This window comes from Cheilinus undulatus, linkage group 9 (assembly GCF_018320785.1).
Source record: "Cheilinus undulatus linkage group 9, ASM1832078v1, whole genome shotgun sequence".
NCBI classification, from domain to species: Eukaryota; Metazoa; Chordata; class Actinopteri; order Labriformes; family Labridae; genus Cheilinus; species Cheilinus undulatus.
In genome coordinates, this window is record NC_054873.1 from 32,463,188 (window position 1) to 32,564,474 (window position 101,287).

The window sequence follows — 101,287 nt, forward strand, 5'->3', positions numbered from 1 at the left end:
AGACAGAAGTTGGGGATTAAATTTACTGTTTTCTGGTGCAGATCTCTCTATTATGATGTTTTCAATGACCCTTAGGCCATCATTGCTGATAGATTACCTCGCAATGAACAAAAACACAGCATTTTACTGGCTGTAATTTTCGATGAAAGCATTGATATCAGCTAATGACGGACTGTTTTGAGATTAACTGCTTGGTGATTTGATATGTCGTCACATTAGGGGGCAAGATAATTACCCAAAGGGACTGGCGATGTCATGCGCTCAGATATTTGCCCTGCTAAAATAAAACCAAGCCAAGAGAGGTGAACAACTTTGTAATGGGTTAAATCTAAAATTCAGTCACACATGAATGTCAGTGTTTTCACATGTTTACTGCAGCCTTAATCTAACATATAGTGTGATGTGTGTGATACAAATTTTGGAGTCCACTTTCCACGAACTTTGAGTACAAAAGTAAAAATGAATTTTTACCATCAAATACCTTTTTTTGATCATTGAAAAATGAAAAAAGTTCATTTTTAACAGCTTTGGCACTCTTAGTACTATACTAACATGTATTTATTTTAAATCGAAATTTTAAACATTTCTATCAAAAAATGAATAAAGATTTGACAACCTTCTCTCCAACAGGCAAATCAGTTTTCCATTTCAGTGGAAGAATTTGAAACATGATAAACAGTGTTGCACAAGTGTAGAGCAACTAAATTTACTTCAAAGTTTAGTTCATATAGCTTAAAATGAAGTAGTTCACATTCATATTTCATGATGTGTATATATATATATATATATATACATGTACACATTTATGTATATAAAATATCACGATGAGTTGTGTGCTTGAATAAATCTAATTTATATTCATCAGTAAACCTGACAGTTGTACTCATTTTTAATTTTACAGACTGTCTTTAAATGTACAGAGGTGGTTTCAGTTATATCTAGTTAGATCTATTTTGCATTACAACTGATGCTTGGCTGATATGTGCTGGAGCAAATCTTATGTTGCATGAAAAGAAATGTTAGAGAGAACAAGATAGAAATCACATGCTATATTTAGCATAATCTGATGTTTTTAAATCATTTGCATAGTGCAGAAACGAAAAGAACGTTTAGCACGGATGCCGAGAAAAACTGAAGCATCTTCCCAAGTTACTGCAACAACTGAAGAACTATCCTGGAAACATTTCAGAATAAAAGCATCGTGTTAAATCGTTGGCAGACTCACCACAGAAACAGACTGATTGTGCTTTTACTTACCGTACCTGTGATGTCAGCCTGACAGGCAGGATACACACTAAGTATGGGCAATACCAAATTTTAAATTTGATACAATACCGATGTTTTCTGATGTAATTTTACAGATACTGATACTTTTAAAAGGTACAAATTTCAGGCAAATCAAAAGATGTATCCAGAAGATTCAGACATGTTTTTAAAGAAACTTCAATCAAATTTAAATATTTATGTAAGCAGGTAAAAAATAAAGTAAAATAAATAATTATGGCACAAACTTATACACAAGATTCAAATATCTACAACATGAAAAAATGCCCCATTTCTTTTAACTTTTATTTTTTTTTATCATTCAGAGAGTAGAGATAGATTAGCGAACTATAGCCACTGTTCTCAAATAAGAATTCAAGAAATACAAGTCATCAAAGATGTTCATAGAAATATTTATCTTTTTTATTTTTCCACAATTGAATCTTCATACATTTCATGGTATTAGCATGTGGCCTCATTGTACTTTTTGTTATGTTTTCTTACAATTCTGAAATTGATTTGGGCAGGGGCAGGGGAGGGGGAGGGGGAGGAGGGGCATTGAGTGAGGAGGATGGCTGGGTTTATATGTGTGGAAGTGAAACTGCTGAGATCTGTTACTGGTGTATGATTGGTCCCCAGAGTCTCGTGGTACAACAGGAAAGAACTGCCCAATAGTTCTCCAAAGTCACATGACAAGGACAAGGTATTTAAAAGTACTCACAAGCTCAAAGCGGATTATCAACATGAAAACTACAACTTTACTCTTGGTGTAAATAAATCTTCTATGTCATGTTGTCATCCATTTAGGATGAAATATGTAACAAGCCTGTTTAAACAATGTGAGGAGTAGAAATGTGTTCAAATGTAGGGAGTAAAAGTAAATACTCAAGTGAAGTACTGATACCTGAAAAATCAACTAAAGTGCATTAATGAAGCATTTGTACTTTGTTACTTCCTATCTTGACTGTCTTTGCACTATGCTGGAGGTCTAATTCCACCATTTGACATCATTTCCTCTTAGCCAGACTTATCCCTCTCTTCCCACTTGTCTCCTCCTTATTGAATGTGTGTTATTACCTAGTGAGCCATGCCCATAATCCAGCCACCTTAGAGTCTTTATCTATGAGCACAACTTCCCCGGCTGCTGGGAGGAGATACAGCGTGCTTCATGGATCAACCTGAGATCAGGGCAAATGCTGAAATTGAAACTGCTTAAGAGGGCAAAAGCAGTGTGTGAGCTGCCATCAAAGCACATGAAAAAGAAAAAGCGACAGGAACTGAATGCATACGTGTTTATTCTCTGGTTGTATTCTGTGCTTTTTTGCACCTGATGTGTTTCCTGGCAGCACTCTGCCAGGAAAGCAGTGTTCAAGGGTTCTGCTCATGTGTTAACCACACATTTCTTAGAATTGGTTTTATATTTCTTCACCTTTGTGTATCATCCTGTATCCTTGAGATGTTGTGTGTAATAAAAACACAACTATTCTGTTGATGCATCATCCTTTTTCTGAACTAATATGACCCTAGTTTTGAAATAATTGTGGAGATGGTGAAACTACATTCCTTTATTAGACCAGACCCGCTGCACCTCACTTTGCTATCAGCTCGACTGGCACTGTTCAGCAGAGCAGTTGAACAATGCCCCTCCAAATATCAGCTTTGTAAATGCACCAAAACACACTCTGACATTTCCTTGGCTTTCCTGTCACAGTCTGACATTTACGCCTCTGACAGCCGGCCGCCAATCTCTGCCCGGCAATCTTGTTATGTGTAACAGCTGGATAAGAGAGTCGCCAGACAGAAGGCATCAGATTTGTTTCCCAGCGAGCTTTTGATGAACTGTGCACAGGGTCTTGAAGACGGAGCGGGGGGGTTCGGGCCGGCTCGTAGGTCAGGCTCATGGACGCACAGCACGGGGCAGAGGAATGGAGGCAGTTGCTATGGAGACCAAAGTGGGCGAGTGGGCAATTCTGCTGTGCTGATATTTGGATGTCCTTCATATCCGGCGTCTCGTGGACGTGCTTTTCCCAACAGCAGAGGCGGTCCCAGCTGAAGTCCATGTCTGAGGGGGTTTTTACTCATCCAATAAGGGGCTGGAAGCACATCTTAGTAAATAAATGAAAATACAAAAGGATTTGGGGGGGTGCACCCCACTCTTGATCCCACACCTCCCAGTATGGGCTCTATAAAAACCTGGAACCTGTTGTGTAAAACCAATAAAATCAAACATATTTTCACTGTAATTTCCCCCCTTTGTCAGAAAGCTATGGTACTTGGTTGTTGAAATAACAATCACTGATGCATAGTTTAGTTTCTTCAAAGGGAACTTGATGGTTGGATCATCTAAGAATGAACCGTTTCAATCACATTTACCTCAGGAATTCCTCACTGTCTCATTTTCTCTGGTCTCATACAGAGACGGACACATTTCTGTGTGAAAGGTCTCTGTGAATGATCACCAGGGTTGGTGAGAGGCTTTCTCTCATCCACATTATCTCACGCTCAAGTTTGTTCAACCATTGTTGGCAGGATTTCCTCTGGTCTCCATTTTTCCCTCACTATGAGCAATACTCCATCCAGCTCCCTTTAATGTCTCATGTATCATTAGTTCATTTTTAAGCCCATTTGAGCCTTGAAAATCAGTGTTTAACAATCTCAAACTCCTACTTCCTCTTTCTGCCTTAGTTAAAACATAATGCTATTTCTCTCAAAGGCTTCCTTCAGGGCTCAACTAAAAGCTTCCTGTTTTATATTTCTAAGAGGAAGCACGTTAATCAACCAGAAACCAAATGGTATCCGCTTTATTTCAGCCGTGGTATTGCTCTTGAGAGTATAGGCCCCAGCTCAGGGATGACGCAGGACATTCCTGATGGCTCTATACAGTAATCTGTGACACTCACTGTACAAACATGCCTGCTCTGCCATCCCAGCACCCAAACTCAAACGAGGTCTTACTCTGTTGTCATTGCACAAAGCCTAGCCTTTTGAAGCACTCCAGTCATGCTCCCATGATGCCGGGATAGTTCAGCCAGTTTGAGACACTGTGGGGTGAAGCAGTACACATCTATCGGCCACAGATTAAGGACAAGGACACGCTCCTGAGCAGGTCTGCCTACAGGAATGAATGGGCCATTTATAGGACCAGTAAAGTGGCCCTCCCCTATATTATTCTATTCATATCAACACATTTACTAATTACCTGTACAAGGCCACAGGGTTTTTTTCTTGCCAAGGTGCCTTCAAGGTCAACTCTGGCTTCAAAGTTTCATATCAACATCCAGAAGCCTGTGAGTGTTCATGGATGAATTCAGATCTTTACTAGCGCAAGGTACCTCTGTGTCAGTGGTGAGTAACATGTCACAGTAATCTTTAAGAGTCCAAGCTTTACTTTATATTGTTACTGATAACGTAGTGCAGGGGTTCCTTAACTTTCAGCCTGTGACCCCAAAATAACCGGTGACCCCCACCATCCCATGAGGTGGTAAAAGCGTATGATCTTGCACAAAGCATCATGTACAAAACATTTTAGGGTGTTTTTGTGCATATTAGTTACATTTAAGCACACAAATTACATAATGACCGTGTTTTATTTGACATTGAACTCATTTTAAGGATATTTTTACAATAATGGATGAAATATACCACCATAAATCATTTTAAATTCCTTTTTGTGTTTTTTGAAAGCATACCGTAACCCCCCTTGGTGCCCAGACCCCTACTTTGGAGACCACTGAAGTTGTGGATTAGTTCTGCAACACGAGTAATATTTCAGTCTGCACAAAAGTAATCCATTAACAGTGCTGCGGGTAGCTGGTTACAAACTAACCACAGTACAGAGATTACTTTTTTGTTGTTACAAGTAATTTAACATGTTATGCAATTAACATTATCAGTTACATTTTTCATAAAAGAAATCAATTGCAGAAGAATCTCTCTTTGCCTTTTGCTACCACAAAAAAAATATTTTTTAACAATCCCTAAACATCTGCACAGTGTCTTTCTTAACTGTTGGCACATAGCCAGTTGATTCTGCACTTCACCACGTCAACCTTGGTCCTGTATTGCTCTGGCCTCCTGAAAGGTGTACAGCCTTCAGCCACGTTACTTGCGTAGCTTATGTAACTAATGTAGCGCAGCTAGCTTTAGTGCAACGTAGCAATTTTGCATGAATAAATATGGGTTCATGTCATTTAAATAAATGTAAAAGTTGTACAGTCCCCAGCTATGTTACTTTTGTAGCTTATTTAGCTAACATAGCTTTGTTAGCTTTAGTACCACGTAGCTATTTTATGTGAATAAAATGTGGTTTTATAAGATATCTAAAAATGTAAAAGGTGCAGTCTTAAGCCACGTTACTTGTGTAGCATATGTTACTAATGTAGCTTAGTTAGCTTTGATGCAACATAGCTATTTTGCAAAGATAAATATGGGTTTATGTGATTTACATAAATGTGAAAGATATACAGCCTCCAGCTATGTTACTTGTGTAGCGTATTTAGCTAACATACAGTTAAATATAAATTTATTAGACCACCTGTCATATTTGTCTCAGAGACCATCCAGCATCATGAAGTGCTTTAATGCGGACTCTTTCATTTTCAGTCAGCTCTCCACATTGTACCATTTTGAACAGGAATGAGGAATTTCAAACTGACTTCACCTTTTTATACCCGAATTTGAGCCGGCTCACTGGGCTTCTCTGGGAAGTCAGAAATCAATCAAGCATAACATTCAACCACTAAAACTCATTTTTCTGTTCAGGAATGCAAGTAAATAACTATAATTTGACACATTAATCAAGAAATAATAATGTGCTTTACTATTTTTTCAGTTTTTTTGTAAATCAGTAAATTTGAAAATGCATGGATAACAATAATAATTATATTTTAGCATTAAAAATATCATTTGGGTTAAAGAGCCTCTATATATTGGTGTATTAACCATTGCAGAAACATAAAAAATGATTTTTGGTAATTACCAATGATGTTAATTTAGGGCAGCTGTGGCATTAACCTTACTTTGGGTGGTGGTCTAATAAATTTGTTAAGCACTGTAGCTTTGTTAGCTTTAGTGCTACATAGCTATTTTATGTGAATAAAATATGATTTTATAAGATGTTCAAAAATGTAAAAGGTGTACAGTCTTCAGCCAAGTTACGCACGTAATATTATGCAACTAATGTAGCTGAGTTAGCTTTGGTGCAGCAAAGCTATTTTGCATTAATAAATATGAGTTTATGTGATTTACATAAATATAAAAGGTGTACAGTCTCCAGCTATGTCACTTCTGTAGCTAATTTAGCTAACAGCTTCATTAGCTTTGGTGCTACGTAGCTATTTTGTGTGAATAAAATATGAGTTTATGAGATTTTCAAAATGTAAAAGATGTACAGTCTTCAGCTACATTACCTGATCTGCTTATGTTGCTAAGGTAACTCTTTTAGCTTTAGCCTTAGCTATGTTAGCTGCATTGGAGTGTCTTCATGGAAGATGAGCTTTTTCCTAAGAGCAGACTGTTTACTCAGCTTTATTAATTGTTTTCATAGGTTCTGCATATCCATGTTTTTGTATTGTAATTTTTAATATTCTAACCCTTACCTTAACCCTTCCTCTAATCTTCAATGGAAGTTTAATCCAATTAGATCCAAGTTCTTTATGGTAAGTTCCTGTATTTTGTTTGTTGGTCAAAAAGCACCCAGAGTGAACACTTGTAGGTCATATTTGGCCTGCCCTACCGTTCTGACGTTTTAAGATTTTAACAGACTATGTGAGTAAATAAACTTTGAAATGATATCTTTTTTTGGCCATGTAAGTGTTCAGGCTCATATTTGATATTGGTTGTTGTTGCCTGCAGCTGGGATGAATAACAGTATTATTGACGGACCTCTTTAATCTCCTCAGGAACCTTTACTACAGGCAGCAAACTGGATAAGAGGAAGTAGAGAGAGGACTTTGAACATCTGCCTTGTAGATCCCAATGGATAACTTGTGGCACAACAGTCAAATTATCTTTGTCACTAACCAATATTACGTTTAAATATTGAACACCTGCTTCTGAAACCGTTTAGTTCTCACCATTACACCACATCTGTACAAACACTCATATTGTTGTGGATGCTTAGATGGTGATGCCAGTTTTCATCTGCATCTGTGCGTTTATGGACTTTCTGCAGTCTCTTCTAGTCACATTCCAGTGACGGTGCTGCTCGGAGGGAAAAAGACGCGCTAACTAAAAAGGAATGTTGAAGTGGTGCCACTCCGCAATGACTCCCAGCCACAAGGAAGTCTGATGCATGTGTGTGTCCTCATGGAGAAACCATCATGGAAAGTTTTATTTCCTTGGTGTATCGGCTGACTCAGCTGTCTGATGTTTAATTTAGGGCTCAGTCATGCCCGTTACACAGCTGTTTCTTGCGCTGCTGTAATGTCACATAGATAATAAGTGCGCCTTGGTTAACTGTTAACTCATTGAGGCTGGTTTTGGGTCAGGTAAATGAAAAAGATGACCCACTTTTAAGTTTAAACAAGAGGTCAACCAGGTTAAACAAGTGTGTCTTTTCCTCTACAGGCAGACAATGATGGAGTATTGTGCATTCTGTTGTGTTCAAGTGTTTACAACTTATTCCTTTTTTATTTTTGTGTGGCCTACATGGAGAAATGTGTATGTATAGCTGTTGAAAGTAAAATAAAATGTTACACATTGACCAAACTATTCAATAAAGAAGCAAGTTGTCTTTGAGTCAATATTGTCTCAGAGAGGAAACTAGGACAGACATTGTTCTGAAGAGGAAAAGAGTTCAGGTAGGATAATCATTCAGTGTCTCTTTGTCACCTTTAATTGCTTTCCATCTCAGACTTTCTTTAGCTTATAAGTCTACTATTTAATTTTCAATTTGACTTTATTAGATTAGACAGTAAAGTCTTCTCTGAATGGATAAAGGTGTTAATATCATTGGTCAAGGTAAGGTTAATTATCATCTCAGAGCATGTCAGGCACAGGAAAATATTTAATTGTGCTTAACTGAACTTAATACAACCTTATAGCTATTGAAGGTTTCATAACAAGCTTGTTTCTTTGCTGTTTATGTTTCAGATGTGTCATCATGGCAACGGCTTCAACAGGAAGTTGCATGTGTGTTTGTGGTCGAAGTGTGAATAATTCTGATGCTGTAGTTTCCAGTTCAACTATTTTTCCATCTCTGTGAAATCAGGGTTAGGTGTAAATTCATATACCATCAAAGCAAATCTGTGACTTAAATCATACTTAAGATCATAAACATTCCCAAAGTGACACTTATATGTGCTTTACTTTAAGATAATCAGTTTTATTTTGTGAACTTCCCAAAAATGATCTTTTTGCCCAACAATGGGGTTAGTAAATGTTTAAGGAAGTAAAGGTCAGGCCGGTCTTTGAGTTCTTCTGGGAGAAGTCCTTTTATTGTCCACAATGTCTTGTTCTTGTCACAATCAGTTCCACGTCTTCCTTTTCCTGCATGTTAAGATCATTATGAAAAGGCACTGTGTCTGCTTGGGTCTCTGATGGAACATGTCCTCAGGTGTTTTGATATTTTTAGCTGTGCTACCAGTGAGACTCTGGGGATGACAATGTCTTGTTGGTGGTCAGTCAATTATTTCAACTCTGTTACATACTGAAATTTGTAAACTACAGATAAATGGATTTTGTAAAAAAGTTAATGGCTCCCAGGTTATGTATCCTGATGTTTTGCTTTAAAAATAGAGCCACATCTTGGACAATTTGTAACTTTATACTTAATATTTATCAGTGTTTCCAAATCACATACTTCTGTACTTAGTACAAAGTATTTTGAGTGCACTCGTGTACTACTGGTATCTTCTAAAGCACCCAAGAACTGGATGTGCACCCTCAATGAATGCCATATTGTGGACGTAGCAGATATTCTACTGTTAGCAAGCTAGTTCGCCAGCTAATGTCAGCATATGTTTGCTAGCTAACGTGTTATTAGCAATGGCAGTAGATTTCAATGAAGAAAAAGGCATTTAAGGCGAAACATTTCTGTAAGCCAATAATGTCAACATTAAATACAAGTCACATGAATGTAACAGTGAGTGAAAATAGCCGTCAAATTTCAAATATAATTGCCTTACATCTGTTTGTAACGTGCAATTCAAAACAAAGTTGTCCTAGAGGAAGAAAACAGAGGCAGTGTGCTATACGAGACCAAGCTAACTCACTGTGTTTAAATGCTCTGTACTGCATTTAAGTGCACTGTAATACAGTAAACAAACAGAAGTATGGGATTTCAGATGCACTATCTGTAGCCCCCTTTGTGTAAACTGTAGTGTTGTGTAGGCTACGAGCATGCTAACATGGTAAACATTCGCTCTACACTTTTTATTAAAACAGCAAAGTTTTCTGTTATTTTTATGCATGTCAATTGGCTGATTTAATGGTAGCATATGTATTTTGCTAGCTACACAAGCAGATTTTCAAATCTATACTGATTTTGACCGTGACAGCACAGATATTAAGACAGTTTCAAACAGAAATGCTAGACTGGCCAGCTAAACAGCTTAAGTCAAATACTTCTGTAGTTGGCACCAAAACAATGTGCTACTTAATCCAATAAACATTATTTATTTGGTTCCAAAAAACTGGTGAAATGCTCCGTCTGAGTGGATAGGTGTCCATCAGACCTGCGCATCTGGACACTGCAATTTTACTCTTTTCTTTGTTGCAAAACTGCTCAAGCTCTGTCAGGTTGCACAGGGATCAGGCATGAACAGACTTTTACAAATCCTGCCACAAATTCTCTATTGGATTAAGGTCTGGGTTTTGATTTATTCTACTTGTTGTCTTTAAACAGTTTCTGTGTAGCTTTCACTGTATGCTTTGGATCATTGTCTTACTGGAAAATAAATCTTCTCCCAAGCCGTAGTTTAGTTTAAAATTGTCCTTTTGTCATATTCCTTTTACCCTTTACCTTTACAAACCTTCCAGGGCCAGCTGCCAAGAAGCATACCCACAGTATGATGCTGCCACCACTGTTGGTATGCTGTGTTTGAGGTGAAGTGCAGTGTTTGGTGTCCGCACAACATAGTGCCTTGTCTGATGGCCAAAAAGCAACCTGTTGGACTCATCAGACCAACAGCATTTTCTTCAACTTGACCATGCAGTCACCCACATGCCTTTTGGTGAACTATTGTCAAGATTTCATCTAAATTTCTTCAACAGTGGCTTTCTCTTTGCCACCATCCCATAAAGCTTTAACCAGTGAAGAATCTGGACAACAGTTGTGTGCAGAGTGCCTCCCATCTCGGCTGTTGAAGCTTGTAAGTCCTTCAGAGTAGCCATAGGTCTCTTAGTAGCCTCTCTCGCTAGTCTCCTTCTTGCACAGTCAGTTTGTGAGGCATATTTACGCATGTGCCATATTCCGTCTTTTTCTTGATGATGGATTTAACCCTGGGGGATGTTCAGTGCCTTAAATTTTTGTATTCACCTCCTGACTTTTCAGTAACCTGTTCTCCAAATTGCTTGGAGTGTTCTTTTATCTTCATGGTGTAATGGTTGCCAGGTTTACTAATTTACGAGTGACTGCACTGAACAGACTATTGTTTTGAGATATAGGGTATAAAGAGAAAGTGGAAAGGCTACTTATATTTAGAAGCATAAATGGCCTTATGTTCACATGGTTTTGAGTTTAAACAATTAGGCTACCTTAGATTGGATTGCTCTTTCTTGAAACAGGTTAAATGAGCTGGAAATGCTGTGGAATCAGTGCCATCGCTCTCATGTTTCATTACTGCAACTAAAAGGCCAGCTAACTTCTGTCCCCATGACTCTTAAGTACTGTGTCGAAGAGTCATTAGACATTCTCTGTGGTTTTGCTGGCAAGAGGGTCACAGAAATTAGACTGCTGTCACACATTCTTATCACACTTGTTTATTTTAGAGAAAGCACTATGGCATGCTAACTCAAGATATGCTGTTATCAGGGGATTCTGAAACCTGAGATGACTCCATCTGTTGCCTGGAGAAGTTAAATGTCAGAGCTGAGGTTGAGTTAAGTTTCTTATAATAGAGGAGGAAAATGTTAGCTAATCTGATGTTTTTTTTTTTTTTTTTGAAAGATTACAGATGGATAGGGCACGTCGTTTGATTTTAAGGCAGTTTTAAGAAAAATTAACTATGTTTTTGTAATGTGTCTGAGAAATTCACTGGACTTTTTCCAAATGGAATCACCAAGACAATGTGCAAAATAGAAACAGAAAAACAGTTGTATTGTAAATGGAGTGAGGTTTGAACAAAAGACCAGATGGGCTCTCAGAAAATGTTGCTGTTGGGAGCATGAAAGAGGAAAAGGGAGGGAGGGGGTAAGGATAAGCAGCCAGACAGAAGCAGAGATCACCTTCTTCTCATCCATTACAAAGTGTAGCAGCAGGAAGAGGAGAGAGAAAGAGGGGAAGAGAGGCTGAGTGAGGTGAGTCGGGCTGCGAGTAGAGGTGGGGCGAGTGTAGGGAGAGGCAGAAGGGTGTGTGCTCAAATGAACCGCTCTTCCCCTTCGTTCCCTGTCTGTGTGTGTGTGTTTGTGCGAGTGTGTATGCCACTAGCTTCTGTCTCATTCGGGCAGAGAATAGAAAAGTTGGAGCAAAGTCTGAGTCAGCTCCAGCAGCTACCAGACACTCACAGCAACTCCCCCCCACTAGTAACAGGTTTCCTTTTTTTTAAACTGCTCTCTCTCACTCATTCAGTCTCCCTCTTATTCAAACTCACACATACACACCAACCACCGGTCTCTACTGGCAGAGGGAAGACAGGATCACTGGAGAGCTGTTACACACCTTTACTCCCAGCTTCTTACCCAGAAAGCAGCAGACGTTTTACCCAGGATGTGGACACTTCTCTTGGGGGTCACCTTTGGATTACTGGCCTCCTCCAGGTCGGAGGAACTTAAAGGTGAGGAGACTCTGATTTTACCCCGTGGATGGTTCTTTGTTGGGTATTTACTTTGCCCTTTTCTGCTTGAATTTTCCCTGCTAATTTCAGGATTGCACTGTTTTTACCTTTTTTTGAGCTCGGGTTGAGAGTTATGAGTAGGCAGTGAAAGAAAGAGGCTGTGCTCTGCTGCTGCTTGGAGAATGGATGAGTGGATGCCGGCAAGAGAGCGTGTGCTACAGCAGCACAGACAGACTTACGTCTGGCAGTCTGAGACTACTGATAGACACAAAGGAGACTCTTGCTAACTGTGTCTGACACACATTCACACCCAGGAAAGTGAGCTGTATTTATCAGGGCTTTTTAGAAAGACAAGTAGCACCCTTCTCTTCAGGTAGAAGCAGAAATAGAGTTTATTTTCCTCTTTTGCAGCGTACTCCTCCAGCTGCAGTCTGTGCTGCCACGCTTAATGCTTTATTCTCTGACACAAAGGATGTTCAGCAATTGCTCGCCCCCCCTAAATGTCTCCCTCTTTCTCTTTGTCTCTGTCTCACATGCGCTTTTTGTGTAAGCCATAGATTGGATTTGTTGCTTGGAGCTATATATCTCTGGAGATGTAGTTGGTACTGAATCAAACAGGTCTGGGTTACGTCTGGCTCAGTTCCCTGAGGAGGTGGTTGTGGGCTTGTTCACAAAGACTCCCCCTGGCACTATGCCAAGCTACAATCAGGCTATAAATCTGACCAGTATTTAAAGGCAAATAAGAGGTTAGTTTGGACAGCTTGTATGTGTACTGTATGTAGGATGAGGCAAAGAGGGGGAGGACCCCAATCTTCCCAAAACCAGTCTTTCAACATGTGCTAGTGTGTTGAGTAGCTGTGAGCTTTAGTCTGTGAATGTAACTCTTAAGTTTGAGAGTTATTGATGTAAGATGTAAGTGTGCCCTCCCACTGCAACTATTATACTCCTGAGACAAAAAAATTAAAAACAAGTCTTATGGACCTTTGGTCAGGCCTGTTAACCAAGCGTATGAGTCTAACATTTCATTTTGAACATTAAATGTGGGCAGAGATCAAGTCCAATATTTTCCAACAAGGACAATGAAGTGCATCAAACTGTATCGTATCATCGTATCACATCTTATCACATCGTATCCTATCCTATTATCCTATCATGTCCTATCGTATCATCGTATCGTATCGTATCATTGTATCATATCCTATCGTATCATCGTATTGCAACGTAACAAATCGTATCGTAGCGTAACATATCACATGGCATTGTACCGCATCATATCATATTGTATCATATCACATAACGTTGTAGCATACAATATTGCATTGTAACGTATCGCATCAAATGGTATGGTATGTAATGGTGTAATGCAGTGTCGTAACATATTGCATCATTGCATATAAGGTACATACATTGCTTAATAATGTATCGTATCATGTTGTATGATATGGTATGGTATCTGATTGTATCAAATCATATCATTCACATCATATCTTATTTTATTGTATGGTATGGTGTGGTATTGCATCGTATTGCATCGTATTGTATTGTACTATATAGAACTGGCTCCCAAACTGGGGTCCAGGACCCCCAGGGGGGTGCCAAAGATCGCTGACAAAGTTAGATTTGTAAATATTGACTAAAACCATGATAAAGCAGTTAATTAGTAGTTTATACAAAGGTAAGATAAGAAACCCATGCATAGGTACCTTTTTTAAGGGTTTTATCAATGAAACAATCAAAATCTTTGTTGATTTTTGGTGGCAGTGTGTCACTTTCTTCTCTCTTGGGTCCGGGGTGGGGGGTCCACTTTCCTTAGGTACTTGTGGGGGGGGCTCCATGGAAAAATTATTGGGAAAACACTGCCATATAGCATTGCATCTTATCAAATCCTATCATCATATTGCACCAAACTGTTCATTACCATACTGTTCTGTACCATACCATATCATAACATATCAAATCATGCTGTAGAGTCGTTATGTTTCATGTTGCATAGCATCTTATTATATCATGTCCTATTCTACCATTACATTCTTTACAATACTGTACCCTACCATACTGTTTTGCATTGTATCATATAAGTCTGTATTGTATTGTGTCACATTGTATCTTGTAGTATTGAATGTTTTGGTAATCTGTCATATGGTACTGTACTGTTCCTTAGTTCCTTACTATACTGCACCCTATACCATATGGCAGCCATTCTCAACCAGGCTGCCATGGTCAGGGGTGCCTTCAAAGTGCTTTAAATTCAACCAAGAATTACCATGAATATGCAGATCATTAGCTATTCTGACATGTAATCAGAATTGTCTCAAACGCCCTTTTCTTTAAATCATGTTAGTGTCTGGGTTAGTGAATGAATTGGCTGATGTGTCAGTAAGCTCTGCTTGTCTTAACTTTGTTTGGCAGGTGGGCAAAAACATGCCAAAATGTGTTTTATAAGCCTACACGCCCATTCTGGGGCACAAGGGTTTTTCTGCTCTGTGCTAGTTAAAATCAGGTTCACTCAAACAAAAAAAAAAACCCTAAAATCTAAAAATCTAAAATTATGGCAAAAACACATGAATGGTTCATACAAAGGTCTTTTGGTAAGAATACCTTTGTTTTGGGCTATTTTGTTTGGCTTTAAACAATGAAAACAAATCAAATTGATGTTTAATTGTAACAGCATTATGTCACTTTTGTTTGTTTGGGTCCTGGAGGGAGTTAACCTTGCAAAGCAGATGGATACGCCCGTTTTCTTGTTTTTCACTGGTGAATCTATCTTGCAAAGCTCCCATCCGAAACATCTGGGCCCAGTTAGAGCGTGACAGGACCAATCAGGGACGAGGGGTAGTACTTTCAAGCGCGGCAGAGTCATGACGTAAACAAGCAGCAGCAAGAGGCTGGTGCAGTTATGGCAAAAGAGCTTAGGGTGGACGCTGCTAAAGCGCCAGTTTTATCAGAACTTGACGACATTTGTAGAAAAGAACAAAGAACAGCACTGAGTTGTTTTCTTTTCAAAAACGACAAAAGTCAGGTACCTACATGTCTATAGTCGCCATGTTTCGTGTTATTCCTCGGTAGCTGTGCACGTGCAGCTCGATAGTGGCTACATAACATGTTTTTAGTTGCTCTGATTGGCCCGTAGAGATGTGACAGACAGAACATTCATCCAATCACCCTCCGAGTTTTCTTCAATGCCTCTGCCTTTTCTCAAACCTTTCCTACTGAAGTTTTCTGAGTAGTAGTTTTCCTACTGAAGTTTTCTGAAGTTGTGTAAGGTTAGGAGGGAGTAGCTCTTCTTAGAAATGTGAAGAGGGGTACAGAGTGAAAAAAGGTTGGGAACCACTGCCTTAGAGGTTCATCTGGTCAATTATATTACTACATGATCTGCCGTCAGTCATAGGAATGTAGAGTGTTGTTTTTTTTTTAATCAATACATTTTGTCTGGGGTGATTTTTAAAAATCTTTCAAGCAGTTTGACAGAAAAAAAGATTGAGGATTGCTGCCATAAGGTATTACACCACACTTTACTGTCATATCACTGGTACTGTATCATATCACATCACATCACATCATATTATAGAAATGTTATGTCTTGTGTTGCATCATATCAAGCTACATTTTTGTTTCATAGCATATTGTAATGTATTATAATATCATCATTTATCTTAATATATAGTATTGTATCATATTATTTCAATATATATTGTGGTGTTATATGGTATTGTAGCCTTTTACATCCTTGTATCATAAGTAAGCGTACAGCACTGTTTTATTAAAGCATATCATATAGTATCATTCTCCAGTATGGTACCGTGCCCTATTGTATCTTATTGTGTCATATGAATACTTGTGATTTTTAAATGTGAGGCATCTTTGATTTTCTTTCTCCAACACAAACGAAATGATTATTTGTTCATTTAAGAAAAAAAATCTGGAGCTTGCCTGACTAGCTGTTCTAACTGACGATCCTTCTATCTTTTGTATTTCCATAATGAACAGTAAAATTTGGATCATCTGTGCTAAAACAGAAGGCATTATTCTTAATGATGCTTCTTCTGTGCAGCAGATCTCTCTCTCCCTCACTCAAACTCACAAACTCAAACCCATTCACTCAACCCAACCTGACCACTGGATTTCCTAAAATGTGGCCGTATTTGCCTCCTTGGCGCTACGACCCCTTCCTGCGTGTAGCCGTGTCATGTTTCAAGGTGAAGGGTGGTCAGGGTACCGGTCCCTGACAAAGAGCGCTTGTGCGTGCACAGGCTCTGAGTACCATCTAATGCCACCTGAGACTCTCGAACACGTGTTTGCCTTCTACACCAGTGTGCTCTCCTCTAGAGAGAAAACCACCCTGAAGCTGAAAATCTCTTCAACCAGGTCCTATATGAGTCAACTTTTAATTCAATCCTTTTTACCTGCAGGCTTTGGAACTTACTGAACTCATTTAATTTGTTGTAGGTCTTTTTGTTCTGTTTAATCTTTTAACTGCTTTTTAAAACCTTTTTGTGAGTTTCAGGCAACGTACCAACACTCCCTCGTGTGTTTTTCCCCCTGGTGCACACTAAAGTCTTTGTGTCCTTGGGAAATATGCTCAGAACGATCTCTGTAATGTACACACATCCTTGAATGAGGCAGTGATTTCCTAACTCACTGTATCATCAGGCATAACAGCAGATTATATGTGGTACACTTGGTTTTCAGCTGGAGTATAGGCTAAGACAAGCATGTGGGATAAAATGGAAGAGAAACTGAAGGGCAAAGGGACATAAATTAACATAAATAGACTATATTTTGTTTGTTTTGCTTTGTGAAGAAAAAACAGGCGATTTTTTAAGAACTGGGTCGGAAAATTGCAGCCAGCTATGTGTGTATTTGTTTTGAACTAGCTGTGGTATTAGCTTAGTGCAAGCACAGTATTAGCTAACTTGGCAGCTGGCTTTTATGTACATTCTTTGTATTGAATTGTCACCTGACTATAAATTTACTGAAACGTACTTATATTTGGCCTCAGCCTTGATGTTAAATGTATTTTTAAACTATGGAAATAGCTTAACTAGGTGTTTCCCCAGTAACCTGTTTGCTAAGCTAGGCTAACCACCGCCCTGCTGTAAGAAATAAGCCTCGTTTCTTAAATGTGACATTTTTCTAAACAAAACCATTTTTTTAAACCATATACAGTGTTTTTATAGAACTCCCTTTTGTTATGGAAGAAAAATATCAAAGTTTGAGGTTAGCCCACAGTGCTAACAAAAATAAACAGTAAAAGCGAGTGCAAGGACGGTTTTATAGCATGTAATTTCCACTTAAGTCTCCTTTATCTTCAAATCTGAATGCCTGAATAGAACATTGAAGGTCAGTTCTCTTATCACCGATCATCTATTTGGATCTACTGAAACCCTCTTTTTAATTTAGAGGAGAGCTTTAAGGCTAACATTTAATAAAGAGGAAAGTTGAAAAAAGTGCCCTTGCCTTTTCTGTGTGAGAGAAAGCTGGGCTGCTTTTAAGCATCAAGGTTAAAGGTGCAGAAAGGCACAATGTGGTGGATGGAAATGCCACAGTAGAGGGAAAAACAGATAGTGAGAGTCCTTATTGTGACCTTCAGGTAGTGTGCTGAGTGTTTGTTTATGTGGGTGGGTGCATGAGCACGAACATATTCGCACCAGGTCTCATGTTTCATCTGTCCCACTGCCCGGTGGACCTGTGACCAGTGAAGGGAGAGAAATCCCTGCTGACAGAGCAACTTCCCTCACGTGTGATAACACAGGAATCTGAAAAATAGCTGATCTCTACAGCTTAAAGGATTTTACCATTATGTGGGGAAGTTTAAGAAGATTCTGTGAAGTTTAGGGTTGATTTCTCTTACCAGCATGTGATTCCTGTCCTCATGAATTCTGGGAAAACTTGAGGGAGAAAAACTCTCTGTATGATGCCTTCCATTGGACAAGTGGAAACAGGAATAAAAGCAGACAAGAAAATAAAAATAAGCCATTGTTGTGGGTCACTAATCTCAGCATCAAGCCACATCATGGCAAACATCTTCATGCTATTTTTGTGGCTGCGTTCTGTGCTGATGCAAGAAAGGTTAAGATTTACCCCTAGCTTCTACAAGCTGTCGTGAGTGCATTGAATAAACTGAACTTTTGCAAAGTATTTCAGGGACAATTGTGTTCTAGTTAGGAAACAAGCTGCCAACTAGCAACAGCCCACAAGTCTTTTATCTATCAGCTTGACATGAAATGTTAGATCAGTCAGTTTGATATGAAGTCTAGCTTGATTTATCAGTTGATATGAAAGGCTGTCAGATTGCTTTGGCAGTTTGAAATATAGTTATATATCAAAGTTAAAAGTTAGAAGGCATATGGTTAAAAACAAACATGAATGTTTGAATGGCTAAATGAGTTAGCTTAGCTGAGCTTGTTCAGCCATTCATTTGTCTCTTTAATGAAATATTTCTCACAATATGCTGCGTTTAGGCAGGCCAACTTCTCCATTCATGTCTTAGCATGAAATATTAGTCCTGTTTTTATTACCTCCGCCAAGGACGTTATGTGCTCGTGTGGGTTTGTTTGCTAGTTTGTTCGTTTGTTAGTTAGCAACATAACTCAAAAAGTTGTGGACAGAATTTGATGAAATTTTCAGGAAATGTCAGAGATGGCATGAGGAAGAACTGATTAGATTTAGGGAGTGATCTGGATCACCGTCTGGATCCAGGAATTTTTCTAAGGATTCTGTACTATTTGGAGATAGGGAAAATGGTGGAGGTCTGCGCTGTTACCACTTTACACCAGGAGATGGCGGACATGAGTAACTTCAATTCCAGCAGCAGTTTTTGGTGCAGCAGTTTTTGGGTGTGTTTCTATTCAAAGTTTTGGAGTTTATAGAGTTTGAAAGACGCATGCCTGGTCGAGGAGACGAGTCGGAGCGTAACAAAGAGAAAGACAGCGAATTGTAGCGAGAATACTCACAATGCTGGGAGGAATAGAGGAATATTCACCCTCTTCCAGGGCTTTCAGTCGTCCGGTGAGACCATGGGTGGATCTGTTGGCACACGTAGCAAAGCCAATGCTTTGCCTCACTGTGTTTCCACCCCACCGGGGAGGGAGTAATCGGCGAATGCCGTGGTGGGGGCCACATGGGGATGGATCCAGGAATTTTTTTTTAAGGATTCTTCACTATTGGGAGATAGGGCTAATGGCGGAGGTCTGCACTTTCTGAGTCCTTTTTAGTTACTTTTGTTTTGAATTGAGGACTGTGTTTAATAAAAACTTAAATCCATAATTTGTATTTACTAAACAGTAAACCACACTTTTGTTTCATGGATGAATTTCACATGATTAGGAGGAAAAGCTGTTAAAAGTAGCCTTCCTGGTTTCTTTGTTACTCACAAACAGAGATGGAAAAAGTACATAACTATGCTCAAGTAAAAGTACAGTTACGCTGGCTAAAGTTTACCTTAGTTAAAGTACAGGTCTATAAATCTACTCAAGTAAAAGTGTGCTATCTAATTTAAAGTTAACTTTACTGATTAGCTACAATAAAATATTTTTTTTTCCCAAGTGGCAGGAAAAAGAGAATAGATCTCCAACCAGGTAAAGTCAGTCCCACCTCTATAATACATAAGAAACACAGCAAAATTGACAGTGTTGATTTAAGTCATATAGATTTAGGTGTAAAATTTTATGTTTCTTTTTGTCCACAATACACAGATAAACTACACTTTGAAAGTGTTAAATATTTCACAATTTAAAAGAGCTGTGAGAACTCTTGAAAATCTGTGACAAGAAAAAAGCAGAGTCAACCTCATAGAGTTATATGCACTTTGTGTCTTTTATGAGCACCTAAAATCACAGGTGGCAGCTCTAACTCAGTGGCTAACTTCATTCATGGTGCAAACGTATCTCACATAAAAACAACAACAACAAAAACAACAACAGCAACAAAACACACCAGAAACATGAGCAAATGAATCCCAGCAGAGATTACTGTACATCAGGCAAATCCAAACACAACTAAATACATATAAAACACTCTGCCCATGGGCATGATGGGTAACTCCGCCCACACATCTCCCCTGGATTTGAAATTGCAGTGTGCAGGGCTTAGGGCAATGTTTTTAAAATATATCAGTGCAAAACACCTACATATTATAAAATGACTTCAAATATTTGTCAGTCTTATCTCTTATGGTCTTACTATATAGAGGCAGCTGTTTTAGTTTGAGTGTGTTTAATATAATCAGTAAAAACTCTTTAAAGGTGCTTGAAGAAACTTTTGCCATGGTTTGAGTGTGTGGATGAGCGTGTGTGATCTGTGTGTTTGTGCATCTGCATGCAGGGGGGTAATTTGTACTTTATTGCTGGTGTACATCAGACAAACAGAGAGTAATGAGATAAAACAAGAGAGAGAGAAAGCGAAGAGAGCGCAGAGAGTAGAGCTCTCCTATTACTTCTGGAGCAGCTGGAGGTTTTGGCAAGAGGCTTTTGTTTAAGCTCCCTTTCTCTCAGCTTCTGCACATCCAGACTGTGCAGTCTCCTTGGTTTCAACTCTATTAGGTGACAATGGAGCCTTTTTGGAGAGTCAGTGCTTTGGCATAACAGGCTTCTCGACTGTATAAAGACAGCCATGACCGTCCTTCTCTCTCTGCATACTAATGATCGCTCCTCAGATTCTTGTCAGCCAGCTTTTCAGCTCACTGATGGTTAGCCGTGCTCGCTTTGATCTCCCTGGGCAGGTTTGCAAGGCCAAGGCTGTTGTCTTGTTTTTCATCCTTTTACTTTAAAGGACGCTGGGCCGTGTGGCTGCATGTGTGGAAGCTTTTTCAGGTGTATGTGTGTGGGAGAGATGGAGGAAAATAAGAAACCACTTTATAAAAAAAAGTGCTGGCACTTACTCGGGTTGCCTGACTGCCACGAACAGAAGAGAGCTTCACTTCCTGCTGCTAACTCTGTGTTTACTCATAACAGCCAGTGGAAAACTGCCGTTTAAAAGTCAGCTTTCTCTATAGCAAGGAAAAAAACACAGCTACTACTAAATAACAAACAGCAATTTTACTAATCCCCTGACTATTTATAGTCTTAACTTGGAGATGAGTCACACATTGCTTAACATGGCAACCTAAAGTAAGAAAAAACTGCATAAAATTAGATTTTTATGTAACAGAAAACCTTTTTTAGCTTTTTTATGTATCTAACATCTGAACACAGGATACAACCTGATAAAAAAACTGATGATGATGATTGCTAGATTGTGCACTTCCTCTTTTACTTGTGCCAGTTGAACAGTTCTTCTGTGTCTATTTGGCATGTGACAACTATGTGAGCACATCGTGTACTGTACTTACACTACAATACAGAAACAGCAGAAGTAATTGTAGAGCTGATCTAGATCCTCAGGAAGCTGGGGAAGCTTCATCAATGTATGTATTATGTTCATTGTAGTACATGTGATTGAGATGGCATTTTATTATGCATGCAGAGTAAAGAACTGGATAGGTATAGCAGCTAAAAAGGAAGAGGAAACTAATATTGTTAGAAATAACTGGATCATTCTGTGTTTTTAACTTAACTACTGCATACAGGTACATCTCAAAAAATTAGAATATCATATAAAAGTTCAATATTTTTTGTCACTCATTTCAGAAAGTGAAACACATATTTTATATAGACTCATTACACGTAGAGTGAAATATTTCAAGCCTTTATTTCTTGAAATGTTGATGATTATGGCTTACAGATAAAGAAAACCCAAAATTCAGTGTCTCAGAAAATAAGAATGTTACATAAGATTAACAAAAAAAGGATATTTTAAACAGAATTGTCAGGCTTCTGAAAAGTATGTTCATTTCTATGCACTCAGTACTCAGTTGGGCCTCCTTTTGCATGAATTACTGCATCAATGTGGCATGGCATTGTGGTGATTAGCCTGTGGCACTGCTCAGGTGTAATGGAAACCCAGGTCGCTTTGATAGCGACCTTCAGGTCATCTGCATTGTTTGGTCTGGTCTGGCTTGACTCCAGCCTCAGTCCACTCCTTGTGAAGCTCCCCCAAATTCTTAAATGGATTTTGCTTGACAGTCCTCTCAAGGCTGTGGTTCTCCCTTATGCTGGTGCACATTTCCCACCACACTTTTCCTTCCACTCAACTTTCTATGAATATGCTTGGATACAGCACTCTGTGAACAACCAGCTTCTTTAGCAATGACTTTTTGTGGCTTACCCTCCTTGTGGAGGGTGTCAATGACTGTCTTCTGGACATCTGTCAAGTCTGCAGTCTTCCCCATGAGCCTACTGGCCCAGACTGAGAGACCATTTAAAGGCTCCATTTTGAGTTAATTAGCTGATTAGGGTGTGACACCATGACTTTCCAACATTGAACTTTTTCACAATATTCAAATTTTTTTCTGGGTTTTCATTATCTGTAAGCCATAATCATCAACATTTCAAGAAATAAAGGCTTGAAATATTTCACTCTATGTTTAATGAGTCTATATATGTGTTTCACTTTCTGAAATGTGTGACAAAAAATAATGAACTTTTTCACGATTTTCTAATTTTTAGAGATGTACCTGTATACTTAAGTCACTGTAACTCTTACACTTTCACATTCTTCTTATTATTTATTATGATTATTATTATTATTCATTATGATTTATGTTTTCCCCTGAAGCTATAAGAGACAACAAGTGAAAAACATATAATCTATATTTATTCTGCAAGTCTAAGGTGCAAGGTCAGCCATAATGGAGATAAAGGGGAATGTTTTTTGGGGGGCCCAGACAAACTGGGGGCCCATGGTGGTCAGCAAAATCATGATCCATTGTTGAGTTAAGGTGTGACAATCATATTGTATTCCTAACTGAATAATAATCACTATTATCAAAGCTACAAAAATAAGTTTTATTTATTCATGCTTTGGTACAATATAGCCTTATTAAAAATGTAAACCCCTTAGACACAATAACAGTAGCAAAAATGGGTGAGATTTGCATTATAGGGGACAATGATGGGTTAACTGTAGCCAAAAAGTTCCCACAAAGTGGCAAAATTAATGAAAAGGAGCAAAAATAAGTGACAAATAAAATTGGCACAAAAAAGGTGGAAAATAATGGCTAAAAGCAACAAAAAACAGGTTAAATGTGGCAAAAACGTGGAAAACAAGGACAAAAAGCATCAGAGAAGAACCCAATGATAATTTAGCACACTTTTAATTGCTAAAATGAATTAACTGTTAGCTGGGATGCTAGCACCAATGCTACTGATCAACACACATCATTATCATGTGTTGATATCCTCAGTGAATGACTACTGGCTCGGGCCCATTCTCGCAGTATTTTTCAGGGGCCAAACTAATTCTGTGGGCAGGCCTGTTAAGATGCACTATCAGTACAACTTCACAAACTTGAAGATTTAAGTTTTAAAGATTTAAAGTATTCGTGGAATTTATTACATAAATAAGCCATGCCACAGCTACTTTAATTGTTTGTAAACAGTGAATGAGCTTTAACTACAGCTTAGATTTTTTGTTTGCCATGCTTCATACATCAGAATAGGTTTATCTGTGGTGTGTAGTCTTTCCTGTGCATGTTGGTTTTTCAGAGTGATTCAGTATCACACATCTTTCACATCCTGTGAATCTGTCACCATGGTATCAAAACAAGCACCAAACACAGGAGGGTCACTTCTTTATATACACAGTAATTATTTAAATGAGTACATTAAGGCAAAACACTGGAAATTTGAAGATGTGTATAGATATGTTTTTCCCTTGGTTAAACCAGAAGACTTCTCTATTTTCTCCTTTCGATGTCAAGTCAAACAACCACCTTTAAAAAACAGAAATCCCCCGCCCTAAAACTACTTTCTGACAAAGACAAATCATCCTTCAAAGTGTTGGTGAGCTGAGGCGGATGCCTGAGAATGAATTGATTCTGGAGGTCATATGACGAAGCTTCGGATTATTGCACCACATGTTTTCCCTTGTTACGCAAATGTCCACTTTGACTCAAGGATGAACTGATTACATTTTGGAGGCTGAGATCACTGAGCCTCATGTTGCTTGGTGCTGAGCTCATGGTGGATTAATGTTAGGTCTTGATGTACTGAACATTACAACAGAAAACACCACAGGCCTTCATTTTGACCATTTGACTGAGGGGAAGTTGTGTCCCAACTCGAGGTTTATCTTTGAGTCAAGAAAACTTGAGTAAATAAGCTGAGCAAGCTAAATGACACAGTGTACACCAAATCTGATTTAAGACTGCACAAAGAACATGTGTTTGAGAATGCTTCCCAAGGACAGTCTTGTAGTCTTGAGTCCATTTAGACCTTTGGCTCTCACTCGTTGGTTGGGACCCGAAGGTGGACAACATTTGAAAAAATGGCAACGAGTGTGTTTTTGTTTTGAGGGACATTTATCTATCCCTGTGTTCTATCAGAATGTTTGTTCCATGTCAAGTTCAAACCACCCCATGTTTCGTTAACACTTAGGCCTTGGTAACAAAACGTTTCCACAGTAACAAATCCAGCTTGACTCGATAATGTTGAGTGAAAACAAGATCTATAGATAACTGAAAAGTTCAATATAAAACATTATATCAAGTTACTTAATAAGATATATAGGAGAACATATAGATTTAGGTTGGGCCACGGGCTCAACTTAAAAGGTTTGTGCAACTATTTTAGTTGAGCCAACTGATTTATATTTATTTAGCAAAATTTTTTTCTGTCATTTTTGGCTAATGAGCATTTTATGTCAAATAAGTGGCAACATAAAGTTTTAAGTTGGGCCCTTCACTTAAAAAGCAGTGAGAATTGTTACTTAACTATTTTATGTTTGGTCCCTATATTTGTTTTTACAGTCTGTTAGGTGACAAAAAAGTCCACACAGAAAATATAAACATAAAACTGATAGAAATTAATATTTTCCCCCCACTTTGAAAGAAGAAATCTTTTCATCCACATCAGTCTGTTTGTAAAAATTAATTGTTTTATCATTTCATTTGATTTAACCCTTTAAATGCCAGTTTACACACCAAATGCTGCTGATTCAATTTAGTAAAAAACACCAAAAGATTGCATGATGTTAACATACTTTATGCTAGATAAGATTTTTTTTTTCCATCAATGGACACAATCTTGGACATGTCATTCGTTCACAGGAAACAGATTTTGATGCATTTTTAATTTATTTATGGTGTCCAATAAAAAAAAAAAAACTGTTAAGTGACAAGATGTCCACAGTCAAAACTGCCATAAAATTAAATCAAATAAAAAAAAATGTTCTACTTTAAAGGACTCAAAAATTTTCACCAGCTTTAGTATTGTTTATAAAAATCCATTATGTTATTATTTTGATTTATTTGAATAAGCTAAATACCATGTATTTGCCCTATGGTAAAAAAAAAAAAAAAAAAAAAAAAGAAATACTACCATAGGTGAAAAATAATACAAGAAAAGGGAAAATCTGGAGCCTTGGCTTTATATTGATAACCAAAAACAACAGAGAACATGATTCAATACCCTAATGGCAGTAGGCCCAAAATGGATGTTACAATGGAAGTTATAGGGACATTTTTCTCTTTAACATACCCAATGTCACATTTTTTGATTACACAAAGTACTATAGTCATATTTCAATTACCTCCAAGATTTGAAGTATGAAGTATTCTATGATCATTTATAACTTGATTAACCGAATTTATTTTTAAACTTCATCTCGTTTTTAGTTATTGTAGATGGCCCCTCTTGGCCCACATGCAGTAGTCTGGGGCCCACAAGGGGGCCCCTGCCCACACTTTAGGAAGCACTGATTAAGATTTAACTTAACAGGGTTGAACCTGGTAGGGTTAAGAATAGATGAAGGATGCAGTATAACGGCCAGTTGGATGATTTTAAAAACTGGCAACCCAAATGTTATTCTTACTGATCTCTTGACCGATTCTTTATAAGCAATTATGTGAAATCGTTAGATTATTATGCCTAATAAGAGGTGACTTTTTCTAAATTTGTGTTTATTTTCCTCTTACACTTGAACAAGGTCATTTTTACATGATAGAGCTTTTCTTTCAAAGTTTCGGCCACATTTTATGTGTTTTTCTATGATGATAAGCATTAAAAATATATCTTTTTTTTTCTTAGTATTTGATTGTGCATTATTTTCCGGCAAAGAAAAACAAATCTTTCAAGTGTATGTGTGTATGCAATCTTTGTGATTTTGTATACACTTTTACATTGGGAAACTAAAAAGGGGCCTGTGGGTGCTGAGCTGCAGATAAGCACACTGCTTTTTCTGTCCCAGAGAAGTCATCTGATAAAACTCATGACTCAAACAGGATTACTGACAGTAAACATACAGCAAAAGTACAACTTACAATCTAATTTATCATACATCCTGGTATACAGTATGTTGTTGAAAGAATCAGCTACAACTGTTTGGTTTAACCCTCTAACTAAATGTGAATCTTCTCTTTCCTTACAGTGAATTATCGGAGCTGCAGCTACGCCGGCGTCTTTCATGTTGAGGGAGCTTCCCGGCACTCCCTGAGCTTTGACATGGCTGAGAAGGTGTGTCAGCAGCTGCAGAGCACCTTGGCCAGTCTAGAGCAAGCCAAAGAGGCCTATAATAAATCCATGGAGACATGCAGGTGACGCCTTTTGTCATTGTTTAGAGATCTGAAACCAGAAATGAGGAAAAAGGTATTTTAGTTTAGATGTCATGTGTTGAGAGCAGTGTAAATTTCCAATGAAGGGAACCACCATTTACTCATCAACTTGGCCTCTACTTCTCTTTTCTGTGTTGCTAACAGACAGGCTGTGCTTCAGCAAATGACTCATGACTTTCTTTTCAAATATGTTTCCTAACAGTACTGTTGTTCTGTCCGTAGGAACGGCTGGACCAGCAACAGGACCACTGCCATCCTCAGACACAAACAGCATGAAAACTGTGCCAAAAACATGACTGGGTTCATCACTAATCCAAATGTAAAGGTTGAGCAACTGTTTGATGCTTACTGCTATGATGAACAAGGTGACTTCATGCAGCAGAAATACCTGGTTACACTATTTTTCTGTCATTTAAACGTACAGGGGAAATCAAAGTGACATGTTTTATTTACATTTTATTGATTTCTCCATCCTCTTCCTGTAGGTGGGCCAGAAGAAAACTGTACTGCCAGATTTTTATTATCTGGACATGCACCCTCAGATGAACCAGGTTGGTACAATCCGCCCTTTTTCTAATGTCTATATGAAACAAGAAGCACCCATTTTCATGCCTCTACATTAGTGAAAGCTAGGACTGGGTCAATCATTCATCTGCCATACTGTATGTAATGTGGGTATTGGTATCAGCCAGTGCACGTGTATGCACTCTTGAAGCTAACCATTGCCCCGTTTCCTTCGTATCCCTCATGGAAGTGTTTCTAGTGATCTTGTGACCTAAAAAAAGAGGGTGAAAAGAGGTAAAAGTAAAAAAAAAAAAGGCAAAAATGAGATAAAAGGTGAAAACATTGGCTAAAAGTGGCAAGAAAAGTGGTGAAAATGAGTGGAAACAGTAAAAAAAAGGGTTAAAAAGTGGCACAAATGAACAAGTTCAACATCAGAACTAAATCATAGCTTTAAATACATGTCAGCTCCAAAATGAAGCAACTGTTAGCCAGCACCAATGCTACTGATCCAACACACATGCACTGATACCATCAATAAACCATGATAGGAGAGGGCCCATTCAGTGTGTTTATCAGGGGCCCAGCCAAAAACAGGAGGAGCTTCAAATACACAAACAACTGATGAAGATGGCACAGATCTTCCCCCAGTTACATCTCAGTGACATCCATAGTTTAATGGAATCACACAGGGGTGAAAAGCTTTACACAGCACTGAGAATGGGGTTTAGACTTAGTCACATTTCCAACTTTTACCCCAACCGCTTGATTTTGTGTGCCTCGTTTCCCCTTAAAAGTGAGTTACAAGGGGTAGTGGGGCATTTTCCCCCAACGTAATGGGAAACCCTTCAAGTTCCTAACATGTAACAGTTGTCTGCAGCATAAACAGATATGATGGCAAAACCAGGCATTTCTAACACAACTGATTTTTTTTTTAACTCCTTGTTCTAAATCAAAAGGACCATAATGCATAGGGACACTGGTGGTCATGATATAGGATTGTTGCTGTCGCAAGGCAATCTGTGTAATTTCCTATCACACTCCGTTTGGATTGTAGCTTTCAAAAATCTACATTTGACAAGTGGCCCTTTCATTCATCCTTCCCATCTATTCCAACAAGAAGTGGGACCTCCTTCCATGAAACATGAAGGTGCAAATGTAAAGGAGTGTATTGGTATTTTGAATAAGTCCATGTTTATTCACAGTCTATGAGTGACGCACATACTGGAGAGTCGCTGTAATATTGTACTCTACATCAGTACTCACTGAATGCCTCCTATCCAATCAGAATACTTCGTCAGAACTAACTGTTGCATAATTTAGTAGGAATAGAACTTCGTACTGCGGAATACATCTGCAGCCTTATTTAAAACATAAAAATAAATCCTTTCCAATGATCTCATAGTCAAAACCATCACCAGGAAAGATCCTATCTATGATAGCTGAGGCCTAAAGGTTAATCCTAACAGATCACAACTGCACAAGGATATTTATAGGGAATAAGCCTCCTTCAGTCAAGGTCACATTTCCCTTTATAAGAAACTGAATTGTTAAGACTTAAGATTTGTTATAGTAAGAATTCTCATCACGTTTGTGGATTTTAAGCAGTTTTATCCTGCAGATAAATTCTGGATTCAAGCTATTTCTATGATGCATTGATAAATTATTTTAAAAATAGAGGATAGAAATAGCTCTATCTGTATGTTTTTCTTGGATTTTATGACAACTGTAGAAACAAAATGTGCTGAATTTCAAACTGTTTGAGGGGAAACTGATCTGTGAGGTTTCACCTTTCAATCAGTTTGTATTTTCAACATATTTAAAGTCAAATCAAAACCAAAACTATGATATGAAATATTTAAATCACAAGCGAGAACATGTGTCTATTGGTCACTATTTCCTGTTTAACTAATAAGCACGAGTCTTAAGGAAAATGTATTTCCAGCTGCTCAATACAATGATACGCAAACCAACACTTGGCTGAAAATACAATCTAATCCCATCTCTCATCATAATTTACAGTAACAGAAGACCAAGGGGACAGCAGCCCTTCAGACAGTGAGGGTGCAGACACCACAGCAGCCCCCGGTGAAGATGCTATTGGTGGCGGTCTGGAAACCACTCCATCAGGCACATTTGAAGTGACTACAGAAGCTGGTCCAGGAGAGTCACAGACCTTCACAGGGGATCCTACAGCAGAAGAGAACAGCAGGATGGGCTCCACTTTCACCCCTGCAGAGTTCGATCAGTCTGCTGGGTCTGGGATGCTGCCAGAGGGAGCCTCTCCTACGGCCCCTGTTGGAGGACCAGAGGAAAAACAAGCCACCACTCAGAGCGATGGGGAGAGCATGGGTGCTGAGGGAGAGGGGTCCAAGACTGAGGGTAAGAAAATATCAAAATCATAGCTGCACAGAATGAAAGCAGAGCTTAAATGATGGCAGTTTAACAAAATAGAAAGTAAAAAACACATAACACAGCAGAAAAGCTTCTCTGTAGTGCTTATAAGTCATTCCTTATTCATAATGCAGATCCCACTTTTTTTTTTCTTATGTTGCAATAACTAACAGATTCCTAGTTGTCATTTCTATCCACTGCTTGTTCAAACAAGTAATACATTTAACAGTATTGTTCGAGTTAACTTATGGTTGAACAGCAGTACAGCCTGACATCATGTGCAACAGGTTTTGGGAGGACTGAAGAAACTTTAAGAACTCATGACGCCCTCTTGTGTTGAGTTTTGCTGGGGACTAAAAATTCGGCCTGGCAGGCCTTGGTGGCTCAGTTTCCAAGAGCAAAGAGGATCTCACAAAGCACTAAACTCATAGTCAGTGTTTTTATAAGAATCTTTATCATTATTTTGTTACCTTTTAATTTACTTGTATTGTTCTTTAGCTATTATGTATGTTTTTTATTTTACTTTTCCTTTTTGCTCTGAAAAGAATTAGTTTCATTTTATCTTTATCTGAGGGATGTCTTCTCTGGGATTCATACATCTCTGGCACAGATTTAAATATTTCTTGTTTTTTTCTTGTTTGCTTTAAATATGACTTGTGGGTGTGCAAACAATGAAAATGGGAAACAGGTGAAGCATATTATTTGAAGAAGTGAATCCAATTCACAAAAAGCATCCACTGCGGCGTCTCCCTGCAGCCACAGTCATGTAAAAAAACAGCCCACCACCTGCTTATGTTTTATTATACTTTCACAAACAGCTCAACGAAGTCAAAAGTCATCTCTACTTTGAGTTATCAAATATTTACCCTTTTCAGATCCTGTTATCCTTCTTTTTTAAGATTTATTTTTAGACTTTTTGGTCCCTTATTGTAGCGACGGGATAGTAGATAAAACCAGAAACAGGGATGCGTGGTTGGGGAAAAAAGCAGAAACCAGGCCACCCACTTACATTGGGCAGGACCTAACCGTTAAGCCATCTGTGCCCCCCTTACTTCTTTTTTTTTTTTTGATCCATAATAACTTCCTTTTTTGTGATTAAGTTCATGTCATATTCTTTAATCTACCCTGCTCTACCCAAGCTAAGTTAGTTATTTCCTTTCAAAATAAAAGCAGGTCTATATCCAAACAGGAAGTCAGTGTCTGACAGTACAAAATCCAAATGAAACAAAACATTTAGAAATTCAAATCATGGAATCTCAAAATGCAACATAAAGAGAGAGTCATCTGGATTCATTACTGAAATTCTGAGATTATTCACAATTACAACAATTACATAATTTTGATGCATCAAACTTTTTTTCATTAAATAGCCTCAGTTATGCTTTTATAGTTTATTTATGTTTGAAAAATGAAGATTAATGTTAGTTCATGCAGGACACAATAGTCTCATGCCCAGCTGTGATCAGCTGACAGCCAGCTGATTCCAATTATCACCTCCCAGCTCCCACAGACAATCACAGCTGTTTCTCTCAACACAGTGGTGTATTTCAATGTGACTTACATCCCACTAATTCCTGCTTTCATTAATGCTGATGCATGCTGCTGCTGTCATCAAATCTTTACCTCCAGCCCAGCCTCCTCCTTTACAGCCCAGAACTGTTGCACCCTCATACTCAGATTCATGCTACTATGATTTAAGTGTTTTTGAACTTATTTTATTGTAATATATATGCATTTTTATAAATGCATCTATCCATAGGGGGTTTTCTGTCTATGTGCTCCCTGGAAAGTCAAGGCATGCTGCTTGACTAACCAAGGGAGCATCTTTTGAGCAGAGCCTTCTCCACCAAGTAAAACTGTAAATCCATTTTGCAATAAAACGATTAAATGTATGACAAGAGTTTCTAAATGAAATACATAATTTTGCTGGAAAGGGTGCTTTTGAGTTTGATTTTTTTCAGTGAATAGTAAATGGGCTTTTAACACCACAGGTCACACCCATGTACTCCACATTTACACACTGATGGTGAAGGCTGCTATGCATTAATCCCATACACATTCACATGCCACCGATGCAACAGTAGGAGGAATTAGGGAAGTGTCTTGCCCAAGTACCCACTGACATGTGAATGCAGGAGCTAGGCGAGAGTCCTCCATGTTTCTGAGATAATTCATTGTACTTGTTTTTTTTCTCTGTCATTCAGCTCCAACACAACCACAGCCGAAAGGCAAAGGCCGACTCGGGGGATTTGCTGATTCTGAGAAGGATCATGATGGCGGTGATTCAAGTGAGTGAATATGGCCATGATTGGGAAAATTTGCTCTTGTTTTAAACCAAATGCTGTTTTATATGTTTCTCATGCTTTGTTATTTTTCCCTCCAGACTGGCTGGTAATCATTGGAGTGATTGTTGCAGTTGCTGCCATTCTTCTTGTGTGTGCAGCAGTTGCCAAAAGAAACAGGTATATGATTTTAATGGCTATTTGTTTCTCTGCACCAATCAGCTGTCATGCATTCACCTTTTTTCTTCTGTCTTACCATGTAGGAGAGTCAATAGGCACAGATCGTTTCCACATGATTTGTTGCAGACTGTACTCAAGCAAACCAATCAGTGATGATATAGTGACAATATACTTTGGCCTTTCTGACAAAAAAAAAAAACCTAAAATAATGTTGAAGTGAAAACTGATTTCTACAAAGTAATGTCAATTGAATAAAAATGTGTGATCTAAAATAAGTCACTGCATACATTTTCACCCCTTTTCAAGTGGCTGACCTACTTCAATAGAGTTCTGGCCAATTAGTCAATGGTTAATCAGTATTTCTAGCTACCATTGCACCATGAAGACAAAAGAACACTCCAAGCTACTTTGAGAAAAGGTAACTTAAGTATAAGTGAAGGGATGGATACAAATAAAAAAATCCAAGGCACTGAACATCCCCCAGAGTTCAGTTAAATCCATCATCAAGAAATGGAAGGAATATCGCTCATGTGCAATCTGCCAGGATCAGAGGCTAGCAAGATAGGTCACCAAGACACCCAGCTTCAGCAGCTGAGATGGGAGAGACTTTACATACAACTGTTGCCTGGGTTCTTCACCAGTCAAAGCTGTATGAAATTCAAGAAATTCACAGTAGAAAAAAACTCATCAAATCTCCACTAGAGTTGTCCATAAGGCATGTGGAAGACTCCATGGCCATCAGACAAGACACCAAACACACACATCACCACAAATACACAATCCCCACTGTGAAGCATGGTGGTGGCAGCATCATGCTGTGGGGATGCTTCTCAGCAGCCAGCTCAGGAAGACTTTTAAAGGTAGAGGGTAAAATGAGTGTGGCAAAATAGAGGAAATCCTGGAGGACAATCTCATTCAGTCTGCAAGAGAACTACAGCTTGGCCGAGTCAAAGACCAGACCTCAATCCAATAGAGAATTTGTGGCTGAACTTGAAAAAGGATGTTCAAGACTGATCCTCATGCAACCTGACAGAGTTTGAGCAGTTTTGCAAAGAAGAATGGAGAAAAAAATTACAAATTCCAGATGTGCAAGCCTGATTGAGACCTATTCACACAGACTCAGTGCTGTGATTGCACCCAAAGGTGCGTCTATTAAATACTTTCTTGAAGGGAGTGAATGTTTATACAGTCACTTGTTTTACCTCACATGTATGTATTTAATCAACATTAATTTTTTCAAATTAGTTTTCACGCTGACATTAAGGAGGGTTTTATTGTAAAATAGTCAAATTATACGGACCATAATTGATTTATAAAAATCATTAAAAGGGTAAAGCATCCTTTTTAGGCACTGTAAATTTGTCTGACTTCACTTTTTCTTTACCCCAGCTGGTGCGGCAAACAGCAGACCCTCATGATCACACCCAAAGATGGTGGCGAAGGAAACGGGACGGCGGCATCAGCATCCAGCTCCCACGCCCAAGAGAGGGACCAAGAAATGGTGACCCTCATGAATAAGGAGAAGATCCAGGAGAACGGCAACACGGAGGAGTTCACCGTCATCACACTAGAGGAGTCACCAGATAAAGAGCAGCTAGCGTAGGAGAAGAAAAGAGTGCAGAAGAAGAAAAGAGGAAAAGGAGGGATGTAGAATGGAGAGAGATTTTCAGGAGATTGGTTGGGTTGGTCAGGTTGGGGGCTGAGTTGCTCCAAACACTGGAGGTAAAAAAAAAAAACCTGCTTACACTGAGTAAAGATGTTTGTGTGTTTTGTCTAACAGAGGTACAGAGTGTTGTGCTGGGTCTGAAGCTGTTGGGATGTTGGGAGTTATGTCAAACCAATACGTGAGGCGTGTTTTTTGTGTGATATGCCAAGGTGGTTTGGCCTGAAAGGCCGTCAGAGTGTGTCACGCATGGTGGGGCATCATGCAGGGTGTGTGAATGTGTTGTGTATCATTTTTTAGTGTTTGAGAACTGTCTGTGTATGACGGGACTGGAACAATGCTGATGGTCTTATAACAAAATTTTCTACTAAAATTGGTCAATTTTATCACTTATTTCAGCTATGGGAACTTTCAGTAATAAAAAATGGGTTGTTGGAAATATAACCAAGCAAAACAACCCTTGAGCTATCCCGTATGTTCCTTTATTTGTTTTATTGCCTTATTGTTGTAAACTTGTGTACATTTACGACATTGCCTGTGGACTGGAGTTTGGTTTTTTCCATTTTTCAAGAAAACTGGGGATGTCACTACCTTAATTTATGCAGCTTTCATTCCCTGTTCTTGGTCTCTGTATATAAAGTTCATGTTTTTTGGAAACGCCTTAGCTGTAGCTGCCAGTGCTTTCTGTCGTTTGGTAGAAAAAGGGGACTTTGTATCCTTTTTTTAAATAAAGGAATGTGTCATTTTTTGGAGAGTTATTTAACCAGAAGAAGTACCTCTGAGGGGAATTGTTGTGAATGGATTTCGCAATAGTCAAAGAGGGAGGGGGGTTATATGAATCAGTCAATATAAAGGATCCACTGAAGTCGGTTAATATACATTTATGAAGTTGGGATTGTGATAAAGTGAGGAGTGTGCTGTTACCCTGAGGGGGGAAGATGTATAAATAATTTATACACAGTGTGTACATTGATTAAGGAGAACAACAGCAGAATAAAGAATTGGATACAGCAGATTAACTGTGATTTGAGGCTAAATCCAAACTCAGTTGAAGCAAATGAGTGACAGTCTTAGAGACCAAAGTGCACGTATGATAATGTGGGGCCCGTGTGCTGTAAACACACAGTTTGTTTGCATGAAAGAGGCCATGACAGCGTGGAGGAGGGGTTTCTATGAATGAATCCTGTGTGCTTGCCAAGGTCTACAAATGCCAGTCACTCTTTATGGCAACAAAATGCTGCACTTTTTTTTTTTTAACCAACATTGTCATTAGTGAAATATATCCAACACTGTGTCATATAATATTATTCCATCTGTAACGGCTAAACTTTCCTGGTTTACTTTGTGACGCTGAATTATAATCAGCGATTCCAAACCTGTTTTGTTCTGACTTTATCCCTTTTTGCTCTAAAATGGTTCATTTTGAAGACATGTAGCACATGTATTAGTGTAGAAAAGTTTCTATGACAAATTAACAAAAGATGGATTTGTAAAGTCATGACAAAATAAATGTGTATAGAAGATGTGAAGGAATGTGGTGTTCTCTCACTCATTACTGTGTGTTGGTAGACAAAAGATGCTGTGTGAATGGCGTGACAGGGAATGGGAGTGGTAACATTGCCCCTCACACTCAACAGGAAATGAAGTTACCATGGCAGCGGGGTGGCGATAGTGGGAAACGCTAATGCAAGACATAAAGACAGAGATAATGGCAGCCATGTTGGAAAAATAGAGATGGAATCTTTTCATAAAGTGTTTGAGTCACGTCATCAGACTGTCTTTACTGACAGAAGCATGATTACTGTTCATTTATTATTTCTGACAGACAAGAGTGAAAGAGCAAAAATGCAGGAGAAATGATAGTTTATCAAAGACAACATCTTTCTTGTTAATACTAATGATTTTGTGAGTTCTTTTTTTTATTACAACCCGAATTTCCCCAAAAAGTTGGGACACTGTATGCAATGCAAATAAAACATAATGCAATGATATGTAAACCCGTATCTTATTCAAAAAAGAACAGAAACAACGTATTGGATATTGAAACATTTCATGAAAAATATCTGCTCATTTTTAATTAGATGGCGGCAACACACATCAAGAAAGCAGGGACAGGGCAACAAAAGGCAAAGAAAAGTAAGTGGTACTAATTTTAAAAAGCTGTATGAGTATTTTGCAACTAATTAAGTTAATTGGCAACAAGTCAGTTACATGACTGAGTATAAAAGGAGCATTTTAGAGAGGCAGAGTCTCTATAGTAAGGATGAGCAGAGGTTCAGCTATTTATGAAAAAACTATCTTAAAGTTGTGAGAAATCTCTGTGCACAAAGGACAAAGCCAAAGGTCAGTTTTGGATGCTGATTACCTTCGGGTCTCAGATGGCTGGGCATTAAAAACAGATGTGATTATTTACTGGAAATTGCTACACGGGCTCAGGAATACCTCCAGAAATCATTATCTGTCAGCATAGTTTGCCAAAAGTGCAAGTTAAAACTGCATCATGCAAAGAAGAAGCCATATGTGAACACAGTCCAGAAGCGCTGCTGTCCTCATTGGGACAGAACTCATTTAAAATGGACTGAGGCATAACGGAAAACTGTTCTGTGGTCAGAGGAATCAAAATCTGGAAACCACAAATGCTGTGTCCTGTTGACAAAAGAGGAGATGGACCGTCCAGTTGTTATTGGTGCACACTTCAAAAGCCCCCATCTCTTGAGGTATGAGGTTGCATTAGTGCCTAAGGTGTGAGCAGCTTACACAACCACTAGGACCTTCAACCTTTCCACATTCATATGTTTAGGCTCATTTGAAATTCATTGGTATTTTCAGTGCTGTCAGGCCGTAACGTCTAATCTCTAAAATCACGACTTTCAGGAAATTAAAAAGAATTTATTTTTCTAATAAAATAAAACTGCATTTAAATCAATCTTTGTTTCAATCAGTCATTGTTTGTAAAGCGCCAGTTCATAATGTAAGTTTTATTATGGCGTAGAGGGCAGGTTTAGACTGTACTCTCTGTTGTGGCAAATGCTCACTTACATATCAGACATCACTACAAAGTGGCATATTCACTAAAGTGCCCTATACTGTCTAGACAGCCAAAGTCTTAAAACCAGCTCATTATATTCATGTTGTGTACTACAGAGGGAGCACCTGACTCAGTACTGTAACCTGCTAGACTGAGTTCACAACCAGCCGAAGCCAATTTACTATCTTTAAGAGTTATGTATCTCAGGAAAAGTCTGAAAACATCCCTCCTGATTGCCTACTTTCAATTCTACAGTGCACTGGGTGGAACATGTTTGATAAGTAGCATTGGTGCTAGCCTTATGGCTAACATTCTCCTTTCTTGGAGCAGAAAAGAAACCACACAAATAATTTGTGGGTGTGTAAGCTCCCTACAACGTTGCCTCAGTTTCCTCATTTTGTGCAGGTCATGGCATGGATGAACTCTGGCATTACTAGCCAATTATGCATAGAGGCATAATTCCTCTGATAATAAAAATCTCACTGTGACACTATTAGACAGATCTTATGCTCATGTTTAGTGAGCTCAATATCAGAGAAAGCTGTATACATTCACTTGTAGGTTTCTGGATCACTGCATTGTGTAATGCATGCAGAATGATCATTGGAGCATATGTAGCAATATCTGTTAGCAAGCTCATTTTATTATTCATGTTCATGTTTTAGGATCATATCTATTCTAGATCATTTTGTGTGACAGTGTGTGTGTGCTCCTGCATATGACTGATTCAGAACACTGGATGTAGCTTCTGTTTGGGTGGGTCTAGGGCACCACCGTTGATTACTTCCTGTATGAAATTTGGGACTTTTTTCTATGCTAGGCACCCAATAATGTGTATTTTCTATTATAAGTAAACTAAAGTTATCATTTTAATGATGAATTTAACACATTGAGGGGAAAAAGTTGTTTCAAATGTGCTGAAAGTCTTTTGGTCTTGAGTAGTGAGCACACATAAGCTAGCTCTTTTAAATAGCTTTTCTCCTTCAACATGTGAAATTCATCCATGACACAAAGAGAAACTTTGGTGTACTTTGTAGTACATTCACTTTATACAGTTCAGGTTTAATGAAAAGACGGAGGTGGGGCAGAGCACAACACTACATCGAAACCAGTGTTCATTTTTTCTACTATTTTAAATTCAGTCTCAGTCTTTAGATTTAAACGCACGCGACTTTTAATAACATTTTAGTCAGTTTTCTCTCTTTATAGTCGGTGTCAAGTCTTAGTGGACTAAAACTATAGAACATTTTGGTCCAGTTAAAGTCAAAATAAGGCCCTATAGTGTCTTTACTTTTAGTCAAGACATTTGTTGTTTTTTAAATTCATTGAATTGATAAAATGTAAAACTTAAATACTATAAATGTAAAGACCTCTTTTTAATGCACCAACAATACTTTAATTACTAACAACAGAGGAATTTTAAATTCACTGATGAAAATAGTGACAGACCCGATATGCACTTATGGGAAATAAACAAGGCAGCTACTCTGACAAACCATTCAGCTGAGACGCTGTTTCTTTCAGAGCGGAAGTGCTGTAATCTGCTGGTACAACATTTGTATTTTTTTTTTTATTACTTTATGGATTCATGAAATAACTACACTGCAGACATTACAGACTAAGCAAAATTTTATAAATATAACAGAGAAAAAGGTCATAGGTCTAATCTGGGAATTATAGTGTATAGAAGTCGTTACACTAACGGTAGCTTGTTTAAGCTTCGTTAGCTTTAGCTAGCATAGCTATATTGTTAATATACTTCATAAGCCAACATGGCTAAATTATCTTGAACATTGTAAGCTTTAGCAAATGTAGGTACGTAAAGAGCATAGCTAGGCACTTTGTGAACTTAGCTTTAGCTATATTAGCTACATTATCTATGTAGCTTACACAGCTAACAGAGATATGCTGGCTATGAAAGAATGTTTTCACGGAGAACCAGCTTTCACTCGGCTTTATTTAATGTTTTGTAACCAGGTTTTTGCAGGTCAAGTTTAAACTATTAACCTCTGGTATCCTAACCTTTTACCCTTACCCTAAATGGAAGTTTAACCTGATTTTATTTTGGAAGTTCTGTTGTGTATTTCTGTTCTGACAGAGACACGCTCTCAGCTGATTGGTCTGTGTAAGAGGCCATCAGAGATGTACAGCCAGACCACTTCTATATTATCATGGATTTTGAACGTCCAACTGTCCAGCACTAACATTTTTGTTACGTCTTACTCTTCTTGACAAAAACTTGAATTAATTTTTGTCAAATATCTATTTTTAACTCATCTTAGTCTCGTCTTCCTCACGGAAAAACTTGGTCGACTAAGAATTTTACTCATAGTTTTATTTGATGAAATGAACAGCGGTGGAAGTGTGCTTGGACCTTTTTAGTGGAGTCACACCGTTGGAGGTTTTTGCTTAGGTTTTGAAATTCTGACATCACCACTGAGGGGAATGTGTGCCAGGTTCGGGACAGAGCCCATCATATGTTTACTGTAGGGTATTTGCTGAAGCTTGTGCGTAAAGGTGCTGTGCCACATGCTAGTTGGAGTGATGGAATGCATCTTTTCACCTCAATTTTTTGCTTTATGTGGCTGTGAGTACAACTTTTGGCCTTGATCTAGCCAGTTCCATGTTTGAAATTCTCAAAATGGGCACAAGAAGGTGTTTTGAGTGAAGTTTTCAGTGTGAGAGAGGGAAAGGGAGCTGCAGCTGTGAATGGCTGTGTTTGTCCGTTTATATGGGGTGATGGGGAGTCATTATTACAAAACTGACAAGCAAAAACAGACATACTGTGTTTGTGAGTGTTTTGTCTTAATAATCATCAAAGTGAAATAACAAACAGCGGCCATTTTTAGTTATGAATCAACATTTATTAGTTACATTTGTATATGTACACCAAAGGTACAACACTCATTGATATGTAGAAACAGATTTATTTTTATGTATACCATAGACCGAGGAAAGAATTCATGTATTTTTTTGTCTTTTTATTTTGTTGATAGTGTATCTCCCACACACATACGCTCTGCCTTTACATCAAAATTACAACAGCTTTACAAAGAGGGAAGGCCTAGAAAAGTAAGATCAGGAAAGCACGTCGTAGGCAGAAGTAAGACAGGTTATCAGCTCTGTTAAGGAGGTTTCTTCAAAAAGACACATTTCAGTAGAAAAGGACAAAGATATACTGGCTCTTTGTTGTAACACTGTGTCGATCATTTCCACATTTTATCAGAACCATTTAGCTCAGCTAACTCCAGGTGTTGTGCATAAAGTTTCTGTGTAGAAAGCAATAAAAGGCAAGTAGAGTAAAGGCAGTTTACTGAGCGGGATTATTAAAAAAAACACCATGATATGGATGAGAAGTGTGGCATGAAATCTTCGATCCAGATGTGTTGCAACTTTAAATGCACATGCACCAGGTGAACAATGAGGCCTGAGACTAAATTTCTGCTTTTGAAAAGACAAAATGGTTCAGATGAGTCACCTGAGGAATATTTCTATTCTGTCACAGGCATCTTTCTCTCTACTAGGCCATGTTTGATTCCTCACTATCCTACGTACAGGGCATATATGACCTTTTTCCTTTATTAGCCTCTCTTTTGAGCTACATTTAACACCAGAATAACCCATGTTGGCCCCCTTTATCAAACCAGAAACTTCCCTTTTATTTCCCTTTCCCTCTTTCTTTCTTGCTCTCTTTCCTTCTCTTCTTCATGCAAACAGCGTCTGCTTCAGGAAACAGCGCCTGTCATTTCCAGGAAAACATCTGCATCGCCACTGAACAGAACATTTATATATTTATTTTATGTACAATGAAAATGAATGCACACTGCTTATATCTCCATGGAACAAACATTCAGAACGCTTACATTAGATTAAAAAAAAGATATGTATATATTGGTGTGTGACAGGTAAGTAAAACAACTAGTTAACAGCTAGTAGAGAATAAAAAAACAAGCATTTTTATTACACAATTTCCTTTCTATACATTTTCCATCTAATCTAACTTTATTCAGGACATAGATGATATTTTTCTTCTATAGGATTACATTAAAAATGTCACAGCAAGGAACCTATAACCCTACATACCATTTCAACGCCCCCCCAAAAGAAAAAAAGGGGACAAACAAACAAAAAAAGAACATCTGTTACCTACAATATATACACAAAGTGCAAGGAGGCACTTCAAAATATCATGCTTTTAAGATAGTGGTGCAAAAAAATAATTATACTTTTATTTTTATTCATGCTGCTAAAACTGTGAGTTTGAACATAATAGTGGTCCAACACTCAATCCCCATCAATGACAGAATGGTGCATTTTCTCTTTTCTTTATATATGTATATATATATATATATATTTATTTCCTGAAGGTCAAAAGGTCAGACTCAAGGGTGTCAGTGCTGTGCTCTGCAGCTTGCAGCGACCTTCATTTTTTCATAGTGTATATTTGAAAATAAAACATATGCATGTGCGTGTCTGTGACTGTGTGCATGCTTGTTTTTGTGCATTTCAGTTTGTGCAGCGTGTGTATGCTGTATCAAAAAAGTGAAATGATGTGTGTTTCAGGATCTAAAAGGACAGAGTGCTGCACTACGTGTTTGGTTTAGTCTCCTAGTGTTACTTTAATTGGCATTTGTTTTGAAGCGAACATCTCCAAGGCAAAGGTTGAGCACAAATGAAAAGACAGAAGAGAAAGTCACAATACTGACAAATCAAATCAGCACCCACATCGCTCTCACTCACACAAGCTAAAAAAGATTAACAGCCAGGAGTCCGGCTTTGTAGTGTCTGCAGATCCCTTTTTAAAGCAGTTTGGTCCTATGAGAGGAGAACACTGATTATATCTTTACCTGATAGGTGGAAACATTCTGGCATGTGAAGTGTCCATTGCTTCCAACCAATATGGACACAAAGCTGCAGCATCTAGGGTTTGTAGAAACAGTCTTGAGCTCTGGTGGCTAAAATATATTGTTTCCTTCATCTAAACAAGAAGCTGGCATGCTTCTCTGCTGAGTGATCTGTCTGGGTTTGTGCATGCCGAGAATCCATCTTCTTCTTCTTCTATTTCCCTTTAACATTTTTCTTGTGGTTCACCTTGTCAGAAATAACTGTGCTTTTTTAGATAGTAGCACTGGAATGTTGTCTTAAGTAGACGTGTGTGCTTCATGTACGTGTAAAGAAACCTCCACTCCCAGCATATTATTGTATTATATAACTGATCTTCTTAAACAGGGGACTTTTGCAGTAAACTGTCCCCATTATTGTGCTATTAGGAGGCCATTTCTGAAGCTCTACTGAGCAAGTAAACATGTCATGGCTGGAAACACTTCTATCATTTATTTAAAAAGTAAACATACAAGCCTGAGTGTCTTTTACTGTCACATAATGTGGTTATAAAACCAGTTTTGAGTAAAATCAGTGTTGATAAGAGCATTGTTTCAGTGATGTGCTCCATATAAACTCTTTTTGTGCTTCAATTTATTCACGTATGTCAATTATTCATCAGTCTTTTTTGGGCTAATTTAATTCTAATTTCATTGGCATCAAAAAGGAAAAGAACTGAATGAAGTTTCATATTTAGGGCAGTGTCTTTCTTTGATTTAAGTTTTGGAAAATGCTGGTGTAAAATCCAATAAAAGAGATGGAAGTCAATGTAGAAAAATGTGCTTAGTGAAAACACCGAGGCAGCCTCTGTGCGCTGATTGATTTTCTGCCTGTTTGGTCCCTATCATCAACTTGGTCATGTTCTTAACTCCAGCTCTCTAACACACTCTCTCACACACATTAACACACACTTATCTCTCTCAACAGGTGACACAAAGAAAAAAGTCCCTTCTTCTTTAAGGTTGACACAATATGGAAAATAAAACAGGGGGGGTAAAAATGAACTCCATGGTTTGAATTGTGCTTTTTGATTCAGCGATGGCTGTGCTTTCTTCAGTTTGCTGGACCTCAGGGTCTTATTAGACTCAAAAGAGATGAGAGGCTGAGCTGGGAAGGAAAAAGTGGCTTTTTTTAACACATTGGGATGTTACTAACAGGGATGTAAGCAGGAAGTAAGCAATGTTTGCTGACGTGATTGATGTCCTAACTCCTACTCTTCTTCTGGCATTAGACTAATGAATCACCTGCATGAAATATTGGAAGATGATCTCAGTGCATCCCATGTCACACAGCCACTTCTGTTTCATCTTCTAACAGTATTGCAAAAAAAAACATCTCATCTAACTCGTTTTTCTCTTCCTTCCCTCCCCGAGCCTTGAAGTATGTTGTGCAAGTATCTGCTGTAGTATAATATAGGACATATTGTGCTCTAACAGGTAAACCTCTGTTATTACTTCACGGTTAGGTGAATTAGTATTACATATCAGTCAGATAGACAGTTACAAAAACTCTTTAAAGGGACTAATTAAAAAAAAAAAAAGAAAGAAAGAAAACTAAACTACATAAAAAACAATTAGTAGTTCTGTTCGTGTGATTTTTTTCTCATTCACTTGTTTTTTATCACCAGGTAGGAAAGCTTGTGGAGCCCAGGAGCAGGGGGATCTCTGTGCTGCCATTATTCATGTTTCCATGGTTCCTCCTCAACAAGCGTGCACTCCGCAGCAGAGCCGTTTGTGGCTGAGGTTACCTGCAAGATGTCAGCATGGAGATCTAAACAGCTGATCCAAGGCACAGACATTCAGCATGTGATTCTCAACTGGTTTAGAGTCAGGACCCAATGCTCAGTGATACGTGAATTTGGATCATAAATCGATTAATTAAAACTAATGTATTTTTTACTTGCATTTCCTTATGTTGCAGACTTAATATGGCGGCGACACATGGAGAAAACAATGAAGAAGACGTTCACTTTAAGTGACTTCGAGACTAGATACAGCGGCAATTTTCAAACTTCCAGTGTGAAGTGGAGGTCCTCGGCTGCTTTCAGGTACTCTTGTAATGAGACAGTCAAATGATTTTATAACAGTGCAATGTATTATTTCTTTCACCTCAAGTAAATTACGACATTTCAGGATCCTTGATAGGAGTCCCAAAGACTTCCCAAACAATGTCAACTTTGCATTGAAGGTGACATAATTGTTTGAATGACAATTAGTGACAACATTAATGGAGGCTCATAAAGGCTCCTATATGTGAATGGCAGGTGTCATGTCATTGTGATGACAGTGTCATGTCAGTCTTATGTATACCCCTTCAAATAAAGTGTCAACAATAACTTTACTGGGACAGAGCAATAAGGAGGTACTTGTGATTTTAGCCTTTAGTCATTAAATTTTCATTTGTATCTGAACTGCACTGTTTTCGGTAATAAACTTGCAGTATTCAAGTCTATAAAGTCAAAATTTACATTTTTTTCAACCTGAAAACTAGTTTTTTTTTTTTTTCATATATTTAGAACTATTTAGACTAAGAAATTTGAAGTGTGGTTGTCAACTTTTTATTTTGGAAATTAATGGATCCTCGTTACTTTTTTATTTTTTTTTTTGGAGTGACTCTATGATGGTGTACATCATAGCTTCTTATTAAAAGTATGGCAGTTTGTGCTTGAGATGGTAAACTAGATAAAGACATTATCTTCAAAATAAAAGCACATCATAGACTTTTCACTAAATATTTCTTTCCACTGAAAATGGCTTTTGGGTCCTGACCCACCAGTTGAGAACTAAAGCCTTCATAAATAAATAAAAAGATGATGATTTGTAATGCTATTATAAGCATCTCTACCAACAAATCATCATTTTCACTGGCTTTATAAGTCATATTTCTATGTAAAGCCTCAAAATAGTACATTTTTGTAAACATTTAGAGATTGCAAAGCCGGAATACAACTGAGGACATTCTGTACAGCAATTTTGGATGCTAGAGCTATTGAAAGTTTGGCTATTAAAACACAGCTTTTCAGTTATTTTGCAACATGCAAAAACACTACAGAGGAACACTGTATGTGTTGTGTGACCAAAGATGATCATGCATATGGTAGCTCCTAAAATAAAGTCCTCTTTATACTGACCTGGAGCAGACCACATGGTACAAAATACAACAAAACAATGGTATAGAATTATAAAAAAAAAAAAAAAACAGAAAACATACATACAAGGAAACACTATGGATGAATGCACTGTAATACTTGAGCTATTTGCAAGCAGTCTATAGTGGTTTTGATCTTTTTGTAAAAGGAGTTAGAGATGTGAGTCAGACTATTTACAAGAAAAACATACTAAAAGGGATTAGTGATGGTGGATACTGGAAACTGCAGCTTTTGTGTCACATTTATATTTAAATGTCAGATAATAGAGGTGGAACGAGGAGGAAATAACTTTTTACTACAGACTGATGACTGGTGTGAAAGGTTGCCACCGTTGCTAGGCAACACCTTTCATTCTTTAATAAATGAATAGGATCATCAGCAGACCTTTTCCGCCTGAGTGTCTGTATGCGTCGGGGCTCAAGCACCCTAAAGCCCCATATATTTTTCTAAACGCCAGAGATGCATTCAAAGTTAGGACTCAGAGGGGTTTTATGTTTTACATTACGGGAGCTATACTTCACAGCTTTGGATTTCACAGCACAGTTCTCACAGTGGGCAGAAATAGTTGGTGTTGGATCACAGAAGAAAAAAAATGACTGCAAATGAGTCACAGACAGCATGGGAGATGTGCGCATGTAGGGACTATATGAAATGCTAATTAGCTGGAATGCTTTCCCTTCTTTGCATTTTCAAACCTATAGGGAAAGGTTGGAATTAAACCTGCTAAACATTTAAAATGTTGCAAAACAGGGAAACAAATACTCTACTGGGAGGTTTTTCATTTTGGATAGAGCTTTTGATGGATAGGAGGCTGCTAAATAATTCCTTAGGGTCGTAATGAGGATTATCTGGTGCTTCCCTTTGAGTGAGAGCCAATCCCCAACAGGTTACAGTCACTGGATTAGGCTAGCATATGGGCTGATCGCTCATTTGCATGCATGACATAGATGATATATGAATATCTTCTATTTGGTTAGTTTTGGAAATCTCTTTGGCACAAGTGTCAAATAATTTTGGACGTGTTTTCAACACAAAAGCTGCTGTTCCAGAAGAACAAAAAAATACATATGTGCACATGCATCTGTTGTTCTCTCACTTCACTTCTGTAATAAAATCACTGTGGGTGCATTCACATGATTATGCACAAAGATGCAATTAAAAAACAGAGTCAATCAAAGGTGCAGGGTGAACATGCAGCAACAGAGAGGGTTATATACAAGTCTCTATGTCCGTAAGCGTTAATAGTACCTTGCATTCATCTACTACGACAGAATTGTTAGCAGTGGCAGAAGCAGTTGTGGTAGCGGTATCATTTAAGACGCACTGGTTGGAATTGTTTTCATGGTGGTTCTTCATGTCGTCATAATAGGACTGGGTCTTTGTCATCATTTCGATGTCGTCTGATTTGGCCGCGTGCGCGTCCAGCTCTTCGAGTTCTGCCTTGGACATGTGGTACACGATGCCTGCACCGTAGGAGTCACCCACCACGTTCACTGAGGTCCTGAATCGATCCCTGAGAAGACACAAACAAGTGGTTTTACATCTTTAGTTGACAGGGATTCCGACAAAGAAAGAGCTAAAAAGCTAAAGGAACTGTCAATGTGTATTTCTGTCTTGTCATACTCACAGTAGCCAGTCAACAGCAACCAGCAGACTGATGTCCTGGGTTGGCAGGCCCACAGCAGTCAGGATCAAGAGCATAGTCACCAAACCGGCACTGGGAATACTAGCAGCCCCAACACTGGCCAAGGTGGCAGTCAGACTGTATCAAAATGCAGTAAAGCAGTATTCAGATCATTACATTTTACAGCTACAGATGCAGAAATTCACTCTCTGGTACTTCTATAAAGAGCACCAAAGTGGCTCCTCCATCCCCAGTGAAGAGAGGTGTGAGTGAGAGAGATGGGATGTTTAATTTAAGGGTTCCTAGATTGATATGCCATATAAATGTCAGGATAAAGGTCGTCCATCCTTGACTCACTCCATTAAGAGAAGAGCATGTTGGAAAGGATAGTAACAGATACTTGGTTGCTGTTTGTCCCCCCCCCCGAAAAACGATGCTGGCATGCGCTCTTACTTCCTTCTGGTGGTTTATTAGCTACACTCTAAATTTCTGCACTAGGGTTGATGCCAAAGAGGCTTTCCTGTTAAATGGCTCTACATTACTGCTGTGTTTGAGCTTATTTATTCAGAGAAGAATGTGTTTGCTGAACTGGATCCTTGGGCCAATTTAAACACCCTTTGAAGAGTGAATATTACCTCTAGTGTACCTAGAAAAATTTGCTTTTCTTGAAGCACAGTTTGGCATCTTTGTGCGGTTAAAGACTATTTAGAAAAGCCAAAATTTTAAGAAGGGTTGCTGAAATATCATGGGATACTTTTTCATTTCATCAAAATTTTACTACAAAAAGGGAGAGAAGTGAGAGTGATGTCTGATGCCTTCATCTTTCCTAATAAAAAAAAATCCAGCACATACTCTTAAGCTTTGGCCAATGCCACTGCATTGAAAGTGGGACTAAAATGGTTAAATATTGTTAGCAAAAGATAGATTGCTGACATTTAGCGACACTGAAGTCCAAAGAACAAGAAGGGTCTGCAGACCCCAGCTCTCAGATGCCCCCTTTTGTGGATCACTACCATGGGGCCTCTCCTCTGAAGGAACGAAGTGGCTTACCAAAACATATTTGCCATTTTTCATGATTTTTCTTTTTAATTTAAACATTAATCATGCAAAGTGTGGCAGTTACTTTCAGGAAATAACTGCATTGAAAACATTAAAGATTAAGCAACATTTCACAAATAAAACAGAAAAAAAGGTCAGAGGTTTAAACCGGGATTTAATTATGCACAGACTAGTTTTAGTAGTTATGCGAACAATGCCTTGCTTTAGTTCTGTAAGCATTAGCTAATGCTAATATAGCAATGCTAGCTACATAGTTAAGGAAACTACATAAGCTAACATAGCTATGTTGGCTTTAGCAATGTGAGCATTAGCAAACATAGCATATGCTAACATAGCTAGGTTAGCTATGTAGGTAATGTTACTACGCAACCAACATAGCTAAGTTAGCTTTGGCAAACAAAGCATAAGCCAACATCAATAAAGCTTCTTTGTTAGCTTTATCTCTGTTAGCTAAGTAGCTATTTTACATGTATAAATTATGGGTTAATGAGATTTGCGAAACTGTATAAAGTGTATATACGTCAGCTACATTACCTATGTGTGTAATGAAGCTAACATAGCTTTAATTTTATTTTTATTTTTTTGCCTCAGCTACGTTGGCTGTGTTAGTGTTTTAATGAAGGAAAAGGTTTTTCCTATAAGCTGACTTCATGCTTTATTAAATGTTTTGTAATCCAGTTTTTCAGATCAGGTTTTTTCCTTTGAGCTTTTGGTGACCTAACACCCCCCCCCCCCCCCCCCCATTTACCCTTACTGGAAATTTAATCCGATTTTTCCTTTCTGCAATAGTGGTCTGAGAGCTGTAGACTGTCTTGCAAAAACCTGCAGTACCTGAAGTATCCACTTGAGGCTGGCCCCAAAAGTCCAAGAGGTACTTTTCCCAGCCATATTAAATTGTTTATTTTATCAGCAGAAATAAACATGTTTACACACTGGTCACAAAAAGGAAATCAGTAGCTCATTTCTTTATTGAAACACACTGCGCAGGAATGAATCTTGTTATAACTCATAAATTCTGATTATATTAAGGCTCATAGTTATGCATGGATTTGCATAATTAAAGGTGGACTGAGTTCAATGAAAGGTGGGCGTGTTTCACCTGTTTGCCAGGAGGTTTAAGGCCTGCCTCAGCTCCAGCCTCTTGACTTGTGTCCAGGGTTGACCAAAAGAAAGTTTGGCAACATGACACACATGGCTATCACTTTTGTTTGGCTTCAGAACTCTGATTCAGAGACCCAAGGGCGACGCCAACTAAACTATGTCATTGACACTTTAACAATGAGACTCAACTACGTTTTATACAGCTCATAACTTTGACACACCTCTGCTATGACTGTGCAGAATGCATGTTATGGTCATAACAGTTCATTTAAAATGGGTTTATCTATTGTGGAGTTAAGAACCATGGTATCTGATTGGTGCATTGATTGGTCCATTACTTGCTAATCTCAAAACAGCATTTTAGGCTGTACTGGCAGAAGATGAAATATTAGTATCAGTATTAGGGTTTGAGTATTGGCTTGGCTGATTACTGAGGCCACCTTGCAGAATCACCAACCAGATAAGCAGAATAGAAAAGAGATGTAAGAAAATGTGAAGAAAACTAACAATACAGTCATTGATCTTTCATAACCTTGAGTGTCTGCTACAAAATTTACATAAGAATCTGTCCCAATGTGGACTATCTAACCTGAGGGATCTTTCACTGGTTTCCCCAGCCAGCTCCCTCCTGCACATCTTGGCAAATTACATTATCAGTGCAATATGTCAGCACCCAGGAGTATTTTGGCTCTACTTTATACAACAGAAGGGGACAGCCATGAACTGTCCATATGAATGTAAAGTGCTAACATGAACCATCACAAGTGTCTCCTGACCTGACAGTGACAATCTGGCCTGGGTCCAGGCTGATGCCGTTCATCTGGGCGATGAAGATGGCAGCGACAGCCTCATACAAGGCAGTACCGTCCATGTTGATGGTGGCTCCAACTGGGAGCACAAAACGAGTGACTCTCTTGTCAATCCCAAGGTTCTCCTCCAGACAACGGAAGGTGACAGGCAGTGTACCAGCACTGGGATAGGAGCAGAAGCAGGAAGGTTAAAGTAGTTTCAATTAACTGGAAAATTAAGAAATAAATTCCCATATTTAGATGCTGACCTGGAGGCTGTCCCCAGAGCTGTGATCCATGCCTGGAAGATGCCCAAGAAGAAGGTGAAGGGGTTTTTCCTGGTGATTACAAAGTAGATGCTGGGCAGGAAGATTGCTCCGTGGATGATGAGACCGATAATCACAGTGATCATGTACATGCCCAGCTGCCTGGCCACCACCTCCAGGTCTTTGATGGAGATGATCTTACCACAGATGAGACAGGCGATACCGAAGGGAGAGTACCTGAGAGAAAAAAGCTTTGTTTTACCTTAAATTTAGATATAAATGCAGCAGTCAAATCACTCAAATTCTGCTTTTTTAAAATGTAGTATGACAGGAGAAATAACTTGGCATTTAGAGTTATTTCCAACTCAGAGAAAATGCTGAGTTTCAAAATGAGTCAATGAGATTCTTAAGTGATACTAACCACATGATCATGATGACAAGTTTCATCACAATCTCATTGAGGATGTTGAAGAAATCAATCATGAGTCTGGCCTTCTCTCCCATCTTGCCCATGCAGATGCCAAATGCAATAAAGAAACCAATCAGACCTGTGGCAGAAAATCATAAATGTATCAAACTTTGAATGCCAGTGTGGACAGGTGAGATGACTGCCACATAAGGGAATTAATACCAGGAGATGAGGAGCTTAAATAAATAGCAAAACATTTTATTCACCAATATGCTAGTGCACCGAAATTGGGTTTCTCTAAAATTGTAAGGGCTTTTAGCAGCATTGTGTAAGAGATGGCAGTGAGTGCATGGATTGGTCCTTGAATTGGTCCAGACAGTAATATCTCAAAAACTATGAGATGAATTGCCATGAAATTTGGTGGACACATCTGTGAATCCCAGAGAATAAATCCAGAATGAGCCCCTCATTTTTCACCTTTGACAACACCAGCAGGTAAATGAAAACAGTATTGAAAACCGTGCCATGTGAACAGGCATTTAATGTTCCTATGGCAGGTCTGCAACTTTTCTTGTTGACCAAAATAAGGCACATATTAGTGGTTTTAAAGGGAAAATCTAAATGACTGTTCAAATATATTACCATGGGGGTTAGTAATGAGATATATTTTTAAATATATATAATCAAAGCTAAAAACAAAAAACACTGTCAGTAACATAAGCTGTACTTCATGATTTGCTCCATTCAAAATGTTAGCTTGCTTAAACATGAGATAGAAAATGCTTGAAACAGACTTAGCATTGTGACCATGTAAGCTTTCTGCTTTAATACATGTTAAGTGCAAAAGAAATCATGCAAACATGCTAAATGCTATAATAGAGTGGCTAAGATGCTTTTAGCCATAGCTGCTTTAACCCAGCATGTTAGAATTGTAGTTATGAGCCAGCAACCATGCTGCTTTTGGTTTGTTAAGAGCCAAATAGATGACGTTAGCATGCTTAAATGAGAATGCTAAAAGCTATGATAGCTTAACATCGGCTTGTTAGCATGCTGCTTCTACTGTTGCTAACAATCAAATTTTAACAAGCTTAAAAGCTATACAAAGATGGTGAAAATGCCAAAGACAAAAACTGCATGTGAGCAGGGACTTTTGATGCCACAGTTTAATGTTACATACCCAGGACATTCATGCCACTTTTGAACTGCAGGGACTTCTTGATCACAAACTGGGGCTCCTTGGTGATGTTAGCCACCAGACCCTCCACAGTGGTGACATTGACCTCCTCCTCAATAACCACCTCCACCTTCTTAGTGACTGTCTGGATCTGAGTTAAAGGAGGGAAAGGTTTAAAGGTTGAGTTTGATGACCAAAAGACATGCTGGAACACTCAAAAATAAAATGAAATTGTTTTAAACTGCATTGTTCTGTGTAAAATTTGATAAAATATCGTAATTTGAATTGAAGCTTGTAAATATATCTTAGCTACATATGATTTCCCATTTAAGACCTTACTTGTTGTTTGAATGCTTGTATACAACGCCTGCTAGTGGAGTGATAAGCTCAGAATTAGCCACAGCTGCATTTCTGTCAAAACTGGACATTTCTTTATTAAAACAAGTCCAGAGGGCAACACTAAAGCTTTTCGTGACACAAAAGGTATTTTCACTCTTCTGCTTCGACATGCCTGTGTGATTGTTTGCTCAAAATTAGCCACAGCAGCAGAAATGGATACTTCTTTATCAAAACAAGCACAGAGAGCAACACTGAACGTTTTCTGCAACAGAAACAGGTGTTTTCGCTCCTCTGCTGACCTGCTTTGGCATGAGTTTGTGATTGTAATGGGGACATGATGAGTGGTCGTATACCAGGCCTGCTAGTCGAGTGATTAGCTCGGACTTAGCCATGGTGGCAGTTTTGTCTGAACTCGTGTCTTTTTAAAAACAAGCACAGAGGGCAACACTGAAAGCTTTCCGTGACTGAAAAGATGTTTTCACTCTAGTCCTGGTCTGCTACAGAGATCATTACAATGGGGATTTCCAGTATTTCCAGGGCCTGCTGCTGTGGTAGCTGTTAGCTCGGATGTCACATTAGGGAAGAGCCAATTTAATGAGAACTGGACCACATTACTTTTAAAAACCAGAGCACAGAGCTACACTGAAAGCTTGTCTTTGCAGAGAAGATTCTTTTGCACGTCTCCTGTAGTGATGTGTCCCCTCCCCGCTCAAAAGAGCACGGAATAAAGGGAGGATATTTTGTTTTCACAGAACAGTGAGGAGCAAATATCATCACTTTTAACCAATCAGGTGTGATAAAAGAAAAGATGGAGGGGAGGGGGGCTGACATTGTTTGGTGCCCCATTCACAGAGAGAGAGGAGAAAATGTAGCTATATACATATAAGTAACCAGTAGCAATAAGTTCCTTATAAATAAGGAATGGTACCAGGTTGTGTAACATAGCTTTCATACAAAACATAATGTGCTGTACATTTTAGTCATTCTTTGAGTTTTATAGTTTATTTATTGCCCCCATGCTCCATTTAGAGTTTGATTTGTTGGGGAAATATTTTGTCAAAGCATATAATTACATATATAATTATATATATATACTTACAGAAGACTACTCACACTGTGTTTTATGTTTAATGTAAAAAACATAACTTATAACTTCCATATTTTTTAAAAAGTTGCAGAACTGGTGCTTGATTGTCTAAAAAATTATAGCTTTATATCAAGCATTATGTAATTTTTTTGCTATTCCGAGAGTAGAAGGATTTAGTCCAACAGTTTTCAGAAAAAAATCATGCAGTTATATCGATCATGAGTCCAAAAATTGCTTAATTTGTCTAAATAAAACACCAAAGTGGTACCAAATGAAGAACCATTTAGGAGCCGAAAGAGCTGGCTTTTCTAGCTGGACTGAGCTGTATGATCTGGATCTCCGAATAGAGCCAGCATTCCCATCACTAGTCTCCCGACCGGCCCTGGCATCAATTTCAGATGAAGCTCCTTCATTAACAATCTAAGGCAGCTGTATAAGAGTAGCACATGTGCACAGCACAATTTGTCACTCTGATTGGCCCATCATGGATGTGACAGAACGTTTCTCCAGTCACCTCAATCTGCAGATTTTTCCTTGAATGACTTAGGCAATTTGACACATTTGCACCATGAGTGAAGTTACTGACTCAGTTAGGCTTGTCCTGCCTGTGGGTAGCAACCCAAATGTTTGCATCAACTCACAGGCCTTATTTTTAAGGTGAGTGTAATCTTGTCTGTCATTACCTGTTGGAAACAAGCCTGCACCAGGTTCTCCGGGAATAAGTTCCTGATCAGATCAAAGAAGGCATCCAAGCTGGACACATCATCATTTTTCTCTCCCTCTCCAAGGCCCTCCTTTAATTTGGGGTTGCCAGGGTGGATGACTAGCACCAGGATGACTCCCAGGATAGCAGCAATAATAGTGGTGGACATGTAGTAGACCATAGCTCTGGTTCCAAGGCGACCAGAGGATTTGGCGTCCAAACCGGCAAGACCTGCAGCCAAAACAAGCACGGTGGTGTTTACCTGGTTATTACATGAACTCATCGGAGAGAAATATTTGTACAATATCCTGAAGTGATATGGCTTTATGGGAAGACAACTGAGGGATCACAAGTGGGTGTTTCATCTTTATTAACTGAGATAGTGTAAATCGTATTGGCATCAGGGTTTAAATAACATGGCTTTGAGCAGTATCACATAAATACGAGATGTTTGTAAAGAGTTATCATTTTAATCAAATATAACTATGCATGAGCTGCTGACCTCCAGCACCTACAGTGTAGGAATAATAAATATGTAAATATGCATGTCAAAAATATGCACTATTCTTTTAATAAATGTGTTTTCATAAGAGTGAGTCTCAGCGTACCTGTGATTAAACTGGAGATGATGAGTGGCAGGATCAACATCTTTAGCATCCTCATAAGGATGTCTCCAGGAAAAGCAATCACCATGACAATATCTGGGTGGATGGGGGAAGCAACGCGGAGCAACATCCCTGCTACAGCTCCCAAGATCACACCTGTGAGGAGCAAACCGGAGTGTGAGTGTGCGAAACTGAGAACACAATCCAGAAATAGAATGGAACAAGTCAGTTAATGAGGAGTCAGGGATATAAATGCAAACTCTCATGGGTGTATTCTGCACTAATAGATATTATTGTCTAAAAAATAGGCAGCGCCTTTTATATTTACAGCTGTGTAAGCAGCTGTCTGTTACAGCTGTTAAAGAGGACAGTGGGTTGATAAGATGAAACAGAAACCTGCTAAGAGAGAGTAAAGCTCATTGAGGATTAAGATCAGATCTCTTTGAAGCAGCAGGGAGGAAGTAGCATGTCAGATCCCCTGTTGAAAAATCAATAATCTCTGGAAACCCGAAATGTTTTCGAGGATTCTTACCCTTCAGTGAGAGCAAGTAAAAGACACTTATGTAGGGTTCAATGTAATGAAGGCTGACTATTATCACAGGTTCATCTTGTACTCTGGGATATCCTTTTAAATCAAGCTCAGTGAAAGTTCAAGCAGTTCAATTCATTCATTAGTCACCACTCGTTCATATCTCTCCCTTCATCCATTCTTTCTGTCATCCTGCTCTGGTGATCAGCTGACTATGGGTATTCACTCTCTTAAATACTGAGCTAATCCCATTCTGCCACAACCTTGTTTCACCAATCATTGGGCAGCTGTCATATTTCAAGTCTGTCATTTTCTTTTTCACAGTCAGCGTGTCGTTTCAGTAAGGAAGCTGTCACCCTCCTCCACCCCAGCCACCTCCATTCAGTTCATCAGCTTCTAGTCCAGATCCTCACAGGTCTTCTAATCATATCCTGCATACAGTACCTCAGTCCTCCTCAAAGCCACCTCATTGGTTCCTGGTCCAGCTTCTTAGAAGTCTAATTCTGATCCTGCATCAACACCATCACCAGTGTCTGGCCTCCAAAGGGGGATCCTATTCTTGCAGTTTGTCTCATTACCCCTTGAAGTAAATGAAGTCATCATGATGGAGTCTAATCACCAAAGACTTTGTGCTTCTCTGTCATTAGAATTTGTAAAATAAATAATTGTTAAATTTTTATTAATTCTCTCCTAATCGGACAATCTTTTGCATCCATCCAGTTCCCTGAAATCTGAAAACAGACATTTAGAAGATCAGAACCTCCTTAGCAAAGACATGAGTTACTCTCAGCATATGCCTCCTTAAACTGACAGTTCATTTCATGCCACACAGTTTTTTGGTACTAAAATGAAAGATGACCTCTGTATGCTCCATCCCTCCTGCAGCCTGGCCAACCAGACCTAATTGCTGGCCTATGTATCCGTCCATCTCCCACCACACAAAACTCCAGCCTCCCCTCCTAAGGCTTCACTTCCTCTACCATATCACAAGCAAAGCAGCTTGAGAGGTTGTTTAACGACCGTCATCAAAGGTCATTTTATTTATTTATTTTTTTCTTTGACATCATAAGCTATCCTCTGTGCTCCAATCTATCCTCCAGTCTTGCAGCGTCCTGTGGTTTCTGCACACCCATTGTTTTTTGGATGCCACTTGATTTCCTGTGTGCCTCGTCTTTGGCCTGTTTGCAAGTTCCCATTCAGGGCTCTCATCTGCCAAGTGACAGATGATCAATGATCATGCTGGCAGTCTTGCTTTGCTCAAGTCCTGCCAAGTGGGGTGAGATGTACACATTCAAACAGAAGCGCACAATCACGCAGGAGGGATGCAGAAAGACCAGCACACATGACGGTTTTAACAGGTCCACAGCCTTTGATTACTTGACAGTTTGCTCAGAAACAACCATATACGGCAGACACAACAATTAATAAATTATATGCGGTGTTTAAACAGCAGAGTCGAGAGCTATTAGTAAAAACTACTTTTCCTTTCTAAAGGAAAAATCTGACTGTGGCTCAGTTAGCCAGTATTTTTCTTGCATCAACAGAGGCTGTTGGGGTGTCCGTTTCTGCAGAAAGCTTTTGATATCAACAGGTGGCACAGAGCTGAGGAGGGTCAGGACACACAGTCATCTTACTGTCTGCTACACATAGCGAGCACAGATGGCATCTCCTCCTCATATAAAGAGCAGGTTGCATATTTGATCTCAGAGTTAACAGAGCGCTGAGCTACGTAGTGGTCGAAGTTTATCTTTAGCACCTTTATTAGATCCACAGGGAAGAAAAAATCAACGGGAAATGATGTAACTTACCGAGGACGGTGAGTGTGAGCAGAAGGTTCTTGAACATCTTGGAGCAGATTTTGGCACATTTGGACTGAGGCCTGGCCTCAATGGGCTCCAGGTGACTCTCGTGCATCCTCACCTCCACTTGTTTAGGCATACTGTTGGCACTGCAACACAGAAGGAGTAGAAATTAAGCACTCATGTAGCATATTCAAAACTTTACACGCCATTTTCAAGGCATTTTGCCAACTCTACAACACAGTGATAGCACTTTGGTTTCCAAATCTAAGAGTTCAGTGTGCATAGTGCCTCTTCATAATTAGGTATGGTTAAAACAAAATTGAAAATGCAAAATGTAAAGCAGTCAAGTGTGCTGGCAAGCTGTTGCTCCTCAACACAGTTTCTGGTTACTATGGCATCAAACAGATGGAAGCTGATTGCAAGCTGCTGCTTGATGCAGTCCTTTCGGGTAATCAGATAACTTGAAACAAAAAATTGAAGTAAACATGTTAAATTCAATATTTCTAAAGGTACACTGTGAAACAGTGGGAATATTAGCGACTTCTAATAGCGACTTAGCCAGATTCAAGACTGCAGTGCTTACTTGCGCACCAGTCCTGTTGGTAAAGTCATGGTGGCCTTTAAGGACAAAAAATTATGCTATCCATGACATGACTCAAGTATTTCTCTATTTTTGTTGATACAAACTTTACCGCAAAAGCCTCACTTTCTTTATATTTCATCTTTTTAAGGACTTCAACTGGAAAAACCAGTGGAATATGAATAGAATGGAGTGAAATAACACTGTGAGACATGACAGTGCAAGATGGCGGAGTCAGTGGACATGGACCCTCCTTATGTGTTAATAAAAAGGTGTTTTAAAAGTTAATAAAAATCCAATATTTTTATATGAAGGTGGTGAAACACTAATCTAAACATACTTTTAAATATATTGCTCCATTTTCATAAAGTTTTTCTGTTAAATGATACTACATTTTGCACATATAACCTCTTAAGACCCTTCATGTGCAAAAGGGCACATTAAATTTTGGCTTTCCTCCAAAATAATAATAAATCCTGCTATTACAATTCTTTAGATAATTGTCTAAAGAAATTTGAGTAATTTGCTTAAATGTTCAGGGAAATTTTGAAGAATTTATTGAAACTTTTTATGGAATTGTCATGAAATTTTGGGGCCAACTGGCCCCATTTATTTACTTATTCTACCATATATTATATTTTATTTTTACTTTGGGCTTTACAAGAAAAAATCACTGAACAGGTTGGGGAATTTTCCCTTGAGATTTTCTTGCATTTTCTTAGAAATTTTAGGGAATTGTGTTTGGATGTTTGGGAAGATCAATTTAATTTCTATTAATTTTTATTGATTCTTTTAGTAATTTTGTCAAACATTTTCTGGGATTTGCACAGAATTTTGTGTGGGAGATTTTGTTATCTATGTATTACTATTTATTAATTATATCTTTTATTTTATTTTTACACTGGAATTTACCAGAAAGTTTTACTGAGATGGTTGGGGGAAATTTCCCTAGAATTTTTCTTGTATTTTCTTAGAAATTTTAGGGAATTTGTTTGAATGTTTTGGAATATTTACTGAATTTCCATTCATTTCAATATTTGGAAGAAATACAAAATTTCAGGAATTTTATCAAAAATTTTCTAGATTTTTCATGGAATTTCTTGGGGGAATATTATTCATTCATTTATTTATTTATTAACATATTTTTTGTTTATAATATCTTCTATTTTATTTTTTCTTTGGCATTTACCAGAAAGTTTCACTAAGATGGTTGGAGAAATTTCCCATGAAATTGTCTTCTTTTCTTGCAGTTTGTTTGGATGTTTGTGGGTATTTGTTCAATTTCCATAAATTTTCATTTTTGAATTTTGTAAGAAAACATTTTCGGGAACATTCTTATTGAAAATGGCTTCCTGCAATAAAGAAATAATTGCTTTTTTTTTTTTTGGTTTTTTAATATAAGTCTACTGTCCACATATGCAGACTTTTTTTTGAGAAAACTACTTCCTGTTTAAAGGCTTAGGTTTAAAACTTATCAGGTCCCACTTATACCAAATTAGTTAGAGAAACTTAAAATATATCACAAACAAAAGCTTGGGTCTCATGAGAATCAAGAAGTTAGTCTGTAGAACAATCTCCAGAGTTTTGGAAGAATTAAAGGGAATTAACTGAATTAATCTGTCAGGTTTTATGAATTACTATTAAATAAATATTCTCAAAAATAGCTGCGACTTTATCCAGTTTAATCAATATGGGCATGCAAAGCAATAAAGCTGATTTAATTTAATCAAGAATGAAGGAATTAAAGTCAAACTCAAAATAGTGAATTATGCTATGCCTTCCAGCTGAGTACTTCATATGTAAGTGAACTCACATTCATTGAAGACGAAGACAAAAATGAGTCTGATGCCAACTTGACATTTCTAAAAATGAAAATAAAAGAAAAAGGAGTGTGTGTTTCCTGCAAACGCCTACACACCCTCTTATACATTCTCTGCCACAGTTATGCCTGTGTGATGGTAAGTTTAGAAGCACACAAAGCCTCCAACACAATAGTGTGAAGAGGGGGCCTAATTAATTGAATGGAAAGTGATTTTCCCATTACAGGCAGCTGAGAGCTGTTTCCTGCCATCCTGTCGAGGTATGAATGAGTTAGTTAGTGAGAAGAGAGCCAGCTGTGTGTGTCACATGCCTGTCAGGCAGGTGTTCAATAACTCTGTCATACAGCAAGCGCTGGAAACAGAAGCTTTATATTCAGCTTTGCCTAAACACGCAGGAGGAATAATCGATCACATTGTTTTGCAAGGTTTGACATCTTTTTTTGTCCATGAGGAAGTTGCAGTTCTTTCTGCTGTCATTCATCACCAATAAGCCCATAAAAATGTCTGCTGTGATGTAGTACAAAGAAGAGCAAAGAAGAGAAAATGTGGCTCTGACCTTAGACCTCACCCCTGGGGTTCATGGCCTGAAACTCACAAACAGACGCCTCAATGGTGATGATATTTTTTTGTCTTCGCCCCCTCCCCCTTTAGTCCACGATGAAGTCAGAACACTTCATAGATATTAATCATCTTGGCTGTCATGAGCTTTTATTTCCAAAATGGATCAAAAGCAAGACCGAGCTTTCAAACAAGAGGCCTCATTTTGGGGAAACTTCCTCACATCTAAAGACTCTCATGGTGCTATTGTTGTTTTGTAAGTAGTTACTAATAATTCCACACACACATGTTTGCACACACCTCCCCCAGCTTTGTGTATCGCTGCGCTCGGTTATACGAAGACCAAATGGTCAGCTTCCAGGCACACAGATGGACCGGCTCTATCTCCTCTTATTAAATTCAAAGCAAAGTGTGAAAACAGGAAAAAAACATGCAAACAGCAGGCAAACACTAGCCCTCATTGCACCCTACCTCTGCGCAGTTTCATCCCAAAGATAATAGCTGAATGAATTAGTAAAATCACCATCACCATGTAATCCCATTCCATAAGAGCGATGAATCCTGGTAATTAAATTTTCACCCTTTTCTCTCCCTCTTTCGTTATTTTTAGCGCAGAGACAGAGAGGAAGCAGACATCACCGAGGTCGGATATTACTCTGTCATGGTCTTCTCATTAACACTTCTCTCAGCGAGGCAGAGACAGATGAGAGTGGGGCTTCTGCACCCCGTAATAGATGAGAATTTATAATAAAGAGTAATAAGAGACTGCAGCATTTCACAGCAGCTGCACATAACAATGTGCTTTGCATGTTTTAAAACCCCCTTTTTTGTGCAGAATATCAGATTCTATTAGCGTTGCATGGGGTAGAAATTAATTTTCTCAGCCCTGCATGACAACTTCTGCACCCAATGGCATAGAAATATCCGCGCTGCTCTTTTTGGAAACTGTAAAAGCAGAAAAATTTCACTGATAAAGTTGTAAAAGTCAGACCAAACCTCATAATTTCAAAAGTCAAAAGACTAACACACACAGATGCTTGCTTATCCACACCCACACATTCACAGTTTCTTCTCTGCAGTCTCTAATGGGATCATCTCATGAAGCGCTTAATCTTGGCCCAGGGCTTAGTCAGATTAATTGCATTACAGCAGCGTTAAGCCATGAAGAATTAATGAAGGTCTTAATGCTACAACACCTGGTGTCAAACCAGATTACAAACCATTTAAAATGGTCGCAAATCTGCCAAATTATAATCCCCAACTTCCTAGCAATGTTGAATAAGCCTCCTAATGTCTGCACTTCAGGAAATCACTTACATTTAGATATAGCATCAAAGAATAAAACTATGCATGTACTTACTTCATTTCTGGTGGGGCTGAGGTAAGTGCAATATACATTGACCAGGATCAGATCTCCAGCCTTTGGTATGATAAGTTAATCAGTGCAACAAATAGTTCAAGATCAAGACTGCTCCATGCAAAAAGTTTCCAAAAGTCTCCTGATAAAAGTTCCAGGTCGACAGCTAGCAGCTCTCAGCTGTCCTCCAACTTCACAGCATCCACAGAGGAGCGAGTTAACACAGCCCAGACCAGAGACCCTCACAACCACAGCAACCTGAAATGCCCCATCCTGAAGTCTGCAGCCCCCACCTCCTGACTCCACCATCACCACCACCCACAAGCATCTATGCACGCACACAAACACAGATGGAAATCCCACACATCATACAAACCTAGAAATGAATAAAAAACAACAAGAGGTAGAGGGAGGAGTCAGTATGAGAGCTTTAGAGTCAATCCCTCAGGGATCCTCCATTCCCTGGACTCTATAATCCCTCAAGAGAGCACTCTCACCCAGACTCACCCGCATACATGGGAGCGAGGGAAAGGCCAGGCCGGCGGAGATGGAGATGATGCCTGCTAATGGTGCGAGGTGGACTGTAGTGCTTTCTCTAAGAGGGGAGTAAAAGAACGTGGACAAAGGGTTTAGCGTGCATAATGCCGCCGTTTTAGGGTCATCCTGATGGACAGCAGATAAGAGGTTAATGTTTATCGCTCTTTAGGCTACAACATATGTCACTCCCTAGCAATATTATGAAGAATATTTACATCTTTGAACATGGTGTGGTCACACAAATCTCTAAACTTAGAGTGACCAAAAGGTGTCCTTAAAGATGCTTTCAAAGAATTCAAGTCTAACGTATAGATTTAGGCACTATTCAATGGAAAGTCCAAAGCACTGGACTCCACAAATGACCAACGTGATTCATGTGAGGATGGTGTCACGCTGATTTCGCCCTAGTCTCCCAGCAGCATGGGACTTCACATCGTATTGAGCACTATCACATTATTCTAATTAGGGAAATGTGTTGGAAAGCTATTTCCTCTTCAAACAAACGACCAACCGCACAACAAAAGCCAGAGGAATCCCAGCTCTGTTGTCAGAGGTTGTGTCATGAGAGATCACTCATCCTAAATCCCTTGACGTGTCATACTCATTCAAAGGACCCTCACCGGGGACGTTTTTTAAGGGATGGGAGCAAGAGAAGTCGGACAGAGAAGAAGGGGTTACAGAGGGGGGAGGAAGAGGAACACTGGGGGAGAAAAGGGGTACTGGGGTCACAGTAGCACCTCTCAGCCAAAAGAGGGGCCTGTGAGGGGAAGGCCGATGCTCTTGGCTGGTACCATGTGAAGCTCTCTGCTTCCTCTCTCTTCCTTCTGAGGGGCTTTGTTTCACACGCAAACAGTGGCAGTGGCCCCAACTCGCCCGGCCAAGCACCGCATCCAAACTGGCAGGGGCGAGGAAAGAAGGGAGGGGGGTGTTCAAGAGGGAGGGGGTAAGAGGGTATAGCGAGGAAAGAAGGGAGGGCGGTGGGCATGTCCAGAATGCCCGTTCTTTCAGGCCACTGATGTCATGCCTGTGCCCACCGTGGGAGAGCAGCGAAGGGACCAAGGCGCCCCTTTCTCCCCCCCCCCCCCCTCCTCCACAGACTCTTTTTCCAGGATGAATGAATCTTTCACAAGCGGCAGCCCATTGTGTCCCATAATCGACAGCGATTATCCCGATTTTATGCTGCCTTCCCAGTGCAAGGAGGTTCCCTGAGTGCTGGCATTGAGGGCCGCCGCGATGCAGCAAGGACCACGAGGGGTTGTCCTAGCAACGATCTGAGGCTTAGAGAGAAGGGGATGAAGGGGGAAGAGGAAGCTCGTAGCCACACACATCACAAACAAACACAGACGATAAATAGACTTCTTGAAAAACTGACAGACCGAAAGAAACATCAAATCTTCAACCACAGAAAATTGTATGATTTGGACAAATGAGTCATTAACCCTTCTAAATACTTCAATATCTCTCAGTTCCTGTTAGATAATTAACAATATTCTTCTACTTACAAAGCTGATCTACCATCCACAACATGTGCTCACATAATTATTAACATATTTGCATTAGTAACAACTAACATGTGCTATTCAGGTTGTAGCAGAAGAGGAAGATGTAAATGAGAATACAAGTTTCCCACTGGTCCCTGAAGGGGCCCGATGCCCGTTCTCATGACTGGACCATCACAATATACTGTGAGGTAAAGACAACTGGAGCAGAGCCAGGCTCCGGATATATCTGGTGGCCCCCTCCCGGGCCTCACAGCCACTTGCCATGCAGTGGGAAGAAACGGGCTCACACATACCGGGGTGCCTGGGAGCTGTGAAAAAGCACCCCCCACCACCGACACCACCACCACCCTCTACCAAAATGAAGCTCTCAGCAAACACTTCAGGTTGTGCCGTGCATAGGAAGTGGGAGATAAATTCCAGCATCGGAAGAAAGGGAAGCTTTGTCACTCCACGCCTCTAAGTGATGAATCTCTGGATGGTTGTCAGGATGAATGTGTTCCCTGATAGATAGTGATAGAGAGATGTGTGAACAGTCAGTGAAACTGGATTATTCCAGCAGCAGTGTAACCTATGGTTCCTTCACGGGACCTCCTTCTAACAAACACAACATCTATGAGTAGGGGCATAACAAACAGTCCCAGGGGGTTGGTTTATCCCAAGTTGCCTCAAAAGTTTGCAACTACAATCAACACTCAAACTGACAGATATTCCCAGCCTTTGTTTAAAGAAGGATCATCTCTATGCAACTGATATTTAAAGGGTTCAATCTCCATATCATAATAGTGCTAAATTTGAAATATATTTTAAAAATCCTTGAGGAACGAGAGACTCAAAGAAATCAAGAATCTATTAGCTATAACAGATATCATCAGCACGCGTGAACCCAACCCCTGACCTTCTTAATGTCGTTATCTAAATAAAATTACCCTGATAAATTTCATTTATGCAGAGTTACTCAGTCCACTCAAAAACCTGTCTGAAAACTCTGAAATGGAACCACACTTTATCCACAAACTAGAAGCAAATAGCAGACACAAAAGACATTAATCTGTAACGTCATATGTGCCCATTAACAGTCCAGTTTAACAAAAAAACATTCAATTCATTGTGTTTTACTCGTCTCAGCGGAGCAGAACAAAGGAATTAGCCACTGCCATTAATTCATGTAGGAAGTGATTCTTTGCTGGAGTTGTCCAACAAAAGTATCAGACCACCCACAGCCAGCAGTAATTATGATATAAGAAACTGTGAAGGCTAGGACAAAGGTTCCCAAACATTGCCATGTGAAGAAGAGGCCCTCATATGATCTCGACTGTAACACTCGACTGTTTAAGGTTGTTAAAAAATGTGCTGAAATTACTTGACAATCATCCCTTAGTCTGTAGAGTTTTCCTAGAATGTCTTTGGGCATTAGACACTTTTGCACCATGAGTGAAGTTACTGACTCAGTTAGAGATGCCCCACCAGTGGGAAACAACCACAACACATAATGGATGGTACACTGATGCAAGACCACCTCCTGGTGCAGTATGCACCTTTCAGGAATGGTTGCTTAAACTGGCTTACTTTGAGTGGTGTAAGTGTTAAAATATGTCAAAGAAATAAGGGAAATTTACAGAGGATGAGGAACATGAAGTTTTACAAAAAATAATAAAACCTGTTTTGAGGTTGGATTCAAACTGAATTTTTAGGTGTAGGGAAGTTTCAAGGCATGTAAACCTAAAAGTAATGATTACTCAAAAAAATGTGTTGCCACTACTTAAAAACATTTATACAATCAGTAAAAAATATTCCCACCCTTTTCTCTCTAAATTTCTGTGACTCCCTCGGGGTCTTAACCACAATTTTGAAAACCAATGGGCTATGATTCCTGTTGAGTGTGTAACCTTACTTCTTGTGTTGCAAATTGCTTCAAACTTGTTGCAAAATTTAGCAAACTTTGCATTTAAACTCTGCCCATATTTGTACAAAAGCATAGGACATTCACATGTGAAAATAATTGTTTCTGTTCTTCTGAGTCATATTTTTTTTCTCCTGTGAATACTTGTCCCTTTTTCTAAGTTAAGTGATGCCAGTAACTCAGACAGAGAATTTTTAACTTAGATTGAAAGAGCGGAAAGTTAACTCAGAAAAAAACAGAGCAGTATTTCATTTTCACATGTTAAAGAAATACACTTTGCCTATTTGTATTTGAAAATATACCATAGTCTGACTATGTCTTGTCAACATTTTGAAATTTCTGCACCCAAATTTTAGGAGATGACTAACAGTTACCTGTGTTTGGGTGGGCTGACTTTAAAGAGTGGTCCCATCCAAACAGACACAACATCAAAACACTTATACAGTAGCTGCTCTGTGACAAAGAGCTTCTGTCCTTAGTTTGTGTGATCTGAGATTTATGGAAAATAAGTGACTTTTCCTACAGCTGCTAACTTGAATTGGCGTTTGCCATTCTGCAACAGAAGTAACCTTCACAAGTCATACAAAACAAAACTGGCAAATAATTACAATATCAAATCTTGCTTACTTGGCAGATTTCTGTCTTTTAAAGTGATTCTACTAAACAAAAAAGTCTCCTTTGTGCACGTGCAGCAATTTGCAAACTGCTTTGCACATTATGTAACAACAGTTACACTCTCCAGCTTTTATTCTCTCCTCACATTTTCCATTTTTACTTTCTTGTTTTACAATCAGGGTGCATCAGCATCCTGGCAACGCATGACTGGACCACACTGTACGTGCCTGTCCCTCAGCATCCTCGAAGGTTTCCCTTTGTTAGACACGTCTCTTTGTGTCCGTAATGAGGCAGTCATTAGAGAGAGCCTCTGGGAATCCTGAGGCCAGTGTTGTAGTCTGCATAGGTCTCTCAGATGTGACCAGTCCCACTGTAATTATGTGCTAACGGCCTATTATGCTGGAGAGCGCTTGTTCCAGGGCTGAGTTGGGTGATCCCATTCATTTGGATAATATCTGCAGAGGGATTTAGTTTAATGACATATATTATCATCAATCTAAAATAACTTTTAATCTGCTCATGCCATGATTTATGGCTCTTCTTTTTTCTTTCTTTTATATGAGCCACTTGAAAAATCATTGTCATTCATGTAAAATGTCTCATATTTTTAACGCTTGTTCTGTCTTTACTGTGTTGCTATGTTGTCTAGGATGTCTTTCAAATCTGTGGATTTTGTTAGTCCTCTTGTCACTACCCCCACTCCCTATTGTTCCTCAAAAGCCACAACAAAGATGAAAGGTCAGCAGAAAAAAAGAAGATCATCCATAGTCATGTGAGATTTTCCCCTCCACATCCTGTTCTATTGGAGGAGAGGTCACGCACCTATCACAGACACACGTCTTTCCTCCTATAGCCAAACTTGTGTTCACATCAGTTCCTTATGAAGCGATGCCGCTATCATTAGCAAAGGCACATCTGTTTAACAGAGCTTGCTATATAGCTGGATGCTGCTTTTGATGGCTTTAGTCTGATCCCCACAGGAGCTCATTAAATCTGCCAGTAAGGCAGGACAGACCCCCCCCCCCCCGCCACTGCAATCACTGCTACGGTATTGCCACTAGAAGAGAGAGGGAGGTGTGTAGTAGACAGAGGGAAACGCCATAGAAAGATAGATGTATAAGCATGTATGGGGGAGGGGTTGGGGAATAAAAGGGGGGAGGGAGAAAAAGGGAAGGTGTGGCAGATGAAAGGAGGGATGGAGACAAAGGAATGGGAAAATAAGTGAAAGTGGAGAGAGAGGATGGGACAAAGGTCAGATTAAAGCAATCAATTGAAGTGGAGAATGAGATTGAGCATGTCACTACGCATGCAGCATATGAAGGGCTTCTGTGTTATCAGGTTATGTGTGGATACATGAAGAGCTGACATCTGTGTCGGGCAGCTGGCCCCACAAAATGGGATTAGTGCACAAATTATGTTTCATACATCACTAGACTCACCTGCCACACTCGGAAAATTTAAACGTACGTAGACGATAAACGCACTCACTGTCTGGCCTCGATCTCGCCAACATTTTTGTGTGTGTAATGAAGTGATGTAAACACGTACACACAAAGAGAAATTATTGCACTCTAGTCTGCAGTCATAAATCTCACACGGTCCAGTCCTGTGGTATCAGAGGTGGGGTGAGGGGTTTACAGTCTCACTCAGGATTTGCCAATAAGAGGACTAAGGAGGATGGATGTTCTCTCACTAATTAAACACTGGGGTCTGTGGGGACCGAGCACAGCCTGCGGCAAAGGCCCTGCCCCGCTCTCCTCACACCACCCCGCGGTGTTGACAGAAAGGGCATTCCTGCACACGCACAGACACACATACAGAACATTACTTCAGCCATTAAGGATGGACCACTACACACGTGCATGCATGAACCTTTCCAGCACATGAATCACCAAATCCTATGGGCTGTCAGTCAACATGCATTTTATTAAGGCTGCAGGGCATGCTGGGAACATGACAAGAAGCTCAGATGTTTAAATACTCTAAGCCTAGCCAACACTTAAGGATTTTCAAAATCTTAACACCACCATCAGATAAAATTCACCCCATAAGACACCTTTGATTTTCCCTGTTTCATTTCACACCAGCAGATAAAGAATAGATGTAGCCATGAAAACACCTTCTCTCTGCTGCTGCCCTGCCTAAGCACAAGTAGTAGATCAACCTTCAACACAGATACAACGGGCAAGAAAACAAAATATTTATTAGTGTGAAATGACAATGGAATTGAAGTTTCAGGACTGTGATCAGTCCTGAGATTATTTTGGATGTGACTGATCATTCTCCACCAGTGATCTAGGTCTCTTTCTGTGGTTAATGAGCTGTTCATTGTCTGTGGTGAAAAAAATTGCTGTTGTTCAATACTATTACTGAAAATCAATGCTTTCTAATACTGGGTACATTTTACCCGCTGGCTGTTTTAGGTATCTAGAGATCTCCAGCAGTTCAATCATCAAAAGATGGTGAAAATGTAAGATCCCACACATGATGGCAAAAAATGATAGATTACTGTTTTATTTCTACAATGTGAAGAACAACAAAATGACAGCACACCACATATAAACAGATTCCACTGAAGAACAACCAGAATCCTGACTATCAAAAGTGAAAGTCTTGCATACTTGCTATTGGTTAAACATCACTTAAGAGTTCATAGATAGGTAAAACTGGTGAAAATTCAGGAAGAAAAAACCCTAAAACAATGGACTGAGAAGTCAAGAAGGCCTGAATATGTTTTTTAATGGCACATGCTAAAGGTAAGTGAAAGTTTTGCTGTGACTGTTGTTCAGTCAGCTTGCTTCTTAACTGGCTATCACTTTCTTTCATGTGACAATTCACAGAGAGCATGCTCGACTGTCTTCGGGGATCCCTAGTACTAAATTAATCTGTGCTGCAGCCACCTCCCAGGCAGATCAAGGTCAATAAAATCTACTCAAGTAAAAGCAAAAAGTATTAAATGGAAAGTTTACTTGAAGTACTGAGTACTCCTGAGGAGTTGTACAGTAAAATATGATATTTCCTTACTGGCAAGAACAAGAGAACAGATCTCTGACCAGGTTTTTCTGAAAAAGTCAAACCTTTATAATAAAGTAAAATGCACAGCAAAACTTACAGTGTTAATTAAAGTCATATAGAGTCAATTTAACACTAAAGTGTCCTTTAGGATCACCTAAAGTCTCTAACTCAGTCAATAACATCACTCACAGTGCAAATGTGTCTCACAATGAAAATGACAAAAGTCCACCAGAAACATGATCAAATGAACTAACACTAGTGGATCAACACTGTCTAAGAAGTCTAAATAAATCTTGTGTAAGTAGAAGTAAAAATACTGATTTCAAAATGTACTCAAAAAAGTACACGTACATGAAAAAAACTACTCAATTTCCGTAATTTGGTTGGATGTAATTAGTTACTTTCTGCTCCAAAAAAATGATATGGTGAGTCGCCCACCTCTAGTTTCCAACCTCACCAGCACAACTCTGCTAATATTCTTTCCTTATGAAAGTTGCATTTATGTGTTGAAAAACTGCAATTACAAATAATGAATAAATACAAATAATCAATTAATCTTTAAATTCCTAAAAATACCCAAAGGCCCAAAATTGGCTTCATTATCTCATAATGTGTCCCACACTTCAGCTATTTAAAGCTGCTCAAGTTTTATTCCAACTTGTAATGGTACCCAAATTTGATATTTAATTACCAGGTTCTTTTCAGGCTAATGTTTTATGGTTCAAAAGCACTTAAAATGTTAGCTTTGTGCAAGATTCTTACTGTTCTTTTCGCACCAAAATTGAGATTTCTTGTCATTAGATTATTCTATTACTCTTATGCTGAAGGGTTCAAGCCATACCAGTTCTATCTATACAGCGCCAAACCACATTAAACGTTTTCTCAGGGCACTTCCCAAATGGGAAATGTGCCATATGGCTGCATGTCATGCTATGCTTATTACTGTAAACAGAGCTGTAGACATATGTAGGCATGCTTACAGTGATAACACCATGCACACTTCTAAATGGTTCAATTATTACCTAGCTCTGATGCAAATTCCTCCTGTATGCACTGTGTAATTGCAACACTCCCTGTCTGTGTATCTGCGCTGAGGAAGCTGCTTCACATCAGCGCTGACCAGAATACAATAGGGAAGCATATCAGGAGAGCAGGGAAGTGTGACAGAGCTGTCAGTCTCTTATACTCTCTGTCTCATTGTGTGCGTTATGTGTTATCTACAGTGTGCATCGCCTCAGCGGCTCTTTTACTGTCTCTCCTCCAAGCTTTTCTGGCCTTTTTCACAAATGCAACATATCACTGTAACAACAATACACTGCATCACCTAAAAGAGTGCTTTCATCTCTCAGCTATGTATGGCCGACATATTGTCAGAAGGGTTTATGTAACCGTGATTTGCTTTTGTTTTTAAGCAGGAAAACCTACAGACTGTGAACTTGAGCCCAACTGTTTCTTCGGCGAACAGAATTTCAAGCAATAAATACAATGTGAAAGTATCGTACATTTAATCTGAAGAGATAAAACAGCAAATGAAATAAAAATGCTGCATTTTATCTTCAAAATATTATATTTTCCTTTAAAGCATAGGAAAACTTCTGTCCATGTTAGCTGTGTGGCTGCAAGCCTGCTTTCCTTTCAGGACCACTTCACTGCCTCTGTTCTTTCAGAACCACCACTACACACATGAAGCAGGAACAAATCCCTTAACAACTCTGAGATAACCATTCTTTATTACAAACTGCTGTTACATGTGAAAAGCCCCAGAGGGACCCCTGCCACTTTTCACTTCATTGTTTTTCTTTCCACGTCATTCTTCGCCGCATACTTTGTCAAACTATGTAAATATTTCTTCAGTCGCACACAGAACTGGAATGCCATTGAGAGTGAATGCGCTCACTGAGGCTATTTTTCCATCGCCTAATTATGACAGCCTGCCTGTAGTCGCAGTCAATCATCATCAGAACCTCTGGGCAAAAGCATTCTCCACACATCTCTGCTGTCTGATCCCAGTAACAGCTAAATCCCCCAGGCACGCTCATCTTAGCCAGCTCAGAGGGTGGTAAACCCCCCCCTTCAGTCCAGATTTAAGGCATACGACACAAATTCCCCGAAATCCCAGTTCTCTGTAATCCTCATACAATAAGAGGAACGAGGATCTCCATTCATGTCAGAAACCATCCGGATAAAAATGGATTCTGTTTTTGAGTTATAATGGTAGAAAAGCCCTCATTGATTTAAACTGACAATACATTTGGAGACAATGAAAAGCAGTTTTATGCAAGGCCCTGTGTTATCTTAGGCTATTATATCACGCAAAGAAACCATTAGAGATAAAATATTATGTAATAAACCAGTTGATTGATGGACAAACAGGCATAGATAGATAGATAGATAGATAGATAGATAGATAGATAGATAGATAGATAGATACTATCAAGCAAGATATCCTGCATGAAGGTTTACACATATAGCAAGAAATACAGCAAAACAGTGTGGAAGATTTGGGCCTAGCAGGACAGATTGGAAGATAGCAAGCAAACAGCACGTTGAGCAGATAGTAGGCTCTAAGGAAGACAGATGATAAGGTAGATATCAAGAACAACAGCAAGTTAAAAAAAAAAACATAGTAAATACAAAGCAAGGTAGATAAAGCAAACTCATGAGCTAGATAGGCTAGCTAGCTAAACAGCAAGCCATGGATAGCAAAGACAATAGAGCTAACCATTTTTTCTAAGAATGTTCCAGACCAATGTTTTTCAAGCTTTTTTCTGTCAAGGTACCTCTTAAAAGTTGAAAAAAAACCCAAGCCATTCGAACAAAACGTTTTCAAAAACAAGGAGCGCAGATGGCCTTGCAGTTAGGTCATGCCCCATGTACTTAGACGGCCTCGGTTCTTCCTTTCCCGCATTCCACTCCCCCATTCTGTTATCCCTGTTTCAGAATATATCCACTGTCCTCTCTAAATAAAGGCATGAAAAGCAAAAAAATATCTTCATAAATTATTAAAATGCCTAAGTATTTATGCAGTAATAGAATTAAAAAGTCTCTGCAGCACTCTTGGAAAAACTAAATACCTTGGACAAAATGTATAGTGGTTGTTTAGATCTTAGAAAGACGACATGAACATCTGCCAAACTGATAAAAACATGCATGCCTGTGACACTGATGTGATTTCAAGGGCATATGAGACAATTTTGATCAATCATGCCTGGATAGCTAATGATTTGCAAATGTATGATAATTCTTGGTTACATATTGCATTTTCAAAGCACCCCGGGGTGCTTTGGCATCCCTGTTTGGAAAGGCTGTGCTAGACAGTAGCAAGCTACTATACAGCAGAACAGACAATAAGATAGGCCTATTAGACAGAATGGCAACAAGTAGCCTAACTGAGACAGCAAGAAAAGGGGCAAGATAACATGGAAGATTTAGGCCCATAGAACAATGAAGCAATGTACAGATTCTAAGATAGCAATTAAGAAGGTCAGGGGAATAGGTAGCAAGGTTGTAAGGAAGATAGTCTAGATCAGTGGTTCCCAAACCTTTTTTCCACTGAGCCCCTTCTTCACATATCTAAGGAGAGCTTTGGCCCCCCATGACCCACACGAAAAAGAAAGTAACTTATTGCTGTCAAAATAAAACATCAGTTTGGATCGTTTCTATCATTTAAAGCCAAACAAAAGTGTTAAAAGACTTTTGGATGAACTATTCATGCTTTTATCATGATTTTAGATCATTTGAATGTCCCTACTTTTAACAGCCTCAGAGCAAACAGATCCTCGTGCTCCCCCTTGAAATCTCTGGCACCCTCCCACAGAGGTCCTGGATCCCAGGTTGGGATCCAAGGGTCTAGATGATAAGGTAGATGGCAAAGCACCAATGCAGAGCAAGACGGAAAGATAAATAGAAGGTTAACAAAGGAAAGAGGCTACAGACAGAAAGGTAGGTAGCTAGCCTGCTAGGCTAGCTGGTTAAATAGCAAGTTGTTGTGACCAAAAAAAAGAACCACAAACAACACACCACCATGAACAAGACTGCCACACACATTTATATTATTCATATCTTATTTCTAGCAGAGATTTTGTAACCATAATTTTAAAGTTAAGCATAATTTTTTTATACACAAACCAATTACAATACTTATTTTCTTTTATTATTACCATTTTTATAAATCTGTAAACTGCTTCTGCAAGGTTGGATGGATAGATAGATAGATAGATAGATAGATAGATAGATAGATAGATAGATAGATAGATAGATAGATAGACAGACAGATAGAGCTCCTAATTAACCAGTGCATAATGTAGTGGGCCAAAACTTTCCAACAAAACCCCCTCTGTGTTCATGAGCCATTGAGGCCGGCCGCTCTTGGAACACGCCACCCCTACTAGAATAATGGGCCACTTTACAGGCCTCCAAGTTAGTTCACAGAATCTCGAGCTGGGAAACCGCTAGCACAGGGTTCATAAGGAGGAGGGGCCATTTAATTGTTTCCCTTTTTTTGTTTTGTTTTGTTTTTGTAGCCCCCCCTCTTATTGCTCCCTCTCTCACTCACTCTTGGGCTCTCTCTCTGTCTCTCTCACTCTCTCCTCTTTTAGTCCTGAAAAGGGGGCTGACAAACATGCAATGAAGGGGATTGTTGTGTGTTCCGCTGGACGAGTGGGTGAGGTAAACAAAACAGACTATAGGGACTAAGGGATGGGATAGGCTGAACGGTGGGGGAGCAGCACCCATGCAGAGGGGGGATTGGTCAAGGGATCTGTGGAGTAGGAGGGGTGAGGGTCCTGAGGGTGAGAGAGCAAACGGGGTTTATTCCGGAAGAGGTGGGAGGCAGACGTGGGTGTTGAGGTTACTCCTCCGAGTGTGGGCATTGTATCTGGTGCTGAAGTTCTCATGCATGTCCCGTTTTTGGCTCCCCAAAATGTCCGAAAGTGATGGAGCTCTCCGCGATTAAGCGGACAAGTGGCAGCTCTGCTCTGCGCTCCCACAGCTCGGGCTATTTACATACTCAAGAGGAACATTAATGCCGGGCGATCCCCCTGAGCTGAACAAAGAGGCACACAAACCTGCCTTAGAGGCCCATTACGCACTTAATTGAGGATTTGTAGAATAGTAAAAAGGGAGCAAAGGAAGAGAAAGGTGGACGGGAAGTGGGTGAAGTGCAAAACTGTGCTAGTTTTACTTAAATCTGAGCTCTTCTTACATCCTTAAAAGTTGTTTTTTTCTGCATTCATGGTCACATAAGACCTCAGCTGTATGCAGGTGGATCATATGTGAAGATGATATCAAGCTTTGTAACCATATGGAAATTCTAGGCAACATCAAATCCTTTTCCCCCATTCATCCTATTCCCCTTTATTCCCCATCTGCTGATCCTCCCATTATCCTCATAATGAAACTGTAGGGAAAGCTTTTCTCTAGGAACAAATAGAGGAGGAGAAAATCTGCTTGTGCAATATGGAATAGCATGTATTCCTCAAAAGCTCAATGTAAGCAACACCCAAAATCTTTTGAAAATAATTTTTTTTTTTCACATAAGATTGCTTCTTACATATGGTTATGCTAAATTCAATATCTGTTTTGATGTGACAGGAAAGTAAACTATCTTATTGCCTCATAGACAGACTGAGATGTTATCAAGGTTTTTAATAATAAGGTTTCAGTAAATGGCAGCATGAGCAAAGGTGGCTCCATCTGATAAACAGTGTGAATCTGTCAGCCTGCATCTTGTGACAACTGCTCACATGAAGTCTGCCATTTGTTTCCAGCGAGTCACTTAATGTGCTTTAATTATGATCCTTTTGTGGCAGCACAATGGGATGATTGTTCTCTGTGGCATGGTCTTTGGTGCCAAGAGGGAAAAAAAACAAAACAAGACCTCCACCACCCCCTCTCCTGTGCACCCCTTCTTCTTCCCTTCACCAATCACTCAGAGCAATTTCGTGACTCCCCCTGCTGACCTGAATTCCGATGCAGCAGGTGCCAATGGGATGTGGGTGGTTAGGGGTTTTTAGGGTGGAGGACAGTGTGGATGAGACTTTCACTGTACCACATAAACACTGACTGACTGACTGTCTATACTGAAAAAATGATGGATCAGATTTTTTTAAAAATTCAAATAGAATCATCAGTCCATTTTAAAAAGCTGCTGTGAGGAATTTTTTTGCAGGTTATAAAACTGACAGAAATTAATACACCTGCCTCTATATGACCTTTTCTGTAAGGCTTGGGAATGCTGCTACTGTGCGGGTGCCAAATGAGCATGCCAGGGTAAAGGCTTTCTTTTTATATTTTACTGAAGGACTACTGACACATTTCACCACTAAAAAAGCAGGATCCAAATATTTCTATATTATTTTTATTAGAAAATGCTCAGGTTTCCTACACATTAAACACTTTCAAGAATCAAATTACTACTTTTTAAAAAGATATTCTTGGGGCTCTTTAATCAGAGAGGAGGAAAGTGGGTAGAGTCAGGAACAGGAACGAGAGAGTGGGGTAGAGACATGAGCGAAAGGAGCTGAAGGCCTGAATTGAACCTGGGCCTTCCGCATACATGGGGCACAACCTCACTGCTAGGCTATCTGTGCCCCAATTTACATCATTTTAAGAACTTTTAAAGCCCTGAGCTGAGAAAAATGGCCACCAAATTTTGTGTGTCAAATGGTCAAAGATTACAGGCATGTCAGATTTTTCGATACAGCAGACAGAGCTGATTTTTCTGGTTTAATTCACTCTTGCTGAGATTTGTTTGGTCATAAATACCCAAATTTGATGCTTTCTGGCATATTTAATGCCTCATTTCTACTGATATATAGTACAGTGATATTTATAACATACACAACAAGCATATCGTTGGCATTGTGCCAAAACCTTGTATCTACATTTTTCATGATTTTAATTTTTCTTCATAAATCAGTGCTATTGGTGTGTCAAGATGTCGAGTATGACTATTCAGAGTTGAATTCATTGAAAAACACAGCCTTTTTTTAATTCCTTGAAAAGCAGTGATTTTGGAGATATCAGGTTATAGCTCAAGGCCAGTGATTTACTCAAAAAAAAAAAGTTTAAAATCCCAAAAAACAAAGATTTGATAAAGAGACGTCTAAAAGTGCCTCCAAAGGACTTTTTATGGCATTAAATATTTGAGCTCTTGCCCATATATCTTTAAGCATTCGGGCTTCGAGTTTCTTGAGATTTGGGGTCTTTTCATTGAGTATATAAAGACTGTTTTGTACCTTACTGTATGTAGCTGCACTGTTTGAAGCATGCTGGTCTTACCTCTTTGGTTTTTTTGCCTTGTGCCTCACTCAACCATTTACAGCTTGGGACTGACGGGCTCTCCAAATGACCTCCGTTTGTATTGGATTTGCTTTGATTATTGTCCTATTTGTTGTTTGTCTTTGTGTTCTTTGTGAGCGTGAATTCAAAATATTTAAAATAATGTTCAGAAAAAAATCTTTAAAAAAAGAGTCAAATTTAAGACTTTTTTTAAACTCTGAAATGAATAGCTAAAAATAAAAGATCTTTCACTTGTCCACAGGGGGCACCAAAAGCGACGCAAACTCAAAGTTCCACACAGAAGCTTTAATCTGCCAAAACACAACAAGAAACTGCTGCATAGGCTTTGGTATTACCAGAGAGCTTGTTTCAGATGCATTGTTCACTGCACTTTTTCACATGATTCATGTAGAAAATACTGGAAAGTTTTAAATACATCCCACTTTTCAGTCACATTTTTAGACCAAGATGTGAAGCAATTAGCCCTCCTACTCCCAACATTTTAAAAATCCCTTCAAAAACATACTAAATACAGCTTCATTGCTTCCTTTCTCTCGTTCTCCTTTACATGATTTCAATGGGCATGTTCACAGAGGCCAAGAAATTAACAAAACACTTCAGTTAGCAGCAATCAGTGTTGATAGGAAGATTAAGGTGTGGCTGAGTGAACTGATCATGCTAATAACAGAGCAGCAAAACATACAACAGAGGAAATCACACACAAAAATTAGCCCTAATCACTTCTTCTGTGGTATGCTAATTTTGGCTTTATGAGGCCTTGAAACTTGAAGGTGTATTTAGTATCCAACCTTTATCAAATTTTGTCAACGTTCCACTTTTAGAGTCTATAAAACTGTCTCTTTCTTGCACTTATGGCTATGGTGGTATTGCCTTTAATTGTAAGAGCACAGGGGGTCGCTAAATGTCCACAACATCCTGTCTATATAATGTGAATTCTGACCAAATAGACAACACATGAAGATCAAAACGTAATTGTTTTCACAAGGCTCAATTTTACGGCAAACACATGATTCACCATTAGCAGTCCATGCTCCATCCCTAACCCATCAGCACATACTTTATGGGCTGTTTAATGATCACTGCTGTCTCATAGCAAAACTGAAGAAATGCTTTGACCAGGGCCAGCGGAGATCTATCGTTTTGCCGCCCAGCAGCAGACTGGCTAGTGAATGCCTGTGTTTCTGTTCCTGTGCAGTCATACAGAAGTGAAGAGAGCCAGGCTCTTTGTTTGGTCAACCCATGGGAAAGGCCTCACTCTGTTCTGCTCTCTGAGAACCGAAACACTGATTCTATAGGGCCGGGACCACAAGAGCGAAATAAAAAAAGAGAGAAAAAAGAGCACATTTACAGAAGATTCACACCAGGATGCAGTGGTAAGAAGCAAGCAAGGAAATCAAGTGCAGACACAAATAAAATTATTAAGTTAATTGGGAAGGAGTAAAAGAAAAGAAGAGCTAATGGCAGAGAAAGAGGAGTATTGAGGGAGTGAGTAAAAGAGAGACAGAGATAGACGAGCATGAGGGTGGTAAAGAGTGAAAAGAGGAGCTGGATGGTACTTTGGCAGCTTCAGCGTGTTCCCAGGAGGATTACTCAAGCACTAGATGCCACAGACTGCCAGCAAGACCACAGAGAAGCCCCATGAATGGAGACACACAAATGCATAAAATCACACATCCACATCTATGCTGATGACTCTCCGCTGTATTCACCTGTTTCCTCTCTTCTATCTTTAGTAAACTTTGTTTTTCCTTTACTTTCCCACCTCGATCCACCGCCCGTCTTTCCTTCACTCTCTATTTTTATCACCCTTCCCTGCAGCCTCTCCAAGAAGCAGAGAGCGTTGAGGTTTGACTTGGCCCACCACAGACAGGTAACAGATGCTCTGACTTCAGGCAGCTTGCGCAACCCTCGAGGAGAGAAAAAGCAGCCCCACGTCCTTCACTCCATCCTTTGAACATTTGTCTGTCTCTGACCAAAGAAAGAGTCCATGTTTTACTGTCTGTCCTCCACATCTATTTCTCTCTCTGTCACTCCCACTTCGCTCCCTCACACTTCTGGCAGTGTAAAATCTCAGTTTGTCTGGCAGAGCTTGAAGTGTCTCCACATTGTTCTTAGGTTTTATTGTTTCTCTCAGGCGCTGAAAATGCATTGTGGAGCTGTGTGCAAAATACAAAAGCAGCAGGGAAAACAGGCCGTGAGCATGCTTATGAAGATTCCAGGCGTTATATAGATATATGACTAATTCCTGCTATGCAAACAAGACCGTATTCTCACATTTCCACCCACTACATGTGAACATCTGACAGGAATGAGTTCAATCCTTCACTCTCAATTCAATTTCCTTCTATCCTGCTTATTGAGGATGGCTCGTTTGCCAACAAATCTATCCTTTGGATTCTTTTAAAAATATTTTTCAAGCACACTTGACTACTTTAATCAATCCATAGGAGTGCTGAGATTGATCTTTAAAATTTAATCAAAGTACAGCCAATAAAGAAGCTATCAGTTAGTCAGATTATTGATTTTTTTGTGCAGCTACTTCCTTTTCCTTTCTGTATTATTCACCCACGCTTGCATGTCTCCACAGCTACCCTCCCCCCATGTGTAGAAACAACCAATATTAATCGCAAAAGGCACACTCACAAACACACATGTTCATGTAAACATCTTCTCTGGCCTGACTACCCTGAGCGATGTCTACCCTAATTAAAGTAACGTCCTCACAGATGGTAAGCAGAACGGATTCAGAGAGAGAGATGATTTGGACTCGTTTCACTTCCAGTGGGTAATCGGCGACGCTGCAGGGTTTGTCTGGACGTGTGGGTGCCTCTGCATGTAGTCTGTGAGAGCGTGCACAGGGGGAGCTGATAATGATTCAGTATTGGACTTAAAGATTAGATTAAGTTTAAAGTTAAATCAATGCAAGAGCTTTCAGTGTCAAAGCGTACCACCAAAAAAAGATGACTGAGAATTTAAAAAGACTTGACTTTCTCTCTCCTGTGGTTAAGGTGTGTCAAAACATTTTAACTGAATCTTTAATCAACTCAGTGTTGCTACTTTTGGTTACATGAGTCTAAAATTTTGATAAAAAGTATTAAAATGATCACTAGAGCGGAGGAAATTGTCAAAAACTGTAGTTGAACAGAATTCTCCTGCATAAATTCCTTTACGCTAATGATGCTATCCTCCGTAAACAAATGCTAATGTGCGTAACACGCTCAAACAAACTCCCATTGATGTGGATGTGAATTCTCGTTTATAAGAGCGGGTTGTTATGGTTGCATTCGCAGCATGAAACCCTCCCATGATAAAAACATACTCTTGCTTATGAAAAGAAAAAAAAAATACCCCACAGATACAGGGCATACTGTCATATATGAAATGACTCATCCTGCCTTTCAGCATGTGTGGGCCTGCCTGGTCTGTCGTGCTCATTCATGTAAAGCAGCCAATGCCACAGTACAGTAGTTTAGAGAGCCGCCTCTGGGAAAAGGACAAAACGTATTAGATGCATGGACACTTTCCGCTTTGCGGATTCTCCCAGCAATTACACTAAAAGCGAGGCCTCTTCAAATGCCAAGCACCACCAGTTCAAGATAATACCACCACTACTAAAGAAACAACCCAGCAGCACAGGCCATCACTTATAGAAATATTAAGGAGCACCACCTGTGCTCTATGTTTACATGCACCAACATGCCCCAACAGGAGCTGCCAGAAAAGCCTTGAAGGCCATTTTTTTTAAGTGACAAGACAAGAGTAATGCTGAAGGGGTTCTAGGAGAGTTGGTTTCCATGGTGACACTGATGGTGCAATTGGAAAACCGTGTGTTGCTATATGTGTGCGTACGTGCGTGCACAGGCAAGTGTATGCGCCTTAATATGAAAGAGGGAAAGGGCTGCAATGATTGGCTCAAGAGATGGGTGGGAAGATCAGAGGGATTCAGTTTTCCCTTGCAGGTGCATTTAATGTGCAATGGAGAAACATTATTTCTAATATGGATTCAAAATAGACAGCTGCATTCTGGGGTTACAAATTATGACCTGATTTAGGAGGAAATTCCATAGTATGGTTTCCCCTCCTGTATGGAACATTTTAAATGCTTGCATAATTTATCTCTGAGTCAGGTAGAGCAAGTCTCAGTTTGTTTTACTGCAAAGCAACATACTGAACTCATGGTACAACTTGTTGACTCTGGGTTCATAGTCAGGCCCCTGCAGTAGAAGGTGCAACTGCTTCAAGTTTCTAACTACGATTTATGCACTCATTTCCAAGAAAAAACAGTCTTAAACTCTTGAATTGTTTTTTGCTTTCAAAGTCAATTCACCTGAAATCAACTTTCTTCACTTGAAGCATCAAATACAAAATGTTGCGCATGTGGCTACAGGCAGACAACAGGACTTCTTTGGTCTAGAACAGAGAAAGATTTACAAAAGCTTTCCCAAACGCAATATTCATGTCTAGGAAAAAAAAGGTATGTCCCGGGTGGTTTATATCTGAAGTGGTGCCTGCGGCTGCTTTCTAACCAAACGTGGAGAGGCGCGCTACATGTTAGTGTTTCTGCCAGGGCATGAGGCTGCTAAGTGATCATTTATCTGCTGCAAATCTTCAGTGAAGATTCGTCTTTTATTTGGAGCATCCTCGTTTAAGGCTTTGAATAAAGATGTGAGTGAAAAGCGGCTCTTTTGTTGGGGCGTGATGTGGAGCGCGAGCTCATTGTTGGCGGCGTGCGCTCCGGGAGTTTTCCACCTCCTGTTGTCATCCGTGTGTCTTCATGTAAGTGCGTATAGATTTAACGCAGGCAGTAAAGCTGAACGTCTGATTGAAGGGAACTTGTGTATCTATTTTTGTGTGGGTTTCCTGCAAACACGCGCTCCCGTTACACCTGCTGTCAATTCCCGTTAAATGCATTTATTTCCATTCACATGAGATAATTGGGTTAAAGAAATATTAAGCTTCTCCAAGCTAAAAAGCCATAACATCCTCACCATCGTTACCAAAGCGCGCGCACTGATCCATTGATAGGCTTAAAGAAATCCTAGGCTTATAGAAATAGCAAAGCGCATCGTACCTTTGTAGAAAAGCCCGATGAGAAAAGTTTTTGGTCTTGTCCCCTTGCAGGGTCTTATCGCATCCGCTTCAGATGTGGTCAGCCACGGCGAGCTGCAGGGCGCACGGCGGGTCCAGGACACAGGGTTGCTTCACGGACCGCACACGGAGGGATTTTTCTGTCAGTAAAAAATCCGAGGAGCTCCGCAGCTCAACGATCCCACTGAATGAGCGCTGCCTCACCTCACTCCTCGGCGCTTTACTCCCCCCACCCACCTCCACCCGTTTCCCCCCTCTTTGTCTCTGCTGCATGGGAATGCCAGCTCCCGTTGGTCGAGGATGCAGCCTATACCGTTCCCATCTCTCTCTTTTTCTCTCTCTCGCCCACTCATTGTCACTCTGATTTGGAAAACACCATCGAAGTTTGATGCAAAGCCTGTTCCTGAGGAGCAGAACTTCTTTTAGTTTATGAAAATTCCTCACAACCCTTTCTAAGCAACGTGAATTAACTCATACATTGATATGCAGAGAGTGTCCAGAAGGCTCAACTCTGCCTTTACTGGCCAGTCTTTGATGTTTTTATGACCTTTATTTTGTAGCACAGGCTAGAGACTCATTAAAGCTTTATTTCCATGGCTAGAAATAGCTAACCTAAGTGTTTCTCTAATCCACAAATACACACTGCAGATCTACTCTGAGACTGACCTTCAGCTCATTCAGAATCCCTTATGTTGAATGAGTTGAGTAAAGATGGTTAGTGTGAGTCAGAATCTTGGAAAAGGGGGCTTTAAGGCTGACTAGATCACTTCAGTAAATATATGCACTGTCTTGATACTCCTTTTGCTTTCACTGATGACTCAGAGTGGCGAAGTGTAGTAGTCATGCCTTTAGTTACCGTCATGCATGGAGTCAAGGTTGAGATTTGTGCAAAGCAAAAAAGACAACAATGTATGAAGGAAAAAATATGGGGAAAAGAAATGTTACTATCTTATGACAGTGGAGAAGGAACGAAACACGATGCCAGTGAAAATAAAGGCCTCAGCTATCAGTCATTGCATAGCTGTGCCATTTAATAAAGGATACTCAAATTTGTTTAAGCCTGAGTAAGTCACTTTTTGGCTTTTCTAACAAAAAATGTCCAAAACCCCAAAAGATTTAATGTTATAATCTCTAAAGTTGTACATAAAGTATAACATGAAGAACAGAAAATTCCCACATCTACAAAGATGGGGCTGGAGAATACTTTAACCCCATAAAGCCTGAAAACACAAATAAAAGCCAGAAAATTCTAATTTTTTGGAATTGAAATGTTCATTTAACTTTCTACTGAAATTTTAAAAAAATCAGAATTTCCATGAAATTTAACAAATATATTTTTAGTTTCTCATTTCATTCATTAGGTGTTTCTCGTAACTGATAATCCACTTAAGTGCATTTTTTTCATTATTTTTCAGATTGAAATCAGATTTTTTTTTTTTTGAATAATTTATTGAGCATATTGATTAGACAGAGGTATCATAAAAGCATGTATCAAATATGCGACAACAGGCATAAAGGGGTTAAAATGTTATGTAAAAATTGTTGATTAAAACAGTGACAGATGTTTGTTGACTAATAAGGCTGAGATCTTTTATAAGCATAATAAGTTCAGAAATGCCAATGATCAAGACTGATGATGCCTAATTTGAATTTTAAATGACTGTATGTGTTTTTGGATGTCACAATAACTAAAAAAAAAGCAGGCAAGACAAGAGGAAGGAGAGATGGCAGGTTGGGAAACGTTGCTGTGGGCTGGGTAATAGTTCATAGACGTTAACCTGAGGCAGGTTGTATTTCTTCTGTGCAAAATGAGAAAGTGCTTCACGTTTTGGGAAATGCCTTCCATGCATACCTGCCTGTCGCTGAACGTCACTAAGACATCAGAGACATTGCACAGGAAGTGTGCATGGACGTAACAGCACACGTGCCAAAATCAGAGGTCGCCTACAAATTGTTTTGGGTTTGTTTGTGCTCAGAAGAGAGAGTAAAAAAAGAGAAAGTCCAGAAATTTGCACTGTTCAAACAGTTCTCACCCTTGTATATGACTGCGTGTTCTTCATCCATAGGTCTTTTTGTTGTGCAAGTTGTACAATTCAACATTACATGTTTTAAGTCAAACATATTTTGTTAGTATCTTCATGCCCAAGACAGTCTGTCTGTCTGTAAACCGCTCATCTTTGACAGACACTTTCACAGATTGTTCATCTGAGACGCCATTTATCTCAGAGCAGAAATAAACACTAAAACTTTTGAAATAAAATTGGATTAAACTTCTGTTTATGGTTAGAGTAAGGGTTAGGACACCAAAAGTTAAAAGTGAAAAAAAGTTTAATAAATTAAAGTAAACAGTCCCCAGACTGGAAAACAGCACTCTAATGCAGCCAGTGTAGCTCACATAGCTCTACTAGCTATATATGCTACAAAGATAATGTAGCTATGTAGCTAATGGAGCCGCATAGCTAATGTAGCTCAAGTTAAGCTCACAGAGCAGCTTCGTCAAAGCGTTATCTGTGTAGGAATGTTACCTTTAGCTATGTTTGCATAAACTCGCATTGTCATAACTAACTTAGCTATAGATAACAAAGCTACGTAGCAAGCGTAGTTAAAGAAAATCTCACAAAGCAGCAATGTGAGATACGCAGGTACTTTTTTGTGTTGCTGTGTTAGCTTTAGCTACATTAGCTACACTTGCTAATGCATGAAAGTTTCTTACCTAGCTAGTGTTGCTATGTTAGGTTTAGCTAAAGCTAACAAACCTAAAGCGAGTCACTGTTCGTGTAACTACTTCTAAAACAGATTTATGCATAATTTAATCCAGGATTAGACCTCTGATCTTTTTCTCTGTTTTATTTATTAATTGTTTCTTAGTGTGTAATGTTTGCAATGTGGTTATTTCATAAATGTAACATCTAGACTTTGTTGAATGAAAAAAAAAATTGAAAACTGGAAATACCTTGTTCCAGCCAATTACGGCATTTCCCTTCTGACATAAATGGTGTCTCAGCTTAACAGTCTGTGAGAGAGGCTATCAGAAATGTAGTGTCTGCAGGCAGAGCCCTCTCACTTTAGAACCTTTTTTAAGGCTTTTGTAACGTCACTAGCTGCAAATGCAACACATCTAGTACCAAAAACCGAAGTGAAAGTGAGTTGCTTGAGCTGTTACTGGAGCATCAACCCCTTAAACATGGGAGTATGAAATACTCTGTGTTAGGACCAGCTCAAGACATGTTGCATTGCTTGTTCAGGCAACTTAGTTTGGTTTAGTTCTTTTACTTGTTAGCCAAGATTAGATCTGGTGTGTTGTAACATACCTTGTCTAATGGGCTGTTGATAAGGAGACCTTCAAGCTTATAGAAATGTGTGACAGTGAGTGAGAGGGCTGTCCATTTTGACCACTTTGAGACAGATAAAACAACAAAAGGCTGGGAAAGTATGTGGTACTAATGACTAACAGCTGGAGGGATATTTTGCAAATATCTACATTTACCGGTACCAGGATAGTAGCATAACTGAGTATAACGAGCATTTTAGAGTGGCAGGGTCTGTCAGAAATAAAGGTGAGCAGAGGTTCACCAGCCTGGAAAAATGTGTCTAAAACTCGTCAAACAATTTCAGAAAAATGTTCCTCAATGTAAAATTGCAGACATTAACCATCCCATAGCATAACAATTCAGAGGATCTAAAGAAATCTCTAAAAGCAAGGGAGAAGGCTGAAGATCAATGTTGGATGCTCATGAACTCTGGGTCCCCAGACACTGCATGAAAACCAGGCATGATTTGTGCCATCCACAAACGCAAGTTAAAGTTGTATCATGCGAAGAAGAAGCCATGTGCAAACATGATCCTGAAACGACACTGACTTATTTGGGCCAAAGCTCATTTAAAATTTGACCGAGACAAATGGAAAACTGTTCTGTGGTCACATGAATCAAATTTGAAATTCTGTTTGGAAACCACAGATGCCATATCCTGTGGACTTCAGACAAGAAGGACCATCCAGCTTGTTATCAGCGCTTGTTATTAGCTCCATATCATCATAGATGCAAAAGCCTGCATCTCTGATGGTATGGGGTTGCATTAGTTTCTATGGTGTGGGCAGCTTACACTTCTGGGAAGGCACTTTCAATGTTAAAAACTATATACAGGTATTATAGCAACAATTAATATGCTCTCATCTATACGTCTCTTTCAGCGAAGGCCTTGTAAATTTCAGCAAGATAACAACAGCATGGCTTTGCAGTAGAAGAGCCCAGGCGCTGAACTGGCCTGCCTTTAGTTCAGACCTTTTACCAGTAGAAAACATTTGGCACATCATAATGAAATGAAAATGAAAAGTCTGGCAAAGACGATTCATAACTGTTAAGCTGCTAGAATCCTGTATCAGACAAAATGGGATAACATTCCTCTCCCAAAACCACAGATACAGGTGTTCTCAATACCCAGACGTTTACGGACTGTTGTTAAAATAAGAAAGGATGCTACATAATGGTAATTATAGCACGTCCCTACTGTTTTGAGATGTGTTGCTACCATCAAATTCGTATTGAGCTAATATTTTTTCATGAAATAATAAAATGTCTCAGTCTCATCATCTGATATGTTGCTCACACAAAATATGGGTTAATGAGATTTGCAAGGCATTATTTACATTTCACACAGCGCTCCAACTGTTTTGTAATTGGGGTTGTAATAATAATGGTGGCAACTACATGCAAAACCAGCATATTCAATTTATCATTCTCCTTGTGGTGTAAACTGTTACTTAGTGTCACTATTTGCAAAGATATATGGTTTTGTCCATTGAACTTTGAGTTTAACAAAAGGGTTAAAATTTGTAAGAAATTACACGTGACTATCTCTTTAGGAGTGGAGCACCCCTAAGGCTTTGTTCCTAAAATAGTCTCTGATTTTTAGCACTTTAGTTCTCTAACATGGGGAGAGAACAAATCATACGAACCACCTGCCAATTTCAAGAAAATCACCATGCTGCCATCCCAGTGCAGTAATAGAGCCACAGAAACTCAAAAGGATGTCAGTGTGGATGTGGATGGACTGTCATCAGAGCAAGAGACCAGAAGTGAGTGACCAGCTTTCTAAAAATGGTTCAAATAAATAAATAAATATAATAATTACAAGTTGGTTGTTATTCATTAGTGGTGTAAAGATTATCCGATATGGATCAGTTAACCGGTTTTCACATCAGCGGCCCAAGCGCATTAGTCTGCGGAGGCCTGGATCGGTAAAAATGCCGCACGAACTGGTCTTTGGACCGGTTTTAACATAAGAGATCGGTTCATTGAGGCTCTGCTGCTTTTCATAGCCATTCTGCCATGCTCTGGCTCAGTGTCTTTAATCTTGCGCGACCCGCAGTGACCTTTTACCTTTAAACGACAGTTCTGTTCGTCGTAGGTGCTCGCTAGGTAGGTGGATGTGTTTCACCGGTCGTCACCTAAACGTCTTTCAGTTACGTCTTTCTGCACCTCAGGAAAAATCATATGGACTTTACATGAAGGAAGGATAACTTTCAAAATGTCTGCCCATCTGTACGCTTTGGAGAAAAGTGATTAAGAACTATGGCAGCTGATAAATCTCACCTGTTGAGATGGTGGAGCTAAAGTTTAGCTAAGATGCTAATGCTAAATGCAGCACAAAGAGACCCGAACAAAAACACTTTCTGAGTCAAAACTTTAAGTTATCACCGTAACAGCCCCTGTATGCATGGGTTTTACAACCATAACGTGTTGTTGGGAGTGATTGATTTGGTGACATAATCCCACTGATATGATATTAAACAGAGAGGACTTCACTGAGCTGGAGATCAGCTGTTCTCCAGTGAATTGATTCAAGAATGAAAACAATCAAGAACGGTCAGATAGAGAAAGGAAATAACGATGTTTTTGCGACATGTAGACTAAATACATTAAGAGACATTATGAAAGGAAAAAATGAATAGAAAGCTGTTTTAATTTGACTGTTTTCAATATTATTTTAACCCCTTGTTTTCCTGTACTAGCAGACACACAGAGCTCTGTCTATCCAAATCTCCTTGTGATTTTAAATTTGTTTTAATTTGTGCTTCTTGGGAAAATCTGATATTTAGTTACCCACGTCGATGAAATCGTCAGGGGGTTATGTAAAGGGTTCCATATCTTTGTTTGTTTCTTTGTCTGTATGTGTACAAGATAACTTGAGAACGGAAAGTCGGATCTTCACCAAACTTTCACAGAATATTGGGATGGTGACAGGGAAGAATCCATTAGATTTTGGTGATGATCTGCGCACCCGTTCGGTTTTTCTTGGACTTTGAAATTTTGAACACCATAGTAATCAATGGGAGCCTAAGTTCCTCGGTGGTGCTGCTTAGGTGTGGGTCTGCCGCCTCAGACGGCCGTTCTAGGTTGTACTGTTATTGGGATTAATAATGCTTAGGAAGTTACAAGTACAGAAGGACGAACATGTACCAATAAAAAACTAATTTTAATATTTATTTCCCAATTTAATGTCAAAGTAAGACACCTGGGCACCTGGGTGCGATGAAAACGTTCTTAAATGTAATTTCAGAATGTTAGCACAGTAGGCCTGGCAATTAGTCTGTTTTATAAATAAGATCAAATAAACTTAGATTATTATGTAATCATCTTGTTTTCCCCTTTTTTGCTTATTTTTGTTAAGCAAAAAGTTATTTTGATTCTATAATCAGATTGTGCCGGATCGAATTCGACCGAACCGAATCGGATTGGATCGGACCGGATTGTTTATGTGAATCGAGTTGAGGTTCGAATTGGATCATCTTGAAAAGGAGAGATTCACACCCCTATTATTCATGCTACTAAACTATGCCCATATAACCCAGACGGTTACATGCAGCACCCACCTCCATACTGCTGGTGAGATTAGGTAAACCAAATTCATTTTGCAGATATGTTTGTTTGGTTCTCTTCATGTCTTTGCAGTGTATTATTGGGCATCAAATGAGAGCATGGGGGGTATTAAAAGCAAATTCCCAAAGCTGCTCTAAGAAACAGAGCCAGACGCTGACGAAGCCTTGAGAGCAGTTGAGCAACTGTTCTGTTAGTGAACTGAAACCACTTCAGTACAAGTGGCAAAATGCACAGTTGGCTTTGTTGAGAAGGAAGTGAACATTTTAACATTTGGTTTAGCCTTTTTGTGTGTACTGTATTGTATTGTTTAAGTCTGATTATAATCCAGGATTGCGTCCATTTTCACAAAAAAATAAAGTGCTTTTAAAGCATAGGAGACCGTAGACTCAAGGACGGTGCAATCGAGTCCTGTAATCAGGTTTGCTGAGTCAGTGGTTTTCCTGTGGAATTGGGCTACTTTTTACCTACATAGTACAGACACATGGCTTTGATAGTCAGTGTCCACTTAAAAAAGCCACCACAAAGAATGCAAGGTAAGGGTAAATATAGCTGGCTCCTTCAACATGATGTAGACTGTTGCTGACGGACAAACTTGAGTATTAGAACTATCGCCATCTATGTCACATGTAAATCTCATGTCTCACATATCATTGTTCATGCTGTGTATTTAAGGTCAGGACTGTCTTGGCTCAGGAGGGAAGAAATCACATGTTGTCTAGATCTTACTCTTTATCATTTAATAATATAAACACAAACTATAGTCCTTTAGTCATGTGGTTATCAGTTCAGTGTCTCTTATTTTCTTATTTTTATTATTGTGTATGCCACCTTGGACTCCTTAGACCAGTGGTTTCCAACCTTTTTTCCTATGAGACCCCTTACTTGTATCAAAGAGGAGCTGGGGACCCCCCAGGACCCAAAAACAGCCCCATACAAAAGTTTTATTATCAAGAGACTTTGCATGAACTATTTACAAGTGTTTTATCATGATTTTACTTAGTATGAGTGAATCTAATTTTGGCAACCTCAAAGCAGACAGAGCCAAGCGCTCCCCCCTGAAATTTCTGCCCCCCTCAAACTTTTCAGCTCGTGACCCCAAAATAACAGCGTCAAAGATCCGGGATCCCGACCCTCCCTTGAGGGGGATAAAGCTCATGATGTTGCACAAAGCAATTTGCTTTTTAGGTACTTTTTTATCACTTTCACTTATATTAAAGCACAAATATCACTTAAATAATCACGTTTTTATTTTAAATTGGACTCATTTTGACAACTTTTTTTTCACAATAATATACAAAATGTATGATTTCAAATCAAATTGAATTTTGGAAAGCATTCCGCAACCCCCCTTCACTGTTTCGTGACCCATAACATTCGCGACTGCCTCTATTGTGGTGTCAGAGAAGTAAAGGAAATTAACTATTGGTTGTTTTTGTTGTTTGGCTGCCTGAAAAGTGGCATCTAATTAAATCTGAAACAGTGTGTGTGTAATAAAATCAATGCTGGGGTTGGCGGTTTGTTGTGGACAAACAAACTCCAGCATATATAATATTTAATTCATACATAGTGATACATAACTTTTAACTGATATTATTCCAGTTCTTCCATAAGAAGGGAGAAAGTGTAATGTGTCTCTTGATAGAAGCAAGCTGAACCACAGCATCAAGCTGTCCCAGATTTAGAAGATGCTGTGATACCTCAGTTTCAGGCATTATTTTTTTAAATTATAAGCAGCAGCGGGCAAGTGATATGCCGATTGATGGTGGAGATAAGCTCGTCTCTTCTGAGTATTACTGAGACTTTAAAAGAGATAAAAGATGAAGTATCTGAATTCTATTTCCAAATGATGCCTCAATCACACAGAGGTTAACCTAAGGAGCATCTGACACAGGTGCTTCCTTTAAAGAGGACTTAAGTAATCAGCCATCAGTTTTAACACAGCAGTTCTGTGAGAAATGTCAAAGTAATCATCACCACACCATGGGTAAATACAGGTACAGGAACAGAAGGTGCTTGGCTGTTTGTCTAAATGGAAACCAGCTCTCAGGTAAAAGTCATTATAGGAAATAAGGTGAAGGAGCAACACAATATCAGAAGAAAAGAAGGAGGCTGGTTCTGTTTTATGTACCTAACAAATGTGTTATCATATTTCCTGTCAATTAATTTCTATATACATCTCCAGTTCGTTGGCCTTGTTTGTGGCGTACTGGTAAAGAATTAAAGGGGAGAAGGACACCCTTTCTTCGAACATAATTTTGTAGTTTTTGCACAATTACATAAAAGGACTAGACAACAAATGTTTGTTGTGTGGAGATGAAATGAAACAGCACACAAACAAACACTACGGGCAACCAAAGTCAAAACTGTCGGAACTGGAAGTTTTGTAAAATGTCTTGCTGTAAAGTGGGAGGTTAGAGTTAACAGACAAGGCTGGTGTTTGGCAGAAAGAATTAGTGATGGTCTACCGTATGGACTACTTTTCAGTGATGAAGCTGTGGGTAGTGATGAAGGGTAGTGAGGTTGACAGCAGGATAAGACACCACCCCTTATGGAGTCTAGACACTGGTGGTGGCGATGGGAAGAGTAGGATAAGATGAGGAATGGACTTCTGAGGAGCTTATGAGATGACTTGCAGGGACGCAGGATGGCATGAAGCTGAAATTGGACACCGATGAGATCTAATGGAGGTGGCTGGGGTGGAGGAGGGTTGCGGCATTCGCACTGAAACAGCAGTTCGACTGCAGAGGAGAGGAGAGCAGATTTGAAATGTGACAGCAGCAGGATGATTGGATTGAGAGAGTTTGTGACGGGTTGGGATTAGCTCAGAACTTACTTGAAGTAGACAACTATACCAGCTGATAAACACGGCAGGGAAACAAAGTTGGAAAAGGATGTGAATGACACATGAATGAGTGATTATTAAAGAATGAAACCCATCAAAAATCATGACGAATACTTACATACAGGTAGGTGCATCTCAATAAATTAGAATATCATCAAATGGTTGATTTATTTCAGTAATTCAGCTATTAAAGATGAACTCAGACATTTTATAGATTAATTACACACAGACTGATGTATTTCAAGTGTTTATTTCTTTTAATTTTGATGATTATGGCTTACAGCTAACGAAAATCCAAAAGCCAGTATCTCAGACGTTTTTTTTTTTCACTTTTGTAATAAATTACTGCTGCAATGTGGCGTGGCATGAAGGCGATCAGTTTCTCTCAGGAGAGAGCTGGTAGGCCCCTTTAGGGTCCCTGAAGGTGTGAAAATGACCTCGCCAAAGAAAATAGGGTTTCTGACTGGCCACTTTCTTCCATGATACAAAAAAAGAACCCGTAGCAAAATTATCTTCATGCAGGGCAATGCACTACCTCATGCTGCAAAGAATACATCTGGGCCATTGGCTGCTATAGGCATAAAAGAAGAGAAACTCATGGTGTGGCCCCCTCCGTCCCCTGACCTCAACCCTACTGGGAACCTTTGGAGCATCAACAGAAGAGTTGTACTGTTCTTTTTCAGGTTGGTGTTTAGATAAACAAATAGACTTCAAAGACTGTATTCATGTTACCTACACTACAATAACTTTATTTATCCCCAAAGGGAAATTCATTTGTCTGGAGTCTCATGACTGTGACTCATGACTCATGATTCATGACTACCTGAGTGACAACAACAAAGAAAATGGATGCAGAAAATCCAGAGAGATCACAGGACAAATGACATGTCAAAACACGCAATAACCTGTTAGTAACCATTAGATCATGACTTTTGTAAGCATTTAGTGACCATTTGCATTTGGTTCTAGAGAATACAATGGAAGAGGCATGTAATAATTAAAGACATCAATTTTTGAACATGTTTATTAAAGCCTGGGGTCAAGCTCCCTGGATGTATTGATACATAACAAACATGATTAATAACTAGAACATGGCTGAATGCTAATGTTTACTTTTCTGATGGCTACGTTTTTTTCTCTTTCACATGAAATTTGCTCCATTATATCCATTGTCTTTGTTGTTGCTTTATCAGAATGCAATAGAATTTTTCTTTTTAATTCCACATTTATCTGAGTAACAGTCTTAAATTTTATAGTTCAACATCATAAAGATATTTGAGCTTTCCACACCAAGAGACATCACAGGAGCACGGCTGCCATGGGATAAAGGTCTATTGGCTATTGTTTCATTACATAACGATCCACAAAGTGTGCTCACAAGTCACTTTAGTCTGGAGGAGGAATTGGACCCAAAATCAGCCTGATTATCTCACAGTTTGTAACATGCTTTAAATATCCCGGTTTGTCCCTGTTTCCCTGCATTATCAGCCAATCTCAGGTGGCTGAGAGTTAACTGTGTTTCAGCTCTGCGTGAAAATGTGTGCCAGGACCAATCTGAAATGCCTGCCACATTCCCTTATTGTCTTGGCTGGCTAACCTGAATTGCACTTGTTCAGATTTTGAATGATAATTAGCTCCACTTAATAGTCTGGCCAGCTTTTGTCAGCATCACTCTAAGTAATGCTGACAACAACAAACAGGAGGACAGCTTTGTTTTTTCTTTAAAAAGCCTTAACAAGCCACAACCCAATATCCAACACTATGTGTTCATCGTGTTAAACTGAGCTTTTTGGCTAAACAGAATGATGGTTTGCATTATTGCTTGGTTATTTGCTTAATGCTACAGCGTTATAACCCTCAGTGGAAAAGGCCAACCATTCCCTGGGTTTGCCTGACTATGAGACAAAGCCGGTCATGTGGACCTTCAACATTTGGATGAACCACACTACACAGTGACAGAAAGTCAATATAAGAATGCCAACAGTCCTCTTCAGAATGCAAAGCAGCATCTAATCTTCACCCATGTGTCACTTTCTCAACATTTTCTGTCAATTAGAGACAATTAATAATGGATGGCTGAGATTATACTCCCAGTAGGAGTTTGATGTCTGTTAACCGTAGTGGGTGGATCTCTCTGTAAAATCTGTTTTTGTGTTGTAAGTCTAGGGAGCAGGAAGTTACTGTATCTATAAAATGTCAAGGCATTGGTCAACTTTTCCTCTCTTTTCAGGTAGGCTGTGCTAAGCCAGCAGCTAGCCCTGTCATTTTGTCTCTAGTGTATTAGTTACCAGTAGTTAAGTAATAGAATAGTTACAAATCCTGAGCTGATTTACATTTTGATCTGATATTCTCTCTCTGAGAATAGTGGCATGGATGATTTGGGGAAATGTAAAGGTTGGTAGCATAAAGTAAGAAATTCAGGAAGATGTTTAGAGGTCAAAATTATTGGGACCTGCCCAAATCCACAATAGTTTACTAATTTTGCATCTGAACTTGATTTAACATCTAAAACAGTTGCATATAAGGTAGAGCCAAAGTACATCATTTAAAATTGAAGTCTAAGGACATTTTTGGGTAATTCGATCTGAATTTCATGTAGTTTCTACTGAAAATGTGCAACATGATTTGTGCAACAAATTCCTCAAACCAATCAAAACAATGATCTTAAGGCAGAAATTCAGCTGTTATAGAAAACAAAGACATTTCAAAACAACTGTAGACAAATACAAAAATGTTTGAAGAGAGAGTATCTTGCACTTCAGCCCCTCCACAGGTGGAGGTCAGTGCTCACAGAAAGGACCAGTAACGTACAAGGTGTTTCAATGGATCTATCTCGAAGATAAATCCAAGGAAGAAACAGGAGCACACAAATCAATTAATGCAGTTTAATTAGGTTTCGAGGACTAACGTTTCAGAGCTCACTGTCCAGAGTCGTGTAGACCAACAGATGCCTTATACCCTTTCCCTGTTACTGCAGTGGTAGCATCACCAAGAAAAACCAAGGCATTACCCCCAGGACCAACCACTACCACTGTCTGATGTAGAAGGCTTCCTCTGCAGAGAGTTAACTCATCCCTGTTGGAGTGTAGACTGCAATGAATGAGACCAAGCCCAATGAATGAGTCAGTCTCGTGTGTACTCAATACTCATTGATAGGTCTTACCTCTGATATCAAGGGGACCAGTTGGTAGGTAACTGCCAGTACCACCCCCTCAGTGTGGCATCAATCAGCACGTCCGGACCAGTAGTAGGTGTATTTGCCCACACTAGTCTCCCCAGGACGAGGGTGCATCACCTCAGACAAGGCAGCCACAGCAGTCCCAAGCAGAGCCAGCTCCCTGGACATCGCAGGTATGCAAGAGTCCTCCTGAAGACTCAGGAGTACTACCCCTGCACAGATCTTTCATTAGTAGATGTTTACATATGATGTAGTTTAAGGGCATGGGGATGCAAACCCCACACCCATAACCATCTAGCCTCGATCGTGCTGAATCCCGATGGTTACGGTGCATAACAATCCCAACTTGATAGAGGGCAGAATAAATCCACACCATTAACTATGTAAAAACTATTAAATATATATATATATATATATATTGATATTTAATTCAAGACGTCTCGTTTCTCTCACTCATTAATGGGAGGGATCATTGACTTCCTCTTCTTTTTCTCTATTTAATGCTGCAGATATGCTCAGGTGACGCAATCTCAATACATAGTTGAAGAGTTAGGGGACATTGCTCATTACTTTATTGGTTACAGCTCAACAGCTTGCTACAGATAAAAAAAATCTTTAGAGAAAAAAAAATACTTAAGCACATGTCTTTTGGAAACTCTAGTTAACTCATGTATGGGATACATGGAGACATCACCTGCAGAAGACGATGTGCAAATGTTCTATTTTTTTGTATGAACTTAAAAAACTGAAGTGCACTGTTTTCATTGCTGCGGCCATGCAGCGCCTTCATGTTTTCTTTCAGAAATGTCTGTAAACTCAAGTACATTCCAGACCTCACCTAGGCCGTGCAAATGCACCACACCAAACACTGACATCACAGGGTAATCAAAATTATCAGAGGTTCACGGGTGATACTAAACTCTTTTGAATAGTGCAATAGTTACCATTTACCAGTGTAGATGTTAAATAAACAAACACATTGCAGCTGATGCTGCATATGAAAGCTAAATGCTAACATTGATGTGGATAGAAAAATAATGTTTAACTCACACTTCTGTAACCTGCTGCATAAGTTTAGTCTTGTGACTAAACATTATGTTTTGGAGCTGTGTCATGCTAATAGTTGTCTGCAAGCACAGAGAGATGTTCAATCACGATGTTAACAACCACACCAACACAGTACTGAGAAACCATTCTCACTACAATATGAGCTTCTTTTTTTTAATGATTTGCTTTTAAAAATTTGTCTTGATTCCTTTTAAGACTACTGCCAGGCTCCTCCAGAGGGTTTTATTACACGTGTATTATCCTATGATAAATTCCACTGTTTTGAATTTTCTTATGCCTTGTAATGTCATGGTTATTTACAAGATTTCCTTTTGACAAAAAAAAAAGACAACGCATTTGCACCTGCTGCAGCATTAAAGGTGCATTAACCCTTAAGGGCATGGACCGGTGTTAATGGCCTCACAGGAGCAATCAGAAAACCAGGAAAAGTGTTACGAGGATGTTGGAGGGTAATAAAGCTGACCAGTCTGCAGAAATACCCCAGGGAGATGGGGAGGTTACCACGGGGGGAGGATGTTAATGCAAGTATTGACCCATGTGCTAAGCCTTGTATGTTTGAAAGATTGGTTAAGGTGGTTGCTGGTGAATGGTAGAAATGTCTGCAAGAACAGCTAAACCAAGAACACATTATTAGCCCCACACCTGCCTGCACATACACTAACTAAGCACGTCCTGCTGTCTTAAATACATCCCTCTCTATTTTGTCTGTGAATTCTCTTTCTCTGCTTCCCTATCTGCTTTCCAGCTCGGTTGCATCAGCCAGAATTCACGTATAGGCTCTGTTCAGCTGCTGTAGGAGCCAAACCCATCACGGCTATCATAAATCATATTGCCACTTCTCGCTCTGTGCAATTCAGTCGCAAGCCTGCATATGGATGAAAACACAGCCGGGGCTTTGCATCAATAACGCAAAAATTGCTTTGTGTGTTGAAACATGAGTGTGTTGTATATTTATTCAGGGCTCTGTGGCAGTGTATAAATGGCTATCTTCCATTTTATTCAGCCGTATGAGGCGGATAACGACAAAATAATATCCCTCTGCTGAGCTCCACACTGTATGTGTTATGGAGGGCTGAGGGGGCTGGAGCAGAAATGGTTGTGGGGGTAGTATGATGGGTTTCAGTGGGCATGATGGGTAAAAAAAAGGGGAGTGCAGATATATCACTGGACAGTTAACACATCAGTAGGCTTTCCCTGGGTTACATATGGTTAATGGATGTACAAAAATACCAAAACCAGTAATTAATGTACCCTTGATATGAGTATAATCCATGGCTTAATTAAATGTGTTTTGTTCCTCCATGCCATAGACCTCCATTAAATGCACCTTAACAAGGCGCTGTTGCTAGGGAACAGATTCTTAATTAAAAAAATATGGGGACTGTAGTTTATTTCAAATCAACACCACATACAACATGCTAGTGCTGTAATTACTTACTTGTCAATGAATGCATGTCAGTCTGCATGGTCTGTTTGCTCCCATTTACATAAAATGTCTAAAATGTCAAACCACTGATTAGATATTTAATGTTCATAAAAGAAAGAAATGATTTATTCACCCATGTTTTATTTACAGTAGAGCATTAACAACATATCAGATGTTGAACCTGAAAAATTTTAGTGTTTCATGAAAAATATTTGCTCATCTTGAATTTATTGGAAGCAACACAACTCAAAAAGTAGGAACAGGACAACAAAAGACTGAAAAAGTAAGTGGTACAAATGAAAAATGGCTGGAGGAATATTTTGCAACTAAAGTTAATTGGTAGCAGGTCAGTAACATGACTGGGTATAAAAGGAGCATTTTAGAAAGGCAGAGTCTCAGAGGTAAAGATGGGCAGAGGTTCACCAATCTGTGAAAATCTGTCAAAAAATTGTGAGACAATTTCAGAAAAATTGTCCTCAGTAAAAAAAAAAAAAAAGAACTATCCCATCATCCACAGTACAAAATTTCGTTAAAAGATTCAGAGAATCTGGAGAAATCTCTTTATCCGTAGAAAAGGCTGAACGTCATTATTGGATGTTTGTGATCTTCGGGCCCTCAGGTGGCACTGCAGTAAAAACAGGCATGGTTCTGTACTGGAAATCTCTGTCAGGGCTCAGAAACACTTCCAGAAATCAATGTCTGTCAACTCTCTTGGTCGTGCCATCCATAAATGCTGATTTAAGATGTATAATGCAAAGAAGAAGCCATGTTTGAATAAGATCCAGAAAGGCCACTGACTTCTCAGGGCCAAAACTCATTTAAAATGGACTGAAGCAAAATGGAAAACTGTTCTGTGGTCAGATTAATTAAATCTTACATTTTTTTTTGGGAAACCATGGAAACAGTATCCTGCTACAGTGTAACACCTCATATGACAAACAGAGCTGCTAGAAGTCTACCTTAGAAAAGAATAGGACAACATTCCTCTCCCAAAACTTCAGCTCCTGGTGTCCTCACCTCTCAGACATTTACAGACTGTTGTTAAAAAAAGAGGGTATGCTATACAGTGGTAAACATGGTCCTGTCCCTACTTTTTTAAGATGTGTTGCTGACATCAAATTCATAATGAGCTTATATTTCTCATGAGATGGTAAAATGCCTCAGTTTCAGTAGCTGATATGTTGTTCATTTTATATTTGTAAGGAATACAAGTTTGCAAATCATTGCATTCTATTTTATTTACACAGTGCCAACTTTTTTGGAACTGGGGTTGTCATGTTTAATGGAAAACATCCTACTAATGTGCTTTGGTTGTATTTGTGATTTTACATATTGCTTATATGAGTGCTGATATGTGAAACTTTCATCATTTACCCTGTTGTATAAGCGCCCAAATTGATTAAGAGTGCTCCCTAGTGTTTTAGTTAGGTTTTAAGAACAATTTTTTATTACAAAGCTTAGATGTATCTGATCCAGGAAATCATCTTATCAGTGACATACTGACAAGTCAGACTAGAATACTAATGAAAGAGCAGCGTGTGAACCCTCAGTGCCTGCATTTAGTCCAAAAGGTTCCACCTCTCACCCTGAGAGGAAATCTCAGAGAACCCATCAGCTTAACTCAGAAGCTTTACTTGAAGCTAAACATTTTGTTTAAGTCTGGTGTTAAGTATTTTGCCCCCCCGCCTCTCCAGCGTTAACTTTGGAGTTCTCATGGTGGCATTTTCTCATCATTATCCAGGTACTTTGCTCAGGGTTACATCTCTGTTCCCAGGACAGTCAGCGCTCAGTTAAGTGTCGTCTGTGTTTCTATGGATGATGCCCTGTGAGCTGACGGGGGCCTGTGAACGCATCGTCTCCCAGCCGGAGAGGACGGCACTCTCTCTGGGAAACAGGGGACTATGCTAAGCTGTTGTTCAGCCTTAGTCAATGGATGAAGGAGAGACAGAAAGCCTTTGATAGAAGATTCTGCAGGAGTTCAATGAAGGCATGCCAGTAGTTTTGCATTCCTAATGTGAACTTGTATTAATAAGTGTTATTTAGGGCTGGGTATAGTCAAGCATATGTCTTGTACATGAAGGGAAAAAAAAATTTAAAAGGGAGAATTCTTTTGAATGTTTTTAATATTTTCTCTGGTAATGGGAAATTTAGAGGTGAAGTTCCCTGATGCTTGCAGATTACTCTGATGCTTCTCTTGGCCCAAGCAGGACAAGTTGTGATGTAATAAATGCACATTTTAAATTGAATGTAACAGTAATGAGAGTGGAAAAAACACAGCCTAAGCAGGTGTTATGTGATCCCTTTTTGGCTCATCTATGAGGAAAGTCTGGCAGACATGTCTTGGACCAGCTTGTTTGACTGTAAGGGAAGGAAGTTCAGATGAGGAAAGACGGCATGACCTTATCACTGAAACACAAGTTTCTTGTTGGATAAGTTTTTCTGCAGTGACACACTGCTCCGACAATGTTTTCACATACCAGTGCAGTATTGTTTGACTGCTTTCTAGCATTAATTAGGTTTGAATGCATGATATCAAAGAGTCTTAAGTTCATAGATCTGGAAAAATATCTAAATCAAAGAGAAACAAAGCACACCAAGTGTGTTATTTTCAGATGCAGTTTTTGCTTGATTTCTTTCTTTTTTTTTTCAATTAATAAAGTCTGATGTGCATGGTGCCATGATAGAAAGATAGTACAATTTTCACTCCTTGTTACATGTCTGTGAGTTTTGGCCTTATCTATGATGTTGCATGGTTTAAATCCATGTAATACAAGGGCAAAGCATAGTGTTTAAAGTGAACTTGCAGTGCAAGGGAGAGAAAGGGAGCTGCAGCTACTGCTCTCAACGGTCAATCACCCATTTAAATGACTTGGATGGGAGCAAAAACAAAAATCTAACCTGTTTTATAAAAACTAATAATGGCCAACATTTTCCGAGTCAGTGTGCAAACAAGGTTACAAGATGCCTTTAAAAACAACATTTTTTAGATGATTTCAACTGGCTTATTTCACCCAATTCAAAATGGACTTGTAATTGGTTCATTCTGAAATAAAACCGTAGCCATAAATGAAAGTAATGAATAACAGCAGTAATAGAAGGGTCTGCTGGACTTTGGAGACACACGGTCATCACCCTGTGTGTTATAAAAAGTAAGATGCCCACTCAGTGGACAGTCTATACTGAAGAATATGTGTAGTCTGCTTAGCTTTTCTCCTTGCCATATAAAATGATCGTATGGATTTGAGGCTGTTCTGTTCTTTGCTGTTGTTTTTATGCTAGTATTTGGAAAGGCCTGTTAGTGTGCATGGCTGTTTGCTACATATATGCTTAAATTAAATCACATCCAAGGAGAGTTGGGGGTCCCTAGTCTCTGGCACTAAAATTTTAGGGGCCGTGGGCTAAAAGTCTGGTAACCCCTGGTCTAACGCTGTCACTGTAGGTCTGCAGACAAATGTTATTGAATGAAAATCTTGGTTTAAGTCTTGTGGAATTTCATTATTTTATAACTACAAATCTAACTCCCAAGAGGGCTACTCAGAGAGGCTGAATATCTAATAGTAATCTTTATTTACAGACTTTTCTGGAAAAGGCAGAAGTACTTTAGTATTTAAAGTGCAATTATCAGTGTTATTGTAGGAGTCATTTTGTCCACACATGTTTCAAAGTGTATTGGCTGCATGCTGAAGCACAGCTGAGGGTTGGGTTGTAATCTGCCATGATGCTATTGTGGAATCCTTCTTAGGATCATACATCTTAGAATAAATGTAAATGTAAATTTCAAAAACACTTTGAAAATTTTCTCTACAGTAACATCATCTTGCTTTTCACATTGCTTGTCCAACTGTAAGCATGAGGTAATCGCACCACACCAAAAAATCCAAACAAATAAGCTTGCTCCCTGAGGCAACAGTAACGATCTTACATTTTTTGAACACCACAAAATGTCAGTTGCTGCAACACCTTCAACTTTTGGCCCAAACTCAAGAGGTGGAGGTGAAAACAGAAGCTGGGAACAGAAGTACTAGTACTACTTATGAGGGTAATTGAAGTTGGATCCTACCCGTTTTGATGAAACGTGATCACTTGTAGTCCTATAATTTCATTCATATTTTCAGTTGTTTGTATCAGGGGTTAAGCTGTAGACCGTCTTCCTGTTTGTGATCAGCCTGCACAGAGATAGTCACCTTTGAAATATAAAGAGCCATGATCATTTTCCTTACCACTCATCACTGGATACTGGGTTTTTAGAGTTGATTTTATGCTATCCTAACAGACATTTACATTAAATCTAGTCACTGTTTGCATTACATTTCTGAAATATGTTTGTTCCTTGCTCTTATCATACTCATTTTTAGCCTTAGACCATAAATAAACACAGAAAAATACCTGCCTACTACTAGGTGACAATGACTAGAAACTTGTTTCACCTGCAAACTTAATAATTGGGGACAAATGAAATAAACCACAAAAGTGGTTTGTACAAAAGTACAGCTTTTAATGTATCCGCACGCTTAATAACAAATTTCCCACAAACAGAATAACTATATTTGCATGGATTTATTACATTAGTGGGACAGTAAAAATCTCTGGCTTTTAAAGATTGTAATTCTTTCCCACAAATGTAATATGAAAGTGAAAAGTATATGTTTCTGGTCATTGTTGTCTGTTGTAGCCCTTTTACAACTGCCAGTGGGTCCAAGTCAGCTTAAACTCAAGTCACATAAAAAGTGTAGTAATAGCAGTTTTTATGTTCGCCATGAAAAAGAAAGTTGTTTTTCAGAGTAAAACACTGGTAGAGCCATGAATCTTGGCAGAGTGGATTTAAATGTTCAGTTATTGTTTTAAAGTAACTTAAAAATCCCCATCCACTCAAAATTTGAGTTTGTTTGAGACTCAATAACTTGTTTTAATGGGGAGAGACATCAAACTTTGACAAGACAGCACAGCCTTGTCCTGTGAGTTTTAAGACTCTTAGAAAAACTTCCTATTTCATGGGGAAGATAACACAGTTCTGAGAGACTGTGATTTTTCACCTTCCCACAACATAGTAAATCCCTACATTTGCAGCAGGAAACTGCTATCACATTTGTTGTAAATTCGTTATAATTGTTAGATTATTATGTCTAAAAGCTGCAGATTTGTTTTACCCTTGTGGTTTGTTCCATTTGTGGGCAGCTATTACATTTGCAGGTGTTACACAGCTGATGACTA

General features: G+C 39.1%; 2 protein-coding genes across 6 annotated transcripts; one reads left to right on the forward strand and one right to left on the reverse strand.

Moving 5' to 3' along the window:
- The first annotated feature begins 11,717 nt into the window (after window positions 1-11,717).
- On the forward strand, window positions 11,718-35,393 carry cd44b (CD44 molecule (Indian blood group) b). Its single transcript, XM_041796194.1, has 8 exons — window positions 11,718-12,197; window positions 26,661-26,826; window positions 27,067-27,209; window positions 27,330-27,395; window positions 29,368-29,727; window positions 31,944-32,027; window positions 32,123-32,201; window positions 33,591-35,393. Exons 1-8 carry the CDS (start codon window positions 12,131-12,133, stop codon window positions 33,802-33,804), a joined length of 1,179 nt encoding a protein of 392 aa, XP_041652128.1. The 5' UTR covers window positions 11,718-12,130; the 3' UTR covers window positions 33,805-35,393.
- A 4,393-nt stretch (window positions 35,394-39,786) lies between these two features.
- slc1a2b (solute carrier family 1 member 2b) lies at window positions 39,787-80,857 on the reverse strand. 5 transcript variants are annotated; one of them, XM_041796504.1, is made up of 11 exons: window positions 60,726-60,962; window positions 56,414-56,553; window positions 54,080-54,232; window positions 53,452-53,702; window positions 51,346-51,493; window positions 50,181-50,307; window positions 49,763-49,996; window positions 49,482-49,676; window positions 46,549-46,683; window positions 46,170-46,434; window positions 39,787-43,520 (listed from the first exon to the last, which is right to left on the reverse strand). In XM_041796504.1, the coding sequence occupies exons 1-11, from the start codon at window positions 60,761-60,763 to the stop codon at window positions 43,449-43,451; spliced, it is 1,758 nt and encodes a 585-aa protein (XP_041652438.1). In that variant the 5' UTR covers window positions 60,764-60,962; the 3' UTR covers window positions 39,787-43,448. The 5 variants fall into 5 exon arrangements, with proteins under 5 accessions (XP_041652438.1, XP_041652440.1, XP_041652441.1 ...); XM_041796506.1 differs by lacking the exon at window positions 60,726-60,962 and adding an exon at window positions 80,665-80,857 and having other exon boundaries at window positions 39,788-43,520; XM_041796507.1 differs by lacking the exon at window positions 60,726-60,962 and adding an exon at window positions 61,230-61,268 and having other exon boundaries at window positions 39,788-43,520.
- Between the last annotated feature and the right edge of the window lie 20,430 nt (window positions 80,858-101,287).

Bases quoted from the DNA above. Each gene is read 5' to 3' on its own strand.
- cd44b (XM_041796194.1), top strand. From the start codon at position 12,131: ATGTGGACACTTCTCTTGGGGGTCACCTTTGGATTACTGGCCTCCTCC. The intron at 27,396-29,367 runs GTTGGTACAATC...CATAATTTACAG, and splicing joins TGCACCCTCAGATGAACCAG to TAACAGAAGACCAAGGGGAC. The intron at 32,202-33,590 runs GTATATGATTTT...TCTTTACCCCAG, and splicing joins GCAGTTGCCAAAAGAAACAG to CTGGTGCGGCAAACAGCAGA.
- slc1a2b (XM_041796504.1), bottom strand. From the start codon at position 60,763: ATGTATATTGCACTTACCTCAGCCCCACCAGAAATGAA. The intron at 51,494-53,451 runs GTAATGACAGAC...CCTTTAACTCAG, and splicing joins TGCAGGCTTGTTTCCAACAG to ATCCAGACAGTCACTAAGAA. The intron at 46,435-46,548 runs GTGAGTATGACA...GTGTCTTCTCAG, and splicing joins GTTGCTGTTGACTGGCTACT to GGATCGATTCAGGACCTCAG.